Source organism: Ptiloglossa arizonensis, chromosome 5 (assembly GCF_051014685.1).
Source record: "Ptiloglossa arizonensis isolate GNS036 chromosome 5, iyPtiAriz1_principal, whole genome shotgun sequence".
In the NCBI taxonomy this organism is placed as follows: Eukaryota; Metazoa; Arthropoda; class Insecta; order Hymenoptera; family Colletidae; genus Ptiloglossa; species Ptiloglossa arizonensis.
In genome coordinates, this window is record NC_135052.1 from 8,892,301 (window position 1) to 9,014,196 (window position 121,896).

General features: G+C 34.6%; 12 protein-coding genes across 27 annotated transcripts; 3 read left to right on the forward strand and 9 right to left on the reverse strand.

Annotated features, from left to right (window-relative positions):
- Positions 1 to 10,181: 10,181 nt before the first annotated feature.
- Positions 10,182 to 31,393, reverse strand: LOC143146961 (uncharacterized). Its single transcript, XM_076311737.1, has 6 exons — positions 31,091 to 31,393; positions 29,157 to 29,306; positions 18,994 to 19,154; positions 15,792 to 15,894; positions 12,197 to 12,792; positions 10,182 to 10,400 (listed from the first exon to the last, which is right to left on the reverse strand). Exons 1-6 carry the CDS (start codon positions 31,326 to 31,328, stop codon positions 10,182 to 10,184), a joined length of 1,467 nt encoding a protein of 488 aa, XP_076167852.1. The 5' UTR covers positions 31,329 to 31,393.
- Positions 31,394 to 33,113: 1,720 nt separating this feature from the next.
- On the forward strand, positions 33,114 to 40,000 carry LOC143147365 (uncharacterized protein CG7065-like). Of its 2 annotated transcripts, none has more exons than XM_076312562.1 (6): positions 33,114 to 33,247; positions 34,671 to 34,781; positions 35,133 to 35,854; positions 36,033 to 36,136; positions 36,216 to 36,324; positions 36,553 to 40,000. In XM_076312562.1, the coding sequence occupies exons 2-6, from the start codon at positions 34,710 to 34,712 to the stop codon at positions 39,281 to 39,283; spliced, it is 3,738 nt and encodes a 1,245-aa protein (XP_076168677.1). In that variant the 5' UTR covers positions 33,114 to 33,247; positions 34,671 to 34,709; the 3' UTR covers positions 39,284 to 40,000. The 2 variants fall into 2 exon arrangements, with proteins under 2 accessions (XP_076168677.1, XP_076168678.1); XM_076312563.1 differs by lacking the exon at positions 33,114 to 33,247 and adding an exon at positions 33,261 to 33,852.
- A 228-nt stretch (positions 40,001 to 40,228) lies between these two features.
- Positions 40,229 to 43,872, reverse strand: Klp68d (kinesin-like protein 68D). Its single transcript, XM_076312564.1, has 2 exons — positions 43,542 to 43,872; positions 40,229 to 42,891 (listed from the first exon to the last, which is right to left on the reverse strand). The coding sequence occupies exon 2, from the start codon at positions 42,872 to 42,874 to the stop codon at positions 40,697 to 40,699; it is 2,178 nt and encodes a 725-aa protein (XP_076168679.1). The 5' UTR covers positions 42,875 to 42,891; positions 43,542 to 43,872; the 3' UTR covers positions 40,229 to 40,696.
- A 798-nt stretch (positions 43,873 to 44,670) lies between these two features.
- On the forward strand, positions 44,671 to 48,103 carry LOC143147369 (PAT complex subunit CCDC47-like). Of its 7 annotated transcripts, none has more exons than XM_076312570.1 (5): positions 44,671 to 44,773; positions 45,242 to 46,235; positions 46,337 to 46,508; positions 46,588 to 46,812; positions 47,738 to 48,103. In XM_076312570.1, exons 2-5 carry the CDS (start codon positions 45,247 to 45,249, stop codon positions 47,753 to 47,755), a joined length of 1,404 nt encoding a protein of 467 aa, XP_076168685.1. In that variant the 5' UTR covers positions 44,671 to 44,773; positions 45,242 to 45,246; the 3' UTR covers positions 47,756 to 48,103. The 7 variants fall into 7 exon arrangements, with proteins under 7 accessions (XP_076168685.1, XP_076168682.1, XP_076168681.1 ...); XM_076312567.1 differs by lacking the exon at positions 44,671 to 44,773 and adding an exon at positions 44,830 to 45,030; XM_076312566.1 differs by lacking the exon at positions 44,671 to 44,773 and adding an exon at positions 44,830 to 45,000.
- An 806-nt stretch (positions 48,104 to 48,909) lies between these two features.
- LOC143147371 (PI-PLC X domain-containing protein 3) lies at positions 48,910 to 52,367 on the reverse strand. Its single transcript, XM_076312573.1, has 2 exons — positions 51,246 to 52,367; positions 48,910 to 49,980 (listed from the first exon to the last, which is right to left on the reverse strand). The coding sequence occupies exons 1-2, from the start codon at positions 51,373 to 51,375 to the stop codon at positions 49,133 to 49,135; spliced, it is 978 nt and encodes a 325-aa protein (XP_076168688.1). The 5' UTR covers positions 51,376 to 52,367; the 3' UTR covers positions 48,910 to 49,132.
- A 147-nt stretch (positions 52,368 to 52,514) lies between these two features.
- LOC143147368 (putative cytochrome P450 6a14) lies at positions 52,515 to 58,741 on the reverse strand. The gene is made up of 7 exons (XM_076312565.1): positions 58,598 to 58,741; positions 58,362 to 58,442; positions 56,564 to 56,954; positions 54,914 to 55,439; positions 54,468 to 54,689; positions 54,012 to 54,263; positions 52,515 to 53,843 (listed from the first exon to the last, which is right to left on the reverse strand). Exons 3-7 carry the CDS (start codon positions 56,897 to 56,899, stop codon positions 53,674 to 53,676), a joined length of 1,506 nt encoding a protein of 501 aa, XP_076168680.1. The 5' UTR covers positions 56,900 to 56,954; positions 58,362 to 58,442; positions 58,598 to 58,741; the 3' UTR covers positions 52,515 to 53,673.
- Positions 58,742 to 60,693: 1,952 nt separating this feature from the next.
- On the reverse strand, positions 60,694 to 63,324 carry LOC143146664 (general transcription factor II-I repeat domain-containing protein 2-like). Its single transcript, XM_076311141.1, has 2 exons — positions 62,407 to 63,324; positions 60,694 to 62,311 (listed from the first exon to the last, which is right to left on the reverse strand). Exons 1-2 carry the CDS (start codon positions 62,680 to 62,682, stop codon positions 60,758 to 60,760), a joined length of 1,830 nt encoding a protein of 609 aa, XP_076167256.1. The 5' UTR covers positions 62,683 to 63,324; the 3' UTR covers positions 60,694 to 60,757.
- Positions 63,325 to 63,929: 605 nt separating this feature from the next.
- On the reverse strand, positions 63,930 to 73,040 carry LOC143147428 (uncharacterized). Its single transcript, XM_076312675.1, has 11 exons — positions 72,930 to 73,040; positions 71,909 to 72,293; positions 70,811 to 71,336; positions 69,781 to 70,002; positions 69,278 to 69,529; positions 69,029 to 69,193; positions 66,997 to 67,460; positions 66,262 to 66,787; positions 65,588 to 65,809; positions 64,330 to 64,581; positions 63,930 to 64,099 (listed from the first exon to the last, which is right to left on the reverse strand). Exons 2-11 carry the CDS (start codon positions 72,242 to 72,244, stop codon positions 63,930 to 63,932), a joined length of 3,135 nt encoding a protein of 1,044 aa, XP_076168790.1. The 5' UTR covers positions 72,245 to 72,293; positions 72,930 to 73,040.
- Positions 73,041 to 74,446: 1,406 nt separating this feature from the next.
- On the reverse strand, positions 74,447 to 84,514 carry LOC143147429 (uncharacterized). The gene is made up of 11 exons (XM_076312676.1): positions 83,885 to 84,514; positions 82,829 to 83,354; positions 82,452 to 82,673; positions 81,947 to 82,198; positions 81,360 to 81,525; positions 78,844 to 78,890; positions 78,062 to 78,441; positions 77,274 to 77,799; positions 76,745 to 76,963; positions 74,943 to 75,194; positions 74,447 to 74,613 (listed from the first exon to the last, which is right to left on the reverse strand). Exons 1-11 carry the CDS (start codon positions 84,218 to 84,220, stop codon positions 74,447 to 74,449), a joined length of 3,093 nt encoding a protein of 1,030 aa, XP_076168791.1. The 5' UTR covers positions 84,221 to 84,514.
- An 896-nt stretch (positions 84,515 to 85,410) lies between these two features.
- On the reverse strand, positions 85,411 to 91,760 carry LOC143146665 (putative cytochrome P450 6a14). 4 transcript variants are annotated; one of them, XM_076311142.1, is made up of 6 exons: positions 91,693 to 91,760; positions 88,414 to 88,791; positions 87,297 to 87,822; positions 86,638 to 86,859; positions 86,025 to 86,276; positions 85,411 to 85,915 (listed from the first exon to the last, which is right to left on the reverse strand). In XM_076311142.1, exons 2-6 carry the CDS (start codon positions 88,747 to 88,749, stop codon positions 85,746 to 85,748), a joined length of 1,506 nt encoding a protein of 501 aa, XP_076167257.1. In that variant the 5' UTR covers positions 88,750 to 88,791; positions 91,693 to 91,760; the 3' UTR covers positions 85,411 to 85,745. The 4 variants fall into 4 exon arrangements, with proteins under 4 accessions (XP_076167257.1, XP_076167261.1, XP_076167259.1 ...); XM_076311146.1 differs by lacking the exon at positions 91,693 to 91,760 and adding an exon at positions 89,079 to 89,232; XM_076311144.1 differs by lacking the exon at positions 91,693 to 91,760 and adding an exon at positions 88,976 to 89,122.
- On the forward strand, positions 90,000 to 97,585 carry Naxd (NAD(P)HX dehydratase). 4 transcript variants are annotated; one of them, XM_076311150.1, is made up of 3 exons: positions 90,000 to 90,020; positions 96,117 to 97,088; positions 97,275 to 97,584. In XM_076311150.1, the coding sequence occupies exons 2-3, from the start codon at positions 96,148 to 96,150 to the stop codon at positions 97,321 to 97,323; spliced, it is 990 nt and encodes a 329-aa protein (XP_076167265.1). In that variant the 5' UTR covers positions 90,000 to 90,020; positions 96,117 to 96,147; the 3' UTR covers positions 97,324 to 97,584. The 4 variants fall into 4 exon arrangements, with proteins under 4 accessions (XP_076167265.1, XP_076167262.1, XP_076167264.1 ...); XM_076311147.1 differs by lacking the exon at positions 90,000 to 90,020 and adding an exon at positions 90,076 to 90,110 and having other exon boundaries at positions 97,275 to 97,585; XM_076311149.1 differs by lacking the exon at positions 90,000 to 90,020 and adding an exon at positions 95,437 to 95,544.
- Positions 97,586 to 98,148: 563 nt separating this feature from the next.
- Nkcc (sodium potassium chloride cotransporter) lies at positions 98,149 to 121,157 on the reverse strand. 3 transcript variants are annotated; one of them, XM_076311139.1, is made up of 19 exons: positions 120,591 to 121,144; positions 109,880 to 110,018; positions 107,881 to 107,941; positions 105,480 to 105,735; positions 104,674 to 104,927; positions 104,249 to 104,363; positions 103,743 to 104,074; positions 103,138 to 103,369; positions 102,687 to 102,808; positions 102,377 to 102,576; positions 101,786 to 101,933; positions 101,249 to 101,490; positions 100,925 to 101,133; positions 100,634 to 100,745; positions 100,415 to 100,518; positions 99,745 to 99,859; positions 99,415 to 99,560; positions 99,216 to 99,327; positions 98,149 to 98,947 (listed from the first exon to the last, which is right to left on the reverse strand). In XM_076311139.1, the coding sequence occupies exons 2-19, from the start codon at positions 109,981 to 109,983 to the stop codon at positions 98,812 to 98,814; spliced, it is 3,000 nt and encodes a 999-aa protein (XP_076167254.1). In that variant the 5' UTR covers positions 109,984 to 110,018; positions 120,591 to 121,144; the 3' UTR covers positions 98,149 to 98,811. The 3 variants fall into 3 exon arrangements, with proteins under 3 accessions (XP_076167254.1, XP_076167253.1, XP_076167255.1); XM_076311138.1 differs by having other exon boundaries at positions 120,349 to 121,144; XM_076311140.1 differs by lacking the exons at positions 98,149 to 98,947; positions 99,216 to 99,327; positions 99,415 to 99,560 and having other exon boundaries at positions 99,745 to 99,876; positions 120,349 to 121,157.
- Positions 121,158 to 121,896: the final 739 nt, after the last annotated feature.

Consider the following 121,896-nt stretch of genomic DNA (forward strand, 5'->3'; position numbering starts at 1 on the left):
TCACGAGATATATGTATATTCTTCCGAAAGAAACCGCGCGATTCTACCCAACGACGATCGACGAGATCATCGTCCGCTTTAAATTTTGATACCCTCTTGCGGAACGGTCCTCGCACCGAATAGCTTCAGCGCGGTCTTCTCTTTTGTACAATTGTTTCGTTTGCTCACCGTAATCTCGTCCTCTGGATCGATAAAAAATTTTCCAATAATTTCATTCACCGTCGCAACACGGACACAACCAATGGCGAATGTAGAGCATACATTGCCGCAAGTATTATCGCCAGAGAGTGTGCTTTTCTGCGCGCGTTGTAAAGAACCTTTCACGAAAACTTTGTTACCCTTCGCGGGAGATGAAAAAAGTAACCCGTGTAGCTGGGGAAATTACTCATAAACTTCCAAACAAGGGAACACACGTAACACACATACATACATATATATATATATATACATATACACACATTCACAAATCCGTGAGTACCATAGGCAAAGAGAAACCGCAAACTCGATTTGAAGATCGACTGCCGCCTAGAAAAGCGCACGTATACGGACACAATGGGTACATGTATGCATGTATATATGTGTATATGTATAAATATATATATATATATATATATATATATATATATATATATATACATATATATCGCACGGTACGCACCCTGAATACCAACGGGACCAATCGACAGCCCCCTCTCGTGATCCTCGAGTTACGTTTCGAGAAAAAGAAAAAAAAAAGTTACGCTGCCCTCCCCTTGCTCAACGGGGGTAGATGAAAATGGACGAGAGCGTCGTTTATACTTACGATTATATGTATGTTTGCACGCGAGCGAGTACGTGACAGAAACCGGCAAGGGCGTGTACGAGGCACGTGGAGGGTGCGAGAGGTGGGCGGAAGGGAGCATAAAAGAAGAACGAGACAAGCATATCAAACGGCCAATAGGGTGTACCGATCACGAGGATCGACGACGAATAAATGTGTCGGGATTTCTATAAAATTCAAGGGGCGAGCTCGCGTCACGAGAAACCGAAGCTTCGGGTGGAGTGAATCCGTAAGTGTCTTCGGGAATACTTGAGAGAGCGGACGAACCCGAAACGACACGAGGACAGGTGGGGACGCGGACTCTTTGTTGAATTTTCATTCACCGCGAGCGAAGAAAGGGTTGCTACGACACTGGCTGCAACTCGTGCAACTCGAGATACGTTCTGCGACCCGAGAAGCGAATCTCTACGGGGGTTGGATTGAGGGAACGAACCGAGCTTAAATCGAGTCGACGTAGAACGAATTAGAAAGAACAATCAGCGGGGAATTCTTTTTCGGATTTCTTTGTCGTCCAGACTGAGGATGACTCAAAGACGACTCGAAAGTATACGACGTGATACGAGCCAAACGGACAAGAAATGAGTAGAGACGGTGCGTTACGATGTACGATCGGAGAGTTCAACGAGAGATTGAGTGCGCTGATATAGGATGATAAAGGATTCGGTTTTTATAACGTTGAATTCTAACGAAAGACTTTTACCGTGACGTATCGGTGAATGAAAATACCCGTTTAATGAAACAAATGGAACGATAATAATTTATAGGAATTGAACAAAGTGAAATTCGGTACGAAATATCTATAAGGCACAGCGATGCAATTGCACGGGGAACCGAGAGATCGAACGATGCTTTTTTATTCAATGTTTTCTTACAATTCGTTGAAGAGCAATAAGGATGTACGTGCACGAGAAATATTCTGTTGTTTGATCGAGGATATAGGGAGGTTCGATAAATATGATACCGGAGTTAAGTAGAGCGTAATTAACGAATTTTGAACAAAATTCGGTAAAATATAAAGTAGCAAAGGAAACTTCATCTTCGGTGCGTTGTAACTCAATGAAAAAGTACTTGAAAACAAATTGTAATCGCAGGAAAAAGCTTTCAGTTTCGTTTGAATAGAAATTACAAGAATACCGAGCTCTTCTTACGAAAACGAAGTTTCGAAGAAAATACCGAAAGGAGATGAATTTAAATTGAGTAGAAATACAGAACGAAACGTAAAAACACTAAAGTAGACAATTTAAACGCGAATGGAGATCACTCTACACTGAAAGCGATAGAAAAATATTTAAAATCGGACAAATGTTTATGCGAAAACTGACTAATTTATAAAAAACGAAACACGATTTAAACACAAAATTCAAAAATATACATAATGAATTCACTTTTGTGAATCGACAAAACGTTTTTGTGCTTGCAGGGAGTGCAGTTATCATTTGAAACTTACAAAAGGATAAAAAATATAAAAAGAATTTGGGGCAATTTTTTACTCAATGTTATAATGGTATTGTGCCGTACGAACTGATAATTTACATGTAATTCTTAATTTCGATTTGTATAAACAATTTACAGTTTATGCACGCTTTGTGAAATAATTATTGTTTAGTATATGCAATATTTGCAGCTGTGATATTCTATGTTTATTAAAATAATTGTTTATCAGCTATGTAAGTAAACTTCATAAATTTTCACGTTTTTATAAAGTTCAAACTAATTTCTTGTACAACAGGGTATATTATTAGTGTACATACAAAAGAAAGTTAATAAAAAGAAGTGAAAAAATGCAAATAAATAAATCGTAGATTAACTTTCACGGAAATTTAAAAAGTTTCAGCTTTTGACGAGCATTAATATTACAATAAAATGTAGAATAAAAAATTTACAACATTCAAATCTCTTTGGTTATTATTTCATCAAAATTACTTAATTAAACATTTTAAATTCAAATGCGTAACGTAAGGCTTTAAAAACTGCCATTATAAACTTTTAACGAGTATATACTAATTTAACTTAATCTTCTTCCAATGTTTAATCCATGTAATATTAAAAAAGTAGCATTAGTTTTATTAATTTTTGTACCATATCTTATATATATATACCTCTTTGCACAAAAACTTTTTAAACTTGTAAGACTTTTCGTATGCAGGAGCATGTGAAACGAATTATTAATTTTGTTAAAATATCAATATTTCGTTAACTTATTTTCTTTTAATAATAAATTTGTGTATGCAATTATAAGTACCGCTTTCAATTTAAAATATATAGTCTCTTGTATTGATCGACTAAAGCTGTCAACACAAATGTTCAATGTAAGACAATTCATGATTCTAGAAATTACAATACATAACCAGTCAACGAACAGAAATATTTATACTGTAAAAACACAAATAGGCGACATGATAAATTTATAGAATAGATATAACTTACAGTAGTACATTCTACAAGTATTTGATCGTCGAATATCTTGGTAATCGATAGCATATTTTTAAACACTCGAAAGTTCAACGATGTACAAACGATATATATGAAACGATGACTCGCAGATAACAAATTTCAAAAACAACAGTTTAATTTTCATTATATGCATTTCAGGAACTGAATTTTTCACTCGTTGATTCGACGTTTATTAATTAACGATAAAATGTAGGTATATCAAGATCCGGTCGAAAATATGAATATTTATTTCCAATGAGAACACGCTGGCTTGGATATTAACAAATTACGAGCAACATTTGCTTCGTGTTAAAAAATTGTCAATTTTTGATACCTACAATATTAAAAAACTTGTCCAGTAATCAATAACCATCGATAACTTTGAACAATCTGTACCAATCCATTTAGATCGTTGTTGACCAATTTCTCGAGAAGGTTTCCAGAAACTCTTTCCCAGAGATTTGGAGTTCGAAATACGATCTTACCCGAAAATTCATCAATCGTTCTAAAATCTCTCTACTTTGGTCCAGTTTGGTACTAAAAATTATGCAAGCTTCTGCTCGTCAACATCATTAATCTTTCAATGCTGTCGTCAGCGGTTTGAACAACTCAAACTGTGACAGAAAATTACGCTGCAAACTTGCACGAGACACGCAAAACTTCACCAATCGGTTGACACGAATCCTTCGACAATTAATCCGACCTCGGATCGTCATCTGATCCTCTTACGAGTCCCACTTGTGCACATTCGCGATATCCACTTCATTCACGACGGAACGGAAAAAGCAAAACGTTCGAACGACATGAACGTCAATCTCGAAATCGACCTCCGATTTTATTCCCTCCTTACGCGCTCCTCGAGGCACATACACTGCCGCTCGAAAGTCCTAGAACAGTTACTGCGCTCATAAACTGATCAGATTCTCTGAAGGCAAAATCGGTACATTATTACCCGTATTAGTGAAACACACCTACATTCTAACTGAATAATATATCATATATTATGTATCGATACAAATAGTAAACAATAATATCTTTAAATTTGAATATAAAAAGAAACAAAATTTTAAACGTATCTATAATACATTTGGAAAAAAACATTTCCGTTCAATTAATAAAATTACTGTCTCTTTAAAGAAAATCATCTCTACTTGTAATTTTATCAATCTATATTATTAAATGTAATCATTGCTCTAGAGTATTACCATTTTTGTAGGCGATATCAAACCTTGTTATGCGTTTACATAAAGGTGTATGTATATATTTTTTCTTTTAACGTTCTCGCAAGATTCGTATGGGAAAAAAAATTTGTCATTAGCAAAATAGCACACAACCTAAGACTTTTGAGCAGCAGTGTACACAGAGCTGGGGAAAGCAACCGTTCTGACATTGTACGCGCACACAAGCTTTGCGGCTCCAGATACATTGTTCTATCGACGATGAATAAATCTGCTCGAGGATCGACAAACACGTTCAGGACCGTGAAAGGAATTCAATCGTTCGCAATGTGGTCGAGTGTAATTGACAGACTCGTAATTGACAGGATTGTGGAAACGGACTCGGAGAAACGAATGATGAGATAGAATTGAGGACAGGTGGAGGGGACGCTGGAACCTGGACTGCAAATAGTCCAAGTTATACATATGTAAAATTCGGAAGTCGAAATCTCACCTGAATATTTCATTTTTTTCTTGTATTCGCGGTTTACCGTCGCATCAACTTCAGGCACTGTACATTGGCAACATGACATGCCACAATCAATGTGTACGACGTGACCTTATATCAGTTTCCTGGGATGCAGTTGTTTTTTTTTTATTTTCCAGAAGGATTGAAACGTTGGCAATTTTCTTGACCCTATTAAAATTGACCATAAAATTCTTTCGATCGTTTGTTCCGTTGGGTGACCGAATATTTGGAGCAATCGTGGATGATGCGATTAAAAGCAGTAGCTTAAAACAAACGAAGTTATTGCAATATCGGTATATATTTCGTTGAATCGTATCGAAACCCTCGCAATACGAAATTCACGAAACCAAAAAAAAATATTGAAATCGGAATAATACCGATATCGAAATTGAAACGGATTTTTTATGGTTTCCATCTACGCGATAGGATCTCTGCGTAACTTCTTGCAACGTGTACAACTCGATAAGTAGAAAAGATTCCCGAGGGAGTGGTCAGAGCATAGTGGGGTAAGTGCTGACGACGAGACTAAAGAAAAGTTACAAAGTGTTAAAGAAAGTACAATAATATCTACGCGAAGTATCGAAAGAAATTATTGGACATAATCGTCTAGAATTAATTAAGTATCGTTATAAACTAACTTCTCGCACAACCTACATTTTTCGATAAATTAAGACTGCTTTTAACATTAATGACAATACTGTCATCCCATTATTGATAATACGCTTTATTCCAAGTTCGATTACTCATTGACGTTAAAAAAACAATACCGGTATAAGCTAGCTGTAAAAATAACAAGAAGAATCTGCTCGTTTTCAGCTTCGTTGACGATAGTTAACGCGTAGGTTTATACTTTAAAGGATTTGCTCGAGGAAATATTTATTCATCGTTAACGAAACCGTTCGGCAAAAGAAAATGCAAACCTTTTTTTTGCAAATGGGCAATGTTCGATAATTATTCGCGAGAAATGTTGGCAATCTTCGGCATTCGAATGGAAAATAAAATAACGTTTCGTTAATGGCAGCGTGAGAAATACGTGTCGGGAACGAGGAGTGAATATTAAAAAATTGATATTAAAATTTTCGATTGCGTATATGTATGCAAATTTGATGAAGAATATTAAAATTCTGCGTTCGAAGTTTCCGAATCTTTGTAATTGGTTTAAGCGTTAATGATTAAAAATGAATTCACGTCCGGGCTCAAAGCGTCGAACTTTTGTTTCGGTTTTAGAAATTTGTACGATCGTTGAGAATTCTCAAAGCAAACGTGATACCGTTCGATTCACTTTCGTTGCTGCCGTGTTGTAGGAAGGCTGCGCGTATCAATCTCGATAAATAATATTTCCGCGCGAAGTGAATTAACGCACATTCAATATGCTTTTGAATATAATTAAAATTTATGGAGGCCGAACCGTGGTACGGTGATTTCATTTTTAAATTGCGTTCTTCAAACACGTGTACAATATATTGCACGTGATATGATTTAAGCAATAGAAGCCTGTGCGTTGTAAATATTCATGAGCGTCTACAGCTCTAACAAGTAAGTATTTGATCGATCAGCGCGTGTCATAGGTAGAAATTAGCATTTAAATGCTGAAACGTGCTGACACATGTTTCTCACGGTTCGTGTGTCAGCATTTCGCAGCATGCTCAACCAGAAAATATATGCATGAAAAGACTCTGTAAATCGGGAAGTCACTGTTATAACTCCGGATGTGATCTTTCCGGTTCCCTTCGTTCCGGTATATCGAAACGAGGATGAGAATATTAATGGCAAATCGAATATCTCCAAAAGAAATTTTTGCGTAAATTTAAATATTACGATGCGTTTGGAGAAATGCAATTAAACGTACTGGAGATCAATAGAAAGAATCCTTGTATAGTATCCGCTACCTTGTTACACATTTTTCTATATTATTTTACAAAGTTCCCGAGAATATTATTTCTTTTTCCGTTCCACCGGCTCGCGAATCGTTCAATTTGTTCATTCCCCGAACACCTTCGAAAGAAACGAGGAGGCATACATCGAACGATATCGAACTCCGTACAACGGTCTATAATAATCATCCGAGAGGAGAATACACCATGTTCGCGATACGATTCGCAAAGACGAGAAAGACTCGTCGATGAGCTTCGAACACCCTGAAGAATCCTCATATTTTCGTCGTTACGTGAGACGACATATTTCGAACCGCCCCGTGACGGGAACAGGAGCACAATTTCGCTGAAAAATGACACGGATAACGCGAGAACGTAAGAACAAAAGGGGGTTAAACGTGGAAGTCGAGTGTCTCCGACTTGCGTCGCGTTATTCCCCGAATTGATTAAATCGACCGGCAGCTCGAAAATCACGATTCGACGCAAAGTCGAACGTTCACTCGATAAATCAAAAACCGTGCCGGATTGAAGGGTCAGAGATAGCTAGAGGACGATTCAACCCCTACGTCCCCGCATCGACAACGACGAAAACTCACCCACCCCCTCAAAAACGAAAGGAACTACATCGTAGCGAAAACAAACCCCCGTTCATCGAGTCTCCTAAATAGTAATACATATCATGACGCTTTAAAAAACGAAAGAAACTCGCAAACGACGCATAGGAGTTTCGTTAAGCCGGATTTGCAGGGGTAAACCGTGTCCCCCGGTGAAACGTGGAAAATAAAAGAAGAGAAAAAGCTCATTACGAATTAGCACAGTACGGTATCAGGGGAGCGACGTGTGCTGTATCCAAGGACTCTGTATAGAAACCTGTACACACCCGATTCATACGCGCAAACATACACGCACACACAGAGTCACGCATAAACACACACGTACATACGCGTTACACTCGCGAAACACGTACACACGTACACACAACCCACAGAGAGACACGAGTTCAATGACCACCGCCCTTTTACAAGTTTTATCGGTCCTTTTGACTTTGTAGATAGAGATTCGACTTTTCTTATACGACAGCGACGCCGACGACATCCGCGTCGGGGTGGCCCTCTGCCCCCGCCGATAACGCAGAAGTCGTCACCGTTGAATTCATAATGTATCGCTAATCTCATTATTATTACTCATCATTACGGTTATACAGTTAAAAAACGAAACGAAGAAGAAGAAGACGACGATGATGATGATGAAGAAGAAGAAAGAGGAGAAAATGGTAACAGGTGAAAAATGATGAGCTCGTAACGTCACGCCGTGTTCGGGACGGAGCGTGTTTCTTTTGAAATTTGCGGCGTGACGTCAGCTTCATTATTGTATTAATAGCATTATAATTTATTCTTGTAACATCATTATCGTTATCGCTGCGATTTCTGTGATCATCGTTGACGCATGCCGCGGCGGTGCCCCCACCCCCAACCCCCAACCCCTGGAGACACGTTTCCGGAACTACTTTTAACGTTACGTCAACGAAAGGGAACGAGGAACGTCGCACGAAACGAGACGTTTCCTCGGGAGGAACCGGAAAACGGGGAAAATTCTATTCGAATAATAAATGACAAGTACAAGCAAACGCTGCGATTTATTCGTGACGTTTGTTCCATCGAACCGCGTCGCTTCGATACATTTTTGTTCGATCTGCGTGAAACGTAATTATCATTCCACGATTCGAAGTTTCATTCTCAACGAACGAGCGTAACGCGCGAGATTTTATGTAAATTAAAATAAATAACCTTTCGTTCGTTGTTCGAGAAGAATTTTTCCCGTGTTTGAAATAAACAGGGGGCAGTGGAAAGGGAGGGGCGGGGGGGCCAGAGACGTACATCGTGGTCGATGATCGCGACGAGTAATCGCGAGAAATGAAACGGAGAAAAAAAAGAATAAAAAATAAAAAGGCGAATTATATATCTATTATTGTATCGAGAGTTGTGCGCTGCGTTTGTGATTTAAGCTAGTTCGTTTGTAAATAAAGACTATTTAACTCTTTGACATCGGTGTTACGCGCGGATTTCAATTCACACTTGTCAACCCCGTATCCTCTTGAAAACCCCCGAAGCTACCATCTGGGACGTGGAAACCGAAAGAATCCAGAGTCGTAGAATTTTAATTGGCTATTTCCACGGAGAGCGGAGAGGAAGGCATTTGGTTTTGTAATGAAAACCCCGACCGTTGTGGAAACATATTTCGAATTTATCTCCCGGGCTTCTTAAATGTTTTCACGTGAAAAAGTGTTTTCATTCTTGCTTTTACATTTGTTCGCAGATACGGGCGTAGAGATCGGGCACGAGTTTAATGCTCGAATATGGACGATTCGCTGAACAATGAAAATATTTTATCGGTGTTTACAGTTTCGTAGCGAGATTCTCCCTTATTGGCGATAAAAACTTATACGGAACGGTAAATAGAGAAATAAATAATAAATACTATCGACAAGCATAATTAATCACGATTGCAACGATTTATGTTTCGGTAGACGGATAAAAAATATTATACGTCGACAAATCGATGCAACTTCGCGCAATAAATAATCGATTACGGCTTACACGATACTTGAAGTTTATCATTTCTATCGTTTAACGACTTAAAGTATTCGTTTATCGGTTTCTTTAAATAACACGGCAAACTTTCAAAGACGGACAATCAACACGAACTAAGTCCTACGTAAATAAATAATGTTTAATTGAATTTCTAAATAATATGCGAAATAAAACGATATAAAACCTTACGTAATATTCGTGAATAAAGTTAATTTTTAAAATATACATTCACAGCACAAGTGTAAGATTAACTAATAAGTTACATTGCTCGAATCTTTGAAGTCGATTTTGTTATCCGTAAAACGTGTAAAATTAAGCAGTAACATTTAAAAGATATGCATTTTTGTGCAAGGACTATTCTACCCTTTAAATTTTTAAATAGAAGATAAATAAAGAAAAGTACATACCTCTTATATTTTATTGCTCGATAACACCTTTCGAAGAGAACGATATCGATTTCACAGATTTAAATTATTCCCGTTGTATGATGTAAACAAGTCTTGTAAGTTTAATTGAAACTTTCGTGGCGGTATAAACAAATCGCGGAGCGTAAAATTGACTTAAATGTTAAAATTAAAATCGTAAGATACGAATCGTAAAAAAAATAAATATGCCGGTTCGTTGATACCGAATTATTCTTTTCGAAGAATTGTCATACGCGGTTATGGTCAATTGATCGAAGTATATATATATATATATATATATTAATGGTCGGATGACCTGTATGAATTTCAGACGTGTACAATTCCACTTCTGAACTCATTTATCATCAGCTGATCAAGACACGCAAGGTAATTGTTCGTAGATGAGACACATGCCAATATTGTCCTCCAGTGTGGTTCCTGTATCCTGACCAGGACCAAAAGCCACCCTTATACGGAAGGGCGTTGCCCAAGTCTCCACGCGGCAGATCCCTTCTTCGTCCATCTCATTTTGATCGCACAGAGAATCACCACAGTGTTCAAGGTTGCAAATTCCGGCCTCGTTGTTTCCAGGCTGCAACACGAAATTTAGTGGCACGTTGACACGTTGAAGTGGCACGTTGACACGTCGAAATGGCACAAAGTCGATCAACTTCGTCGTTTCGACTTTCCTCCAAACCGATTAAATCGTAAGTATATTTCTTCGATTTTTTAGAATACGTAAAAATAGTATCGTTGGATTCTAAATGGGTAAAAAGCATTGAGAGCTAATTGTCAAATTCAGGCAAGTCAATTTGCGATGATTTTACGAAATATCGAAGTAATTTTAGTCGATACATTTTATTAAATCTTTTCAATCGATTCGCAATTAAGATTTTAAATTTACTTGGAAGTTACCAAGGAAATTTAGACAAAAGATACCGTGTAACTACCCAAGAATAAATAATAGTAGAACGAAATATTGAATTCCAAAAGTAATTAACGATATCGAGCAATAAATAAAACGTGCTCGAGAAGTTACTTGATAGAAATATCAGAAAATATGTAATTCGAATAGTTTCGTGTTTATCGCGATATTAAGAAAATAATGATTATTGTTAAACGACAGAATAGATGCAACCTTACGTTTTAATAAGTCGCGCTAAACGCGATGAAAAATATCTAACAAACATACGTGAAAATAATTTTCGTCTAAAACTGATGTTTCTCATTTTTCGACATCTACATTATAATTTTTCGCACTGCAGTGCTTGCATAGTCTCGCATTATGCATATTGTCCCGGAGCTTTGTTCGTGGTCATGAAAAATGGACGAAGTTAAGAAAGGAGAAAGGAAAGCAGCGTTTCTAGCGGTACCGTATTTCATCGTGCAGAAATTTCTTTTTACAATTTAAAGTCCGATATAAGTAAAGCGATTGCATTCGATAACAAAATATTTTTCAACGATTTTCGTACCGACATTTTTGCATCGCCTATATTATAAAAACTCTTGATGCATTTTGGAAGATAATAGGAATTTATAAACTTATCTCGGCGAACTTTGGCACCACTAATTCGATTATAATTAATCGATGTAAGCGATTACGCTACATGACACGTATTTGATCGAGATTTTATCAGCAACCCAATTAAATAGAAAAGACACCATATTAATTACGGAAATTGTTGGAAATTTCGGACGATGTTATCTCGCGTTGCTTCCCTTTATTATTTACCTCTTCTCTTTATTAACAAAACTGAAAACCGATTCTACTCTCAAACTCTATTATATTAACATTTCTGATACACACGATATCGCAAAAAACGTCTGATACCAAATCAAAACAGACGATAAGGTAAACTATGTTCCATCAAATTCTATTATTTATTTCTATTTACGGAAACAGGAACATATTACGTACAAAAAAACTAAATATAATTCATTAATAGTGATTAAACAGATAAGTGTGTATACACAAATTGGTCGAATAACCCTTAATAATTTCACGATTGATAATTCCAAGCAGATCACCTGCGATGAAACAACTATCATCGTAACCATAAATTTCGATCGATTGTCCTCGAGGTACGTACGTATCATAAGGACAAAGAAAGATTCAGTCTCCGGTACTATAAGTTGCCCAAGACACTTACTGGCTGAAAATCAAATTTTCACATTCACCTCATTGTTTCAGATCCCTGAGCGTTCTTCCGCAAATACACTCATGATACCACCGTGAGAACTACTCGCGATTCCTTCCGGTATTCGACGTTTCTTTTTCCCTACAATACAGTCTTGTTTTCCGCGAGGAAACCGAAGATCAACTGTTCACATTTACTACCATCCACCAAATCCTTTTGTATTCCTTCGCAAATAAACCAAAGATACTACCGTGATAAATTCCTCGAAGTCACAGGGGATGAGCACCCTGTCTCGGCAACGTTCTTTGCCGTAAGACGCGGCGGTATTCGTGGAAACGGCTTCCTGTTCCATGGGATTCGGCGTGTTGAGCGAAGTGGCAACTCCTTGCTCCATAGGATTCGTACCTGATCCTTCGATATCCACCTCGGTGTTGTTCGCGGAATTTGCATCGGTGGTCGTATTCTGAGCAGTCGAGTTCGCTGCAGAGTACTCGCTAATGACCGACGCGTTGGCGTTCGTATTGTTCGTATTCATGAGCTGCATCCTTCGAGGACCAATTCGGAAAGAATCCGCGGAACAAGGTACGTAGGATATTCCGCACATCCCTTTTTCTTGGCGGACGCAGAGCAGGTAATCTTGGTTCGCGAGGAATCTGCCGTTCGACAAATAATTCAGTGTCTTCAGGGTGCCGTTGATGCCTTGGAAGTGCTGAAGACATCCGGTAGGTGCACGCTGCTCGAAAGCCAATTGGACGATTCGCATCTCCCACATTCGAGGCTGTAGACTACTCGGTAACTTGAAATCCAACGTCAGTGTCTCGTCGTCATCGCCAACGTCTATGTACACTGTGAACACAACGATTGGAACGGATCAATTGTCTCCGGAGAGAATTGAAAGAACATAATAATAATGTGTAATCCAATAGTGTCGTCTCTTCGCTCTGAATATTCCCAATTCAGAAGGTTCTCTTCGTTCTTGGGTCATCTTTGCTTTTTACATTGTTAGTTTTCGCAGCCCGTAACCTTGCACCAAGTGTTATTTCAGGGGAGAGGATCTACGTAGTTGGATCGAACCACAACGAAGAGAAGTAATTATTTGTGTTTCTCGCGTTTCTTTTACAGTCTCATTTTTTACACGTCGATTAAAATTTGTAAAACTGACGATTTTGTGCAAACGGTAGAATTTTAGAATTTTTTCAGTCGCCGAATTATACGAATTCTGGACTTTAAAGTTTCTTTTTCGATCGTAACGATGTCCATTTCTTGAAGCTCGTACATTTATTTAATAATTGTGTTACAGTGTTTCCATCTCGTGGATCAGGTTCCCGTGCGTGTTACAATTGATTATCGAAGAGCAGAGAAATTAAAACCCTCTTTACTTATCGGAGTTCGTGAATTTTTTAGTTTATCTAATTATTTCATTTTCACAATCTCGCGTGTTTCTTTACAATGAACGCCAAAACTCTCAAAAACGGTTCAAGCACGAAACGTCCGACTTTTCAGACGTAAGAGGAACTTGCTCGCAAGTATCGTCTTTCAATGTTCGCCGTCTTGAATTATTTTTCTTCTTTTTAAAAACGTCACGGTTGTGTTCGAGAGATTGATTATTTCGCGCTTTACCGTTGCAACGATATTGCCGAGATTTTAATCGTGACTTACGGAGCTTCTTGCAAAGATTTATTGCGCGGATTGAGTTTATTAATCGCCAAGGGTATTGTTTAACGAGAAACGAGGAAACAGACACGGAATCCTCGTAAAACTCGAACGCTACGTCTCTGAGGAACTAAAACGAGATTTGAAAATTGTTGATTCGCTTACTTTGAAACAAATTCAGTTAATTAAGTCGATCCACCGTTTTAACGCGATAACATTAATTTTTATAGTATTATCCTTATCGCGAATCAAATAAATGAATGAAATATCATTTATATTTAACGATGTAAAATTTTTTTATTTTTATCGACAAAATGTCCCCTGTAATTTTACTAATTTACCAATATAACGAGAACTTCTTAATGAAAATAAACTTCCTTTCGAGTGAAACTTTAAAACCAAACTCAAGATGCCGAAACACGATTTTTTAATTAAAATAAATTAGATCGAAACAATCAATTGAAATGCTAAATCCCGGCACCAATTTTATCTATTTTGGAGATTGAACCGGAATTCGGTAAACATTCCACTTAATTTACTAATTAATCGGTGTAACGCGATAACAAAATCTGGCGTCTGAAAATTGATCGAATTATTAAAGATTCGTAACTTCCACCAAAATTGCGTGGAAAACTTTACGCAATTCACAAGGGTGTAGGATTAAAATACAACGAAGGGCGAAAGTATCGATAGAGTAAGAAACCTATAATCGAAGAAGTTGTAATCGTTAAATGGATTAGAAAACTATTATGAAAGTTTAAGTTCTACGTCAATATGTACGTATCGATTTTGAGAAAAGTTCGTATCGGAATAATGTATATTACAAGTTCTGCATCAATATGTACTTATCAATTTTGCGAAAAGTCCCTATCGGAATAACGAATCTTACGAGGTGGTCTTTTTTAATGGCGACGCAATCGCAAAAATTAACGATTCGTGAAAATGCAAGTCGGCGTTACAGGATAAACTTTTTGCAAACGAGCCACCGTTTTCGAGAAAAAACGGCTTCGAAGATCGAGTAATTTGCACTCGACGGAGAATTAATGTAGCAAATCTCATTTGTTTGTGCTCGCAAATGGCATCACTATCGGGCTACCACGAACCTGTAGTTACAGTGTAAGTGTATTAAGAGGAAAGATCGTTTAAGCTTTCGAAGTGTTAAAGACGGAAAATACGCTGTAAAGTGTGCACAATAATTTACTTTACAGGGGACATTTATGGGTGCAGCAGCGCGGGTAGCGTTTTTAACAATTTCCACGTTAATAAATCTTCATAAAAAGTAAATGTCTTATCTTCGTGCATGAACCTATCGACCTAGCTAAACAGGTTCGTGGTAGCCTGACACGGATGCTATTTATAAACAAAAGTAAACGAGATATGGTCCGTAACGAGATTTCCTACTGTGATTCTCAGTCAAGTGTACGTGTACTCCTATGGACGAATTTTCAAATTTATTTTTCTCGAGAACAAAGACTCGTTGACCAAAAATTTCGTTCTCCACGTTGGACTTATTTATTCGTGACAAAATGTTCGATCGTACACAATACTGGACCTCGTGTAAAATTAATTTACGTACTATTTTTGCACCAAGTTTTAATTCTCGGTTTGGTCGGAAACAGTGTTCAAAATTTTATCGATTACCACCAATTCTTCGATTCCAGGTACTATTATTTATACATCCCCGTGTCATAACACCGCTACCGTTTGTTAACAATACGTTGTTTACCGTTCGATTTCGAATCAATATTTATTCCATGCTGAATGAAAAATATCCACTTTTTCAGACCCGGCGGTAGAATAAACGTACGTAACATTTGAAAATCAATAATTTCGTAACGTATAATATATATTCCCACTCGTGAGTTATTTAAAGGTATCTGTGTTTACGATACCGTGCAATCGTCTCTCCTAATATACTTTTACACCGTAGATTGAAAAAATAATCTTTCGCCGGCGAAACCCAACAGAGTGTCACGTCCAAAGTCCAGATCTGAAAAGGTGAAATTTCGAGGACATTACATTATTCCGGTATTCGAAATTGTAGCCCAACGTACGCGATTCCAATCTCTGTCTAGTGACTCGTACTAACCACGGGCTTCTTACCGCGCGTACACTTTTGTCCTCCACCGTGTATGAAACCGTGGATGTAAATTAGAAATTTTAATACGAAGCACGAGGGAACCTCTACTTACAATGCTGGCCACTGTTCCAGCCGCACATTTGAAACACGCTCCTGCCATTTCTGATTTCCATGATATCTTCGTCACATACGCCCGTCCTAGCGTTGGGTTGACCCTACGACGATCGATAAGTCTCGTGAATGAACAAGCCGTGCAGTAAATGCGGGCGATTTTTATCAACCGACCAATATACATATGTATACGCCACGCTATTCGAATACTTAAACCAGCCAGTAGATTGTGGTCGCCTTTGATCCGCCGAAGAGTATTTTCACGGCTTATTAATTAACCAGCGGGCGGTTTGAGGAAACGGTAAAAAGTTGTTTCGGTTAACTGCCGCGACTAATAAAAATAAATACTTTGATCGGCTTGCTGGTATAATTCATTTAAGTTGTTCTATTATCGAGCGAAATTACTACCTCTGAAACGTTTACGCAGATTTAAAGAGTTTGAATAATCGAAGCGTTTAAAGAATGCAAATCGAAACGCTAACCCATCAAACGATTGCCAATATTAAACGAATGTATTAAACAGCTTCATCGATAAGTACCATTGGTGGCTTTTCGTTAACTTCGTTTCGAAAAGCTTCTTCAGCACAGGACTAGGGTTCAATTTGTAACGTATATTTAATTTCTCTATGCAACATTTCGTAATGAAATTGTACGGATCGGTTACTCTGTATTTCCGACAGTTTTCAAGATAGAATTAATAAGAGTCGAATTTTTAAGGGTAGTTTCGATCTTTAAATTCGACTTCTCGTGATTTTAAATTTTCTAAAATTTAGAAATAAGCTTGTTAGTTCGACCACTAATAATACGCTCCCTAACTTCTGGACCCATTTCTCGAACACCCTGTATAGTCGTATGATTTACGTGTACCTGAATTGTAATAACTTCTGGCGTTTGCATTATTTTCGAAACAGTTTAGTATAAAAGTTGCTTGAATTGATACGAACTTCCAGAAGATGTACAAGTTCGCTGAAAGTACATTAAAAATTCTGAATTTATAACTTAATTCATCCCGTCGGGAAGAGTTTCAAGTTTTATCCACTACACGATACGGAAAACCATTTTACGTAGCGAAATACTAAAAAAAAGTTCGCGCGAATATATTCGTAAAAACTCCTTGTAACGTAGTTAGTGAAACGGAAAATAACTTCCCGTGACTTTAGTGCCAGTTACAAGTTATTTCTGTTTTCGGACGATGTTTATTGCAGGCCCCCGATCGTTGGTCGAATTCCAAAAAATCGTCCAATTTTTTACGGTTCCAAACGTCGCGTTTTACATTCTTTTCCACAAACAAACGGAAATCCAAAAAATAACAGGTCTGCGGTTTTTCAGGGATGGTCTCCGTTAATGGGTCATTCGGTTCAACGCACAAAGCAAAATCCAATACAGAACCGTTGGCTATTTATATTAACGAAAGTTTAAGCCAAAAATGTTTTATTGAAAACTGCATCCCATTTCTCATACTTCAAAAATGCCAGAAAGGGATGCATTTACCGAGTGTCAGCATCCTATACGATTTTATTTCCAGGCACATTCGAGGGCTTGATCGAAGTTGGTTGTGTTTACGACAAAAATACGATTTTAATTCAACATTAAGTGTCGTTAAAAAATATATACTCTCGCTTGAATATCCGATATTATTCGAAAATTTTTCTTCGACAATCTGTACGTATATAAAATATTTCGTCGAATTATTTCGTTAACGATGCGTACACGTATACGTACGTAGAAGTTCTACCAAAATTGAATAATATAAATCTATAATATCAAGTAGGAAAATATTAAACTACGTAGTATCTGTAAAAAAAGCTCGCATTAATTGTACATTAAATCTTACCGTATATATTATATTATTTGCCGTTAATAATTACCGACGGTCCAAATATTCCCAGAATACTACACATTCGTTTCTTTTTGCGGTAAAAACAATTATCGATATATCGATAAACCAATATACCAACTAAAAATGCGCCACGATGCACACATTTTTTAAATAATCGAATTCAGCTTTGTAACTTTATTTTACAAAAATGTTGAAACACATTTTCTACAATGAACGTAGAAATTAGTAGCGATTAATCGTATAATGGATGACCGTACTACTAAATTATCTCAAAATATAAACAAAAGAATTTCGTAAAAACGAACGTTAAAATATATTTAAAAGGCAGATTTAATCGATCTTTTTACTCGAATAAAATTTTCCAGAAAATTCCGATGCTTGCAAAAATGCTATTGCAAAAATGTATACTAAATTCTAACTTCAAATTGTGCTTCAACGCGTAGAATGAAGTTACAAAGGTGTCGTTAACCCTCGATAACTTCCTATAACATTCACCTGACATTATGTAATAGTAAACTATTATTAACTTTGGCGTTATACTCCTAGAAAACGCGTTGTAACTTAACTTGCGTTCCAGTACGCGAGTTAAAATTTTATTTCAAGCATAAACCGAACCTGAACCAGAACTTAAAATACACACTATTTCAAATAGTTACTTTAAACGATGTTTTATCGGAAAAATTGCGACAACTTCGCCTCGTATCTAAACGAAATTTTATTCAAGTTAACGCGTTCAAAATAACAGAAATTATTTCCGACATTATTTCGAAACGCATTTATTCGAACGCATAATGACGTAACAATAACACGAAATATCGGAGAAAAATTATCGATGAAAATTTACGCGTAACGCTCGTTTCGTTGAAAGTATCGCGCGACGTACGTGGAAAATACACCCTGAAGAATAATCGAGGCGGTTGGTTTCCTCTTTCCTCTTTCCAACAGAACCACGACCACGCACAGGGGTGAGCCGAACCGTGTGTAACTTTTCTCTAAACGCGCGTGTAAAGAATTCATTCTTTACCCGAAGTTGTCGGTATAATTTAGAACGACGCAATTTCATGCGTCGACACGCCTAAATTTTGCAACGGAACGCACACCCCTCGGGGATCGTGTAACGTGAACGTTACGGGACGCCAGCAGTAACGGTAGAAAGGTATTTCGGTTACTGAACCGAGCTGGCAATTAAAGGTCAACACTTCTGTGTCTGCGAGCACATCGCGCGCGTGTAGTTGCGGCGGCCGGTCGCGTTTGCTTTGAAGAGGAAGGGTTGGAAAGGGTGTCGCTGAAATCACGAATGCGTAGTATTCCGGGGTTAACATGCCGTTAGTGGAGCAAAGAATGATAGAGCTGCGTGGCTTACTATGTTGAAGTGGACGAAATCGATCCTGAGCTGGCTGACCTGCCTATCGATCTTCCGTACGACCACCGAACAGTTCATGGGCCAGTCAATGAGGTTGGGGAAACCAGGGCTGATTACGTAGGTCAGATTATTTTGCACCTCCTCCGCGCAACTCACCGTGACTTGCGACAAAAGGAGAGAAAAAGAAAAGAAGAAAAAAAAATAAAGAAAATTGAACACGATACACCAGGCACGAAATAACAGGGGCCGAGCTTGTTTCCCGTGCACCGTGGAAAATACGATAGTTCTTCCACGGAGAACACCACCGGCTCGAAAATATTGATCCAGCTTCGGACTGTTCTATGGCCGGGAAACAACGAATTCGAGTGCGTTCATGTGGTCGGAGTGTGTTGCGATAACGTGCATCGATAAAGATTTATTTCACGTCGGCTGTGAGTTCCTTTCGTGACGCGAGAGAGTTTCGCGAGTCAACGAATTCGTAAGTCGATTACTCGCCGGAAGTACACGCCGGTGAACGATAACGTTGCAAGCGGCTGAAATATTTTACCAATGTGATCGATCGTACCGCGAGTATGATATTTGCGGTTTCTTTACGTTCGAATTCCCACGATACGCGTTCGCTCGATAGTTAATTTCGGATCCAATGATAATCGTCTCGCGATGTTACAAATTGAATTGTTTCGTCACGGATACTCGTTCAAAATTATACGCTAAACAGATGTACGAATTTATGTAACATTAACAAATTGACGATATTCGTGCGTAGCCTGTCGGTGATAAAACAGTAGTAGATGGGTGTTTGCTACGATCGATATTCGAGGATTAATTTATGAAATGGAATAACGAAAAATAGAGAATTGCACGCCTACTCGCATATATATTTACGTATGTTTAATAAAGATATAGAAATGTAGCTTTTGAAATTTCAGCTTTGAACATTTTCGTAATAAAGTGTAAGATTGCGATAACGAAAACCCCTTCCTTGATTGTAATAATTTAACAAATTTTTGAACCACCTCCTTTTAGGTAATCGGAGATAAAAGACAATGATCTTAAAGTGAAAAAGGACGCGAGAAATGTATTATCGAAACTTGAACAAAAAAGGAAACGAGAGGAAATTTTCAAAGAGATTGTTAAAAATAATTTACATCGGACTGCGCGAAAATTACTTTAATATAATAACGAGTAATTGCAGTTGTTCGTCGCTTGGCAATGATTGTTAAAATAAAGAAATAAAATATCAGTTCCTCGTACACCGTACTGTTCTTCAGATTGTTGTATAGATATATCCACCTTTGCTTGAAATGCCTACCTGTATTTCCAGTTATCAAGAACCTAGCCTGTGACAATCTCAGAAGCAATACTGTATTTCGAATTTTATCGCAACAAACAACAATACGGTTTTGAAATGTTCCCACAGGATCCACAAGAATATTATAACCAAAAGTGTTGAGATATTCCTAAAAATAAAAATTCAGAATTAAATTGAGAATGATTCACATCGGGCGTGAATTATATTTGATGACGCATCTCCGATCGAACGTACAATATACATACTAATTGCAATACGAAATGGACATAACCAATCACAAATTACTGATATCGTGTATCTCTACCAGAAAGGAAATGGTAATAGTACTCGCGAGGCATAATCGTGTCGTTAATAAAAATTTTTTTAAAAACTATTCCTTTTCCATTTACTTGTTAAAGAATACATAATAGATCAGATTGAATTAAATTTTCAATATTTACGAATACTGTTGAATAGTAGATCAGATTGAATTAAATTTTCAATATTTACGAATACTGTCCAAGAAAGAAAATATTTACATAAAATGGCTCCATTAAGCTCTGTTTCCTGTGCGTTAGTCAAGGTGTCTTACTTTACCGTTTTAAGTATTATAAATTTCGAAAAATATCACATGCATTCGATAGTAATTGATCGAGGAAGACTTGCACGTAACATTCTTTTCTACAATTACTAGCTTTCCCCAATTACCTAGTTACGCAACATTTCTGGAATTATCGTATGTCATATTTATTTGGTATTCTGCGTCGTTAATAACAATGACGGTAAAATCTTTTAATTTTTCTCCTTTTGTATTCTTTATTGCATTTTTGTACAGGTTTCTACGCCTTTGCAGCGCGAACGATGAGAAACTACTTCCTTACGTCTCTCCAGCATATTGGTACAGCATTTGAATTTCATCTTCAACCGTATCGAGCATCGCTTCATACAGCGTCCATATTTATGAGCCATTTGAACAATCGACGATTGACCGTGTTTGCGTCTCTTCTTCGTTTTATGTCGCTTTTATACGTCGTAGATATGCTGATATTTTTATGTCCCCGTAGCCATGATAACGGGAAAAGAAGTTACTGTACTCCTACAACAGGGAAACTGTGACAACGGTACGCGATGAATTATGATACAAGGCGCGATAGTACTTGTGTGTGTGTGTGTGTGTGTGTACACATGTTTACGTGTAAAATACGACAAAGATTAATGCCAAGAAACCAGTTTAACACCAAAAATATACGAGGATCGATGATTGCGTCTGGAAATTGTATTGCACGCCGCGCACATATGTATTTTCAATGTCGTTTTGCACGAATAAATCGATAACGATTCGTAACGTACACTCCGTTAGTTTAAACAGTGTCGAGGTTCGTTTTACTTTACGACGATTGAGAATTATTAACACGATTTACCGTACATAATAAAAACATTCCCTATTACCGTCCCGTAGACTTTTTTTCGATCGAGTGTTCACGTTTTACCACTTCTGTAAACAAAAATAGACGATCCGTCAAGAATGTTACAAGACTATTTCACGTATACGAAACACAAAATTTGGTACATTCCAATTTATGGGTACAATACAATAATTTTCAAAACAAAATTTTGTTTTTGCGCGCGAAAACGTGTTTGAACGCCATTGTTGCAATTTACCGACACGTAAATAAATTTAAAAATGATCGAGTTACTTACACATTAAGTACAATATAGATACCACACGGAAGACATTAGTAATGATTTCAAATTAACGAAGTAATTTACATCGTGGGTATAATTACTCGCAGTGTATTCGTTTCAAAACGAGACCGTTGAAACGAACGAAAATTAATTAACGAAAGATCGCCGCAAAGAGATTCGTGCACTTATAGTCGTCAATGATCCACGTTAATAATTCAATGAAACAATCAAATTGAATACTTCCGTATACAGAAACGAACAATACCTGTACATTAAAAGTACAGTCGATTTAAATGTTTGGCTCGAAACACTTTTAAAATGTTCCTGTGAAATTGATCAAAGGCTATTGTTCGAGAACGCGAACGGTGATCGTCAAAAGATCAACTCGCGGCGTAATTAATATTTTTCGTATACAATGAAAGCAAGCTGGCTGGAGGAATTTCATCGTGCAAAAACCGCTAACAGGCAATTACCATAAGGTCATTCTCAGGGCGGTCGAAATTCTGGGCAAAACCATTTTCGCGGAGGTTTATTAATCGCAATGTGACGCTCTCGTAAGCAGCCTCGAGCTCCGATAATGAGTTCACATTCAGCCATTCGGCGGTCGTTTAAGAGTCACGGGGACTCTATTCAACCGGCTCCGACCCCGAGGAAACGGTTAGCAGTTCCACACGGACGGTTTTCTCTCCCTCTTTCGTTCGGGAAACAAGCCAGTGGGCAACCTTAAAAATTGATAGAGCGGTGTCTCTGCGGAAAGCGGTGTCTCGTTAGGTCTTTAAAGCCTCCTCATTGCATCTTCTTATTTCAATTTTCTTGCGCCCCTTTTCCTTCGTCGCCTCCTCTAAGGAGTAATGGCATAAGAAAAATCGAGTTTATATCTAATTGGATGCGATTCGCGTACCGGCACCGCATAACCGAATCCAAGATGAGGAAAGGACAAGGAAAGAAATTTAGTTCACGCCGATTAGAAACGATTCGCATACTGGGACGGAAAAAAAATCATCGAACGCGAGAGATGTGTAAAGAAACAAAGGAATTTATATCGATTGAACGCGATTCGCCTACTGGAACGAAATCACCCAATTGGAAATGAGAGACGTAGAGAAGGAAATGAATTCTCGAAGAAAGATACGCAATGGTTTATGTATTAACGGAGATGTATATCTTTTGTACGAGGTGTGACCGAATTCGTTGTACAAGCGGAGTAAGATAGAATTCCGTAATTTTGTTTGGGGAAAGACTAACGTAAATGTGATTACTGTACGTTAAAGGCGCGCTTCGAGAAATACGAAATGCGTATGGAGAAAGTTTCAACGATTCAATTAAACAATTAATCAGAGCATTCAAACGGCCTTCGATAAATATTTATGGTAAATGATTCCGACGAACGTATCGCGAAAGAGGCGATTTTAACCATTCGGTAAAGCAATTGAACGAAATTAATTAATTAAATTGTCGAATCGCTGCTCAAAGAACACTTAATGGGAATTCTTCCGTATCGACAAATTAAAAGTACCGCTATTCGGCCTGTTAAAATTGTTTACAAAATTATCATTCCTCGCAACCGCTTCGTTCGAAACGATTGAAATTTATTTATTTATTTATTTCTCCAGCTTCTATATTACGCAAGTTTATACGGAACGAATAAAACGAGGAATACAAAAATGCGTGAGACCGAGCGCAACTGAACTACCGTTATTAAAAAAAACCCGACCTCGTTTAAAATTTAACCTCGAATTGTTTTACCCTCTTTGTAAAAGATAATTTCGTGCGTGTGTGATTCGATATCTTCAACTTCGAGACGCGTTTGAACCGATTCGAAACTACGGGCATTTTAAAATAACTCTTTATGCAAATCGAGAACGTTCTGGTTGAAAATCGTGACCGTGGCGTTCGAGGACTGGTTGAAACTACGTTCTCGTTTCTAAGGAACATATTCCATAAACATAACTGGACGTAAGGTAGCCGGTCGGATGATCGAGGCCTTACCGACCGACTCGGCTGAATGAACGACAATACGAGGATCCGTTCCTATCGAGTAGAATACTTTCTCCCCCAGTCATTCATAAAAAGGAACGATTATGGGTAATCAAGGTACGAGCGACAGAAATATTATGGCATAGGCTCGTAATTCCTTTAACGAAGGGAACAAGAAACAACGCATCGTTTCAATGTTGACACATTTATAAGTGTCTCTGTTGAGAAATCGTTCAAGTTTTACCGTTACACTCGCGAAGAACAAAGTTTGCCCCGACCGATCACATAAACGATCGAAGATGTACTTTTTCTAAATACGATCAATTAATTTACCTCGCACCGTGAACTATACGTATCACGATGTAATACGAATTTTTCCAAAATTCCTGAAAATTAGAATTCGATCATTTTTAATAACGTGTAATCATTTTTAGATGTCACAAGTCGCGGAAATATACCGATATATTATTACGTCGGTGGGTTGAGACGAATGTGTCACGATACGGTCGTAGTTTCAAGATCGAGGAAATAAAAATGGGTCAGGATACAGTAGGTTGAGATGAAACGCATAGTCATTCGACGATGAAATACATTGGAATAGTTACGATTCGTAACAAGAAACGATAGACACGCGTCGAGTGAAATTCTATGCTTCCAATCGACCGAGAAATGCACGATAACTGTGTAAAAACGAAGCAGATGACTCATCTTGAGCACTGATTTAAACCATGAGGATCTGAAAGACAAAGACGCCATTACAAAACCGTAAGTAAAATAGGAAAAGAATTTAGCGAGTCTTTCAAACGTATTCAAGAGAGAATGTTTCTAAAATATGGTATTAAGTATGGTAAAATATAGTATTGTCTTTCAGAATCGAGAATGTGACAGCCTGAGAGGCAGTTCGGTAAAATTTGATCGCTCAACTTTTTCACACGTTGGAAAAATGAGCGAAGTAGGGCTGGTAAGATTGTTTTGTTTCTTTTTATAGACTCCACGAAACAGATTCAATATACGATAATTTATCGTTTTGAAACAGTGTGTATAAAATTAAAAATAAGTGTCACCTCTTCGGACAACCTGTTCGAGTCGAATTCTTTCAAGGCTGGTCACACTTTCGTAACTCGTAATCCTCGAGAAATGAATGAACGGCTGATGATTCATATGATGAATTGGAGAAAGGATCGTCGAAACGCAGAAACGAGCTTTTAACAGCTAACGGACTATTACATCTCATTAAAGTCGAATCAAAATAAATTACCTGTCAAAGGATCAATGGGACTATCTCAGCATGGGTTACGGTTAAAATTCTGATAGAAAGAATTTCGAAAATAATTTAATTTTCGAAATAATTTCAAACAAATATTGAAACATTGTACCACAAAAAATACGAATCATTTGAAACATTTCCTAATCTCCAAAATGGTCAGATACGAATACAATGCTCAACGAAATGCAATTGGATTTGGATGAAACGCAATATTCGTTATAGTTTCACGCGTAGTATCACCTCGAGCCTCGATGGTACCATTCGTTGCACAACACTCTGTACACAAAATGATTCACCTAATAACAACGACCTCGAATATCCCGTAATCCGTTCGTTCTACGATAAATTGTTCCAAGCAAAAACTACGTAGCATCGACAAGCATACATTAGGTTGTTCGGAAAGTGATTTCGTTTTCCAAAATGGAGAATATATAATTCAATAAGATGTTTAAACACGCTAAAGAAAATCGTGTTTCATTTTCACCGAAAAAACCAAATCACTTTCCGAACAATCCAATATGATACACTGCTTAGTTTTTCTTTTTTGTAATTCTACTTTTTCACCAAAATTAGAAAATAATCTTCGTATTTTATTAACGGAACGCGTTCCACTCTGGGATTTGAAGAACAACGAAACAATCGAGTAAAAGAAATACCGAATTAATATCGTTTGAGAAACGATACTCGATCGTTCATCACGATCGAGAGCCAACGATTACAAATTCGTGAACGTTTCACGTGTTTATAAATACGATCGCGTTCGAGCGTTGAACGTCGTTATTAGATCTATAAAAATCAATAGTGACTCACTTAGCTCGGTGCGATCTAATTTTAGCAATCGGGTACGGTTTGGGTTAACGTGTCAACCGGCCCCGTGCACGGTTCATGGTTGTTTAACCGGAAGGTTGTTTAGTCGTTCTCGCGGATCTTTTTCGATGAAAAAGACGATCGTTCGTGCGTTCCATCGAATCGAACAAACGAACAACGTTATCCATCTTTCGGCTATGTTTGCCGCGAGTGTCGATGACTCGTGATCTCCTGTAAACGAGCACGATCGCTATGATCGCATTGTCGAAGAACGTGTTCACGTGGCCTTAGATCGGCGATCCCGAAAAAGGAGAATTGGCGATAAGGTCGACGAAACACGCTACTTGGCGACGATCTTTCTATCTGGGACACACCAGCAAGACGGGAAGGCAATTAAATAACTGTATAAGTTGTGACGTACGTTCTCCCTCGGCACGCGAGCTTGTATCAAGCGTTCCTCTCGTTTCTCCTGTTTCTCGTGCTCTTTTCCCCGTTTCTTTTCCGCGCTCAAGGAGAACGCGTTCCTTCGTGATCGTTCCTGTCGGCGCGCAGCTATCGCGATACCGTTAACCAAAATCGACGTTCACCGAACCGAATTATCAACCGATGGAACGTCGTAAAACGGAGAATCGATGCCGACCGATTCGATGTCGTTAATACGCCTAGTGAAAATCGAAATCGAAAATTCCGAACGGGTACCCGAACGAAGGTGTTAACGACCTTACCGCAAAGCTGTTGAAGCAACTTTGGACGAAGACGATTAACTTCGATTTCAATTTCGGGAACGGTAAAATGTATTTACCGTGTATTTGTAACTTTGTACACTGAGAGAGGATTCCGTGATATTTTGCAGTACGCGGTGAAACCAGTTCGAGTGTGTCTGTTCGAATAATACTTATTATTTGAGGAGTATAGAGGAAATAAATGTAAACTTCCCTCTTCGCGAATCGTATCTATTACACGCGAAAGATTTGCGGGAAAAGACACGAAATAAGCTTACCCAGACCAACGAATGTCATCGATGTAACCGGAGGAAATCGAAATCAGTGATTCCAAATGGGTGCTCGAACGAAATTGTTAATGGCACTCGATACACGATTCATTCGTTATAAGTCGAGCTTTGATGTAAAAGTGATTAATTAATTTGGCATAGAATGCTTTTGCCTGAATAATTAAAAGCACTGTGTATATAACTCCATATTCAGAACGTTTTCGATCCCGGACGAGTGGGCCCTCTTCTGTAAAGTACATTCCACGAGTTAAAAGCATAACGTCATTGAACAATATCTAACAAACGGGAGTAGTATCGAAAATTTGGAAGAAATTACCAATTGAGAAAATTAATCGTAACTTATGGTGTGTAATTAATTTTGAAAATTACACCACAGAATGTGTAGTTTCGATTTTTCTTCAAATATCGAATAAACTAGACGGACAACATTCGTTGAGAGCTTCAATTTTACAATACTTACACTATTTATATAATAATATTTATTCTAACTAACCGTAACGGTTAATTAATTAATTTGAAGAAAATACGCTACTTAAAAAAGTTGAAAAAGATTTCATTCGATAAATGGACGAATACACCCTCCGCGTTTATAAAAAATGTATAAAATTCGAATACATTTGTTCGTAACATATTTGATAAATAATCTTTCTTGAAATAAAGTTAAGTTTATTTATTTAACGATTATAATTTTCTTATCCTGAAAACACTCTCGTGCTCAAGTGTACGTATACAGTCAGATAAAAGTTTCCAACACGAAAGTGGTAAAATCTTTGAGCAAGTTCAGTCTGTCGATATTAATGGCAGAGTACATCGCGTAGCAAAGTTTCAGACACGATATCCGTGAAATGTTCACGCGAAATGAAAATGGAACGTGTACGTGCTTCCATACAGAAGACTGAGCAATTTGCGATTGGCGATACACGGTGTAAGTGGGAACAACCAGTGCAGATAGTGGAAATTTTATTTAATTTCGGGATAAAACAAATCCGCGCAACTTTGTTACCGTGTGTCTGTGTACTGACATAATGAAAATTTCATTGCTTGTCGCACTGTGTAATAACGTCCGTAGTACTTAAAACGACGTTAAATTTCAAGCGCTACAACCTGCACCGTGTATCGACACACATATTGAAAATATAATGTACCAGTTGTACATTGAATTCGAAAACGTTTACCAGAATTTTTCATACGGAATAAAATTTACCGCTGCTATTGCACGAGTTTTGCACAAGATGCGATATTTTATACGAAATGGACGAGAATATTGCACGACTCTCGTGAATAATGGAGGATTCGAAATATAATATTAAAATGATAATGTACCCACGTAACACTGAGAAATTAATAAAGTAACAAATTTTATATCACGTAAGGTAATTAACTCGTACCACTGGTCTGTCGTTACACTCGAAACGGGCAATAATTTACAATTTGATTGTAAATAATTAACTCTTTACACCGAGCCAGCATTACACGTAGAACATTAATTTAGCTTTTACGGCGGGGAATACATTGCGAAAAACAACTATATATCTCAGACATTACTAAACAATTCAATAACTTGTTGAATTTCAAACATCGAAAGATCGACAAACCGATCCTCGTTATTCTTATTATTATTTCGAGCCACGTCCGTAACGAAGACTGTTGAATTCGTGTAAAATTTGTTGGAAAAACGTTAGAAACGAATAAAATTTTCAGCAGAGGAAAATCTTTTGAGAAAAATCACGCGAACGTTGAAAAATTCTAACGGGAGATTAAACACAGATTCGAATCGTAAAACAATTCTCATACTTTGGCACGTTCGAATTATCTATCATTCCGTGTAACGTAAAATTCTACGCGAGCACGCAACACACTCCATTGTTTAAAAATTATTTTCGTATCGGGGAGATCCGTGCGGAACCGTAATCGATTGCGTAAATGAGAAGAGAGAAAAAAAATTTCATTACGCGCAATGTACGAACGGCAATTGGTTTAATTATCGATATCGGGGCACGTTGCTTCGAAAATTTTAACCACGTGCACGCACCGATCGTTTATATCCCGGCTGAAAATTCCCGATACAGAATCTATGAAACGTTCACACATCGAACGAATTGGGAATAACAGTTCGTACTTACATATGCAGCACACGCCGAAACCAAGTGCACATGGTCCCTGGGACTTTCCTTGCTGAATACGGCATTCATACGTGTTCATGCATATGCCTCGCCGTCGTTTGTCCTGCGATAGGCACTCCTCTTGCACAGGTGTGGGAAAGAAGTTTAGAACTGTAAGGGGTGGCAAAACGAGAACCCGTGGGTAACAATACGAAATTACGCTCTACGTCGAAGTATCCTCCGTTTACGATCACCATTCAACCGCAAACACTTTTCTCCGACCCCCGAAAAAAGTAACAAAAACCACTTTTCGATATCCCTTAACCCATTGACCGCCACGCCAGTTTCCCATACTTAACCCTTGTGCGCTCGATGCTTGTTTGCTACCAGTGTACCGACGCCTCGAAAAAATTCTCTAACTCGTAAAATTCATCTTGAACGGAACATTTTTATATACTTCGCGTACACGCGTTTACACTCTAGAAGAACGTAATATTTCAATTCGAATTTGAATTCCAAACCACGAGGTTTCCCCGGATCGAAAATAGTACACCGAATTAAATGGCGACCGATGATCTCTTAAGTCCAAAGGATCTCCGAGACATTTGTACGAACTATCATGTAAAAAGTAGAAATATTCGAAAATTGATCAATGTACTTGTTACTCCGTGATGTTGCTAACCGAGGTAATGCTGTTTAAATGTTTACAAATATCGATGTTCACGTCTTGCAAGCGATTTAGAGAATCGTAAGGTCACCGCTGTCGCGTTCAACGCGTTGAATACTTTCCCAACGACGACTTGTTCGGAACGAGGGAATTCCACGCATACGATTTCAATTCAACTGTTAGAATTCGTGAAATTTTGATACGAACAAGGACCGTTTGCCCGCAGCGCTCTTGTAATTCATAAATATTGTAATTAACGCTACGTAAATCTTGTGCCCGGCGTGGCACGTATCGCGCGACACCCTATGTGGTAAAATCGCGTTCTAGTTAAATTGATAGACATGAATAATGAATAAGCGTATCGGTGAAGTAATTAATTCGCGAATGTTCAATTTTTCGGATCGATCGACGCGCAGCCTCGGTGAGGTGATGAGGTCTAGATAAATGTGTACTTTATGAATCGAAGCCTAGTGGAGTGTACACAAAGCGGTTCACCTGACATTAGCCACGGGGCTAATACATCCACGTTACCGGATAATAAAGTATTATTATTATATCAAAACCGTCTTCGTAGCTACACGCGAGCCTCGACACCTATCAATTACGACACACGTACGCGCGTACTCGGTATCAATTTTCTATCATCGACGAGTTACTTATTTCACACCGATCGGTATTGATTTTTTCTTCCCGGTGCATTTACAACGGATGCCTAGTCGGTTTACACGACAGCGGTATCGATCGAAAATGCCACGCGAAGGTATCCAAAATGAGAATCAACACCGAGTGACTAAAATTTCAATGTCCTCGTCGAGTGCTCGAGTTCAGAATTACTCGAATATCCAAACCAACGAAACGTTAATACGAAAAAATATCGCTGCTGAAAATTCTCGTAAATTGAACGGAATATTGTTTAACTTAGCGGTAATATTATAGCTCGCAGAAAGAATAAATTTATCCGTGATATAATATGTCGGGCTTGGAGGTACCCTCGGAGGAGTTTCGATATAAAATCTACATAATTTAATGCGCAGGGGCGCATGTTTGTGTTTATATTGTTCTAGAAAAATGTCAACAAACATCGCCGCTTTGTTACCTTTCGTTCGTAATTTACTCTCGAGCGGAACAAATATTTCGTATTACGAGCGTGCACACGAGACTCGGAAGGGCAGAAATCGTAAAACAAACGCAAACTCGGTCTCGCGTTAACCGTTTCCCGGAAACGCCATCGCGCGAAGCAAAGATAAAAGGGAACCGGCGCAACGAGAACGAAAACGTTCGAACTTACCCCTCGAGAAAGGATTTTTGTCGAAATCGAGCCCGTTGGTTGGTTTCTCCACGGTTTCGCCCGGCCACAAATTCAAACCCAACAACGACCATTGATGCGTGTTTAACGGGAAGACGATCAGAGCACAAACGCTGCTCGACATCCGCGATAAAACACTCCACCGCACTTCCGTTGAGAACACCACGGTCGTGAGTGCAACGAGTTGCACGAGGGTGATTGGAAGGTGTCCGAGGATCATGTTCGATCGGCGTTCGAGGTGCGCGCATCCGCGTGCTTTCTCACGAATCTTCGAAGAACACGAGCGAAAGACGATGACCGACCGACTGACCGTGCAGCAGCCACTGGGGGCCTAGCACATGTTGGGCCCCTACTGCTACGGTTACCTCGACTACACCTACCAAGCGTTACCGCTACCGCTGATCACTTGATTGCAAACATCCTCTTACAGCATTCAGATTATACCCTCACCGAGCATCTTCCAAACTCGAACGTGTCTACCACCAGGGAGATCACCGGCCCGAAAATTGTTCAAGGGATCGCGATGAATTTCAAGAACACTTTATTTCAAAATATCGTAACGATAATTAAAAAACAAACAGAAATGTTGAATTCGATCGAAACGAATACAATTCGTAATCATTTAATTTAACATTTTTAGACAAAATATGACAGAGCGAATTAAAGTGCAATTAAAACAGCATTGAACGTAAATTTGTCGTAATCCTCGATCGATGGATAGAGACGAATTTATAAAAAGTGCAAGATGCTTGAAAATTCACGGTGCTTAGTTAGATGTTTGTTCGTAAGTGTAATATTCTTTGGATGAACGCAGATTATTTCGGGTCCGATAAACTCGAACAGAAGTTTCAAAAGACATACAAAATGGTGGTAGTAGTCTTGGAGGTTGTAAAGAACTCTTCCGAGGGAAATCCTGAAATAAGGGAACGCTTGTTCGAACGACTTGTGGATTGCTTTACGAGTAGTATATAATACTTTGCATACGATTAGATCAGTCGTGTGGATTTACGGGAAAGGGATCAACATTTTAACCAATATGGCACCCTTTTCTTAAGAACTTTACTTTGGTCAATCTATTTCGTTTAATGAGAGAGCACGTCATTTTTTAATTTATCCTAGTTTCGATCAGGAGACTAGGCGTTCTTCGATCTTGAATCAAAGCTATATACATTTAAGAGATTTGGACTAACAGTTTTATTATGCGATCTTATTGTGATAGTTCAAAATGAATAGATAGGCGTATTATTTTTATCGCAATAATTCAACGATAATATATCTTTTAATCTTCGATCAATGTACTTAGCATTCGATCGTTTATAAGTTATCAATAAACGGTTTTCAAGATCGAGAGATTCACTACAATGTATAAAATGTGCAATTTATTTTCTTTCGTATGATCTGTACGAGTGATAAAACCACGAAATTTACATCGCGTGTAGCCAGAGTCACGAAACCATCGACGTCGAGTATAAAAATATTGCATTTCAGATTTTATCTACTATAAATTTTACCTGTTTGCATATATATCTATCGTTCGTTAAAATATGTACAATAACATACAATTGTTTAAATTTCGCAAAACGGTAGAATTTTTCTCTAATTTCTTAATATATTATATTATATTATGAAGTATATCCAGTGTGAGTGTGTATACTGAATTATTTCTTAGACTATAGTCAGAATAGGTTGTACTTTAATAATGTACTATTATTTTATACCTATTTTATTTAATAAGACATTTTAAATTGTATTTTAAGAAGTTGAAATAAATAATAATAATGTTTAGAAATAATAGTAATGAAACATCTTTTAATGTTTTTTCACCTAAATTCTTATCCGAATCGTATATTTTCTTACCGATGTTAAACTTTTCGCATCATTTCGTGCAAAAAATTCTAATCTTCAATTTTATGAATCCAAAAACAAGAAAAAAAATCAAGTTGGTAAGAGTGTTCTCTACCAGGAATCAATTACCGAGCACGACCTCTGTATACAGGCCAGACATGCGCAGATCTGTGTTCGCTGAATATTTCTCTTTCGATATGGCCACCGAAAGGTTTTATCGAAAATAGAATTAATAAAATCAAAAATCTGCATAGAAGAGATTGCCAAATGTGATCGTCGCACACTGGTAATTTGGTAAGTCAGACTTACTCTTTTGTACTTTTTACTATCGGAGGTTACGATTTAGGTGTAAACGATCCAAAAAAAAATAAAAGATTTATAGGTAGGGGAAGATTAATTACAAACCAAGGGATCGCCATTTGGCTATGATCACTTGGTTGCTAAACACGAGCCATGCGAACGAAATCGGTATACTATTTACATTATCCAATTTTTGTGGATTACAGTTAGTCGGATAACCTTTTGGTTGCGCGTATTACAGGTTCTTCCGTGACTCCCACCATGATTTTGTTGTTCTTATGTTATTAGCAGCATAATTTATTTAAGTAAGCACCGCTTAATAAAAGGACACACATCATTTACATGTCTTATTCATTCTCCTGTTGTGATGAGACTCGCAGCACATTACCCACATTAGCTGTGTCGATTCTAATTATAACATGATTTTGTTTCAACGTAAACGGCTATGTTTTTCCTCGTTTAAATACATATTGCAAAGTTATTCTAGTTCTTAACTTTGCGTGATATTAGTGTCTTTATATGGTGCACTCTGTTTAATGTTTTGTGGTACATGTGCATCCTGGAAACATTATTGGACGAATGAGGTTTCATTTCTGTCGGTAAGTAGCTGGGGATTGATTGTTATACTCCAGAAAAATTACAAATAATAATAATAATTATATCAATTAGTTCTTGTATTAAAGAACAAAAATTAATTGTCATTTAATGCCAATCTTCTTAGTAATATAATTATAAGTTAATATATATTTGTAGAATTTCCTGAATGTGTACATAAGAATTGATTTATTTTATCGATTATATTGCGAAAACTGATTTAGAATGTGCTCTAAAATTTCCTTGTTGTATATTATGTTGCTGAAACTATCTTTTCAGCAATATTTTACAGCAAGCATTATAAACATGGAATTATCATCTTTTAAATGCAAATTTGTAATTATGCTTTGCTTTAGTTTAGTATGAAATTAAACTATATTTATGGAAACTTCACATTTAGGTAATGTTATATGTGTATATAAACTGTTTAAATATATTAGCATGTACAACTTTGAACTGGTAAGTATAGTTCATTAAAATTTGTTAGCTTTATTACTAATAACATTTATCAGAAAATTTATGATAAGGAAATTAATGACTGCTGCTGCAGGGTTGGTTTATAAATTAATAATATCTTTTATTCTATCATTGAATATTGACCATATTTATTTTGAAACTTCTAATTTTTGATGGTGTTAACGAATAAGGCATATTTTTTCCTAAAATCCTCTCTTAATCGAGAATCTAATTTTTTACATCATTGTCTTTGTATTGTGTAGATACTTTATTTTTATATATCGTTCGTTCATTTTCATAATATCTGGCCGACCCTGATGCTGCACTTTTTTCTTTCTCAAGCCTTATGACAGTTTTGTATTTTCAGAAATCACTGTGAGGATTTTCACCTAGAGGTGGGTCAACCATGCAGAATTTTGATGATCTTGACATAGAGGGTCGTAATCCTTCACATTTATCAGAAGCAGGCAAAGAGAAGGTAATGCATATTACGAATTGTGCACAAAAATATTGGACTTGTAATTACTGTCTAAAAGGGAGTTTACAAAATCAGTATTTTGAACATATGTTGGTTAAGCCTAAATAAAATTATACATTATTATTATGTTACAGTAATAGTTTATTGTTATTTGTGCAATAGGAGCAGAATTATAATATATTAGTCAGATTAATTATAATTGAAAGTGTTCTTTATCAGATGCACCCTTTTTATTAAAAAATTAATTTAATATTTCAGTAATCAAAATTACCAATACATTTTTTGTTCTGCGATATATATTTTTGAAACAACAGTCATTTGTTCATTTTACAAAATATTTGTATTTCACAGGAAGAATATGATCGAAAGCGTTTAATGAGGAGCAGTGTCACTGCTGAAGATGGCACTCTTAGACCTGTGTATTCAGAAACAGAAGACGGTGATATATGGTGTCATATATGTAATATCGCTCTATTTGGAGCTCATAAATTACTAAATCATAACATGTGTAATCGTCACAAAATGAAATTAGATGAATGGCCATATCCAGTTTTATTATGGTCCAAAAGATCAGATATTGTAAAAACAACTCCACCTGCACAGTCAGCTGCCATTGGTGATGGTCTGGCACCCGGAGAACCGGTACCACCTGGCATGGAGGACCAAATAACAAGAACAACAACGATTCAGACAAGTCTGGATCGACATAGAAGTTCTCCACTTGTTGGTCTTGAATATCTACTTGAACTGGTGGATAATGATTCCTGTGAACCCAGTTATACGTGCGTTTTATGTGATAAACGGGGTGATCCTCGTACCGTTATGGCTCACATTACCAGTTATAATCATAGAATAACGTATCTAAACAGACATTTTCCAACTATATCGCGAGCTATTACGGAACTACCGCGTACTCCCAATTATAAACGCGGAGCTAATGAAATATCGGTGTTAGTGGCTAAGAAGATTGAAGAACGATTTGGAAGATTACAACCTCAATTGGTTGACAAGAATCAATTTGAAAAGAACAAAATGCAGTATATCAAGAGAGTCTATCAGGATTATCATTTTAGGTAAGTTGTAATACCATTATTTTTACAATTTTAACTTTATACATTTGAGCTTCATACGAATTGAATATTTCAATTCGCGTGATTTACGAAAGTTGATGGTCGCGTTTTGACAAAATGTGCGGTAATAATCGTCATAATTTACATTTCCTTAAAATCAATGGCTGTTTCCTACGTGCAGGGAAACGCCAGAGTTAACATTTATGGATGTTTACGATGTGCGATGGGTAACAGACTTTGAAGAGAAGATGGCTGAAATGGCTGGTAATAGTGGTTCAAAGAAAGGTGAGTATATGATGATCTATATTTTTAAGATAAGTGTTTATACCTTAAGTAAATTATTTAATGATAATCTTGTATTAAGATTCTCAACCTGCCGATGAAAAATCAGATGATAAACATAAAAGTGAAGACAAGAAACATGAAAAATCATCACCGAAGAAAACAGATTCTAAATCAGATACTACAAAATCGTAAGTTGATATTTTTTTTAAATTATTAGTCACATATAGTATTTTTATTTTATGAGACTTTTCGAAGTATCTCTTTACTTATGTTACTAGTTGTAGCAAAAATTGTATCAACTTCCTTTATTTTAAGTACATTTTATAGTAACAACTATACTCCAAATCCAAAAATAACATCTTTTTCCTTACGAGCCACTAAAAATAAATGTTAAGTTTCTGTTTTGTCTGTTTTAGGGGATTCAAAATTCGTATTTTTACGAGGGATAAATTAAATATTCGTAAACCATTAGACAAAGACGAGGAGACTGTGAAAAAATCTCCGAAACGTCCTTCTGACGAAACTAAATCCCTCTCATCGCTTTCAAGCATATCGAGTAGTCCATCACCGTCACGTTCAAGATCACGGTCACCAATTCGTAATCGTAAACCTAGTTCAATGGATAAAGGTGGAAAGTACCGAACTAAAGCACGATATTCTCGAGATCGAACACGTTCCCGTACGCGTTCACGTTCACGATCTCCGGAACCACTTAGGGAACGAGATAAATGGGACAAGTATCGCGAGCAGATCAGACGTGCTGAGGAAACACTGGATCGTGCATTAAAGTTTCACGAAAAGAATCCAGAAAAGCATCCATCGTATCCTGACGAATGGAAAAAATTTTGGAACAGGCGGTATAAAGAGTTACAAGCTGAAGGAAAAGATCCCAGTAAACACGATTTTAAACCCGAATGGATTGAATTCTGGAACAAACGAATGCGCGAAATCCATAACGAACAACTGTTACAACGAAAAGAAGAGATTAGAAAACGCTTGGAATTGCCGGAAGATAAACCGCCAGAGAAATGGATTCCGTCAAATAGACGCGACAGGTCTCCGCCTAAAAGAAACCGTCATCGCGTAGAAAGTGATGACGAAGTAGAGTACGTTGGAACAAAAACTATTAAACAAGATTATTACGATCATCATGATGTGAGGGACCGTGATTACGCGTATTCTTCGTATATGCGTGGAAGGGGAGGTATGTACAGAAGTAGTTACTACCCTCGAGGTGTTCCACGTACAAGATCAATACATTACGCGACACCCTATCCGGTGAAAGAAAAATCTCCTAGCCCTATACCGGATGAAGTATTAACTGAAGATTTAGAAGTGGTCGGCTTATTGAGATTACTTACAGCATTGGAGGGACAACTGGGTTCCCTTGGTCCAAAGATAGTATCTCTTCTTTCAAAAGCATTGGCAGCAGAAAAAGCAAAACCAAACTCTGCCGAGGAATTACTATACGATGAAGAAGTAAGCGTACTCTTCGAGACGGTCAAAGAAAAACTTAAAGGTCAGTTGTTCGCAGGCATGATAGAGAAAATGGCAATAACACCGACGAAAACTGCGATACAGAATATTGCTCAACTGTTGCATAAAGCAGCGGAGAGCAAAAAGAAAATTGAAGAAGAAAAGAAAAAGAAACGAGAATTAGAAGCTGCAAAATCTACGAGTTACATCCCGAGAACGGTTTACACGAGACCGGTGGAAGTTATTACACCTACGATTAAATCCGAACCTGTTAGTGTGCCAGGTGTCGGTACTGTAGATAAAGTAGCTATTGCCCAACAAATAGCAGCTGCTTTGGTAGCACAAGGTAGATCAAATGTGTCGCAAGAAGAGTTGGAAACCCTTATTAATGCTGTTGTAGGAATGGCCGAGGCGTCTAAGAATTCCGATCGGCCAGTAACTACAGCAGATTTCGTTAAAGGATTGGCAAGAGGTAATAATTCCCTTTCTCAAACTACCACGTCAGCGCCAGCAACATCCACAACAGATACAACTGAACGTCAAACTTCTAAAATGGAAAGTTTATCCGATGGAGATTTGAAATCGCTTCTACAAAATTTTAAAGATTTAAGCACTCAAGAACAACATGGGCTCATTAATTTCTTAAAAAAATTAGAAGTAACCGATCCAGTTCGTGTAGAAAAATTAAGAGCGTTTGTTAATTTAGGTACACCGTCGATAATAGCTTCTGCGCCAAAAATAAAGTCACCGACCCCGGAAACTGTGGAAACGACTATTAAATCCAGCAGAAGTATTTCACCGTTTTCAGTACGCAAAGGAAATCAGAATCCCGTAGAAGAAGAAGATAAATGGAAACCTAAGATAGATATGTTTGCAAATGACGATGAAGAAGAACAACAAGCGAAAAATGATAACGAGGAGAAACAGAAAACGAAATTAGATTTGTCGGATGACGACGATGATTACACGTTCGAAGACATATATAAAGCAGCTGACAAAAACGTAATTGAAAATGAAAAAGCAAAGAAAAAGTCACGAGCGTTTTCAAAGTCGGTATCGAACTCGCCAAGGTCATGGACGCGCTCTCGCTCGCGTTCAAGATCGCGTTCTCCGGTAAGATCAAAAGAACTAACGAAAACGAACGATCCGAATGCAATTTTGAACGAGACCAAACGATTAATTGCGAATATAATGGGAGATCTTCCAAATAAATACGTGCCAAAGTCGCACCTACCGCTAGGAACTGAAAATATTGAACAAAATATGTCAAAACCATTAGATCAAATGTCTAATACGTCAACAACACCTGTTTCGAATTTTTATAATCAGGGATATGTTCAAAATACTCAACAGACTTGCCCCCGTCCACAGGGGCCTTCTCTAAGTTATCCGAGCATGTCGAATCAACAGTTTCAAAATTATCCACAACAAGTTTATAGTGGTAATCAGGGTTACATAGACAATGGTTATAATTACCAGGGGTATGGTGGTCTAGGCAATCAGGGTCAGTACAGTGGACCGCCCATGGCATCAAACCAATACCCTAGTCAACAAAACTATGGTGGAACACCATACGGTGGACCACCCGCGGGTCACTCTTCGAATTATTCTCAACAGCAACCACAGCAACAATATGGGAACTATGTACAACAACAACAACGGTTCTATTAAAGTGACATTCAATTTAGGAATCTTTCACACAAATGTATTGAACTTATACTGTGACTGTAAGATTATTTACAATTGTTACGGAACTAGTTATTTCCTTGGACTCTGTGCAAGTGTCTCGGGAAAATTTGAATGTTACTAGTTCAAGAATCTTAATGGAGATATAGAGATGATCCGAATCTCGAACATTTTCTAACTAAATTGAATGAAATGTATAAATACATTTAATCGTTCGTTTTAGATAGTAACGCCAAATTTTCCATTATTACGTTTAATAAAAGGGATTCCGATCACTTCTATACGAATTGTATAATATGCTCATTTCATTGTCACAGGACTTCCTGGCAAATTTCACATTTACATTTTATCGTTCCTCTTCATGAAAAATTTATCACGGTGTCAATTTTTATACGTTTATAAATCGCGTGTATCTCGTTTCGTCGACGGCGAGGTTGAAATTTATTAAAAATCTCCTTGTTTAAGTGTATCGCATAGGCGAGGAGTGAACGTGGATTTATAAAATGAAGTGTTATTAGATGGTTGATGTCAACGGGAAGAAAGTAAGTAGAACCAGAAAGTTGAAACGAAAAAACGTGTTTACTCTCAATTACAATTTTGTAACAGTAATTTTAATTAAATTCTAATTGATTGATAATACGTTCATCATCTTTATAATTTAGCAATTTCAGATGCGCGCGATAAAATATCAATGAAGTCGAAAGTAACAATATTATTTTTACAAGCACTTTTAATGTTTAAAGAAATATATATATATTTATATATATATTTATAAATATATAATTTATATATATATAAATATAAATATATATATAAAAATAATAGCAAAAACTATGTGTAATTTTTCAATAAAAAAAAAAAACAAGTTGTAAAAGTCTATTAGACAAATTAAGAATAACCTTCATTTGTAAATACTTTTAAGCGTATAAGTTTTTCATTTTTCAGAGAAACTGAACATACCAAGGAACATGTTTCTTAATGTTCAAAAATAATGATAGTAGAATTAAATTAATAGTAAGTCTAACTGTATAAAGAAACATACATAAATGAATCGTTTTATTCTATGTCCCATGTTTTTCATTTTAGCAAATATTAAAGCTACGTACACAGATGCCAGCCTTTAAGAACAAATTAGGAATCTAAATTGATAGAACGTTTATTCTATGTATTTTATTAATACAATATTGAAATAATCGATATATTAATACGCGGCTGCATAGCGCACATTGACTAGAGAGAGTTATAAAGATTCCAACTATGCCGCATTTACTGATACACGCAGTACCGTGTAGCGTATATCACAACGAACTATATAAATTAATCAAATACAGCCCAGGCCGCAGTTCGTACAATATTTACATTTCTCTTTACAGACGTAGTGGAACGTATTAAAATTTCCTACTTCGGCACGAGTCCTCTCGTCTTTGGATAAACGGGCGGTGGGATCTGTTGGATTTTCGCAACGCTCTTAGGTCGTATCTTCGCAGACTGTAGTCGTGGTTTTGATCTGAGTTTCGCGCTCGAAGCATCGACATCGATGTCCCCCTCGTCGCGCAATGCTTCTTCGAGGACAGCTTGAATCGTAGGTGCAATAGCAGGTCCCTGATAGTCCAGTGTTGTTCTCGCTGGCATATCAAGATCCAAATTTAATATATTTTCACCTGCGTAACGGCAACCTTTTCCCATAGCCAAAGCGATTCGCGCGTATTCGGAAACCGGTCTACGTGCACCAGGAATGGACGTAGGTCTTTTTATCGAGTCTATACTGGATGGCTCCGGATCCTTTATTATCCAACAGTCTTCTTCTTCGTCGAGATGAATTCTCGACAGGATTTTATTCTTTTCCTCTTCGGGAATGAAATTTTCGATTATAAGATACTTCAACTTCAGCTCCTTCATTAGTTCGTGTTGAGTTTGTTCCAGATCCCTTCTGTCTCTGTTGAAATCGTTATTGACGTCTTCGAGTTCTTGCTTCAGAACTTGCAACTTGGTGAAACACTTCCTAAGCTTCCTCGACTTAACGTCCACTTCTTGCTGCAGATTCGTGTACGTCTCCTTCACGCCAAGCATCGTTAGTTCCTCATCTTCCAGTTTCTGTTGCATTTCAACCTCCCGTTTTTTCCGCTCCGCAATTTCAGCCGCCTTCTGTTCCAATGCCCTCTGCTGCTCGTTCGTATGATCAATAATATTCTTACCCCCGCAAAGCATCTTGCTCTCTAAATCTTTTATTCTCAATATAAGATTCTCCGTTTCCTGTTTCTCCGCTTTTAATTGTTCCGCGATGAGCTTCTTATCGGTCTCGATTTTATTATCCTCGCATCGGCTGTCCTCTGTCTCGGATTCCGAGTCAGCAGCCTCGCCTTCTTTCTTTCTCTTCGGCTTCTTCTTCCGCCTTTGCACCGTACCTTTCTGAGCCAACTTCTCTTTCAGTCGACCAATTTCTTCTTGATATTGCCTCAACAAAGCATCCTTTGGATCCTCGTTTATTCTCGGTTTGTTCTTGATGTTCTTAGCCCGATTCGCGTACCTCAGTGTCGTCAGAGTCTCATCGTAGTTATAACTTGCTGGACCTATATTCGCGACCATAATGGTTTTAGAGTTCCCGCCTAAAGAGTCTTGCAGCAACCGGGTCAATTTCGAATCTCTGTACGGCACGTGCGTAGTTTTTCCGTCCACCAGTGCCGAGATCACATTCCCTAGGGCAGATAAACTCAAATTGATCTTACTCGCTTCCTTCAATCGTTCACCGGAAGCACCGGTTTTACTTTGTCTTTCGCTACCAGCGAGATCGACCAAGTTCAAACGGCCGACCCTTATACCACCAGTATCGTCGATAGATCCCATTTCTATGGTAACCAGAAATATCGCATGAGATCGTGAACTGTACTCGTTCATGTTTGTCGCGCCGATTGTCCTGTTTTGGTTCCCCATGTTCATGAGTTGCTGTATCTCCGCAACACTTTTGCACACCGACGTGGACAGGTCCTTAACGAACACGCCTGTATCCGGTTTTTCCTTCAACTCGAATCGCAAACTCTGATCCTGCTGCAAAAGATCGCGAATCTCCTCCTGATAAATCTCTAAGTAGCTCGCTCGTACCAAATACTGCATGTTCTCGGATCTGCCTATGTGATTGAAAATGTGCTCGAAGGATCGGGGAATTACGCCGCGTCTATCGTGATCGTTTTTTAAACCCTCCATAGTGTAAGTTTTCCCGGTGCCGGTTTGCCCGTAAGCGAAAATAGTGCCATTGAAACCGTCGAGAACGGAGGACACCAGCGGCCTGACCGTCTCCTCGTACAAATCTAGTTGAGTGGAATTCCAGTCGTAAACCGCGTCGAATGTAAAGACTTTCACATTGTCGCTAGATGGATCGTCCCGTGGATGACGAATCTCGACCACTCCCCTCGTTGGAAACACGTCGACCACACGCGTATACCCGCTGACTGTTTCCTTCTCGTCCATCGGTCGACATCGTACGACGACCTGGACGCATTGGGTCATCACCTCTGCCGATGTATTCGACTTCATATTTTTCTTTTTCCAGGTTTTCACTTGATTGTCCGCTTTATCCATGTCGCCAGCCGAGTTACCTATACAACGAGAGAAACGCAACAGTGAGGCAACAGAAGTCCTGACAGGCACAACCGGTTCACAAAATCAATAAACGGGAAAATTGCGAAATAGAAATAACATGACATTCATTAAATGAAATAAAAACTGATATTTCTCGTATTTGTGAACAGATAAATATTTTCAATAAAAATGTGAAAATCTTGTTTGTAATTTGTAAATTTTATTGGAACGGCCCCTATCGATCGTGTAACAAAAATTGCGAATCAGTCGGCTAACGTAATTATTCGTGACGAGTGATTAGTCTTTTAATCGGCATGGTACCGTGTATATGTTTGCAAGTAAATTTAATAAAAATGTTTCATTTCCGAGGGAAATAGTCCTTGTTTTTAGTGACAATAAAAAAAATAATAACTACAGCATGTATACTGATTCTTCGGTTTTCGATTATTCTGAAAAAAGAGTGAAAAGAATTCTGTAAAAGTATAACACAAATCTGGTGCAATTAATTCGTATATTTCTGAGCTTTCTTATTTGAAATACTTGTCAATTGCATACTCTGTCACTTTTCATACGAAAAGAAACAAAAATCGAATACGGGCACCTTAACCAAACACTACGTAATATGCTCTACGTATTCTAACCAGATTATTGTTTTATACACACTTACCTTTTCAAACTTTCGGGCACAATAAATTCGCACAGTACGAAAAGCGTTACAATAAACCAGCGATTTTTCGTCGTATCCGCATGTTACCCTCCTCCGCAAGGTATTGATCCATTGTTTGCTTTCTGGGATTTGCACTGTCAACACACCGCCTTTTTATGTCCACTTGTTCAATCAATCTTGATTTGAAAATTATTAACGTGGCTGCACGATAATCACGACTTAATACTTAATCGAGTCACTAAGACGATACGCAACGCAATGTGACGGAATACAGGAACAATCATATCATATTTTGACAGCACAAAGCCATTACGGTTAAGCCTGCGCAATGAAGTCCTCTCACTCGTTTCCATGAACGTACTGAATCGATCTCTCGCTTAACCGTCGAGTATTCTATTCAAGGCAGTCGCGTTGATCTACGTCGGTGAAACTCCTTAATAGGAAATTTACTTTATCGACAAATTGTCGTTTTCATTCTTATTCGTTATTGTTTTGAGTAAAAAATAAATAAAGATTTATTGAAATATTTACTTTGCTACATCAATTTTCATTGATATTGTAAGTAAGGACGTATAGTGAAGATTTTTTCTGAAATATAAATTTTACAAAATTTAAATAAATCAAAAAATTACTTGAAGGGTGTAATTATCTTTAAAGTTTAACTATATTCTGTATAATATTAATGTATTATTGCTTGTTACATTGTTTTCAAAGAAGAATTTTTAAACTAGCCTAAGATATTAGTAAATGTGATTTTTATTTTAACTTGAATTACACCATTTTTGTTACATAAATTTACAGTTATATTTGTATTTATGTTGTAATATAGTATTATATCTAAAGTACGCGTAAAATTGAAATCGTCAGCTGATTGTTACCGAGTTTGCGTAGTAATTATCATAGGCAGGAAGTACTGTAGTACTTTTTAATCAAATTTAGGCTAAAAATAAAAATATTTAAATAAACATATTTTTTATTTTGCAATTTCTTTTCTAATAACCACGATATTCTTTTTAATATATATATATATTACGTTCAAAATTAGAATTACATTGATACAGTTGTACGTTTTTAATTCGAAACATATATTGTGAACGAAGTTGAGGATTTGACCATTTTATAAATAACTTTTGTATTATGTACAATTTTTATCCAGTAGTGTGTATTTTGAAAATTTAAAACAAATTGATAACACAATTAACCTCTAAATTGCAAAGTTACTTCTTTTATCGGTAAAAATGAATTTTGTTCAAGGAAATGACGTTATGTATCGTGGCTAGTTTCGTAGTGTGCAAGTCACCTTCTCGGAAGGGTGCTGCAACAGTATTATTTATTGGAAAGACTGCTCTGCTTAATTGATAACTGAACTCAATGTCGACAAATTTGGAGTATTACCTATAAATTCACGGTGCAGTTAGTGCAATATAGTAAATCAATGGAAACAGAAATTTTATAAATTGTTAGAATGAAAACTTTCACGTATTCAATAGTTCAGTATTAAAAATTATTTCGGAAATTATTTTTATAGAGATATATTAAACAATACATCGTTTAAATGTTGTTTATCGTAAAAGGAAAAAAAGAATAAATATTACATTCAATACTTTATTTAATTCTAAATGCTTATGCAACTTTACTTTCTCTATATGTATATAATAATTATTGTTGTAAATTAATGAATTTTTGGTCTTTTGTTTCAGACAAAATGAAATTGTGGTTAGTAGTAGTTCATATTATACTAGTTGCAACAAATATATGGGTCACTGCACATTTCCATGAAGAACTTCCTGAAGATAATGAATTTGCTGAATTTGAAGACTTTGAAGAAGAGAAACCAACTCAGTCAATTAATGATCATGGAGCAGAACATTTTAAAGAATCAAATAATAATCAAGATTTTGAAGAGGAAGATGTTGTAATTGTTGATAATGATAGTGAATTTGATCATTTTGATGAAGAAGAATTTGAAGGTGTAGATACAGTTGGTGCAAATAATGGTCCGAAAAGTGATGAACCATCTACATTAACAATTACAAAAATACCACTCCATTTGCGTGCAAGATGGGATAGTTTTTACTTAGAAATACTAATGATCATTGGTCTACTAGTATATTTTATTAATTATGTAGCAGGACGTTCTAAAAATGCTCGCATAGCAGAAACGTGGTTGATGGAGCATAAACAGCTGTTACTCGATAATTTTTCCCTCGTTGGTGATACCGGAAAATCGATAGAAGATATGTCAGAAAATGGTTTAGTAAAAGAAAGTCAATCTCACTATAGTTTATATTGTTCAGGGCGAGTTGGTTGTGATTCCATGCTAATTGAATTAAAATTAATTAGAAGACAAGATTTAGTAGCAGTATTAGCACAACTTGTGCGACCTCAAAATGATCAAGTACTTATACGTATAGAATTAGCAAAGGATGAAACAGATAATTTTGTGCTAGCAATAGCTACAAAACGGACTGCAGTGCATATAACACGTGATATGGCTGATATCAGTGTCTATTGTCCAGAAAAGAGACCAGGAGAAAAATTTGGTCTTCCATCAGGATTTTATGTAATGTCTGAAATTGCTGAAGCAGCATCAGCTACTTTAGATACAAGAGTTTTACAAGCATTTACAAAGTTTGCACCATATATAGATTATATACATATTAGTGACCAGTTTAGCGGTCCAAAGCAACAAGAGTAAGATTCACATTTGAATTAATGATAATATTCTATATCAATATTTCTCATTGTAATATTTCACTGTTCTTTTTGTAATACTATCTTCAATTTTATTTTAGAGATACAACTCAATTAACAATGCCTGAAGTAAAGAGAGTTCTACTTGTTGGATTAAATATAAGTATTAAAGGGCGTACTACTAACGCAGAAGGTCAAGAAAAATTGAAACTCCTTTTACAACTAACGTTTTATTTATTAGATAAATTACGTCGTTTCAAGTTGTCTAAAGAGGTTTGTAACTACTTTGTTTTAATTATACTATTTATTTATTTACTGTAACAAATCATTTTACATTATTATCATTATTTAGAGTAAAAGTAAAGCTGATAAAAATAGATTGAGAGTAGAGGAAGCATTCTTAAAAACAACCCATGCAGCTAGAGCCGAAGCAGCTGCACAGCGACGAGAAGAGCGTCGTAGGGCTGAAAAGGAACGTATCTTACAGGAAGAAGATCCTGATAAACAAAGAAAGTGGGAAGAAAAAGAACAACGAAGACTTGCTAAAAAGAAAACACCTAGAATGAAGCAGCTTAAGGTGAAAGCATTATGACCAGATACAGTTAATTATACAAAACTTGTTGAAACCTTTAAAGAGCCATGAGTTGCGTAATCAAACTGCCTATTTGATTTGACTTGTCTAGTAAAACTATATTTCAACCATATTCATACTTCTCTCAAAACCACGAAAAACTTTCATTAATCAATTTTCATTCAAGTTCCACAAAAGAAATCCATTAATGAGTATAATATACATTTAAATTCGTCTCTGGAAAAGAAATTACTTTTATATTTTTTTTAATTTGCAACCAATACTTTGTTTTTCTGTTAATAATATATTCCTACTGTTAAATATTTATTCTATGATACTGTTAGTATAACTTTTTAAATAAGTTATACTATGTATTGAACATACATTCGATAATGTAAAATGAATTTTGATTTCATAAAAACTGCAAAGTTTTATGAGAACATAAAATTGTCGTTTTCAAGCAATATTAACTTTATTTATTACACAATTTATTCTTTAAACCCATCCTTTTATGTCTCGATCTTATAATATTACAATTTTATACTACAAGCCGAAAATGTAGTATTGATTTTCCGCGTAATTTTTTTTTTATTCTAAACCATATTGATTTCATTCAGTTTTAATATTTCGTAAACTACATATTTGGTTATTCTTGATTTTTCTTCAATACAATATTTCCCCATTAACAAATAAAACGTTATTAGTATACGTACATGAAATTTTTAAAAAATATGAAAATATTAACATTGAAATGCAACATTAATATCATATTTATATTTATTTAATCATTTAGTATTAAATACAATATTAAACATCATTTCAGTGAGATATATATGGAGACATATTTGTAAAATTTTATTTCAACCTTGTATATTGATTAAATACTATTCCGTCCCGGAATCTTATTGTCAATTGAATATTGTATACACAGAGTCTGAAGCCGCCTTAACGGAGGGATTAAGGAGGACCATCGGCTACGCGACCCTCATAATCTCGGCATACCGGTCACTTCATGCTGGTACCCTAAACTTTCTAACTTGGACAAGTGAACATTCCTCAATTATCTCTGTTTTTTTCCCATATTTTCATAAAGTCCGCATTCCAAGAATTGCTCCACATTCTTCCTTGTTCTCCGAATAACTTAGATCCGTCTTGCAACCAATCGATCCTTAGATTTAGGTTTCATCAGTTTAATCTCGCCTACACTGAGGTAACAAATTTTGTAAGCGACAATACGCAGATCAGTCGATATCGAGCACTTGTACTTGCAATTATAATACACACTCTGATACACTTTCGAATCGTATCTCATTCTTCGTTCAGTTTCCTTAAATTCACTCCATATACATAATAAATCGAGTGCACTATCATATCAGTACACAGTCCGACTTAACAATTCTATATTTCGTTGCTGCTGCTTTTTCATTTAAAGAAAAAATCATCCTTCTTCTGAGACTTCCATTTTATTTATGTTTATATAACTCTTGAATTACAAACGATATTAAAAAATGTTTCAAATATAATGTTTCGAATAAAATTTCTATATAATAGAAATTCTGGAGGCTGGAAATTAGCGGGAAAAATATTTAAACATTTGACAAATATTTCATTATCTCTTGAAATGTTATAATTATGCGAATAAATAAAATGGATGGCTCTGTTATAAGGAGTGATTTCGTAAAATTAAAAAGTAGCGGCAACGAAAGGTTGAATCATTCGCAAAGTTTCATCAGAATCAGCGTCTGATAGTTCACGATGTTCCCTTCTTAGTCACAGCATTGTTTCAGAATCAACAATCGAAAAAGCAAATGCAACAAATACCATAAATATTATTCTGAATAGATCTCACCGTAAATACTTATCGATCCGTTTTGATCTTGTACTTCATACGTACTTCATTATTGATAAATATTTTGATTAAGAAAATTCAATATTAATAACATTACAGACAAACTGACGGATCATCGTTCTTTAACGTCACATTTACATAACTTAAAAACTACAAGAAAGCAATACGTAATATTCTGTGATATTTAATGTTACTGTTACATCTACCAAAATTGGGAATTATGCAAAAGGGGGCAAAGAATAAGATATTATAAATTCTAATTCGAGTAATTTTCGTAAATTTATTATACCCTTTATTACAATTATAAAGTGATACTTCTTTTAGAGCGAAATGTGTTTTTACATCGAAAGTGCGTAATAAAATAACTTATCGCTATCGACTTGCATGGAAGTTATGAATACTATATATTTAATTTTCATATACACCTATGCATATACACAATTCAGGTACAAATTATTTCATATACATAGAATACTGTCAATTAAGGAACCTTCTATTACTTTCAATAACCGTTTTGCAAAATAAAAAGTTATTATCCGACACAAAGTCAGCTATAACAACATTTAATCCTCCCTGGCCAGGTCGTTTTTGACCTATCCATGAAAGAACTACTTTTTGACAAGCTGGTACTAAATCCTTTTGCAGCGTTCCGCATAGGTGTTTCGCAACGTACGATATATTCGGTGTTAGAATACACTGCGATACGAAACCAACTTTCAAAGACCGCACTTGCAATTCGAGATTTAAGAAGTCTATAAGTTTGTTCGCGCGTACGGTGTTCGGCCATGATGTACGCCACAAACCACTTGGCCACAAATTCGAGTAACTTTGGGCGCAAGGGTTTCTGTAAATAACGATTACTTGATACTTTTGTAGAGCAAGCCAACGCAATGTTATATGATCGAAACTAGAAGCTATCGGGCACATCTTTCTCTGAAATATACGGGAAATCGTTTCAATCAAATGTCGATGATCCATATCCGAGAACGAATAAAAGTGTTGGAAATCTAATATTAAAATTTCGTTATTGTGAGTGACCAGCCATTCTGCCACTTGTTGCAACGGTTGATATATCGTCGATCCGTATAAGCCGTGTAAAAAATAAATATCCCCATTCGTTGGTTTCGTGGCAACACGTAAGTCTAGGTATCTGATTCCTCCATTGAGCTGATCCTTGATATCGTTGTATTGTGTAATAGACCAATTAAAAATAATGGGTTTTGAGAGGAGTGAGCAGTAACGGCCGAGAGCCCTGATGTAGTTTGGCTCATCGGGTCCCACGTCGTTACGTCGATTTATAGTATAAGTCATTGTATTATGAGAACCTGTTACGAGTCATCAGTGAATATTCAGATTTATTATTTTTAACTGTTCAATTATGGCCCGCGAGTTTACTTCTGAACGTTATGAAAGGAGATCGCGACAATGAGGCCCTAAATTCAGTTCAAATTTTGCAGATAGTGCAAATCATATAAATTTACACAGTGTTTTAAAACTGCGGACGCGAATTTAAGCAGACAGCGAAACGTATAAAAAGAAACAACAAATTTTAAATAAATATGGATCCATTAATTTTGAAATATTCGTTCAAAGATTACATTGAACTCGGCCATTTGTCGTGTAATGAAACTACGACACTAATTAATGTTTCATTCGTGAACTAATATTTTATACTATAATTACGATAATTTCGTAATCTATTTCAATCCTTTTTGTATTTATTTCTAGTTTTGTGTATGTAGCCTTTAGTGTATGTTTCTAACGCGATATCGTTAATGTTTACTTGTTTTATCCGCGTACAATGAATACATCGTTTCTGGATTTGAATAAAGATAAGAAGCTACATATTTTAAATTGGCACATAAGATAAGAGAAAACAACAGCAAACGATAAGAAATATAGAATTAATATCGTCTACAGCAATGTAACACGATTCAGCTTAATCTAGTTATTATCGATAACGTAAATAACTATATTTCTTCTGTCAGTTATTAGTTGCGTACGTCCTAAATTCAAAAGATTATTATTGCACAATGTATTCGTATAAAGAATTCAAATTATTTCTTTCAAATTTCTACGAACGAGTAACAATTTTTCAGTACAAATTAAGTTTTTATACAAGTAATTAACACGAATTCGTATAAATGATTATAAAAATAATAAAGGATAAGGAGAAACGTACACGTGCGTTTACAAATACAAAAGAAACTCAAACTCAACATTCAAGAACATCCACCGATCTCTTCTTTCGTTGTTAGTCATACGTATGGGTATCAAAACAAATTGTGGGAAATACAAAACTTTTAACTCAATTTTGTCCAGCGCGAGCTACGTATGCTACCTGTTCAACACATTATTTTATACGGTATGCACCACGTACAAAATTTGAAAGCTTTTCTCTTACGAACGATATAATGCAAAAGACAATAATAGTTCGGTTGAAATTAATGGAATCTGAAGAACTTAAAGGAAGTTCCAATTTCTATTTTCTCATTCGAACGTAATGAAATTATTGGATCGCATGCAAATTCGAGCCACGATTAGATTTTGACACGGAAGCATAGTCACATAGAGAAATGTTTCGACATACCGGGTATCGCCAAATGTATTATGGATATATTTTTTACAGCTTCTGGAAGTTGTGTCATCCAGTATTCGAGTTCTTCGTTCGAAGCGGCTCTTTCCACCGCTTTTTGCGGGGAACCACTTTTGTACTCCATGCTTTCAAATTTTTAATAACCGTCACCGCGAACGAATTTTTGAAGGAACGTGCATGGCGGAATCAACGAATAGCTTCGCGTAAAAGAACGATGTAGGTGTACGCCATCTGCATTCAAGTGACTCGTTAGCAGGTGATCCTCCATCCTTTATATCGCTTTTTCGAACATTCCCACAGTGATGTCATACCAATCACCTTGCACCTTTTCCCGACACGGAACAACCAAACTGGACGATACAGATTCATAGAACTTAACCTCATGGCCACTCCATTATTTAGCGTCTCTCTTTCCTACGAACGAGAAGTTAACTGCGGGAATGAATCTAATAACAAACCCCAATATTACCAACATACATCGTTTTAACCATTTTTTCTTGTTGATGGAATATTAATTTTTACTAAAAAAAAAATCTTTAAAATGTGGAAACGTTCTGGTATGTTACAAAGGATAAGAATGCTCTTAAAATAAAGAACGAGACAGACGAAATATTATTTATCAGATAGATTCCATAGATTATACAATTTTCGTTCTAGACTTTGGTAAATTTACCTGATGCAATTGTTTACTTTCAAAGATTTAGAAAATACATAAATTTGTACTGTTATTATTATTATTATTCTTATTATTAAATTCTAGAGAAAAATATGAAAACAGATGTCACGAATAAAGAATGCCGGATTGATTTTCAAACTTACGTTGTTTAAGCATTTCTCACTATATTTTTTTAGCATTATACCCTCCTAACATTTCAGACTCGTCGCTTTAACCCCTTTTTATATCATATTAAAATCTCATTATTCGTGTCCAATGACGTGTCAATTTCTATTATCCCTGTTAACAGTACCTATGAGAGTTTTATAACTATATCGGACATAGTCGAGGCGATAACAAACGAGAGTGGAGGTTCAGTAGTGTTAAAAATGAGCGAGACGAGTTTTGATTACGCTAGACTTCAAGTTCCCGTTTCGAATCATCCGTGTCTCCTACAGCTCTTTTTAACGCGGATAATCAAGATTTTATTATACATACTACCGTGTCTAAACTAAAAAAAAAAAAAACGATAAAAAATCTACATTTTTTATTTAATAAATACTATGTTTTTGGTAAATGTAAAAGTAGCAGCAGGAGGAAACCCGGAATAGATTTTAGTCATCGTTTATTGTTTAAAAATGTATTATTTGTTAAAAATAGTATACAAAGGAAGATTTATTTTGCAATAAATATGATATATAAATTAACGATACTGGATGAGCGATAAAGCGGATCTTTATCTAGCTACAGCCTCTGGTACAAAGTGATATTTTCAATGGACTCGGAAGCAGTATTGCCATTTAAAGACCGCGGCCATAATTCTTTGTTGTACACATTGATCTGTCTTAGCCAATCGACGTCACACGACACTGCAGTATAGATGCACAAATATACGCACAGAAGGATAAATGACTAAATCTGACAGATATACATATGTTGCCACGAATGTATACGTATAAGCTATTCGCTTGGAGATTTTTCCATTTTTAATACTTAACAATTTCTTGCGGAATAACAATTGATAATGTTTATCTATAATAAAACCATATTTACATCGATAAATTTGTTTTAAACTTGTATCTTTCGTTAGAGATTCGCGATTGAAACGTGGCGCTACTATCGCACTACCGGTGCCATGATGGTTCACGATCATTCGAAAATAACTGGAAATATTCTTGGTACTATGTTGCTAATATGTCTCAAGTTCCAAATGTAAGAATGAATGGAACTTATTGTTACAATATTTTTTAAGACTGATAGGTTTCGTAAAACCATAAATGATATGACAATTTTTCTGTCTATACCTAATACTTTTTGAAAGGCTTCTCAGAAGATTGCCCTTGATAAGATATTTTTTAAACCAGTTTGATCAAAATATTGTTTGTTCTGTAAAATTTCACGGTTCAAAAATATGCACAAATATTGCAATCTGTTTTTCATACAAATAAGAACTGATGATCTGCACTACAGTTTATTAGTATTTTTCGTGTATTCTTATTTCTTTATAAGATTAAATAAAGTAAACTCTATTATTAGGTACGATTCATTTCTATACAAAATATAACAAATATAAATTGTTATTTCTTTGTCACTTCGCCCATTATAAAATACGTATCAATGACATAGAAAAATATTGATTACTATTTTAAAAGATTCTAGTTGTAATACAAAATTATACACAGAAACTAATCTTTTTTCAATAGGGTTAATTTACTCTACACTATTTTGTCCGATATTATTGTCTCTACAAGATGTACAATTTTTGCGTTACTTATCTACTCTCGTTATTTTCAAGTATATTCCACCCTTCGGCGCCAATAGAAACGCCGCTGGATCAAAAACATACGGAATCAAAGTTTTGTCGCAAATGTTGACTTCGTGGTTGCGAAGTATTGTTATTAATCCTAGTTTGGATTGATAAACTGCGAATCGCGCGCCTGAAAATGAGGATTGAAGAAAATTGAGCTTTATTCTTAGAAACGAACTCTATTCATTTTGGCAAACAGCAATACCTTTCGAACTTTACTAAGGTTTATTTTTTTATTTTACTAAGTTATTAACTTTACGAAGGATATTATAAAACTGAAGTTTTTCTGTTTACATACCGATGCAATTCCTTGGTCCATCCCCAAATGGTAAATAATTCATAGGATGTCGAGTCCCAATAGCTTCCTCGCTAAATCTTTCGGGTATAAAAGCATCCGGATTTGGATAAATATCGGGATCTCTATGAATTGAAAATACTGGTATCCATAGGCGTGTCTTCTTTGGTATGGTAACTTTCGTGCCGTCGAAAGTATAATCGCACATGGACTGTCTTATTAACAATGGTCCGGGCGGATACTTTCTTAACGTTTCTGTGTAAATATTAATACTTTAACTTAACGTACAGGTATCTAATACTTGCACTAAATAACATTCGTCTTGTGTCTTATTATTAAATACGTTATTGACCGTAAATCTGTTTTAAATTGAAAAGGTGTACTACCCATCCATGAACGCATTTAGGTTCAAATAGTGCTGGTTAGATATAATTTACCGCGTAAAAGTTTCACACGCACCTCGAAATATTTGATCCAAATACGTCATACTTTTAATTTGCTCGTATTTTAATTCGCCATTATTTTTATCATAAGTTTCCTTGATTTCTTGTCGTAGTTTGTCCTGTATTTCGGGATTTAGAGCCAATTCGTAGAGAGCGTTGGTCATCGTTGTTGAAGAAGTCTCAAATCCGGCGATGAAGAAAACGAAAGCTTGCGCGGTTAGCAAAGTGTCCGTTAGATCTGTAACATTGAACTTAATTAGCAAGTATTAAGATTTCATATCAAATCGTTGTTCTATATATTCTATCGACACGATTCTATCCACTGCTGCAAACATTGAAAAAGTCATCTCGTTACTGAACTCGCAACGTGTTTTTAGAATTGTCGATACTTCTAGGATTATATCTACTGTAACATTGTCTCGCAGTCGACTATCGAATCTTGAACACAGTCAACGCACTTACTAATATTTTCGAGCTTGTCGGGGTGTTTCTTAAGCTCGAGGAGCATATTGATGAAGTCTGGTCTGTTGATATCGTTCTCGCTTCTATACTTCATCGTGTCCACGACGACTTTCGTGAAGAACGATGTTATTTCTGTCGGTGGTAATATGTAACCGAGCAAATTATACAATCGCGGCATATCCTGCCTGAGTCGGAACCTTATCAATCCGGGAATCGTAAGAGAGAACACCTTTTTACCCACTCGACGAAATTCACTTTCCGTGTCGGACAGCGAGTTCGTTTCGATCCCGAAAGCACAGCTACCGATCACATCTGTTGTATACTTCGCGGTTAATTCGCGACATTCAACGGGCTCCTCTTTCGCCACCACTTTTTCCAAATATTGCTCCAAATGTTTCGAGCACTCTATTATGAGCGGAAACATCTCCTTGAGCTTGCCGGACGTAAATACCGGTGAAAGTCTCGTTCTCAGCGGTCGCCATCTTTCTGCCTCCAGATTGAACAGATGGGGTGTTAACGGTTCCACCTATAATTTTAAAAGTTCATTTATCAAGATAACGATCTCGTTATAATATATTTAAAACGATAGTTTTATCGATAGACAATTTTCTGTATACGTTGAATGAAATTTACATTCAGGATCGATTTCCATGTTTTTACGACCTGTGTCCGTTAAGTCCTCGTTATAAAGTTTTTTAATCTTCAATTCGGAAAGTTTAATCTTTCGTGGCACGAACGAAGAGTATTGTTTACTTTAGAATTCTAAGAACGAATGTGAGCACAATTCAGCTTGTTTACTATGAGAATCCAGTAACGCGCAAACGGTAGCGTTTCTATCGATTTAACTGGTGTTATTGTATACGGGAGTATCCAATTAACCGGTTTTGAATTATATAATTACAGTTGTGTAATATATTTCTAACAGTGTAGAGAGTAGAACTCTGTAACAGGACCAAAATCGGAGGTGAGAAAGTGTTTGTGCCAGTTTTAGGTTCGATACTGGCCTGTAATACGATACTATGAAAGATGTACAGGTACAATTGGGAACTGGAACGATAACACCTCGATTAGGGAGAATATATCACGACTTACTCAGCTCGCACGTTTCAAGTAGGATACTTAACTTTTGATGCGAAATTTTGGAAAAACAGGCAATTCCGAATAAAAAAGTATTATGGTTCGTCAACTCTAAATCTAATAATTAACGTTAACCGGTTTCGTTCGAAATTTGGTTACAAAGACGGTTACAATATACGTGGTTGCTGTGTGCAATCTTTAGAGTAGTAGAATTTACATTAAGTATGACAGAACATGCTAGTCAACGCTAGATACGAATTACGCGGAAAAATTCAACAAAAGACAATCGAATTATTGATTATGGGTTACGGAAACAATATCGTATTATGTTCATTAGAAATACTGTTTTGTCGTTCAATTTCGTAAATATACTGTGATCTAAATTATTGCTCCAGATATGGAACATAGATAATGTTGTTTTATTAAGTTTTTATAATTATGATACGCTTCGTTCTATTGCTAATCAGTATCCAACAGAGTACGGTAAAAATGCCTTTTATCAGTACGAGTGGTAGGGGATCTCCCGAATTGACTTTTCCCCCTAACCGATTTACTGTACATGTGATTACATACCTTCTCGTGAACGGGTAAACCTCGATCGGCAAACTTTGAAAAGTCTTTTATCAGAACGTCTTTTATCAGATCTGGATCACGGAGAATAAGAAGCGGCGTTCTCCTCGAAAATATCCCGATCATTGGCTCGTTTTTATACTCCTCGTGAAGTTTTCTCAAGTAATCGCCCATCGGCATCTTCGTCAATATAACATCCTTTATGTTACCGAACAGTGGAATAGGTTGCGGTCCAGGTACACCGCGAATTTTCCAAAACTCGAAATTCGAAACGAGATAATAATAAAGCGCCAAACATACTGCAACGATCGCGAACAAAATTTCTAGGTAGCTCGCCATTGTTCTTTTGTGCTCGTCATCCAACGAACAGCGAGACACAACGAGTCGCGTTTGTCTGCAAAATATCATTAATCTTATTGAGATTCGTGAAACGAATAATTTAAAATATTATTGGGCTTACCCCAATATTTTCGTGTACAGGATAATTAGAAGATTCGATGTACTGGATAAAAAGTACGTCGTGTTATTTGAAAGATAAAGTACAAGTGCAAACTGCATTATTATGTAAACAGGATAAAATAATTAATTCTTTTAAATTATTGAATCTTATGGGAATTAAAAACTTCGTAATTATACACTGTATCTTGAATAGTATTATAGTTGTGTTCGATTTTACTGAGCACGTGTCAAATCGAATATTTATGTATTTTTCGTTTGTTTGTTTTTTTTTTTAACTATCTTACAGGTATTCTAAAAAGAAAGATCGAATTCTGGTTAAGGGAAATCAGGTATTACGAGTCGATAGAAAGTGAACAGTGTCGAGTAATTTTTGTTTGGTAACAAGTCTCTCGAAGTCTAATTAAAACGTCCGATCCAATACAACTCGTAATTCTTTTTAGAAATGATTTTTCTTCCTATCCATAATATCTAATAATGGCCACTCCTAGCACTTTCTAAAAAAGGAAATAGATGCACGTAGCTGAGGTACAAAAATGGTTATAATTCAGGGGCATAATGAAATAAGAGCATATGTTTGTACGAACAGTTTTCATTGTTTCTGTGCCCCTAATTCACCGCAAAAGTTGGTCCCTAACGTTATGTTACACCCTCCTTTTACGGAGAAATTTACTGCCCCGAATATACGATGACGGCTCTAAACGTACAGAGATCGAAATGTAAAAATGAACTATTTTTCATTGGAAGTATCCCTCTCTAAAAAAAATGATTTTGAAAATCAGTCAACTGCATCTACATTTTTTTGAAACTTAACAGATTAAATTATGCTATAGACACTGTATATATAGAGCAATGCAAAAATAACAGGGCATTTGTAGATTTTAATGTTAGAGGAGAAAACTTTTCGTAAGTTATTTTATGCAGAATGTATAAATTTTTACAAATTACTTTTATATAGACGTTTAGCTTAAATTCTAGGAAAAAATAATGATAAATTTATAAAAGTACAATAGTGTTTAAAAATGAATATAATATGATATTGACAATGAGGAAACTTTGGTGCTGCATCAATTAATTAGGAAAAATTAAAAACCGAAAAATTCATATCACAATTAGCGCACAATAAGTATATAATATCCTTATAGTGCATACATTAAAACATTTTCCTTAAAATGTCTCTTGTACGGAGTGTTCAAACTCTATTGATTACTATAAATAAAAGAGAAATAACAACAGTACGTTCTCAAATCTCATTACTGCAAATTAAGTGTTAAAGTGCAAACATTTTTTTATATTATTGTTACCACAGAAAACACGATTAAATACAAAATCCATACATGCCTACCTTTAGACGCGAAACAACGATCCACTTCCCAACACGATTTCTAGTAGACTAACGTAACATCTTCCAGTTAGAATACACTTCCTATGTGCGTAGATAAAATCATTTAAGTGATTAGTTACGATGAATTGCACAAGTAGAGCTTTTATGAATTAAAAGAACAACACAGATAATCAGAAAATTAATAAATGAAAACGTTATTTTATCGTATAAATATTTTAGTTTAAGGTTAAACTGACTATATTTTAACACGTATTGTTGAGATTCATCGTTACAAAGTCAGAGGAAGAACATTATCGATGGAGCATATAATTAACTTCTATTCTCGTCCACCTTGTATGACGACTCCGGCAGTTCTGATGAGACAATAAAGCCATACCTAACATACAGGATAGCTCGGATATTCAATAGAAATTTGTACCTCATGAACTGAAGTACCGACCTCGTGAAAAATCACTGTTTTCGCAGCGCACTCTGTGTTAAAAGATGATAAGTCTGTAAACTATATCCAACTCAATTATCGAAGTCGATAAATGTAGAAAACTCGTTTTCGTAGCACAGACGAAATAGAAGACAAACGTTTCGTGTTATGAAATTTGGTATTCGACAATCAGAAATATCAGCTATATCAAATATGAATGGTTCTGAAGTGACCTTTTTGTTTAATAACAGTGATTCTGACAACTATATTCGACTGAATTACAGAAGACAATAAAAGTAGTAAACGTAGGAAACTCGTCCCAAGTACCTGTATTATACGAAGTTTCATTAAATCTAAGAGTTTGAAAATATTCTAACAATATGTTCCACTCATCCTCACAGATGGCGCTTGAAATATTTTAGTAATACGAAACAAAATATTTTCAAAGCTCCAGGTGTCTTTACGGTTTAATAAAATTTTCCATTGATTTAACATTTGTTTAATCCTGATAATTTACCCGATACGCGTAGAAGTTGCGCGTTATGCATAAAATAGCCAAAATTTAATCGATTATTTCTCTAAATTGAAAGTATGTAAAATAAATTACATTTCTGATGTACTAGCGTGTAGTGTAGTAATAGTTTCTTAGCCAGCATGTGTACATTTTATGTGTATCACGCATACCAATCGTTGCTCCAATGAAGTTGGAGAAGTTACGGTTGGAGTTAGTGTTATAGATGAGAACTGTTCGTGGCTGAAATTAGTGTTGCGAATAACCAAGCGCCTTGGGGAGCTACTTCGTTTTATATTCTTCGATTTCAATTTGTATAAGTCTATTAATACATTAAATAAGTTTCTAATAAAGAGTGTGTAAGTGTATTTTTTATTAAAAATACAGATTTACTACGAAACAATAATTAAAGAATTTAAAAGACCGAAGATCGAGACTCTATGTGAATCTGGAATAAAACGTATTATGAAAATTACTATAAGATATGGAACTTGAGTTTCATTGTTCATTGAAAACATATCTCATGGAATTTTATTTAAAGTTTTTGAATTTATGTTTCAGGAAAACATCGTGGAATTAATTATGAAAACAAAAAGAATGCATAGTATTCTCTTATATTTTGTTTAGATGTTTCTATAGGTAGGTTATACATAAAAATACATGCATGATTAATGAATTTAATGGCCACTATAGGAAGCTAGTTTGTAAGAAAAAGAAACAAATACTGCAGTGTCTAATTAATTTTTTGAGTGGAAATAAGGAATATTGCCTGCATCAGGTCTCTGTGACAAACTTAGCTTTAACAAGCTATGTCCTCATACATTATAACTTATGTTCTTACCATATATAACAGTACTGAATGATAATTCAACAATGGATACCATTCTTTGTTGGTGTGTTAATTACAGGGTGAAAACAAATGAATGTGTTAACCATTGTATACTTACATGTTGACAAATACTTATCTTGTTATTTTTATGTAACAGGTTAACCTGTTACATAAGGTAAATTGTGTCAATACCACAAATTTATACAATTTTGAAGAGGTGAGTCTTCCAATGAAACTAGCACATATTTCTCTTAAGAATTGTGGGTATCTTTGTTCTATTTATAAAGTGTTGCAATTATTATATTATTTACATTGCCACATCAAACATTAAGACTTTATTATCTCTGGTACTCTGCTTTGTAAAGTTAGTATGAATTATCAATAATAATGAATTCGTGAATAAAAGATTATTAAAGCATACTGGATTCAGATGCAACCACCATTACTAAAAATTCATTTGTTTTTGGAAGTTATATTGATAAATATGTCTATAGATATTGATTAGGGGGATAGGTAATATTTATACACATTCAATTTTTGACTTTATACACAACAAATTATAGCTGTATGATGATAGAATTTATCATTGATAATGTTTATTTTCAGAAAACTGTTAATTGATTTTAATTAACATATTTTCAGTAGTTTGAAACATGCCTGGCATTTTGGAGCTTTTTTCGCTCCACTAGTTCTGTAATATTAGGAACAATTGATTGGGATGTACTTAAAATAACTATTGATTTTAAATTGTGATCTGATACTTTAATTCTGCCCATAGATTTTGTTCGCTTCAAAACTGAAAACAGTTGCTCACAAAGATACGTTGAACCAAACATTGCAATGATCTTTGCAGCACACTTATATAATCGTGGAAATCTACATTGATTAAAATTATTGTAAAATTCTAGTAAATTACGTCTTTGTTGAAACTTTTCTTTTAATACTCTATCATGCTTTAAATCTATTAATTCTAATTGAAAATGAGAAGGAACTTCATTTATATCGATTGAAAATGGTGTTGCTATTATATTAAAATCATTCTCTAGTCTAGCCACATCTTGAAATCTGTATTCAAATTCATCATAAAGCATTTGTAAAATATTATTGTACCGTTCAAAATTATTGTCGATTGCTATTTCCTGTAACTTAACAAAGTGGCAAGCATTCCCTATGAGTAGCTGCCTCATCCATAATTGAAGTTTCATTTTAAATGCACATATGGCATCAAAAAAATCTATAATTATGTTCCCTTTTTCTTGCAAGGATAGATTTAGGACGTTTAAGTGATCAATGGTATCCGATAGGAATCCTAAGTCCATAACCCACAAATTGTCTTGAAGCTCTGTCACAGGATATCCTGCCATATTCATAAATACTTGAATTTCGTCGCGGAGTTCAAAAAACCTATGTAAAATTTTTCCACGACTAAGCCAACGCACTTCCGTATGATACGGCAGTTCACCATATTCAGCATCAAGCTCTTCTAAAAATGTTTTAAATTCTCCACGTGTTGCACCATGACAGCGTATATAATTCATTGTCCGTATGACAAGTGACATCACATTATCCAATTGAACACTTTTGGACCACAAATTCTGTTGATAAATAGTGTAATGTATTGCAGTTACTTCATGTGGAACAGCTAAACTTTCCAATTTCACTCGCAGACGGTCCACAAATCCAATGTTTTTGTCTACCATTGTAGGAGCTCCACCAGTTGCTACAGAAACTAACTTATTCCACTGTAAATTATTTTGTTCAACTACTTCTTCTACACATGAAAAGACATCTTCTCCCGAGGTGTTTTCTCTTATAGAAAAAATATCTAATAGTTCTTCTGTAAGTGATAAATTTTCATCGACACCGCGAATAAACATTGCAAGTTGCGGTGCTCCTGATATATCAGTACTTTCGTCCAGAATCAGAGAAAATGCACTAAATTTTCGTACGATACTGCTTAGTTGTTCAGTAACGTCATTAGCCATTTCATGAATGCGGCGCTTAATAGTATTGTGTGACAAACCAATACATTCAAATTTGTTCACCTGTTCTGGACACACTTGTTCTGCTGCTGCTAGCAAGCAATGTTTTACAAAATTGTCATTCAAGAAACATCGTGAAGATTTTGCAGTTTCCAAGGCAATACGATAACTTGCTCGAATAGTAGCTTCATTAGTTGCACTATTGTCGTCCTATAAGCCAAATGGTAATTTAGCATACTACAATACTTTATACTTTTCAAGAAATGACAATGATGAAACTTTCTGATAGGTAAGCTATAACTTACTTCTTCAAATATGTCTTCTACTTTTATCAATTTGGATTTTAGTCGTATAATTTCTGCAAATCGTTCATCACCTGTGAAGCGTGCATATTCCTTGGCATGGTATGTGTTGTAATGTCGTTGAAGATTATATTTTTTCAATTGATTTAAGCTTTTTAAACATACTAAACATTTGGCACTACCTTCGTGCTCTGTACATAAGTATGCTTCTTCCCACGAAGGGTTGAAATATACAACTGGACTTGCTGCTTGTCTTTTCGATACAGATGCTTCAGCCATAGCTACACTATTGCACTTTACCCAACACACTTTCAAATTTAAGTTAACTATAACTGTATTAAGTGGTAAAATTAATTATATTAAATATAAAAATGTTGTGTATTGTTATAGAATTGAAATGAGTTGGGTGACAAATAATATTTCTTTCAGATTTGGAATAATTAATATTTTTTATTATATACACTTTGTGTACATACACATCTTTCCAATTCTGTTTTGACGCTAACTGCAGTTAACCACAGTTAACAGCATCAGTGCATGTTTGCTGACGCTCGCCCTAGTTCCGGTTCGAACCGCTAGCGGTGTGCCACAAGCCTTGCGGGCTCTGTTCGCTTTCTGTCCAACGGCGCAGGACGCTACGCATGGTAGTAGGCATGGTCTACTTAAAAAATAACTTCTGTTTTAAAACTCCCTGTGATATACACAAAAAGGTTCGTAAACAAAAAGTTTCTTCTTTAATTTAGATTTGACACTTAATTTTTGTTAATTATTTACAATATTAAGAGATCATGGATTTATATAATATTGAAGTATATTAGAGAGAGGTCAATAACCTATGATAAATTGTCCAACAAGATTTTTGCCTTCTAATAATCAATGGATGATCCTTGTAACACCACACTCTCCAAACAAGAATCCGGATTTAGCCGAATTACTGTATCACCCAATTACATGTATTACCCAAAAAAAATTTACAAAATCTCGTGTTCTTCAAAAACTGGGGGTGATACAGTAATTCGGCTAAATTCGGATTCTTGTTTGGGGAGTGTGGTGCTACAAGGATCATCCATTAGTTATTGGAAGGTAGTAAGAAAGTGTTATTTTGTTGGACAGTGTTACTGGTTTTTTAGTTTGGAAGTTATAGGTATTAGATAATTATAGCTGCATAAACAATACATATATATATTTATATATATAATATGTGTGTGTTTTAACAATTTAATTAAATTATATCATTCTATAAAACGTTTTTACAGTCTTCACGGTATTTTAAAAAAATCATAAACAACTTTATCTATATTTTATGTTCTACTTTATAAAAGTATAAGAAATATTCCTATTTTATTCATTTTTATTATACTAATACACACACTCACGTACGTACCTAAGTACCTACGCACGCACGCACACACACGCGAACCATTTTTTCTTAAAATATTTAAAAACTTTAATCATGTTTTAAATGAAAAATTTGTTCAACGACTAATACCATTGCTAGCATTATTTCTTCGTACAATACTGTTAATTTAATTTTCCACTTTACTCATCTTTAAATGTATTCCTCCTTTTGGACTCAATACAAGGGAAACTGGATTGGGCACATATGGTATTCCTGTTTTTTCACAAACGTCGAATCTAAAATTTTGTAACATTTTTATCAGTCCGAGTTTGGTTTGGTAAATTGCGAAGCGAGCTCCTATAACAAGAATTAAAAATACTGTCATATACATAAACATCTGAAAGGTGTGTAAAATAATACAATATATTCAATTTTTATTTCCGATACAGCATTCAATTTTACTCCTAACACGTGCAAAGTTGAACGCATTAGATGCAACGTAATCAGACAATTTTCAGAAATGATCTGATCACCATAAACTATGAACAATTGTTAGAAATTGTCCTAATATTTGTTATTGAAATTACCGATGCAATTTCTTGGTCCATCGCCAAAAGGTAAAAAACTCATGGGGTGTCTTGCAGCAACTGCATCCTCATTAAATCTTTCAGGGTCGAAAATCTCTGGATTTGGATAAATATTATGGTCATGCTGAATTGCATATACGGGAACAAATACCATAGTATTTTTTGTAATTGATACATTTGTACCATTAAAGGTGTAATTTTGATTACATCGTCTCTTTAATAACATTCCTGGTGGATATTTCCTAAGCGTTTCTGTAAAAACAAGTAATAAATAGATATTCGTGTAATTAAGTAACATACAAAATAAAATATTTAATTTATTTTTGCAGTGAATAAAAGTAGCTAATTAGACTAATACGGAAACAATTTTTTGTTTAGTAAATCAAGAACAAAATTAGGGCCCGTATACGAGCGTTTGTACCAATTTACATTAAAATATAGTATTTATCTTATGTTTAGTAAGATAAACGTAAGTTATTTTACTAACATTATTTATCTTACGTTTAGTAAGATAAACGTAAGTTATCTTACTAACATTATTTATCTTACGTAAGATACGGATAATATTGTATATTATTGCAATCGTGGCAGAAATTATTTACTCATCAAGGTTACTAAGCTATTAATTTCCACTATATCGTTTTTCTACTTTGTTGCTTCGTTCGACGTCCCTTATTTTTACGTTTCCTCTACGTGTGCTTAAAAGATAGAATGCGAAACGCAACAGACCCACGTTATGTATCTCACAAATGCAAAGTATGCCGAAAAGTTTGTGTTAAATTTTCGGGCTACGTAATATAAAATTTATTCATTTTCGAGTTAGAAGGACATCAAATGTTCTTTGCATTCTAATATGAAATAAAAATGGAAATTGATAATGATTAATTCGTACATTCAGTTTGCTACATAAAGTTAAATGCTTTGTATACATCGTGTATAGTTATAAACACTAGAGCAAATGTAGCTTTAATTTCGTTGCAAACTTATCGAAGAAACAAGTTGCTTAATATCATTGACCTTATTGATATGACCCGTTGTTCTGAGCTAAATAAAATAATAATTATCTTTCTAAAATTCGTAAGAAACGCGTATTTCTTGTTATACAGAGTATAACGCAGTAAAATTGTGTCGTATGTCTCAAAATCATTATAAAGATGTGTTAGAGCAACAAGACACGTCTAGATTCTAAAAAGAAAAATTCTATTCCATCGGCAATACAGGTAATACGTAAGAAATATTTACAATAACGTACGCTTACCTTTAAATACCTTGTCTAAAAATTTCATTTCTTTTACAACCTCGAATTTGAAATCTCCGTTATTTTTGGCACTGTAGTCTCTAATTTCTTTTCGTAGCTTATTTTGTATTTCAGGATTCAGGGCCATTTCGTAAAGAGTGTGACCAATTGTTGTTGAAGACGTTTCAAAACCAGCCGCGAAAAATGTGAAAGCTTGAGCAGTGAGTAAATTGTCCGTCAATTCTGGAAAATTGTATAAAATACAAATTAAATGTCTACCGATCACATCGTCGTCGACGATATTAATTTCGTGATCGTTAAAGCTTCGATACTATAATAGTAATAATAATTATTTATTTACGGATACAAACCTTTAATATTCGGTACACCATGCATACAATTTTGTTTATTTCGTGATCGTTTCTTAAAGCAAGACGACATATGGAACAATTTTCTGTTTATTTTAAATTTGTATTTCGGTACAAGTAAAAATACTTTTTTCTTAAATCTCAGTCTTGAATGACACACTTCGACAGAACATTTATAGTAAAAAAAAACTTCAAGTAATTTGTGTATTCGTATCAATTTTTCTATTACGATTATTTCTTTAATCACAGTAAACGTCGAATCTATCCCGTTCAATACGAACATACATCCTATTTAAAAGTAAAATTATTTAAATTCAATATACTTGCCGATATTTTGCAGCTTCTCCGGTTGGTCCTTCAGTTCCATGAGCATATTTACAAAGTCTGGCCTAACGATGTTATTTTCTTTTCTATACTTCATCGTTTCGGAGATGATTTTCGTGAATAATGTAGTGACTTTTGATATTGGTAATAAGTAACTAAGCACGTAGAACAGCCATGGCATGGAATTTCTAAGAGATATCCTCGTAAGTCGAAATATGGTAGGCTCAAAGACACTTTTTCCCATTCGCCGAAATTTACTTTCTTTGTCCGACAATGAGTTCATGTTAATACCAAACGCACAGTCTCCAATTGTGTCGGTTGTGTATTTCGCTGCAATATCGCGGCACTCTATAATTTCCCCTTTCTCCACTAATTTCTCCAAGTACTTCTCCAATTGCACCGAGCATTCCTGTATCAGAGGGAACATTTCTTTGATCTTGCCGGACGTGAACACTGGTGAAAGCCTTGTTCGTAACGGTCGCCATCTTTCTGTTTCCAAATTGAACAGATTTGCAGATAACGGATCCACCTATGTTTAACAAAAATTTCAAGCAATTAACATCGAAGTACAAGTAGCAATTAACACGAGTCAATCACTGATACATATTACTATTGTTTGGAAAAATAAAATTCATTGTTTACTCGTTGACTTGCATATTACAATTACGTCTGAATGATTATAAGAATATCATAATTAGAATATTTATTTATTCATATATTTACATATTGTACACGTACCTTTTCCATAACAAGATTTCCTCGGTCATTGAACACAGAAAAATCTTTGATGAGAACGTCCTTGACAAGATCCAGATCGCGCACAACTAGCGTGGGTGTTCGTTTCTCAAACATCCCGAATAATGGCTCGTTTTTGTATTTATTGTAAAGTTCCGTCACACACATTCCCAATGATATGTTCGCAAGCGTAACATTGAAAGTATTACCGAAACCAGATATTGGTCGAGGTCCAGGCACACCACGGCGTTTCCAGTAGTCGAAGGTCAAGGTGAAGTAATAATACAAAACGAGAAGCACCGCAACAATGACACCAAGTATTTGATAATAGTCAACCATGATAACTCGGTATACGTAGTACGTAATCAGTCGGTGGCTCGATGAAAAATGTTTATACCGACTCGAGTCTGAGCGATTTAAAGGGAACGAGCTTATCGTGACAATCATCTTACTAACTTTATTGAGTTAACTTAATGTTTCGTAATATTGAAATTTTGTGTGGAGTCAGCATGAGAAATTACTTCAAGATAAGCGCACCATTGCTTTTACACTCTAGAAAATTATTTTTCATCGTGCATTTTTTAATTCTCGCATTTCGCTGCGAAGAATACTATTTGTGTAAAAAATGAACCGTACGGTTACAATGAAAATAAAAACTACACTTTCGTGACGCATTACCGCATTGATAAAAACAAGGCACGGAGTATTTTAACAATGATTTGCAAAAATAAACGAATCGCACAGAGATGTCTTTAAAGTAGTAAATACAATGCTACGTAATCGACTGACCTCGTAATTTGAGCGGTCGAATTGGAATACCATGTTATTTTCAAAAAAAATACAAATTAAAGAATTTTGAGGATATTATAGGATACTACGAGTAATTGCAAATGAACAGAGACAATGACACCTCGTAAATTCGTTCGAAGATTGTTACATAAATAAACGAATAAATTCTCATAGTAACGCGCAATGCAGTGGAACAAATATTTATATTCCACGTTTACAAACAAAATAACGAGACAATCGTTCGTAGATTGTAACGGAGGATTGTAAATCAACAAGTATTACGAGAATCAAGGAATTTTTATATTATCATCGCTCTTAAAAACCGACCTGACAGCTATTTACACACGATTATATACTGTATATTGAGATACGTATATTGATATACCGGTATCTGATAATTGTATCTCGTGCGCTCTCACAGCGATCGAATTTCAACGATCCGATTTTGCGGTTGTCGAAACTCGGTTCGAGGTCGGTAATACATTATTCGGATTATTATTAATTACGCGTAATTATTTCGTTGTAGGTACATTTAATATTCTCACAAAGTTGTAACGAAAAATATAAAAATTTTATTTCGTATTAGCGGGCGATACATAAATATCTGTTGGGCATCGATTTCAAGTTTCGGTTATCGAGCGTATTGCGAGACTCGCTCATTGTTGTATCTCTCGTTCACTTTGAATGTATCCGATTCACTTTTAAGTTCGCGCGTGGTTAAAATTCAACTCGAGATAAGAATCGCTACCTAACACGCTAGAGAGGTAAATTGACGGTCTCGTTTTTGCCACTTGAAACCGCGAATTATGATGCTCGTTCAGAGAGGGAACTTACAATTGGGGATGTCGATTAAAGTGAACGCTTGGCCGTACGTGAAGCACTCTTAGCGGCTAACAACTATAGTCGTCACTCGTCCCGAAAAATGAATACAACTGTATAAATATATTTATATATTAAAGTAAAAAAAGAACAGGTTCGTTCAATAGCGTAACAAATAGCTCAATACAGCATTACTTCAAAGCCATTAACAATCTACAAATCGTATCTTCGTCTTTGTAGAAATGAATGTAAATTTATGATGAAATTCTGCCATAAAATGAAACATTTACAATGTTCATATTGCTTGCTTGAGTGCGTCCGTTTTATGCATTGACAGTACTTAAGAAACTCGTTTGCAACTTCGATAACTTTTTTTCACACGTGCACGTTGCGATGTTCACGCAAATCTTCACATATTTTCATTAACTTTCTAGTTTCGTTAACTTTACGTAAACTCCGTGTTTCGGTGTCAGCAGGAATGCACCTGGATCGTATTCATGAGGAATTATTGTCTTCTCGCAAACGTCCACTTTATGGTTACGAAGTATTTTAATCAGTCCAATTTTACTTTGACAAATTGCAAAACGCGCACCTGTAAAAGGACATTGTAAAACAATTATTATAATAATTATTGAATTCATAGCGTTGGAAGATAAACATTTCTATTTCGACGTACCAATGCAATTCCTTGGTCCATCACCGAAAGATAAATAATGCATAGGATGTCTGGCCGCAATGGCGTCTTCGTTGAATCTTTCAGGATCGAAAATTTCAGGATTTGGATAAATATTAGGATCGTGTTGAATTACAATTATTGGTATCCATATTACAGTACCCTTTGGTATTTTAATCTTCGTACCATTGAAAGTATAATCGGAAGTTGATTTTCTCTTTAGGATCGCTGTTGGTGGATACTTCCGTAACGTCTCTGTAAATATAAATCAATTTAATTATCATTTCTGCTACACAATATTACCTTTATAAATGTAGTAACAAGATTTGAATTATTATTCTTGTTTCCAATACAAGCTCTCCAATTAATTCTTCCATGCTGTTAATATGTATTAAAAAATGAGTCAATTTTCTCACTTTACTCGATATTTTCGTACACAGGAGAAGGGGAAGCCAGAGAAGTCTATTGAAAAAATTTTCAATTAAGCGTAATATATTTATATTTACCTTTGAATACTTTATCCAAGTATTTCATTTCTTTTATATTCTCGTATTTGAAGTCTCCTCCGGTTTTAGCGTAACTTTCTCTAATTTCCTCTCGCAACTTGTCTTGTATTTTGTGATTTTGAGCCAATTCGTAAAGAACGTTGCTCATCGTTGACGAAGACGTCTCAAAACCGGCAGCAAAAAAGACAAAAGCTTGCGCGGTCAGTAAGGAGTCTGTTAATTCTAAAAAGTACAAATTTTGTTATACGTAGCTCGTACGCCTAGGTCTTCCGTGAAATAAATATTTCAGAACGATTTCCACTTTGAGAGATATTCGTTCCTGAAGTAAGGATAATGAAGTAAAATTGCGCTAATTAAAATACTTCGTAATCATAAAGTGTACGCTCCGCGATGTAAGATTTGTCCATCTACCACGAATGCAAATGGCGTTTCAACTTTCAATGGTGCTTCATCAATGGAAAATATTGGTAGTAAATATTGGCAGAACCGTTTAAACCGATTATATAACGCGGTAGAAAGAAAATATGAGATATCTGTTAAAGTACCATTGTTAAGTAATTCAAATGTGTTCTGCGGATCACATGTAGTACACAGAGCTATAAAGAATGTCCTTGAGCATAATGTTCACAATGTAGAAGTAATTACGCGATACATTGCGGTTGAAACGTTTCAAACCCGTGACGCGTAATTCTCTTATCGAAACCGGCTGATATGATTCATAGAATTATAACGGTTACGTGTTAATTTTAAAAATTCGTACACAAGATATCGAGAATCGTTTGTAAAAAGTCAATCGTTAGTTACACGAATCGAATTCGTTAGAAGAGTTGGTACAGTACGAAACACGTTGTAATTCGTAAACAAAATCAAACACGACATGTGCGTTTACACGGTATAATTTTTATAAATTACACGTGTAATTTTATAGTTTACACGTATCTGTCGATAGTGCAATATTTTGTCCATTCTTTCGAATTGCTAGTTAGCAATAGTTTTAAACGACAAATTTTTAGTATCGCAATAAACTTACCGATATTGTCCAACTTGTTCTGATTCGCTTTAAGTTCCATTAGCATGTTAATGAAGTCATGTCTGACGATTTTATGCTCTTCTCTGTACTTCATCGTATCCACGACGACCTTTGTAAAAAATGGAGCGAATCTTCTGTCGGGAAATACGTAACCAAGTAGATCGTAAAATTTTGGCAAGAACAGTCTGGTTTTTAGCCGCAGAATGTTCTCCATGTCCGGTTTGAAGATTTTCCTGCCTATATGGCGAAACGTACTGTCCTCTTCCGCAATTGCGTTCATATTAAGTCCGAAAGCACAAGTACCGATCACGTCGGTTGTAAATTTCGCCGTCAATTCGCGACATTCTACAAACTCTCCTTTCGCTACCAATTTATCCAAATAATCCTCCAAATGTTGCGAACATTCGAGCATGAGGGGAATCATATCCTTGAGTTTCCCGGATGTAAATATCGGCGAGAGTTTTGCTCTCAATGGTCGCCATCTTTTTGGCTCCAGATTCAAGAGATTCAACGACAATGGCTCTGTCTGTGAATATTTTGGAAAATAGTTTCGTTATTTAACTTTAAAACTTCGTTCTTTCGTTTAAAGTGTATTACACACTCGATGTTTTTACGTAAAAAAAAAAGATCTGGAACGTTTAGAATTCCTACTTTGAACTTTGCAATACGATGATAGAACTAAGGAAATACAGGAATATCTAATCTCGCTTGTTCTAATAGCTTTAATTGTAAAAAATTATATGGCTCATTTCGAAATATTAATACTATTTTCACTTTGTCAAAAATAAGTATTTTGACCTTAAAAAGATACGAGTTCTGTATTATATGTAGAAAATAATTAGAGAAATGGTAGATATTTAATCCATTCAGCCTGAACTACGCATCGGACTCGTAGTTGTTGATCTTGGACAATTTTAGGTCATTGTTTGTATTTATATTATTCTTCTATTAATAATATTACTTTCATCTTGTGAATACTGAAATAAAATCTTGTCGAAAATCGGTGAATCGGAATCGTAGTTCGTTCACACGAAACACGGAGTAGCTCAAGGCTAAATGGGTTAAGAAGAAGTTACATTTGCATATAACTGTACGCACTCGTTCGTGAACGTTAAACCCTCGATCGACAAAGTTGGAAAAATCTCGGATCAAGACGTCCTTGATCAGATCAGGATCGTTAAGAACAAGAATAGGCGATCTGTTCACAAACAATCCAATCATCGGTTCGTTTGGATATTTTTCATAAATATCCTTTACGAAGGTAGACATTGGCACTTTGACAAACATCAAGTCCTTGGTATTGCCGAAAAATGGCAAAGGTTTTGGTCCAGGTACACCGCGTTTCTTCCAAAAATCGAAGGTCGAAATGGAGTAATAATATAGCGCAACAATTAACGTGGCTACGCCGCAGAGAATTTCGAAATAGGTTGCCATTGTGCTCGTTATTCAGTCGCTGAATAATTGAGAATTAGTCAACGGTTTCCTGAAAAGCATTTATCTTCTTTAAAATACAATAATATGATTTGATTTCGTTGTCCAAATTACACTACTCGTGTTATTGTTATTTTGTGTAAATATATGTAACTGGAAAGTACTGCGAATACGTGTACTTATTTTGTAATTTACATTTCACTAATGTGTACACTACTAGTGTACGAATGTTTATTATTTTTTCTTTTAATTTGAAACCTTTGTACACAAATAAGACTAAATTCACGATCATATTTATTAATTCTGTGTAAGTTTGTAGTTCTAATTGAGATCAATCGATATTTTTAACACTATTGGTGCACTTCAAGTTATTTGTTACAAAAGTGGAATGTACCTAATTACAGGAGCATACATAGTTTCAAGCACAGACTAAAAAATAAATTATGTAATATAACATGTGTTGAGGATATGTTGTAGATCATTGAATTGTTAAAATTGTTTTCTCGATGCAATCAATTCATTAAATTTCTTAAAATGATATTAATAGTATATAGTATATTCGATATGATTCTAATACTTTGTAACAAATAAGAAATTTCCAAGTTTTTAACGACTTCGATACACAGATGTCTTTATCGTGATATTTTAGATAAAAGTATACACTTAAAGTTTAGCAAACATTACAAACCTTGCAATTCAAACTGCGTACGAAGCACGTGGCACTGTTATGTAGTTTTCACAAAAAATAAATAAGATCCTTCTCAACACAGTCTTTCTAGACGACTGTCATCTAGCAAAGTCTTCATTCTCATATATCTAAACTCATACTACAAATCTATTACTCACAGTGACTTGCTATTTGTGGTGAGCACTAAATCTCAGTATCATATATTCTTGGAAACGCTAAAGTAGATGGGTGGAGTTACTTCGTTTAGAAGAAAGTTGTTAACGTCTGTGCCAATCAATACCCATCTTTTTTGCAGCAGGTGTTTTGATTGGTGCACGTGTTGGTAATTCTATTCTTGAGGTAATTAGATAGTTAAATTGCTCCAAAACAGTCTTCTTTGAGAATCAATTCAAAGAATATCTATACCAGGCCAGAGTTTTTGTTTTTTACAGAATGTTCACTTATATTTTAAAAAGTAAGAAAAATGATGCTGCGTGCAATAGATTAAAGGAGAAGAAGTTTAAGAAGTTCTATTGGTTTTGCAATCATCTAAAATTTAAAAATAATAATATCGAAATTTCCTTAAAACTGGTTATTCTGGAAACGTGTAATTTCAAACTGAACTCGCAAAAATAGAAATTAGAAGAGAATGATCAAAATAGTGATTGTGAAACACTGAAGTATTATTTTTTATTAAAAGGAAAAAGGAAATGTTCTATTTCTTTTCATGTTGTGGATATGTAGTTTTTCAAACGACAAAGAATGTCGCTTTCGAAAAGTGAAAGTGAGGAAATGAATTAATTAATGCCACCTAGTATACGATATGCAGTAGGTAATTTACCAAATTTGCTCTTCTTAAATTTCTTGATAACAGGGAATACCAGTTGGCAAATTATCAAATCGATAAAAACAAGCCTTATCTTTAAACACTCCTTGATATCATGAACATTAATAACAAGCGACAAATAAGTTTTTAAATAGCATAATACGTAACCAGATTTTTCTAATAACTAATTTGGATAAAATAAGGAAGCAATTTATGTTTCTACTTATTTGCAAAAATTATGCATTCTATGTGTGGAATAGATATTATTATAATTGGAATATAATAGAGAGAATTTTCGTACATATTAACGGTTATTTTATTCGATTAAAACGAGTCTTCGTTTATTCAAAGTATTTATTCTTAGTACGTGTGCATAGTTTTGATCATATCTAAATATAGAAGAACCAACTCTATGAGTAGAATGTTGCATCGACTTAGATTTAATTGATTGTTAGCAGAGAACAAAATCTGGATGGAAATTATAATTATTTCTACATAATAAAACAGAATCAAATGACAGATATAAAATTAGAAACTCGTAGTAGAAGTGAAAAACAATGTCACAATTTTATCTAAGGAAGAATTTAAAAAATGTCAAAATGTGTACATATCTTTTTATTCGATACGGATCGATTAAATTTTCTTTAATATAATCAACATCGGTTTTACATTTAAAGTAAATATTTACACAAACACACACTTAAAATAAAAATTATTCTACTTTCGTTACTTTTAAACATACTCCTCCTTTCATTGTTAACAAGAATGCGTGATTCTGAGTCTCGAACGGAATTGTCGTTTTTTCACAGACGTCGACTTTATGGTTTCGAAGAATCGTGATAAGTCCAACTTTAGTTTGATAATGTGCAAAACGGGAACCTGGAAGAACATATTAAAAACAATGTTTATGGTTTCCTTATATTCAGAAAAAACTTGTATACTTTGTACCTAGAAATCTTCTGTCCGAATGACTCATGTAATTCACACATTTAGTATAATACATATACACGATACATATTATAGAAAATTAGACACAGTAGCCCAATTCGTACGAATATAATATAGAATACAGTTATAAAATTACAAAGCGATAATGTAGTCGTTAAAGTGATTTTTGATGACAACGCATATTTTTTTACAATTTTCGTGAATACATAAAGCTTTTGTCACATTAATGAATAATTTACATTTTTAATTCATACACCTACCTATACAGTTCCTTGGCCCATCACCGAAAGGTAGGAAACTCATAGCATGCCTAGCCGCAATACCATTGTCGTTAAATCTTTCAGGATCGAATACATGAGGATTTGGGAAAATATCAGGGTCATTTTGAATCGCATATATTGGTATCCAAATTGACGTATCCTTTGGAATTCTAATCTTTGTGCCTCTAAATGTGTAATTGTCGCTTGCTTGTCTCATTAGTATTGGCAATATTGAATGTTTTCTTAGTGTCTCTGCGTAAAATAAAATATATATTGGAAGTTACGAGAGCGTAAAACAGCTTTCGAATTCTTGTACAAAAACAAAAGAACGTAATATTTATTGGTTAATTATCCTTGATAAAAAAAGAAAAATTAAAAATAACTTCTCTCGGCTATACTTTCGAAAAGCGCCATTAGTCGATCGTCACAAAAGTTTAGGGAAGAGGAGAGAAGGGACGATAATACCAAATTTTGGCTTTGCGTATTTAATAATTTCCGGGATATTAACGAAGAACTTTTGATATTTTAGATTGAAATTTTTCTAACAGGCATTATTAAATCGATTGTTACGTTGTCGCAGCAGTCATAGCCAATTGTGAAACAACTGATGCTCTAATAGCGATATGAGCTTCAATATCTATGTATATGGTGTCTCATCAAAAATCAACCCGATTGTTTGGTATATTAAATGCGTACTTACAACTAGGTGGTATAGATGGATGTTGGATGCGTGGTTACCATTGAGGGGTACATAGTGGAATATTGGATCCATGGTTACCATTAAATGGTACATGGATGGGTGTTGAGGGCGTGGTTACAACTAAATGGCGTATGAGTGTGTTTGGGTTCGTAGTTTATATATATACATTAATTTCATCTGTATTTCATCCATTTTCCGGATTAGAAATTTGGAATAAATACGACCTCCCTCGTTAAATTTCGTTATTCATAAACTTTCTAATTGTGCATCATAAATCCTCGTATACATTGCCCTAAATATTATAATACTGTCTTATTCAAAATTACGGTAAACAGGGTATATATAACCCAACATTTCTTGACTCTAGAAATTAAAACGTAATTCAACCTAAAAACAAGCGAGTCGATTTTAAATGGAGCACCCTGTGGATAATGAGACTGATAAAGCTATTGCGTAATTGGTTACTCGTCAGTCGACACAATCGCTACAATGGTATAGGAAAATTTGAATCTACAAAATCAAAAGTTTTTCATGAATATCTTGAAAACCATTAAATACCAATTTTTTTACCTATCTCGAGCCTATTCTCTCTCCTCTCTCTTTAAAATTTTGTGATAACCAAGCACTGGTGCTTCTCGGAAGAATACTCTTTCTCCCTTCTAGGTTACTCAACCGGAGAATTTATTGCATTAGAACATACAACAATCTATTTTATAAGCAATTTAGCATAAAAATAACTGCGTAAGTTCAAGCTGCAGGTTAAAATTGATACGAGAATCAAGTTCGGTGAAACCTCGATTGTAGTGAGGAAAATGGCGCTGAAAATTCGTGTAATAATCAAAGTAACCAATCCAATGAGATAGAACTCCACTGTCATTTATATCTTCATATTTTAACCCGTGACACTATTTCTGGTAATTTACCCCTTCAATTGTATTTCTTATTAAACAACCATTCTTTTCATTTGTGAATGCAATGATGCTCTAATACAATAGTCGAGGTTTCACTGTATTAGCATAAATCCTAACGGTAGTTAGTTACTACGAGATCTCGAAATTCGACTCACTATCGGATTTACTAGAATTTATCGGAAGACACGTACCTTGAAACACTGCATCCAAGTATGTCATTTGTTTCACTTGGTCGTATGTAAACATTTTACCATTTTCTATATATTGTCTGATTTCTTCCCGTAACTTGTCCTGTATGTACTGGTTTTGCGCTAATTCGTAAAGTGCAAAGCCCATCGTTGACGAGGAAGTCTCGAATCCAGCTACGAAGAAGACAAATGCTTGCGAAGCGAGCAGCGAGTCTGTTAATTCTGTAAAATTGAATAAAATTTGGTTCAGAAATTTATCGATCTATTAAAAATCTATTAATAGATTGTTACTAAGGGCAAGAAAATACGGTTTTCCTAATAAGCTAGCTTTTGTTACTAATTTTTTGTTCGTTAAAAGACATATCAAAAACTTGTTTCGATAACATGTAATTTTGTTTTAATTTCAATCGTTGAAAAACTAAACAATTATAAAATGTAAGTTAAATAGTTAACTGATATCGAGAATGATGTTATTAGAAAGTTCTTGGAAAGAACTTTTAGAGAGTATTTACAGATTTTAAAGATTGCTTACCAATATTATCCACTTTGTTTGAGTTTTGTTTAAGTTCCATCAACATGTTGACGAAATCAGGCCGAATCACGTTATTCTCCATTCTGTATTTTATCGCATCGACGATCGCTTTCAAAAAGAATTCGTTTACGCCTTTCGGTTGCAACATGTGACCAATTTTACTGTACAAAAATGGTAAAAACAGTCTGCAGATATCTCTAACCGCCTGCCTGGTACAAGAAACGAAGTATTCTCTGCCCATTTCACGAAATTGGCTACCTTCGTTATTAAAGTCATTCATGCTGATCCCAAAAGCACAGCTACCGATCACATCGGTTGTGAATTTTGCTGCTAATTCGTGACACTCCACAATATCTCCGCTTACTATTGTTTTCTCCATATATTTTTCCAAATGATTACCACATTCTACTATAAGGGGAAACATATCTTTGAGTTTGCCTGACGTGAACACTGGTGAGAGCCTTGTCCTCAATGGTTTCCATCTTTCAGGTTCTAATTGGAAAAGATGTTCCGACAATGGTTCCGCCTATGAATAATTTTTTTCTTTGTTATTAATACACTTGCTTCGAAACGATAGCCTTTCGTATAACTTTTGTCCACTAGTTTTTTGAATAAAAATTACAAAATAATTCGAACGCACAGCGCACCAAGAAAATAACGAGACTGAAGTATGATTAAAGTAGAAAAAAAAGATTTGAAAAAACAATTTTCTTTTATAAAATTTCACACAAAAACTTCTAAGGAAGGAATAGAACTTGGAGTAAAGTTACAAATTGATTCATAATTACCTTCTTGAAAATATCTAGCCCTCGGTGTGAAAATAAAGAAAAGTCCCTGATGAGAACGTCTTTTATTAGGTTCAAATCATTGACTATTAGTACAGGTGTACTTGTTTGAAATATTCCAAATGCTGGCTCGTGTTTGTATTTATCGTATATTTTCTTCACGTATTGACTGATCGATAATTTTCTAGTGACCACATCTTTAAAATTACCGTAAAAAAATATCGGTCGTGGTCCGGGTACGTGTCGAATTCTCCAGAAATTATATGTCGAAACATAATAGTAGTAAAGTGAAAGAATTGTTATGAGAATGCTACAGAAAATTAAAAAATAATCGGCCATATTGTCTCGACTTTTCCGAATAGAACAATAATTGGGAACAATCACTGACACGTGCACAATTCAAATAACTAAAAGTAACTTGTTACGCGGTATATAAACATCGGGTTGTTTTGAAACTGAAACTTGAACTGTAACAGCCTTGAATTTTGAGTACAATTTCTTAGTTCGAATGCACCGAATATCAATACTGTATCTCTGTACTCCTGAAATCCACGGCTGGTGCAAGATACGTTTAATATTTTTGCACCGAATGTTATAACTACTGATACTTTATATCAAGTTTTTTATGTTAAAAGAGGAACGTAATTTAAAAAATGCCTGTGATTAAGCTTAACAAGTACATTAATCTTAAAAGTTTTGATTTCACTTCTCTTTACTTTGTATAGTTTGAAGTAGAAAGGGTCCCATTAACTGAACATTATTATGTTAATAAACGTGACATTGACCCTGACAACTGATCTCTGATAAACGAGCTGCTTGATAACCACTTTGTCTAAGATAATATGTACTCGTTAATTACCGATATTAGTTCATGTCTTACTAACTACAATTGATTCGCTACATCATTGGGATTAGTAAATATCGATAAGATATATTTCACGTGCAAGCAGATATTATCATTTTTATCGTACTTTAACGTGTAACTATGACTGTATATATTCTATAATATCTGTTGCTATAAATTATAGATATTGTGAATTATATAACATTCAATATCTATAAATATTTTAAATTTAATGTCTATAAATATATATATATATATATATATATATATATAAATTGGTTGCCTCGGAATCGGTGGTACAACCGAGAAGGTGATTCTAGATGAAAAAAGAAACAAATAAAAAATGAGGAATAAAATTTATTCATTTACCACTTCGTTGTTGAGAAAATCGACTTTGAATACTCATCAAGTATTTCATCAAGCTCCAGACTTTTGTTTTTGCTTTCACTTTTGCATATTTGTATTAACATGACATAAGTTCATAGTCTAAATATTACATTTTTTAAATAAAAAGCACAAAAAGATCTTTTATCATTTCTTTTACCTTTCGTATACTTGTTACGCCCCATTTGTGCTAATAATTTGATAACTCATTGTATATTTGTTATTTATGTTTACGACAAAGCACAATCGTGTACCTTTTTTGAAACGAATCAATTATAAATTAATGACTTGTATGTTTACTCAGTCGTGACATATAATTACGTGCACACACGTTCGTTTGTTTATACGTTTTCACATCCAGTGAGCCCAAATTCTAGACCCATGCTTAATTAAAAAACTAACGACAACTGATCGATGATTTGCCGAATAGTCTGGATATGTATTTGTGTTTTATTTTACAAAAATTGTCAATGTTCAAAAATATATGATACACATTCACGTACATAAACGATTGACGAACAATAGAATCATAAATGCTGATTCATACTGACTTGCTAAATGTAATCAATATCTTTGTCAACCGTGTCATAACTTAGGCACGTCCAAGCTAATCTAAGCTTCGATTATTAGGCACTTTTCCTCGCTCTATCTCGTTATTTTGATAAACACCGCACGCCAAAAATTTCTGTATCTTCTTTTGTTTTACCCGTGGAATATTCAGCAAGTAAAGAAAGGACCTCGTTGATTCCTTTGAGTCGCGTGAAATGACTCACTGTCATCGATGAATTTGATACATATCGATAGAATAATTGTACAACTCGAAAAATCCGTAATTATAACTCGAATGGTTCGATACAAAATAATGAATTTCCGATACTAATGTATCAACCGTCTCGGACCATTCGCTATGTACTGCAATTAACACGTCTCAGACCTATCATTACTGACACAACATACACGTTTTAAACACACAGTAAAGTGTAATTACTTATTTTTTTTTCTCTGTATGCTTTACTTCTAATTAAATCACCCCTAGCAGTAGATAACCCGATGTTCGCGTGAGTTGCAATTTCACGCGCGCGGAGGCATGAATTCGTGCTAGAATTCAAGATTTCTAACACTTCGTTCATATAATAAATAACGAACACAGAGAATTTCCTTTCATTTATCACTATGAGTAAATAATTAAGCAATCGTCATACGTTTTATTGATACAAATTGTAGCGTATACAAAGGTAACACTATTCATATGTACTATAATTCTTATATAAGTAGATATCTTGAGGAGTGCATGATTATGCATTACATAAACGGAAACAATTTACATATTTAAATATTCAAGTGTGTATGGTTTTATGACAAACAAAGACATTAACATTACTACAAGCCTTATTATGTAAGATAAAAATATCATTTTTGTCGAATGTTTCTAAATTCTAGATCAATATGCACTGACAATAAATATTTCCGTTTCTAGTTGAAAATGTTCTATATATTTATAAGAATCTTGAATTTATGTTTTTTTTGCGTATTGCAACAATTTCTGGAAAGTATGCCAAATAGTTAATACGTATACGATCTTCATTAAAACTTTTTTATCAGTAGCTTAGATATATATAGAGGAATATATAGTGGTTTCGTATAATAAATTTCAATTCTACATACAAACGGTTTAGTTTCAATAATATTTATTTGAAATGTTTTTTGTGTACATGAAACGGCGTATACAGAAAATGATACTCATTATATTTATTAAATTATAATTTATTGTATTATATGTCACACCAAGCAAATTCTTATTACATGTCCAAGTAATTTGTCGTACACTAATATTATAAAATTCTCCTTTAGTAATTTTATAATTATTTAAATTACATACCGTAATAAAGCTAATATTTTAATATAGAATAGATAACTTATTTGTATGTATACTAAAACGATATATACGTAGATATTAAATAATTTAACCATATTTATACAAACTATTTTAAAAACAAATTTACAACATTCGATAAAAACTTTTATCATAATTAACGATGTTTACATATATTTTATAAGTGACTTTCGCATCACTTTTTCACTTTGGTCAGTTTTAAGTAAATTTGCTCTTTACAGTTTAATGCAAACGAAAATGGATTTATTACAAAGGGAAATGGTGTTTTGTCGCAAACGTCGACTTTGCAATTCTGAAGAATTTTTATAAGTCCAATTTTTACTTGATAAATTGCGAAACGCGCACCTATAACAAACAATTCAACGTGATACGAAATGCAGAAATAATCGAAAAATTTAGAAGCATAATAAATGAAAAAATTAATAAATACATAACGATAAGGATAACCGAAGAAGAATGTTATTCATAATCTGTATATGTATAGTACTACTTCGACAAATAATTTTAGTTATTCCCTCTTTATTTGCCATGTTCTGTACTCCGTACCTGCTTCATTAATATATTGTCCCATCTCTTGGACAAAATTGATTAATATATTTACTTTTTTATATATTTAGCCACTCTTCCATTCGTCGAAAACCTAATCTTAAATATTCGAAATTCTAAACCTTCGCCAACTATTCACATTTTTATTTTTTTTTCATCAAGGAACATCTTCGCGTAACGAATTCTACACTTCGAATATAATTTATTAGTTCGTACTTACCGATGCAATTTCGTGGTCCATCACCGAAGGGAAGATAATGCATCGGATGCCGCATCTTTTTCGTCTGTTCATCGAATCTTTCAGGATTATATTTTTCTGGTTCTGGATAAATATTTGGATTATGATGGAAAGCATACACGGGTATCCATACTTTCGTCCGTTTTGGGATTGATACTTTTGTGTTTTTAAATGTGTAGCTCTCTACCGATTCTCTAGGTATAAATGCCAATGGTGGATATTTCCTTAAAGTTTCTGTAAATAAAATACAAAATTTGTAACAAGTAGAATACAATCCTTGTAAATAATATTTAAATATTAAGGGCATCGAACGACTACCCTTATCATACGTTTTCAAAAGGAGTCTCTTGTTTTTATTTTTAAATAATGCAAATTGTACCAAAACTACGCGACACGGTAGAAAATGTGCATTTCTTCTAACACGAGAAATCGAAAAAATTCTGTACCATTTTGCTATCACTGTTTCACGATCTTCATTAATACCTACCATGGAAAACTTTATCCATATATACCATTTCTTTCAAGATCTCGTATGTCCAATCTCCTTTAGTTTTCACATTGTACTCTTCGATTTCTGCTCGCAACTTGTCCTGTATTTCGTGATTCTGTGCTAATTCGTAGAGAGTGTGGGCAATCGTGGTTGACGAGGTCTCAAAACCAGCAGCGAAAAAGACATGTACTTGTGCAGCGAGAAAGCTATCCGTTATTTCTGTCGAGTAAAAATCAATTTCGTGGGGAGGTATCTTGTAAACCGAAATGAAAGCAAGAAAGTTGTTGTAATTGACATAAGCTATATACTATCCGGATATCTCTGGTGATTTTAAAACATACTTTTAAGTTGCAAACTTTTCCATGCGTACGTACCGAGGTCGGCAACTTTTTCCGGATGCTTCTGAAGTTCCAAAAGTGTATTCATAAAATCGGGCCTAACGATGTTATTCTTCTTCCTGTACTCCATCGTTTCGTTAGTAATCTTTATCATGAATTTTGTAACATCGTCATACGGCAATACGAGGGCTAACAAATTATACAGCCACGGCAAGCTCGCTTTAACGTTTTCATTCAATACCGTTCGAAAATCTGTCGAGAAGATCTTTTTGCCTATTTCACGGAACTCGCACTCTGCTTTTGACAACGAGTTCATTTCGATTCCGAATGCACAGTTACCGATCACGTCGGTTGTAAATCTGGCTGCCAGTTCACGAATCTCGACTGGCTCCTGTTTTTCTAATATTACTTTTAAGTTTTTCTCCAAAACTTCAGCACAATTTAGAATAAGGGAAAAGGTTCCCTTGAGTTTACCGGTTGTGAATACTGGCGAGAGATGTACTCGGAGCGGTCGCCATCTTTCAGCTTCCATGGCGAACAGGTGGTCACTCATTGGGTCTCCCTAGGTTTGTTAAATAATAAATTTACGTCATATTTTGTGATAACTCTACAATGATCCATTCACTGCGAAGAATTTTAAATTTAATCGAGAAATTCGGAATCCACGAAATTTTATAGATAAGAAAGTTGTAATTTTGTTTAAATAGTGATTTTCAACAAAGAATTAGTAGTACTGAAACAAAATTAAATGAAAATTTTCTCATGATTCATATTATGTACTTAGTAAATGAAAAAATTAATTCATTTTGTTTCGAACGATATAACTAGTATTATTTTCTAATCTCTTTACAATTTCATGTAATAATTAATATTTTTAAGATAGGTTGCAAAGAATTGATCACTACACACTTTTAAAGTGTGATATCCTATCGGTTACAGCAATGGTTCACCGGAAATTCGATCTTTTTGAACTTTGAGTAAAGTGCAAAATTCCATAGCCAATTGAAATTTTATTTATTGCCCAATGCAACGAAGCGACGAAATTTGTATACAAAATTGCACGATTTAAATGTATTCACACGTAATACTTACTGGTTCATTTTTAAGGAATCCTCGATTCGTGAAAACATGAAAGTCTTTAATGAGAACATCTTTAGCAAGGTCCGCATTTTGAATAACAAGGATAGGCGTTTGTTTCAAAAAGATGCCTACCAGAGGCTCGTTTTCGTACATTTGATTAAGTTTCCGCAAAAACTTTTGGAACGATGTTCTTCCTATCAACATATTGAAAGCATTTCCGAATCCTACGATAGGTTCTGGTCCGGGCACACCACGGTTTTTCCAAAAATTGTAAGTTGACGTGAAATAATAATAAACTGCAAGAAGCACTGTTGCAATTCCACAGATGATCTCCAAGTAGATAGCCATCTTGCGAATATACGTAATTAGAAACTCAAAATAGCAATTCAGTACTTGTAAATTGTATTATTTCAATAGAAAAATGTATATAATCATTTACTGAACAATAAATGGATACTACGATAGTCGCTAATTAAGTAATAATCGAAAATTGTGTTTAACGCCTTAGTTAAAGTTTCCACTGGTTTGTGAACTGGTTTCACGAATTTTTTCTAAATCTATAGTACAACACTAACTGACACATCATACTGTTGCTTGCTGCAGGAAATATAAACTCCGTAGTATACGTGGGAGCAAAAGTTAATAAGTCACGATAAATTGTGCTAATAATCTTTCACGGTCAACTAAATTAGTCATCTGAATAAACAAAATTGAGCAATTTACTTATTTTTGCATTGATAATTGTCGTTTGAATACAGGCGGAAAAACCTATCAAAAAATACATTTATGTAACCCTGATATTTACGGTAATACTTTCATTGTAACAAATGAGCACTAAATTAATGTAAGTACTATTTTAGCCTAGTCCACCATACATATATGCACATATAATATAAAAATTGAAATCAATTATTAATAAATAATCAAAAGATATCAAGTTTTAATGTTATTATTTTGTACATATATTCATTCCATTATGAAGATATAAATCAGATATAATCAATGATAATAGAACACAAATATTTCATACATTTCTACGTAAAAGGTAACATTAGCCATATTAGTAAACTAAAATATGTACTTTTTATATAAAATTATACATTATAACGGCACGACGTGCGTTACTTCGGCCACTGCGCAATACTTTTGGATATATATATATAAATTATTGGACTAGGAATAAAAAATCGTATCTTTTTGAACTCTCAAATAACTCGTTAATTGTCTTTCCGACAATATAACTTACTTACTACTAATTCTTTGTATATTATTGAATAGATATTACTATAAATATTATACGTTAAAATGTATTATTTATTCGTAATTTTCCTATTTTATCTAGGTAAAGTTACCACACAAGTTTTTTCGTAAATTCTTCTTTAAATGTTATTCAGATTCACACATTCAATAAGTTTTCGAAGTAAACATACATAGAACGCATTTTATAACAAATGTATGTCTATCGCTGTACAATAATGAAGTATATTCATGAAAAATAATCTAAAAAATATTTAGCAATTTATGTGAATACAAAAGAGTACACGTTTCAAAAGTGTACTTGTATTTTGTCACATATATATTAATAAAATTACAATCAGATAAAAATTATTAGTCAGGCGTTAGTATATTCAAAATTATTTTAACTATAGTCAGCTATCTCACCTTTGTCAATACAGTTTTTAATCTAATAAAATCATTCCCCTCCTCTATTAATAAAACAGTCCCCTTCGAACTAAACAATTTTAAACAACTACTCCACAGAAGTCTTATCTAATGTCTTATCTAATAACTTATTCGTTGAAATATGAAATTCGACAATACCATTAAGACGTGTCTAACTTAAATTAAATTCTTAAAACAATAATACATAAAGCTAACTCTCTATCTTGGTTACTTTTAAAGTTATTCCATATTTCGGAGTTACCAAGAACGAACCCGGATGAAGTTTATATGGAATTTGTGTTTGTTCGCAGACGTCAACTTTATAGTTGCGTAGAATCTTAATTAATCCAATTTTACTCTGAAAGACCGCGAAACGCGCACCTGTAAATGGAAACACGATTTACGTACAATTACGAAACAAATTAGTGTTTTACGAAACATCAATGATTTTTAGAGCCTATTAAAGAAGAAGGAAAAATCTCTTGCATACCGATACAATTCCTTGGACCATCACCGAAAGGTAAATAGTGCATCGGATGTTTCGTCGCTATCGTGTCGTCCATAAATCGGTTAACATCGAAAACTTCGGGATTCGGAAAGATATCTGGATCGTAATGAAGTGCATATACAGGTATGAAGACTTTTGTATCCTTTGGAATTTGCAATTTTGCGTCCTCGAAGGTATAGTCTTGAACTGATTTCCGCATTAAGACCGGCAACGCTGGGTATTTCCTTAAGGTCTCTAAAAAATACGAAGAAAGCATGAGAAAATTTGTTTGAAATTTGCACGAGGTTCGGGCTTCTGAAACGATGCAAAGAGAAAAAGAAACTATTTTTCAAACGAATCAAAATTTGTGTTCCACGTACACGAATGTTTGTTTATTGTGACAATAATCACAATAGTGTCCACAATCTCTGTACTACACGATTACACACTCGATGAATATTGTCGCTTAATCGTAATGGATAGAAATGCACAAGACCAAATTTCAACGAGATTTGTAACTTTGGAAAATTACAGAGGTTCGTGCAAATATATGTACAATAGTCGAGAACTCGAATTTGGAAATGAAACAGAAATGTTGGTATAATTCAATACATACCTTTCAACACTCCATCCAAGTACTTCATATTCTTTAAGTTCTCGTACTGCCAAATTCCATTGTTCAGTAGATGGTGTTCCCTGATTTCTTCCCGTAATTTGTCTTGTAGCTCATGATTCTGCGCCAACTCGTAAAGAGCGTGGCTGATCGCCCCCGAGGATGTTTCGTAACCAGCCGCGAAAAAGACAAACGCTTGTGCAACAATTAAAGTTTCCGTCAATTCTGCAAGCAGATATTAAAATTAAATACATGAAATTTGTTTGCAACTCTTTTCGTGAAACATTATGCAAATGCAAAAAGTTTAGATTAGATATAGTAGGTGTGCTACTTTCTAAAGTCGATCGAACGAACGTACACGTAATAACAAACGATAAAAGAGTTATTGAACTTACTAATTTATAGCTCGATTTATATTCGAAGTGATCAACATGTTAACGATAAAACGTTCTCGAAGTAATGTCAATTGACTGCTCGTTATCGTTATCAGTAAGGAGGGATAGTCTCTCAGTGAACCTCAGTTGATAATAACTTCTATGCAGAATAAATTCTAAAGGATGTGTCGCAATAACGGATCCGGGACGATAATTTCTTTTCCCTCGTTCTTTCTATTGTTTCTGATTCAACGTTTTTCAATTGTTAAAAACACACTGAATACCTACCGATGTCGCTTATCTTCTCGGGATGCGCCTGAATATCTATAAGCGTCTTGATGAAGTCATGTTTGACGATGTTATTCTTTTTCCTGTAATCCATCACGTCCAAGATAACTTTCGTGAAGTACTCGGTTAAATCGTCTTTTTTCGTTACGTAACCGAGCAACATGTACAACCATGGCATACCCTCTCTAATTCTGGCCTTTAAAACATCTTTCAAATCGGATTTGAAAATATTTTTTCCAAATTCCCGGAATTTACACTCCTCTTCCGACATAGAATTCATGTTGATACCAAAAACGCAGGAACCAATTACATCGGTCGTGTATCTAGCCGCCAGTTCGCGGCACTCGATGGGCTTCCCTTTCATTACCATCGTGTCCAAATATTTCTCAAGAGTGTTGGAACACTCGAGAATTAAAAAGAATATTTCTTTGAGTTTACCGGACGTAAAGACGGGTGTGAGTCTTGCCCTTAGCGGTCGCCATCTCTTGGGCTCCAAATTGAATAGGTGTTGAGACAATGGGTCCACCTGTAACGAGAAAATTATTTATTTAAAGTATTTCTACCAGAATTGATTAGAACCATTAATTTCGTACACACTATTGTGCACCATACATTTTTTATGCACTAAGGATACGTTTAAAAGGTAACCGAAGAGGAAAATTCTACTAGATAAAACTTTTTTCTTATCAGTTTTTAAGTACATCTTTTGATAAAAATAAACATCATCGTTACTAATAATTAAATATTAAATTACGACATATGTAGCTTCATTCCAGTTAAGAATGTTCGTAAAGATAAATCACCGATACCGTTATTTTTATTCACTAAATATTATACAATATCCACGTGTCTCTAATATTGGTTCGATATATTTTCAATATTTTATACAATTTCTCTTCTACAAATTGTACAGCAATTAAAGAAACGAATACTTTTATCTCAATATTCACTAATTCGTAGAATTGTTTTGGTTATCAGTGTATGGTAATAAAAGATGACACAGTTAAGAAATACTCAACTGTAATATATTATACAACGCGTAAACCGAAAGAAGACGGTAAATCTACTATTTGCAGATGTGTTGATGTGATATGTAGATGAAGGAAAATTTACTAACCGTTTCGTTGAAAGTAACTCCACGTGACGAGAATGTTGAAAAGTCCTTGATGAGTACAGTTTTAATCATATCAAGATCGTGTATAATCAACAGAGGTTGTCTTTTTAAAAATGTACCGATAAATGGTTCGTGTTTGTACTCGTCGTGTAACTTTTTTATGTATGTACCCATGAACGTCCGTCCTAACATCACCGACATGTAATTACCAAACAGTGGTATTGGTTTAGGTCCAGGAACACCACGTTTTCTCCAGAAATCATAGTTTTTCACTAAGTAGTAATAGTAAACGCCAAGAAGCACCGCAACGATTCCGCACAAAATTTCCAAGTCGGTCATTTTGCACCGAGGGTCGTCAACTTTTCAATAGCCAGCAAAGTGCTGTGAAATATAAAAAATTAAACTTCGTAGAAAACAGATGGACCAAACGGTACAATTACGCAGTGAATATTCAAACTCACGCGTATGAACATATAGGTACATGTTACGACTCGTAATGCAGGACGAAATGTTTTTGCATAATGCATAATTCGGGTAAACTACGAATTTTCAATCAGTAACTCACTCGGTTGGAGTGAGGACTTGTGTTGTCCTTTGCGATCTCGTAATTTAAATACTTTTAACAACGGTTTTCCATACTTCCAACGAAAACGAAAGAAAGATTTTACCTTTGTTGGTAAACAGTAATAAGGAGAAGCGACTGCTCTATGACTCTAGACGAGACTAGATCATGGCTTCCGCAAGACTAGTCTCCCACTGCTCCTACTAGTTCTCACTGTCAGTTATTCAACGGTAATATACCGTGTATACATATAGATACGTATTGTGTCTCGATATGATATATCTCGGTATAGACTACTTCTATCTCAATTGATTAATGCGTTTAAAAACAGACAAGTCATGCTTTCTCTATTATCGGTTAAAATTTTAGTTTTTAAGAAGTCGAAGTTTTTAAGAACGCGGGCGAACTCCTGACTTAATCTGTCACGATCACATCGATACACTTAACCTTGAATAACTTTCTTATATGTATATATCTCCATCATCTTAATTGTAATTATTAAATTACTCAATCCTTAAATTCTGTAACTACAACTCAGTGTCTCGACCGATCGTTATAAAAGTTGGCGCGAGGCACGAACATCCTTGTAAACGTAAATATGTAAGCAGTTGTACGTAACTTGAATAAGTTTTTCATATTACAACATTGCTCAAAATAACTACTGAAACGCCTGCGTAAAACGTATGATGTTTTACCTGTACGTTTCTCGTCGATCGTACAGTTTCCAATAAGATTACTATAAAGGTGAACGTCCCCTACCGTTAGATAACTGGTTACCAATGCGATCCGATCTGCGGTGATTTTCTAACGTTAGATTTGAAATATTGGTATTATCATATTCACGAATGACACGAAAAGTAACTTTTAACCTAGCACATCCGTTGTATTTTATAGATACATTAATGCAGTTTTCAAACCATTAGCACCAGTTGTTGCAGTGTTATCGTATCGTGATGATGTTTTAATTTTTAATTTCTTATTAAAGCCAAATCAAAGAAGGTTCTAAAATTATTCTCACTAGCCAGATTACATCTACAACTCAATGAATGTAAGTTTTCAATCATTGAAATTGATTATTTAAGATATCGAATTTCCGAAAAGAAGTTAATGAGTCTAAAATGAGTGACGAGATTATTCGGTGAGTAAATAAGTACGTTACGATAAAAATGATTACTATAACAGTGTGCGTCGCAGTGATTCGAGTATGAATCATTATGTCTCGTAAACAAGAAGTGTTAAGTTATATTTGTCATTCTGTCGTCGAACAGATGATACAATCTAAAAAAGGATGAATATGTATGCAAAAATGTATTGAAAAGATAGTGACATTTTTCGAAGCTAATCTTCTTTGCGTTTTTTTTTACAAATATTAACAAGACTTGATTGTCGTTTTCGATTCTATGTCTTTGTCGATCAAAAGAGAAAATTATTCTTATATTCGAACATTTGAAAAGAAAAACTGGATAAATGGAAATCTACTACCATTTTTTCACGAACTTGAAAATGACATGCTTGTTTCTACATTCGTTCCACTCATGAATATTCCAAGATTTATATCTAAATCGTTTAACAAATTAATCTTCAGCTTTAATGACTGCTAGACTATTGTTTCCCAATCAATGTTGAGTTGCTATGGTTTTACGAACAAGTGTAGAATCTTGTTGAAAGTTTTCCATTTGTTCAACGTTCCCTGATATTAACTTGTAAATAATTACTGATGTTGTTAAATCCAATTTCTTAGAAATGCGTATCAGTAACTACGCCGTGCGATACTCCTCCACTAAATTATTATTACGTAAGCAGGTTTCGTAAGAGTAAAGAGCGTAAATTATGACGCGTTGCTTTTCAAGTTTCTATCATAAAGATTTTTTCGTCAAGAACAATATTTTGTAATCGTCCTTTTTATAAGCCCGGAAAAATTGCTTTGCTGGTATTCTTCTTATTAAATTTATATTAGTTAATAAAAACAACAAAAATTAAATAGCACACGTGGTAAACGTAATATAAAAAGCAAATTAGCCTCTTGGATAACTAGCTAAGTAGAATTCGTATTTATTCTGAAATAAATTTTTAAATCGCATCCATTTAATTTTAGCAGTCACTTGTAAATTAATTGAAATCAATTGTCAGAGTACTGTTGCAATATAGTTATATTAATATTAGCAGCATAAATGTTTAAGTATTTTTCAGCCTCTTAGGAGCACAATAAAATCAAAATATTTTACAAATGAAAATTATCATTGAACAATTGGAAAAATTCTCCCGCGACTCATTTATCAATTGAACGATTAGCATAGTATTCAACGCATTTCATTATATCAACGCTTCGTTCTTGTAGCATCCACTTTTGCATTGCCTAGTTTCATTCAACATTTTTTTATAATTATTCACATTTTTGAAGACGATCATTGCCTTGCTCGTTCAACTTGTTTTCCAATTCTAATGTTTATGATTCATTATTTTTAATTCCGACAATTGTGGACTTTTAAACATTATACATGTACCATAATTGAATCAGATACTCTTTCAATAATGTTTAGCCTCGTTTTCCAATTCCAGTACCACTCGTTTTCTTTTACTAATCGTATCGTTTAAACGAAATTAGGAACACTTGAATTTTAGGTGTAATGTATCGTAGAGATTGGTAAAATTGTTTACGTATAACGAATATAAATTTCAAAGTGTAAATAATGTTAGTATAATTAAGTAAATGTACCTACCTAGAACACCAAGACTTCTTGCTCTATATAATGATGCAGTTGCCGAGATGATCTAAAACAGACTGACATTCTACTATTATTCTACTATTCGTTAAAAATACTTGTAGATTGCATATCTCTCGATTAAGTTGCCAAGTCACGGCGCACAGTGATACACAACAGGAAAACAGTCTAATTTTCTTTAACGCTAAGGAAAGAATTTTCTTTAATAGAATTTCATTGTAGGATAGTCGAGGTATCAAAACCAATCAAAGTTTTCGAAAAATATCTTAAACTTATGCGAAAAATATACAGTTTTCTTGTGCCCACAAGTTACATTTTTAACATATAATCCACTTTTCAATAAGCGAAGATAATATAATATAAGAATATAAGAACGAGTTTCTCGTTATACGATGATTTTTCTGTTCGTGTAGTATATTTTCTTATGCTCCTAAAACTGGACACAATACCAAATAAATGAAATTAGCGGTGTAACCGGAAATATTATTAACACAATACCGTCTATTGTCTCTGTCGCGTTGTCTGACTGTAGCTTGTAACCAACAAAATATCTCACCAGCGTGTCGATATAGTACGTTCAAAATTATAAATTTATTCTTTCTACTACAATCGTATTATTTGTAAATTTTCAAATTTATTGACACGTAAAACTTCCAGTGTTGTTTTTATGCTTTAAAACACATCTTTCACTCGATACACTGTTACTTTTCACTGTTAGAAACTACAGTCTTGTTATGATCATTTTCGTTTTCGAACGAATGGAATAAATGCAGGATTATTCGAGTCGAAACTCACTGTACACTACCTCTCGTATAGAAATACACTAGATCAACTACTTGACTGACTCGAGACTCGCTATTACAATTACTGTCCGTGTTCAGGGCAATTGTCTTTCTTATACCCTCGAGTTTGGGGCCTCGTGATCAGTATCCTCCGTCTTGGGGTGGTTAAGGGCGTAGACCGACCATGTTGGATGACTCAGGTGATTGCCAAACGATGGGCCTCTGTTATGTTCGGGTCGCGGGAAATTTCGCGGTCCCATAGGCTACGTGTTGTTGCAACCCTTGACCAGTCCAACGTAAATTATTAGGTTGTTCGGAAAGTCATTTCGATTTTTTTTTTTCGGTGAAAATGAAACACGATTTTTTTAGAGTGCATAGACATTTTATTCAATTATATATTTATATAATTTTTAATTTTTTGTTCTGTACAGTGTGCTTTCTAACGGTACAATACATACAGGTAATACGAGAATGTCTGATTCCATTTGAAGACTATCAGGGGAAAGCAGAGAATGTTCAAAGTACTATTTTCAGTAATTCGAATATTTGCATTTGAAAGTCTAAAAGGGGTCGATGCTTGAATGAAACAAACCAAAAATAAAGCGAACGATCTTCATTATTGAAATCACACCAAAAGGTATTCACTGCGTTGATTCATTACAATTTGAAAAATGGACACTTTGTGTATTGCAGGTAATCAATATTTCATTCATCGTATTCGGCAAGTTTCTTCATTCATTTAGAATTCTTCGAATAATAAAAAATTATCAAATATGTGGTTTGGGATATTTTTATTCAAACATAATATGTACTTAAAACAGATAAGCTACCTTAAGAACAAACAATTCTTAATACAGTAATGTTTCTGTTTGTATCACGAATTTCTCTCTCTCTTTATGGATTGTAGTTATTCCTACCATTTACTTAATACTTGACCCATATAATCATGGCACACAAAAAGAAACATTACTGTAACAGTGGTCATTACATCGTCGATTATTCTTTATTTTTAAATATTTTTATGTATTTTAGTAAGTTAGAAATGTATGTTCAATATGTACAAGAAAGAACTTTATTGTAAATTTCAGTGATGTTTGAACACTGTATACATTAACAAATAAATTTTTTCTGATTAACGTTGGGATCAGTATGAACCGCAATTTCCAATTAAATATCAAAATATTTAAAATTGTTAACTGTTTCGAATGATTGCAAAGTTTGTTTTTATAATATTCATGTATATGGATATATTTTAAACACTCGTCACAAACTGTCTAAAATATTTTCCATGTTATGCACCGTATTCGACAGGTGTTTGCGGATCAATATTTGAAGTGTCCATTATCTAATCTTGAAGCTAAGAAATTTACGATTCATTTAGTTAACTATATCTTGTAACTATTTAAATATGAAAATGATAATACAGTTTCATTAAGAACGAAATATGTCTTATCATCGTGATATGGTTGAAAGCTCTTTAAGTGACGTGCACCACAAATGCTCTGAAGTTATTAATAATCATCATGCGCTCTCGATCACATTCTATGGATTGGAAGTCTGAACGTACCTGTGTATGTAAAATATTTACAGTAACATATTGTAATAATAAATTCTTTTACGCTAAGGGATCATTATATCCATTAGAATTAACAGACTTCTTACAAATATTTATAGAAATCCATTAGCCTTAAACTGAAAGATGACAAACAAGATATCCTCTACTGTTAAAAATTATATCATTACACATGAATAATTTTTAACTAAAAAATGTTTATTACAGATATTTATTGTGAAGTAGAGTTACTGTTTTATTATTATCTTTTTCTTCTTTTTCAATGTTTATTGTCTTCTTGTTCTTTTTCATAGTGAAGTACCTTTGGATCAAACGCTATTCAGGTCATTTAAATCTAATTGATTAGGTTCAAAATCAGAACTAAATTAACATATTCTTCATCGGATGCTACCACAATTAAAGTTGCGCGGTGATTGTAAAACGATAGAACGCGATGATTGTAATATGATAGGATGCGGTGATTGTAATACGATATCGAATTTTTGTTGTAAGGAGTTAAAATATTAACCATACATTATTTATATACTATATAATACTATATTTTATTTACATAAATAATTAATTTTATTCTGGAAAGTGATACTTCGTACACTAATTTCGCCAGGTAAGAATCTACAAATGTGCAAAATTTTAAGCAAATCTATGAGGTCTCTTATATATAATTACCTCGTTCACTGAGGTGAGGGCAAGGTAAACAAAACTACGTGACTAAAACAAGGTTGCAGTTGCAACAAGAATAGACAATGCTCCGAGTAGTTACAGATATAGTTTTTTTGGTCCACAAGACGTATTTATCTGTGTGTGCATATCCTTAGTTCGAACGACGTATCAACATAGTAGACCAAGAAGATTCTAGTTACTTGATCATCTGTTGTATATATAGTTTTCATCTGCTCAGTGAACAGATAATAGCACATGTTACTATTAACAGGTTGTAAATGTGTAGTTAGAATAACAATGCAAGTTTAAACATTGCGTTTAACATTAATAAAATATCAGTAGGAAGAAATCAAAAAGAAATCCATGAGTTGAACAAGTGGATTCAAACAAAACCACATGACTATTATGGCAGCACCGTGTTAGCAAATCTATTTCCCAAATACCAATGACTTCAGCAATTGCCATTGTTTTAAACGATGAAACAAATGTGTATAATTTACTTCATCCATTATGTACCACTGTCCTATTCATAGAGCACTCAAAACAAAATTGTTACGTGTATTAAATTTTATTTGGAATATTCCATGATTTTTATAAATAATGAACATTAATTTTAAAACAAGAGTAATAAATTAAATACCAAGAATAGAAATCTAAACATATACATATATGTATGCTGTTTATTGCTGATATATTACATTTCTAACAAAAGAAATTTATAGTACAGCATTAACTACGATATTAGATTGTCGTGACTCGACAGTTTTGTTTAAATTGGAATCTTTATCTTTTATTGACATAGATATATGTACGTAAGGAATAGATTATAGTGTGGTAAGAAGACTGGTCATTGTTATTGACATACCGATTGTTTTTGTTTTCAATTGTACACTTTATGTTTTTGTGTTATTAGTTTTAAAAATTTTCAGTTTTTATCTCGCCATTTCTTTTTCAAATAACTAAACAATTTTATAAAGAATACGAATTAAATAGTATTTTTGTGTATTTCGTGTGATACAACAAAAATTAATGTAACTTCGTACGTACTAAATAGGTTATAGGTTATCAGCTTTTTGATAACATTATATTTTTGCTCTCCTGTTCGATTTCTTCTTGATTAATATCTGTTAAACAAAGACGTTTGTATAAACCATCAGTTACTTAGTCAGGATTCTACAGGTAATATTGTATTTTAGTGAATATATTTAACCTTATCAGATTTATATTATATTAGAAAACTTTACATAACGCAATAATTTGTAATAAAAAATAACGCATATGTGTATATTACAAAGTATAAATTCATAATAATTGTCATACCCTATCATTAAGAGAAAAAGCAATAGGTGCACACATTCTTTATTGAGTAAAGGAATGGCTTTTACTATGTTACGTTTTGCCCACAGAAATTCGATCAAACTACTGTTTCTTTCCACCATGACTACATCTGCATCAGTTGATGAGCGTATGTTGAAGGGAATAAGAAGAATAATCCCAAATTTACACAATGTTAAATACAAAGGTCAAGATGGCAGAATTGGTATTTTCGGTGGTAGTACAGAATATACTGGTGCTCCATATTTTGCGGCTATGAGTGCACTCCGCACAGGATGTGATTTGGTGCACATATTCTGTGCAAAAGATGCAAGCATTCCTTTAAAGTCATTTAGTCCAGAGCCTATTGTTCATCCAGTTTTAGATCAATACGATGCAATTAAACAAATAAGACCTTGGCTGGATCGCTTGCATGTAATTATTATTGGTCCAGGTCTTGGTAGAGAGGATAAAATTTTTAAAACAATTGTCGAACTAATCTCAATTTGTCGTGAAGTGAAGAAGCCCTTAGTAATTGATGCTGATGGATTATTTTTAATTAGTCAAAAGCCTGATATTATAAAAGAATATCCAGGGGTTATTCTTACGCCAAATGCAATGGAATTCAGTCGTCTAGCAAAAGGAGTACTTGAAAAATCTATTCAACCTACACCAATGGTGAAAGTTGCAGATGTTAAACATTTGGCAGAAGCAATTGGAAAAAATGTTATAATTTTGCATAAAGGAACAAAAGATGTAATTGCAGATGGGCATAAAGGTACCGAAGCAGTGTCATGCGGATTGGCAGGCTCTGGTAGGAGATGTGGAGGGCAAGGGGACTTATTAGTTGGAGCATTGTCTGTATTTTGGTGGTGGGGTATTTGTGCAGGAAGTAGTGAAAGTTCATTATCAGCTCCTATAGCAGCAAGTTATGCTGCATCAAGATTAGTGAGAGAATGCAATGCATCTGCATACAAGATGAAGCAAAGAGGAATGTTGACATCTGATATATTACAACAAATACAACCTGTTTTCGCAAGAATTTTTGAAACTCATTGTAACAAGTGAGCTATTTAATTAAAATGATTGTATACTTGGTTTTGGTGTATAATATTTGTATAAAAAATTTTCTTATTCTTACTAAACAGGTTTGAAATGCAAGGTTTTTTTATGTGTATGTTATATATAAGTCTTCTATAGAGTAAACAATAATTAATAAGAAATGGTAATGGTATTAATATTATTTGTAGAACATCTTCGTTCAATGGGAGAAGTCGAACACGGAGCATTGATTCCTGAATTATGCTCATTCTTATACATTTTTTAATTTTTAATAAAAATGAAAGAATAATTTCTATTTGAATCTATTAATATATCATATACTACTGATTTATGACATTTTTGAATCATGTTGAGACCAGAAATCAAATTCAGGAATTTAACAATATAATTACAATACATTTATTATAATTAATACTAGATTTTTAATGTCGTTAAATGCATTACAAAATAAATTACACGTTTTACAATTGTGTGGAGATTTAATTTTACTTATTTTGCTTCAATTATCTTTATATGTACAAGTAGTGCATTTGTAGTGTGTTTCGTCTGGAAACTTTTGTTTAAAGTTGCTCTTTGCATAATTATAAATAGAAAATATTAAATTTGCGTTTACAAAATTAGTACATTTTAAAGATGTTGGCATAAAATTATTCTGTGAATAATAAAACTATCTACATTATTTTACTAATATATGTTATTTACATATTAGTAAGTTCAAAAGCCTTACATTCAAATAATTCATTATTAAGTTCCAGGGAAAGAATTTTTACTTTGTTCTGTATAAAAATGAATTGTCTTTACATTTTCTTTTTTTATTAAGAAATGTTTCAAAACATGATTCTATATTCTTTCATTTTTGTACCGAAGTGATAAACAATGTACATTGCCTAAAAAATATTTCTTATCCAAGTATCAGTAATATATTTTCTGTTAACATACAAAAAAGTACTTTCTTATTAAGTACATTATTGTTGAAAAAAAAAAATGTTACTTTGTAAAAGTCAGTTGTTTTATATTTAAATACAGAAATGTTTATTGCCTTAAACAACTAACAGAGACGAAGTAACATGTAGCAAAAGTTTTCATAAATACGAATAACAATGAAAAATGTATTACTAATCACAAATAGAAAATATCCATTTTCATCTGGTGTATCAATTCCATACTTTACATTTAATTCAATTACAACAATTTTAATATCAAGTGTATTACGTCATAACTACATTCATAGATTATATGTTGCTAAGTTGAATACACGCTTAAGAAAAAGTTTATCATGTTTTCAAACCATTTCTAATATTTACTCATAATATAAAAGTCGTTTATCAATATCTACCTAAATAAGACAGTTTTTCGTGCATAAGTACGATACATTTTCAGGAAGCTTAAATTGTATACTTCTTTACTTGTATGTCCTAAACTCTTACATGTAAGTATCGAAGTTATTATATATTATCATTTATTGAAGTCCCTATATTGTTGTCTTTCGCTTCTACGCTAAAATAATATCGTTATTAAGTACCACAGAGTTGAAAATTGAGAAGAATACTGTATAGAAACGAAAACGGAACATAACATCTACGTAACTTTTGGCATGAATATACCGAATACTGTCTGTCCGCATCAAAATGTCTTCGTCGTTATATAGACCTAACTATGACGCTGCTCAACGTAAATTTGTCTAGATACTAAAATTATATTATTGTTTAGAATAATATCAGTGGACTACGAATAGAATGTCAACACTGATGTGTGGTTTCCACGTATTAAAAGTGTTGGTGGCATATCCTTCGTTAATGCTTCCAGCCATGCCATATAGAGTGGTGCCGAAACTGCGCCTTTCCGTGGCATTGGTAATGACCTATAATTTGAAAAATTTAACATTTTTGCGCAAAAAGCTTTTAACACAATTTTTATATACAAATTCATGTTCAGATCATCACTTAAGCTTTATTAAAATCAAAAGTTTTCAGAATGCAGAAACGCGAAACAACTACGTACACATATAAGATGTACCGTTGTACCTGAATATTAATATTTAAATTATATTTTTTAATTTATAAGAAAAATAATTTAGACGCCACAACAATTTGACTTTTCTTATTTATATACATGTTATAAATACGTACATTACAACCAATGTGGATTGACTGGAGTTTTCCAGCAATAATTCTCGAAGTCTTAATTGCCTATGGGTTTTGTCTTTTAGAGATTGAAGTTCAACTTCTGTCACGCAGCATTCTACAAAAAAATTATAGTTTTTATTATCTTCAACTATATTATTTTTCTCTTCAAATTTCTTCAAACGAATACACTTCTTTATTTTACCTGTATCGGAAGGTTCGTTTTTACGAAAATCAGATATGAGTTTATCGAAGAAATCTTGTGTTTCCTGTTTCGGTTTTACACTAATGTCATCCACCATTTTCAAACTAGTATATTTTATCCTGAATTTCGTCATAATTTCCGACATTCTAGAATTTACAAAAGTAATGATCAGTGATAAAATTTTTATTCAAGGTACAGAATTTATTATTTACAAATAAATGCATACCGAAAGTAGTAAATAATAAAAATATTTTTTTAGCACGCATAAACACAAAGAATACTTTATTTAGGAAGAGGAAAAAAAATATTATTGAATAAATTATAACTTACTCTTTCTCTTGGGCCACAATGTCCTGCTTGTGGTTAGCCAACGCAAAAATTCTCATTTTACAATGTTCCCAGTTTGAGCGTGTGCTAATAATGTATGGCAAAAGAATCGTCAAACCTGTCGAATAAGAATTTCTGCCACTTACACATGAGCCTATATTCTTAGATATTGGAATTGCAAACGATTGGAACGTAAAATACTAACGTTTTTGAATAAAACGATGAGAATTAAAAGAGTGTTTTTCAACATGAAATAATATCTTTATCGAGTTACCATTTTCCACTCGATAAATTGATTTTCAATCCTTGGATTGCTGGAGATGTATCGATAAATTATAAAAGAATAACGTTTCGTTTAGTATCAAATTGTTATAGAAAATATTTTCTCATCAAATTTTCTTTAATACTGCTTATATATATATTTCTACGGACTTTGTTTATTGTTAAACATTTGATTAGAATCAACCACTCGTGAAATGAATTGCGATTGTTGGCACATTTTGTACTACATTGTCTTAAGCTTTCGCCAGTAGTATGAAATTTCAAAAAAATGGCATGCCATTGAGGTTTAGCTGACAGAAATATTTTCTACAAATCAAACTTAAGTATCGTTAATTATAAACGATAAACATTCCGATCGTTTGCAGACACGTATAAATATTTTATGAATTACCTCCATCGTCGTACAACCACCACACATCAATTGTACCACTCTTGTGTTTCCTTTGGAAAATTGCCAAGTGTTCGGGCACACTTGTCATCGCATGTCGCTTCTCCCTGAATATTTTTCACACAAACAATCTATGACATCTCTTGTAATATTACAATCGAACAAATCATTCGATTCGTATATTTCTGAACAATAGAAAACGAAATGGATTTTAATTCTTACATTAACTTTTCGATCGCGTGTTTCCTTTTACTTTTGAGATGGTCCCGGGCACTTCCATGAGTCGGTGAATCTCTAATTAATTGTGGGCCCTCGACCGGCACGAACGGAGTACCTAAAATACGTGTTAAATAATAAAGTTTGAGGTGTCGTTATTTTAATAAAAAGGATCGTTTCAACCGATATCTTTTCCACGTGGGGCAGTGTTTTCTAAAATGAAACTGCGATCGTTTGGGAAAGGAGAAAGGGACGCGAAAGAAAATTGTTAAAACGGAGAAACAAAATTATAGTTACCCATCGTAGGCACACTCTGTACTCTTGGGATTTGACTGGACATGGACAGATTGCTATCGACGTGCATCAAAGTGCTTCCTGTTAAATCGTAGCTACTTTGTGCCAGAACACCGTGTTCTTCGTCACCGTTTGCAGTTACAATTTCAGAACAATCCAGTCCTTCCGCGATTCGTAGCATCGCCACAGCTAATTTTTGATCAAACGCGTTGCTACAATCAGCACAAAATTTGATGTGAGCACACTTTCGTGACACGCTGCAGTTACTGTAATCTTCGACCCAGAGAACACTGGTTCAAGTATAAAACGAGTGACACCCTAACTTACTGGAGAACGTTGAAGTATTCTTGAAGATCCTTGTGGTTGCAAGTGGCCCAATGTGTTTTATAACCCATTAGAACTACATTCGGCGCTAATTTTCCAACACCCGTGGCTTGCATCAAAGCTGACGCACCTCGTTCGAAACATAAGTCCTCCACGACGTGGTAAAACGACTTTATACGGTGTTGGTGCAACCACGCGTAACCATTTCTCAACCGTACCGATCGTAAACGATAAGAGAGATTGGTCTGAAAAAGCACCAAAAATTGTCAAGCTTAAACCGAGACGAAATCTAAGAAGAATGGAGCGTATCACGATTGATATTGATCTCAGTCACGTATTACATTAACTTAATATTAGGTAACGACTATTTAATAAATGCATTGCATTATTCTTTAGCACCAACTGAGTGTATAGTATATATAGTACAGCAGTTCTTTCACAGCTGTTGTTTTTGCCACGGAATAAAAATTGATTACGTTCATCGAGTTAAACGCGGTCGAAGGTCGCAGAATGGTAAATTTGTTTAGTTATGCTACATACCGGATATACTTCCCCGCAAATCAATAGCGAGTGGTTTTTCGTAATGAGATTTGCCAGGTGCAGCAATGCCGGTCTGGCGCCAGGTGGTCCGGTTAGTGCCAAAATTTGAGGAGCGTAATTCTTTACGTGCTCGTCCATGGAATTCAGTCTGTAAAATTTGATTTAACCGTATACGTTGAGAACATGGCAATTACTTGGCGCGAAATTATTTTCACACGAACTGCTGTAACGTGTAACGCTTATTTAACAACTATATTTGCAATCGTAATTTCCTTCGTACCCGTAGATACAGTGTTATTCACGATCTACGAAATCTGTATTATTCTAACCGCCCTACACCTCCTCTTACTTCCAAAAACCCTTACATTCAATTGCATTTCCTTGCCTCGGTCATTCGTAGATACCAATGGTAAGAATTTACCTAGTTCGAATCTCATGAAATTTAATTTCGAAAGTTTTTAAACGAATCCAGGGACGAAACTCGACAGAAGTGATCCTGGTGTTAATGTGCGAATATTAGCGTTCTTGCGAAATAAAAATGGTACCGTCACAATTGTACAAAATGAAATCTAAAAACTGCAATATTCTTACCGGTACACGGTAGAAAGTGCAGTCTTGTACGTCTGTGCTTGCGTGCTGCTGCCCCAATTCACATCCGGTTTCCGATAAACGACTATCAAATACAACGCGAAGATAATGACGAATGTGACGAGCGACGTCACCCAGTCGATTAGGAACATTATGGAAACGCAGGTGATGAAACCGAACAGGGACAGCCAAGTGTTGTAGTACTGTGGAAAAAAATACGAATGAAATTAGTCCTTCAGTTTTTATTAACTTCTCGAGCAGAAATAACCGTGCGAACATTTTCGTTGTTTTTTTTTTGGAAAACGTTACTTACTCTGAAGGTGGGCCGCCATCCAAGCGGTCGAATGAGTGCCGCGTGAAAAGTGCAGAAATTAATTAAGGCGTACGACGCCAGGTAGAAGTTAGAGATCAGAGGTGCAACTGCATTCAAATTCGCTGAAACCAGAAAGCATAGTGTACAGTTAACGTGTACGTTACAATTATCGAAATATACTATAAATTTTGTAAAAAGGTCACATGTCATCCGAATGCCTTAATCAATGGAATAACTTTGGCCTTTTACGTTGGGTATTATGATATAATTATTTATTGTACACTCGAGGAGAATTTCGAAATTGAAAAATGTTTAACAAATTTTAAAACACCAAGGAATTGTTCTCCTTTCGTCTAATCGAACATAAGTCTGGGAAATACGTGATACTGTTATGAGTCGACGAAGATTTTTTTTTAAAAGAAACAAAAGTAAAGTTTAATTTTTCACGTACCTATCAAAAGGAACAACACCGCGACAAAGAATGTCAGCACATAGCCACGATACGGTTCACCGTGTTTTCCATATCCTTTGCTGAAGTAAATTAAACCTGGATAAATCCGATCTTGTCCCAGTGCCTGTATCAATCGTGGTACCGACAACAAGTTCGTCAGAGCTGTCGACAGGGTTGCAGCGAAACAACCGGCATAGATGAATGGACCCCAAACCGACATAAGTTGCATCACCTTAAAGCGAAACGAAGTCGATTTATGTTGAAAACTGATTTAATATGAATTTTACTATATTTTACTATATTTCGAAGTAAATCACTCATAAAATTAGGCCAATATTAGAATCAGGAAAAATTAAAGTAAAAATTTAATTGATTAATATTACGAGTTGTAAAGTTTTTATTCAACGGGTATAATTTGGTAAAATAATGGAAAGTAGATGTAAATTTTTCGTAGAATTACTGAATTACGAAAAATTAAAGTAAAAATTTAATTGATTAATATTACGAGTGGTAAAGTTTTTATTCAACGGGTATACTGTGTCTATAATTTGGTAAAATAATGGAAAGTAGATGTAAATTTTTCGTAGAATTACTGAACGCTGTACCGAATAACTGTTGTGCAATCCAAAAGTGCAATTCACTTGCGGAATGCAATTTACAATGGTGTTATTTGCGCCGATGAGGCCGCTAGCATCCCTTAAAGCGGCACCACCAGCGAACAAAACGAAAGTGAGGTAACTCAGCATCGAAATCAGTAATGCGAGGAGGGTCCCGATTGGTATGCTGCTCGCTGGATCCTTTAAATCGCCGGATATATTGGCGCCCGCTTGAATTCCGGTCACTGACGGAAAGAAAATGGCGAACACGGAGAAGAACGTTTGATTGCTGTTCTCCGAGAAGCGGTAATCCGTTCCCATGTTGCTCATGAACACTTCGGCTAAAGATTTAAGACACAGTTGTATTCAGAGAAAAGTGTTGCAGCTGCAATTTCCTTTTTTTAATTAATATCGTTAATCGAGAGATTACAATTCTTTTTGGTAGTACGGATGTCAAAACGAGCCAATTAAAGAAACAAAGAACTAATATTTATAATTAATTAAGTTTGACTTACAAGAGAATCCAAGAAATCCTTGTGCTTCTTGACTTACATCCGAAGGGCCCATTATGGTACCGATCAGAAAATCGAATATGGCTGCAACAATGATGGCTATGAGAATATTTTGTGCCTGAAAGAAATGCAGTTTATTGACCACTATATCGAAAGAAATAATTTAAATAAAATAATTGTTTGCCGTTTTTCTTGATTACATTCGAAAGAAATTTTAATTAAAAATTATCATCACAATAAAAACTTTAAAGAAGATACGATCAAAATGATCTAGGCCTACTCTGGTAAATCGATAAAAAAATGTGAACAAAGTAAAGTCAACGAGACCTAAGCAAATATATATTGTGCATATTTCATTATCAATTTATATTTAATAATATGCGTTTTTTGGCCAAATATTATAATAAATTAAGTTTAATTAACAATACCTTTGATTCCCATTCCATTCCAATTGCGCAAATCAAAATCATAGCGATCAATGCGAATATACCTACGATCCGGACATCGTTTACTCCATTGTCGAGGATTTTCAAATTATGCTCTCTTAGTAGATCGTTTAAAGAGTCGCAAAAACCGATAGTATTCATCGAAGCCGAAACCGCGTTGGCGAATGCAAATACAATTCCCACGGAGGCTCCAAATTCTGCTCCCAGGGTTCGTGATATGATGAAGTATATACCACCTGTAGAAATTCATACATCATTGAATTTAATCATTTGTTCTGGAACATCGTAGTAAACTTTCATTTCAGGTGTTTAGGAACAGAGATAGGAGTAAAGTTAAATTGAAACTCGATATTAAAACCGTGCAACATCGTACAAGAAAAACCATTGTAATACTATCTTCGTTGATATCGAATTTCATTTTCCTGACATTCATTTATAGTCCAAGTTTGAAATCACGACAGCTAAATTTCTGTAACAAGCAATAATTCGATGACGATTCGCACGAAAAATATTTAATCACGATCGTAAGAATCCAGAACGGTACCTACTCTTTCAAAATTAGAATCGTTACGTTAAAAAATGTAAAATTTTTCGTTGTGCTGCACTTTTACAAGGAAAATTCCAGATGACTTACAAATGGAATCTCGTGCTTTCGTTTCTATGGACAACGATTCTTTTTTTGGAAAAATAATTCTCATCGTGCATTACACAATGCGCAGTAACAACAAGGTACATAATGCCACACCTTCGAGGAAAAAGAACGAGAAAATGGGAGTCCCATAACACACCTCCCTTTACTTCCCCATTAGTACTAATTGCGCTGAGACTAAGCGTCGTGATGACGCAGACTGCCGCTGATATTCCAATAATGATGACACTCTGCAATATACCGGCTTGTGCTACTACCCACGACAATCGTAGGAAAAGCATTACACCCCAAATATTGAGGAGACATGGTATAAGGACACCTTGGATCCATCCTAGCTTTATTCCCGTGTGTTTTTGTTGCGATGTTCCAACTTGTCCAGCTTCTATATTCGGATCCTGAAACACGAACGTTGCTCATATTTATTTACAATCTTGAAAAAATGTTTCAACGACATTACGATCGTATTGACGAATCGAAGAGCTCCTAAAAATAAAATGAAAACGTTACAAATGTTCGCGTTGAACGCTCTACATTTGTTTTCATTTTTATTTTCTCCGATTAATAGTGCACAATAGTAGTAGTATTTAGAAAAAATATTTTCATACATTTCTCATTTCGTTAACGACGAAGAAAGCAATTAGGCGCACACGAATAAATGTATATCTTTTATTAATTCCCGAACTAAACATCAAAAAACGTAATTTTGTATAACTAGGATTTTAAGCTAATAATTTTAGGAACTCTATTAAATTGTTATGCTGATCAACGAGGAGAGAAGCGATTTAGAAATTGACACTTTTTCTAATTCTCCTCGCAGCTGGTATTTACTGCTGTGCAAACTTAATTGTATACTGTCCCAACACGGTTCTCGTTATGGGTTCCACGATGAAACTTCTATCGTCTTTTACCAAGAGAGAAAGAAAAAGAAAGAGAGAGCTTCTCCGAGAGTCGATCATCTTATCAATTTCAACGCAGATATTTTCCAACGAAAAATTTCAAACTTGCATCGATTATTTAGTTTCAAAGACATTTAACGTAGTGTCGTTTATTTAAAATTTATACGTTGTTTCGAAAACTTCGGACTTTCCAGTAATCAGAAATTCTCACTACAATACTTATTATTGCGAATAGAAGTAATTTACGTTATAATATTGGATTTTCAAATTTTTATCGAAAACATTATTTTTGGAATCTATTCGTACCATTGAAAACGGTGCTGACAATGAAAAAACTGAGTATATTAAAATGAACACAATTTAGTTGATCAGTGTCACGATTAATTTTTTTTAATTCTTCTCTTTTTCTTTCTCGTTGATGAGCTATTAGGAAAAGGCGTTTTCATTATAAATATCTTTTCGGTTTCGATTCTCTCTAGAGAATATAAAAGGTCATTTCAAACGATTTAAGCGGTTTGAATACAGCATAAATAATTTCAAAATATATTTGAGTGCATTCAAATGAAATAAAAATGAAAAAATGTACACTACAATGGTATTTAATAAGATTTAGTAATGCAGATTCACTCCGTTGTAGGGGTAAATGGCCCAGTTCGCAATACCCTTTCTTCACAACCTAAGGCGTTTGACAGCTGCGCAGCATAGACGCGCAGAATCATTATACTAACAACCATACGAGCGGAACATCTTTAAACTTTTGCAATACGTGCAAGATGTTAACGAAAATGTGACACTCTTCTCGATATAAATTTTCCACGTGTGGACAAATCGAAACGACGTTCACCATATTGCAATGTGAAATTTCGTTATCGAGACATAAACAGTTTAAGTTTGCCGATGTAATTCCCGGTACACGTTATTTATATCCCGGTTTGCTGATCGTATATCGCGCATACATTCACAAAAAACACGTGCGAATGATATTCACAAACGTAAAAAACTTTAACCGTTTATATTTATATTTATACAACGAAGCGTCGGATTAATAAAATAAAATAGTACCTTTTAATATATATTAACACGAGGAATTGGCTCTAAAAGAAGCTCCTGCATTTCGATCGACCTTCTGTACAATAAACAACACTCTTATCTTGCTAATGACAAATGGAAAAATAAACAATGATCGAAATTGACTAAAAGAAATTTAGTGCTTTGCTATGGTAATAATGTAGAAATACAACGTGGAGGAGTATGTGGGACGAGTAAGCTAGAATATTGGTCCAACTTGAAATATCTTTGGGGAAATAACAATTATTTAAATTAATTTTAGTTATCTCTATTGTAATAAGCAAGTAGAAATTATTTCAAAAATTTGTTCTACGACAATACACGAAAGGGAAGTTTCTTTTTTCAGAACTAAGGATACAATTGGTTAAACATTCCTTGTTTTATATAGTTGCAGGAGATTCAATGAAATTTACGTTTTCAGGGAAGAATTTCAGACAAATTCTTTTTCGGGTGTGGACGCGAGCCCCGGCAATTACGGTAAGTAATTGTTTGGCAAATGTATCGACTTTTCAAACCGTTCAATGATATCGTGAAGAGGGTGGTACGACGAATGTCCATGGCGTGTAGCAATCTTACCTTTATAAGATTTCCTTCGTGCAGGGTGCTCAACGATGGCCTCTTAGCACGTCGACTCAATCTACAAACAAAAATGTTTTTGTCACTCTCTGTAACGGTATCAGTGAGGGAATGAAGTTAATTAAATTAGGATCTCCCGATGAACGAGCTGGGAAAGGTCGTTAATATTGAAAGCATAATTTTTTATGACAACAGGGAAGTAATCCTTTGATATATTTTATTGATCCAGTTTCTCGTGTAGGTTTCAAACTTGGAATTCTTCATTGCCAATTATAAGTAGTACAAATATGTTTGGTAAATACAATGTAAACATTTTCATTAATATTAAATTTAACAGACAATTGGTTCGAGCGTATGAATTTCAATTCTGTTACGATCGTTTACAAAAAAGACTGATGAATATTTATGAAATGTTAAATCAGACATGTTTGTTGCTTCCCTATTCTGTTAAAATTCATCATGTTTACAAATGTCCATTAATTCTGTTCCAATTGTTCTATTTTTAAAAATAATTATTACTATCTCAACGTTCTATATAAATATCATAAAATCAATTTAAGGGACATGATTTCTAAACCTATAGAACAGTTCTCGTAATATTTCTTCAATGACGACACTTATGATACAGTTTGCCAACAGCTGTGGTCAGGTTCTCAAATACATTTATCTTCAAAAAAAACCTCATCGAAAGAAATTACAGGGATCGAAATCCAATGAATAAAAACGTCATTCCAAGTCTATGTTTGCGAACTTGGAATACCCTAAACCAATTACTCGATGGTCGTATTCTATCTACAAACTTTCAAAGACACTAAGGACAATTGAAAAAGAATTGATCGTAGCTGCTATAAAGGCAGTATGTTTCTTACAGTACAATGATATTGTACTATTTGATATTAACGTAAATGGTATCGTACAATTAATATTAACGTAATTAATATTTTGCAAAATCTCCAACAATTTTAATATCCTCAATGTCTTACAATCACTCGTAGACTTTGAATCAAATTCATTGGGTAATGTTACTTTACATTATTATACATTGTCACGAGACGTTTTTTCAAAGTTTCTTTACTTGTAATTTCACATGTTCGTAATTTTCGTTTAATTTCTGTCTGTGTATAAAACGTGTTCAATAGGGTTCAGATCTGGACCCCGAGGGGACGTGAACCAACATGTGAGGTGTATTATGTTATGTTGTGCAGAGTTTGATGAACTCGTAAATGGTTGGTTCTTATGTGTGTGTGTATGTGTGGGTAAATCTGAATTGTATGTTTAGTTGACAGAGGGAGAGAAAGAGCAGAAGTTTCTGCGAGATTCGCTGGTTCTTGGGTTGTTTCAAATTATTATTCAGGTAGTGTTAAAATGTTCTTCGGTTATTCTGATCTTTAGTATTCTGTAGTGAGTCTCTGTAAGAAATTTTGAATGGGCTAGTGACTGATTTTTCTCGACGTTAATTGACAGTTACGTTGACGACTGTTGAATATTTCTATCGGTTGATTTGTCGATGACGATGGAGGATTCTTGGGAAGGAATCGATAAGATTCCAGAAAGTGAGAAGAGGAGAAGGAAGATGGAAAATCTCTCTTTGATGATTCGGTGGAACAAAGTGAAAAGTTCGAAGACAAAGTAAAGCTCTTGCGTATCGTTTCTGAAGACGTTAGTTAACAACACGTGTTTCGGTCGAGTTATCACTAGATTGTAGGTAGGCACACAGGCACGATAGTAAAATAAATCAATGGCAGAGATGAAACAGATGCGATTAGTTGATTACGCTCGTAAAGTTTGGCCAAGCAATTTAGGAACATACTGTGGTGGTCGAGGGCAATCAAATCTTTGACTTGTAAATTCTCGAATAATCTAACCCTGAAAGAGATTTTAATACCACTGTCCCGATATTACTAATAAGTCGCTTTGAAGAATCTGAATTCACGAGTCTCGAGGCTTGCTTTCGATTCTTGAAAATGGTACGCGATCTGGAGTATAATTTTGTGCTCACCTATAATGATCCAAACGTGGAACAACGTCCCACAGTCCGCTGACGTTTAGCGTCATTGGTGATCTTTTATTATTTTGAATACCACCGTTTACCTCATCATCCATAGTTTTAGGTACGGATCAACCGTGTCTTGTTGAATCTGTAAGAAAAAAAGGGGACACTTGAACTTGAGGTATTTAGTGTTGCTCTCAAGGTCGTTTCATTAGCAGTTCGAGAGGTGTTCTTTCAAAAACGATTGCTACGATTTAATGTTTATCGAACGGAACACTGGTTAAGAACTGCTTCATGACGTATTCCTTGAAAACGCAGCATTCGTGAAAAATGTTACTAAACTTTTCTAAGATTAATTTGGTATCTACAATTGTCTTAAAATATTTACTTTCATGGTGGAAGTTAAGAATAAAATAGTTATGAGAGAATAATTCTGTAGACTATTTATCGTTGAATAAATTATGTAAATAAAATGCACGATATATATTACACAATTAAATGAAATTTTTAAATCTTTTAAATTTCTTGTAATCAGAAAGAATGTCGAATTAATTTGATTAAATATTAATATCATTGTACTATTCCGGTATAATTGTATTATTATTATTTATTATTTTCACGTAGATTATTTAGATAAATAATAATATTTTATGCGATTTTAATTTACGACGGATACAATTCCCAAGGAAAGTATACGTTATTAATTTTCCTTCTAACTGACTGTGCTATAATAATCATTAGTTATTTTTCTGTGATTCTCGTTCCAATACGAATATATTTTACGGTTTTATTAAAAGTTGGGACACGACAAGCATATTGCGTGCGTAAATTTTTACAGAAATTGAACTCGGTAAATTTCTATGTCCATTTGATAGGTGCGATACAATATTCCTTTATGTAAAGTGTTCTGTGAGAAAACATTTGACGCTAGGTGTTAATATGGAAACATTTCACACGGTGTTCTAAGTACATAAATTCACACTTACAACTTGTTAGAATGAGTCAATGTTACGCGATCAAACTGTTTTAAGTTTCCAAATTTGCATACTTTATATATTTTCATAGCTACGACATAATTTATTCGACGTATATTACCGTATACTCTATAATAAAATTGATTTCTTTAGATTGTTAACTTAGAATTGTTATCTCGAATTGAAGCACTCGTTTAAAGTATTAGAGATCTTTTTAAACAATTTTTTAAAATTGAAAAATTAAATTTTGTAATTTTTAAAAACTATCAATTTTTGGCGATTCTTCAAAAATAGGTAAAATTGGTAATTTTTTGAGAAAAAGAGTCGATATTTTGGTTAATTTTTGAAAGAATTATAAATTTTAAGTTCATTATGAAACCCAGGAATATGAATTAATAATGATCAAATTTACAATTCAATCGTTACATCCCATGCTTTTGTAATAATTTTTTTTATAATTTCTTTATTGGTTATTTGCTTTCGAGATGATTAATTTGTTACAATCCTAGTCACTATTCCGAAGATTTATCGTGATCTAGTTTGCCAAATTTTCCGAATCCCACGAGTAATCATACTCTGCGTTCTTCGCATAATTCGGGTTATTTATCGAGCACTGGTTGAAATTAATTCGAAAATACTTCGTATCTGGTGTTTTTCTATTTTCGAGAATATTAGTTTGTCATCGTTTGGTCGCTGTTGCACAGATTTCTCGGGACTGTTTGCCAAATTTACAAATTTCCGCAGTTATCGTATTTCTGTCATCCGTGCATGATGCATTCCGTTATAATTTCTGGTATTTGTCACGGCATACCAATATGCGTTTTATTGGTTTTGGAACGAAATGCTCCGTAGATAAAATCAATCAAAAGTACATAAATTTGAATAACCGTGATTTACTACATATTCACTGGACAAAAGTAGCATTTTACGATATTCACTTAAAAAATACTAAGAATATCAGCGTTACACAAAAACACTCGTGTGACTTACAATCGATTATTAACCATCCGTTGATTCTAATTGATAATTTTAGTCTGTTGTTAAAAAATCGCCTCAAAATTCACATACAACAGATATACATAAATTTCGTTATGTATATATATTCATATATACTCGAATACAATAAACTCGAATAATAATATTCGTTGAAAAATGTACGAAAGTTGGAAAGTGATTATTATTCCGCGATATATGTGCCTCGTTAATGTCTCGAAGACTTTGGCCGCCTTTGTTCTAACGCACAAAGGAACTTGCACAAAGACCGAAGTGGAGAAAGAACAAGGTGCATTATACGTGTATCCCGTCTAAATATTCTTCATTGTTTACAGTCTCATGTTCTTAACCTTCGTGTATTTTTGAAGATCGGCAAGTTAGAGGGAAAAAAGTCGGTGCGCGTACGCGTCGGAGCCGATGGAAAAATAGATTTTCGAGGAAAAGAGCATTTATTGGCACAAAATTTGGAGCGAAGGATTCGGTGGCGCGTATTTCTCGCGCGTATTTCTCGCGCGTATTTCTCGCGCGTATTTCTCGCGCGAGGTGTACGCGTGCTCGAGAATCTCCTCGGCCTACGTGTAAGATTCCCGCGAAGCTACTTGGCCGCGATCCCAGAACTCGTAATGCTTGACAGCTGGCCAAACTTTCCTTTCATTCATAGTAGTATTACACGTTGCCAAGCTTGGGGGTTGTCCACGAGAATACACGACCCGGAGAGGAATTCTCGAGAAATTCGCATCGTACCTTATCGTCTCGAGTAATGGACAAAGTTTTACGCTCGTTATTAGACAAGGCATCGGGGACGTATTCAATTTTGAAAATCAAGTGCTTCGAAGCTGTGCTCCAAGACGTCGCACGTTTCGTGTACTTCGTCATCGTACTTCTTCATCGATCCGCTACGTCAATTCATTTATTTACACGATTTGCTTCGGTAAGTCGGTACGTGTTCAATTCTATCTTTGTTCTTTAGTTTCTTGTCGCGCGAAGAAATTTTTTCTCATCGTAGAAGAGAATAGAAAAGGTAGAATCGATTGAAATCCTGTCATTGAAGCTTAACTTTACAAAGCGGCTCAAACACGATTCTTGAAACTCAATGTTAACTGTAGTTTATCAATTACTTTTTAGATGTTTCGCCGAGCAATCGTTTCTGGACGTGACTCCGAATTTACCGAGGTTTCTTTTTGTTGAATTTTCAATGCAAATTAGTAAGAATATTTGTTCGAAAGTGTGCATCGTTATCCTCGTTCATCCGTAAGTTTTGTTGATATTAATTGGGAAAAATTGTAATTGTCGAAACACAGAATAAATTGTACGTTGAAGAAGATTGGAAACGAGGATCGAAACGTTGAAAAAGAATAAATGATGTGACTTGATGAAAACTCGTTGAGAAAAGCTCTTTGAAATTTTAGTATATATCGTGTCATCGTTTAGAATATGCCTAACACTGCGATACGTTCGATTTTCGGAAGAAGTTCATACGACACGTGACAGTTTGTACCTATAATTCTGAAACACATTGTACACATTAATCATTGGTTTGATTACAAGTTCTTCAGTCCTGGGGTAAGTTCTCGCGTAGCAGAGAGCAAAGAAATTGACGTTTTTGTTCAATAATTGGATAATAACCCTGGAGAGACTGGCGTGGTCTCGACTGATCCCACTCATTTGTAGATTATTTATAACTTATCTTCCTTTTTCAATTACCGACAATCTTGCAACTATGTACATTGTTGTCTTACGTCGAAGATTAAAAAATCATAAAATGTACGTATATCGTATTGGGCAAAGAAATGATATTTCCGAGTAACAATCTATTTTTGGTAAACATTACTTTGAAGTATTGTGACATAAATATAGATTTTTAAATTAATCTATCTTCGGATAAACTTTTCATTTTTTTTTTCTCAACGTTAGTTTGGTAAAATATTGACTACAAAGAAGACTCTGAATAATAAATGCAAATTGTGTTTTAAACGAAAGGTTTGAATACAAGTGGAATATATAAGTGAACTTTTTGATATGAAATAATTTTGTACGCAGTTTTCTCGAGAATACAAAGTTTGAGCGGTTTCTGCAACTGTCGGTTTAATTATACTTAAGTGTATGCAGTCGATTGTGTTTGAAATACAATTGCAGCAAACAGGTAGCCAAACGACACGTTATCTTTACTTTTTGTACACTCCTTTACGTCAATCGATGATTCAGACACATTTTCTTGATAATTAGTAGAATAAAGATAAAAGTAAAAGTAATTGGTAGAATAAAAAAAATGTATGGTATATTGTTGTCATATACGTATTTTCCTTAATATTCGAGCCTTTTTTGATAATTACAGAGTTCGTTAATTCAAAAATATGATAAAAAAAGTTCTTAAATTTATAAAATAAAACGAGAAGAACTGATATATTTTATAATAGAAAATGGTATACGTATTCCATATAAAATAAACAGAATACTCAAGAAATATTTAGTAAACCTATAGAACGAAGGTACTTAACGAAGTTAATGCAGCGGAACATTTCAACAGTTATTAAAATTTTATTGCAACTTTGGACAATTGAACGATAAATTGCCTGTAATGTACGTGATTACCAATGTGGACTCAATCCAATATTTTTATTGATGTAAAAATTTAATAAATAAATTTAGTTTTAATAAATATTTAAACACTGTTTGCTGTGAATGCATTTCTTGTATTGTAGACATTTTCAGTCTCGGTTATGTAGGATAATAAATGGCTGCAATTAGAAGCTTTACTTTATCTATATAATATTCTTTATAAATTGATCGATACGGTTATCTCTCAAGTTTAGGGACACAAAGAATAATTTCGTCGATATTTCAAAGTCACCTAAATTATCGAAATCTATCTTATTTACTTTTTAACGTAGCCAGGAAGGGCGAGCCGATAAGAATTCAAACAGTTTTTGCTGCTTCGCGAAATGCAGTTCGCACGATCAGTCGGTGTCGTTCGCCAAAGCAAATAAATTTTCAAGACGTCTTTGCTGTCAGCTTGGAGATCAGTTTTTCTGACCGATGACCGTGAAAATGATCGCAAATGTGAATACATAGGCTACTTCATCAATCTATAAATTCCAATTTCATTGGTATCATCTTTCTACGAAAATGATTTAATATCAATTATTTGCAATGCAGGTAGTGACACCGATATGCATAGGAAGTAAAGAAACAATTACAAATGATTGCAAATGCATGGTAGGATCAAATTGATAACCGTATAAACAAGGCATTTTTAAACTTGTTTACAGCTGACAATCTATTTTAAATAATATTCTTCTTTTTAGATTCTGATCGTTTGTTAACATCATTATAGGACACTTTTTTGTTTGAACATACCACATCATTGTTACATTAAAGAAGTTGTAAAAAAAGATGTAAAATATTCCGATTTTGGAGAACGAACCAAATTTCCGATTTTGGAAATGAACCAACAGTAGAAGTGAAAAAAATATTGTAAATAAAGTATTGCTGTTGCAATAATCACAATAGTATTCCAGTAGGGGTGGCAATAAATATTCGACTAAAAAGCAGTTGTTAACAGTTGTTGAATCCAACGAAGGAATTAGTATTGTATAGGTCAGTGATTGATATTAAATGAATTAAGTTTTATTTATTTTCATTCATAAAGCACGAAGTGGTACGTATATTCACATCATCGTGGATTTTAAAGAAAATACACGTATCTCAAGATATACGCAATGATGAATCAAAACTTTGTCTCAATCAAATCAGTTTCTTGATAACCTAAATAACGATACATACTTTGTCGCTATCCGATTTAGTTTATCGGATCTTATTTTGTAGTTTTCATTTCTATCGATCTAGATATCATAATACCGAACAATTTATTTCATCATTTTACTTTTATCTGTTCGTAACAATCCGTGACAATAAACAGAGGTATTTCATTTTCAAATAATCGGCTAAAAATTTATTATCAATCCACGAACAATTATAAAATTAAATAGATGTATTATACTTTAATTTCATTTCTTGTTATTTTTTTTAATGTTCATACAACAATTTCGTAATTCGCGTCGTATCAATTTCCCCTCTTTACGCTTTTCCAACAATTTTATGAAATACTAAACATTTTATGTCACATTTTGGTGCTATAAAAGTCAGGAAACGGTGAAATAAACATGACGTGTATTCAACGAGGTAAATTTCAACTCTCGAGTAAATATTGGGTTGTTCGGAAGGTCATTTCGTTTTCCAAAATGGAGAATATATAATTTGATAAAATGTTTGTACAATCTAAAAAAATCGTGTTTCATTTTCACCAAAAAGAAAACGAAATGACTTTCCAAACAACCCGATAGAAACTGGTCAGAACAATTTAATTTGCAAAAGTAGTTGGCAACGGATTATTTACTATCGAGATTATCGATCAAGAATGAAGATAATGAGATTAACATTGCGCAAGTCTGACGCTTTGGATCGAAAAATTGTTGTTGATATGTAGAAGCTTACCTCGCCAGATAATAAAAGAAATCATTTCAAATTCTAAGAAAAAGAATATCGTGCGAAAGAAATTTTATCGACGAGTGACAAAAAATTGTTATTCGTTTATTTGTGGGAAATACGGAGAATAATGTATACGACTTTACTGAAACAATAATAAGGGACAGGTATATTTTTTAATTACAATAAAACAAAAGTAAAGGATGAAACTACCATCAAAAGTTTCAGTCCTATGATATCATCTAAAATTGTTGCATATGCAAGCAAGTTTTCCGAACAACTTTTCTATTATTTTTAACGAGGAGTAACAATAGCGTATACATCAGTAGAGGAAGATCAATAAGCAAGTCAACAAATTACTTTTAACCAGTATCGTACAGGTTACGCTTGTTACACTGATTATCCATTGTTGTCTGAAAGAGAACGCTGCAATCACTCATTTGTTTGTTATTGTCAGCATGTACATGGTATTAATGCCAAATAAGAATACTTAGAGCCAATTGTGAATTCAGAACAAGAATAGTTCTCTATTTCATTTTTACGAAACGATTGAAAATAGAGTTAGCATGATGAATTTTGACATTCCGATTGTATTTCTTTTACAGATTCCTGCGCTGTTTTATTTCCTGCAGAAAATCGTGAACAATTTCTACGATTCGTGCAATGTCAAAATAAATCAATTTTTCAGAAACACTTTTTACAATCAGATTTGCAAAGCTATTTCCAGAAACTTACCTACAAATCTCGTTAATCGGTAAATATTCTAATTTCAATTTTAGTGGTACCATCTTGTTTAAGTTTCTTTTTGCTATTATTACCAATAATAAATTGTCAATTTTGAAAATTGCTTTACACCGTCGTATCGATCAGAAAATTAATAGCGAAATTCTTTATTTTTCGTTCGTTTCTCGTGTCGCAGATGTACATGACAAATCTTGGCCAGTAATAACACGAACAGTCTGTATATACAGTGGAATACGTTTGAGACTGTTGCGTTTAAGTGCGTGCGCCTGCAACTGAACTTCAAAGTTGTATTTTTGCGAACGAATCTCGATACCGTGAAATCTAATTCTACAATGACGATTTATTTATCCGGAAAGAATCTTTCTATTTTCGACTGTGTCGCGTAAGGCAAATCTGAGCGAACGAACGAACCGGAATAGCTAGTATCGTACTACACCAGCGCTGCTCAACCTTTTTCTACGTGCGAGTTACTTTTTTTAGTCGAGCGACCTCGTGTCCGCGGGAAAAACACAAAATTAGAATCTGATTTCAACGTTTATTTAACATTTCCATAGAGACGATGTAAGTATCGAAATGTTAACATATCGATAGAAACAAAATAAATAAACGAAATGGAAATCATCAGCTTCATAATACAATTCGCGTAAAGTAAATATCGGAACGTGGACATTTCGAACAATTGAAATTAAAGATAATACAAACACTAATGAGAATTTGACGATTGTTTCAATATTGGAATTACAAGAGGAGACGAGAATGATATTAAAGAATTGCTGGTTTATAAATTCAAAAATGTTTGTACATAGAAATGTGGATTATGTCAGATGCGTAGAAGAGAAGCAAGGTATCATTTTATGCACAGTATTGTCATAATTGGATATTCATCTTTGGAGTACGTCCAAATGCGATCTTCTTGCGATTGCAGATACGTATATGCGAATCGTGTTGAATTTTAATTATTTTCATCTTCCCGTGGTTTGATTTGAAATTTTTGTATTAATTTTTTGAATAAACGACCGAAGAAGAAAACATTCTAGAATAAAGTTGTTTAGATCGTAAGTACTCGTTTGAAATTCAATCTCAACTTGCTGGTACGTTCTGAAAAACTCTTATTGAATATAATCTAATTTCTATATTTACCTTGTCTGCGTTTATATCGCTCCGTTTTGCACTAAAGTCCGTCAAGAGAATTAAATTCGTTAACCACTCTTTATTTTTTACTTCTCGACAACAATCCTCCTTTGCAACGAAAAAGTTTCTAATGTCGTTCGATAATTTTAGAAATCTCGCTAAAAATCGACTTCTGTCGAACCAGCGAACATTAGTGCGTTAAAACAATATACATAACTTCGTTTGTATTGAAAAAATGTCAATAAACAGATCCAGGCAAAGATAATTGATTAATATGTTGCACGTTTCGTATATAAAAAATTAATAATTTTAACGATTATTTAATTATTTGAAACAATATTAATCTCAATCACGTGTGGTAAAAAGAAAAGTAAAACGAGTGGCCATCACGTTGAAAAGGAACATGGTTGTGCTTACATACTAATCACAGTACTTAATTATCATCGCAGATTTTGTTTTTCTTTGGCCGTGATTATGTCAGGACCAATCACCTATCGAGTCAATTAAAAAACGATACAAGCACGTGTTGCTAGAATGTAAAATAACAATTTGTACCCGTTAATAATGTAAATGTATGTACATTTTGCCATTAAACCAATATCTTTTTCGTTAATTCGTCGAGGCGGGATCGACTAAAACACGATTCTAAGCGTAAATAATTGTGGAAAAACGAAAGATCTACCAAAACACGCGTTGCGATCGATCGATAAATCGCGATCAACTGGTGGCGCAGGCCTGAACTATTCAATGCTAAAAACAATATTACCAACGTGTAGTGTAAAATTTTGGGGAATGTAAAATCTGATAATAAAAGAAGGGTTGCTATATATAGAAACCAGATATCACGATTAATCGTTTGAATTGCAAAGCTTAAGTTAAAAAATATTAGAGCTCGCAAGTAACTTTCAAAACGAATCTAACACGTAACAGTTTTATGTGTAAATAAGGGCTTAAATTAGCAACGCAAACTTACGTTCGTTTACGCTAAGTTGTACGAAAACGTAACTTCGTTATAAATAGAATTCAATGGAATGGATTGATATACGAAAGCTTTACATTTATTTTATTATATTTATTATATCATATCTGGAAACAATTCGAGTAGAAATGCAATTGCAAAATAAAATTCTCATCTTAGATTGCAACTGAAACAATCATACGGTCACAGGAATACTTAACAATGAAGAATGAAAAACGTTAACATCGTTGCTCTATTCCTTGAGAACGTAACAAATAATAAATATGTATACATATACACATGTAGATATATAAAGATGTGAAACATTGAGCGAAAACATTGAACGGTAAAAAATATACAAAAATCCAAAATTATCGTTACCATAAATTTTGTTCCACTACTTTTAAATATTGACTTTCACACTAAGATGAAATTCAACGTCTAAAAATGAAAATTCGCTGTACTTTCTTCTTAAATCGAGAATCGAATTTTAATCGAATATTAATGTAAGAGTTCGAATAAAATTGATAATTATAATTGTAAAAGTGACGCGATGCAGCTCCAAATTTTTGGATGCTCGGCCACAACGGACCTTGAACAGTATTCGTATATTATTCTTGAGCGAGAATCACAGAAACAAGAAAAATAAAGCATCGTTAAAGTAATAATTTAACAATGCTTCGATAAATTTCACACGCCTAGCTAGATATTTAACAATGTTGTGCGTTTGTGAGAAATTGTAACACCGATAGGTATAAATTCCATAGTTTCGGTCTTGCGAGTAATAATCTCGTCGGCAATACGTAAATACTTTGGTATTCATTGATCGAACGTTAATTCGATTATTTTCTTCTCAATGGGAGTGTCTTCGAAACACACTTTGGCAACGGAATCGTCAACGTAAAAACAAAAAAAAGAAAACACAAGAAGTCTGCGCACTCGTACATAAGGCGACCGGCGTTTCTTTTTGTTTATACGTTTACTTTCCAAGAGATTGCAATTTCATTCTTAAGTCGTAATACACCGTGATTGCGCGTATCTCGAAAAGCTCGGATTTGCAATGCAGAGATCGCTCACACACGAAGATCAAAATGTCACTGATATATGAACCGAAACCGGAATTCTCGTTTCGCAAAAATATTATTCTCTCAACATAAACAACGAAGGGTGACGTTCAATTAGTAACAACTTACGTGAAAATGATCATTCAACATGCAGTAACGCCATGCGTAAAGTGTCATCGTGACGTGTATCGCGCCGAAAATGCGTCTTTGGAAACAAAAATTCAAAAAAAAAAAAGGAAAAAATAAAGAAAAAAAAAACCAAATCTAAATCGCGAACAAAACCATGCATGCGACAACGTTTGTCGTAGATCGAGCGCAACAAACGGGAACAGTTCGCATGCAAAGATCAGCAAGTAGATGAAAGAAAGTACTTCTCCCTTGGTCCTTGGACGCGAAACCACAAATCGTTTCAACGATCACCCGTGAGAAACAATTTTATTCCGTTCGAGTCGCGGTCAAAATCGAGAAAAGCACAACAACGCGCGACCGTTCGTCGAAATCTCTGCGCAGCTTCGCGCAACGAGAGCCGAAGTTTCGTGAAAAGTAACGCGCGGTGAAAATTTCGTTCGTAACCGGAGAAAAGTTTTACGTGTCTCGAAAACGCGAAACGAACGAGAGGAACCGTCTCCCCGTGCAATGACCGGCCATGCGACACGGCACACGTTTCCTTTAGCTACGAAATCACTCGCGAAACGCCGACAAGTGTTTAACTTCGCGATACGCGATCCACCCGTGATTCACGGAACGTTCGCGATCTACGAGTCGTTTGGAACTGAACACTGTGTGCAACACTCGAATCCTTCGGGCCGGCGAACATTAAGGAAGGAAGAAGCATGCGTCGAGCTTCCCTTTCTCCGTAAAACTCTTTCAAACACACGCGTTCACACCCACTTAAATACACACGCGGACCGGTGGCGCGTGCGCTCGCACGAACACACGACCGATACGACACCGAACATCCACGAGCGTCCGTTTCCCGAGCAAACGTACGAAAGAAATAACGCTACAGGAGGATAGGCTCGAGTTTATTGGCGCGAGTCAAAGACCCGTGGCCCGTAAATCGATCTATCAATTACGGGATGGCGCATCGACGCCAGTACCGCTGATTTCACGGGAAACGATACCGCACGCGGTAAAGGGAACCACCATACGGACCAACAGGGATGAAAGCTCGAGGGGGCACGAACGACGAAAACCCTCTCGAAGCTGACCGACGTTGCTCGGATACGAGTGTCGGTTTTCGAACCTACGGTGAAATTAACCCTTTGCGTTCGACGAACGGCTCCGATTTCGTCGAATTTTTTTCTTTTTTCAGAATTTCGAACAAACGCACCCCTCGGTGTCGCGAAATTTTAAGGACGCTTGGAGTATAGATATTTCTTTCAATTACGTTCCATCGACTATCGAAACATCGAGTGCTGGCTCGTTTTCTTTCCCTCTAAGCGGTTGTATTTTCTAGTAGACGTTCGTTTCCTTCGGTTAGTACTTTCTATGTGTTTCTTGCGCCGTCTGAGCCGCAGGGTATGTTATTTTGTGCGTTCGTCTTTGAGCGAATACACGGGTACATCGAAATGAAAGAGCGACCAGTAATTGTACGATTTATTTTTACTTCTTTTACTTTGAATTCGTTCCTCGAGGTGTTCCAGTTGGAACGAAAAAGGTTCGAGAGAAGGTTAA

Excerpts from the sequence above, each read along its gene's own strand:
- LOC143146961 (XM_076311737.1), bottom strand. The coding sequence starts at position 31,328 with ATGATCCTCGGACACCTTCCAATCACCCTCGTGCAACTCGTTGCACTC. Across the intron at positions 29,307-31,090 it reads CAAAAATCCTTTCTCGAGGG|TTCTAAACTTCTTTCCCACA; the intron begins GTAAGTTCGAAC and ends CACCCCTTACAG. Across the intron at positions 19,155-29,156 it reads TTTCGGCGTGTGCTGCATAT|TCACGGTGAGTTGCGCGGAG; the intron begins GTAAGTACGAAC and ends TTTTGTCGCAAG.
- LOC143147365 (XM_076312562.1), top strand. The coding sequence starts at position 34,710 with ATGCAGAATTTTGATGATCTTGACATAGAGGGTCGTAATCCTTCACAT. Across the intron at positions 35,855-36,032 it reads TATCAGGATTATCATTTTAG|GGAAACGCCAGAGTTAACAT; the intron begins GTAAGTTGTAAT and ends TCCTACGTGCAG. Across the intron at positions 36,137-36,215 it reads TAATAGTGGTTCAAAGAAAG|ATTCTCAACCTGCCGATGAA; the intron begins GTGAGTATATGA and ends TCTTGTATTAAG.
- Klp68d (XM_076312564.1), bottom strand. The coding sequence starts at position 42,874 with ATGGATAAAGCGGACAATCAAGTGAAAACCTGGAAAAAGAAAAATATG.
- LOC143147369 (XM_076312570.1), top strand. The coding sequence starts at position 45,247 with ATGAAATTGTGGTTAGTAGTAGTTCATATTATACTAGTTGCAACAAAT. Across the intron at positions 46,236-46,336 it reads AGCGGTCCAAAGCAACAAGA|AGATACAACTCAATTAACAA; the intron begins GTAAGATTCACA and ends ATTTTATTTTAG. Across the intron at positions 46,509-46,587 it reads GTTTCAAGTTGTCTAAAGAG|AGTAAAAGTAAAGCTGATAA; the intron begins GTTTGTAACTAC and ends ATCATTATTTAG.
- LOC143147371 (XM_076312573.1), bottom strand. The coding sequence starts at position 51,375 with ATGGAGTACAAAAGTGGTTCCCCGCAAAAAGCGGTGGAAAGAGCCGCT. Across the intron at positions 49,981-51,245 it reads AATACATTTGGCGATACCCG|GTTCTCATAATACAATGACT; the intron begins GTATGTCGAAAC and ends GACTCGTAACAG.
- LOC143147368 (XM_076312565.1), bottom strand. The coding sequence starts at position 56,899 with ATGGCGAGCTACCTAGAAATTTTGTTCGCGATCGTTGCAGTATGTTTG. Across the intron at positions 55,440-56,563 it reads GTTTACCCGTTCACGAGAAG|GTGGAACCGTTAACACCCCA; the intron begins GTATGTAATCAC and ends TTAAAATTATAG. Across the intron at positions 54,264-54,467 it reads TTTGGATCAAATATTTCGAG|AAACGTTAAGAAAGTATCCG; the intron begins GTGCGTGTGAAA and ends ATATTTACACAG.
- LOC143146664 (XM_076311141.1), bottom strand. The coding sequence starts at position 62,682 with ATGGCTGAAGCATCTGTATCGAAAAGACAAGCAGCAAGTCCAGTTGTA. Across the intron at positions 62,312-62,406 it reads TAGAAGACATATTTGAAGAA|GACGACAATAGTGCAACTAA; the intron begins GTAAGTTATAGC and ends TTTGGCTTATAG.
- LOC143147428 (XM_076312675.1), bottom strand. The coding sequence starts at position 72,244 with ATGGCAACCTATTTCGAAATTCTCTGCGGCGTAGCCACGTTAATTGTT. Across the intron at positions 70,003-70,810 it reads GAACAAGTTGGACAATATCG|AATTAACAGACTCCTTACTG; the intron begins GTAAGTTTATTG and ends TGTACTTTTTAG. Across the intron at positions 69,530-69,780 it reads CTTGGATAAAGTATTCAAAG|AGACGTTACGGAAGTATCCA; the intron begins GTAAATATAAAT and ends TTATATTTACAG.
- LOC143147429 (XM_076312676.1), bottom strand. The coding sequence starts at position 84,220 with ATGGCTATCTACTTGGAGATCATCTGTGGAATTGCAACAGTGCTTCTT. Across the intron at positions 83,355-83,884 it reads GATTCCTTAAAAATGAACCA|GGAGACCCAATGAGTGACCA; the intron begins GTAAGTATTACG and ends TAACAAACCTAG. Across the intron at positions 75,195-76,744 it reads CTTGGATGCAGTGTTTCAAG|AGACACTAAGAAAACATTCA; the intron begins GTACGTGTCTTC and ends TATTTTACGCAG.
- LOC143146665 (XM_076311142.1), bottom strand. The coding sequence starts at position 88,749 with ATGACCGACTTGGAAATTTTGTGCGGAATCGTTGCGGTGCTTCTTGGC. Across the intron at positions 86,860-87,296 it reads CGAGAAGATAAGCGACATCG|AATTGACGGAAACTTTAATT; the intron begins GTAGGTATTCAG and ends ATCTGCTTGCAG. Across the intron at positions 86,277-86,637 it reads CTTGGATGGAGTGTTGAAAG|AGACCTTAAGGAAATACCCA; the intron begins GTATGTATTGAA and ends CGTATTTTTTAG.
- Naxd (XM_076311147.1), top strand. The coding sequence starts at position 90,091 with ATGAGTGACGAGATTATTCG. Across the intron at positions 90,111-96,116 it reads ATGAGTGACGAGATTATTCG|AAATTCGATCAAACTACTGT; the intron begins GTGAGTAAATAA and ends TTTTGCCCACAG. Across the intron at positions 97,089-97,274 it reads TTTGAAACTCATTGTAACAA|AACATCTTCGTTCAATGGGA; the intron begins GTGAGCTATTTA and ends TATTATTTGTAG.
- Nkcc (XM_076311139.1), bottom strand. The coding sequence starts at position 109,983 with ATGGATGATGAGGTAAACGGTGGTATTCAAAATAATAAAAGATCACCA. Across the intron at positions 105,736-107,880 it reads ACGAAGGAAATCTTATAAAG|GATCCGAATATAGAAGCTGG; the intron begins GTAAGATTGCTA and ends TTCGTGTTTCAG. Across the intron at positions 102,809-103,137 it reads GGTGTTGTTCCTTTTGATAG|CGAATTTGAATGCAGTTGCA; the intron begins GTACGTGAAAAA and ends TTCTGGTTTCAG.